Source organism: Rhinolophus sinicus, chromosome 5 (genome assembly GCF_057876585.1).
Source record: "Rhinolophus sinicus isolate RSI-liver-muscle chromosome 5, RSI-T2T, whole genome shotgun sequence".
NCBI lineage: Eukaryota > Metazoa > Chordata > Mammalia > Chiroptera > Rhinolophidae > Rhinolophus > Rhinolophus sinicus.
Window position 1 is genome coordinate 95,053,731 of NC_142505.1, and position 144,179 is coordinate 95,197,909.

General features: G+C 38.9%; 4 protein-coding genes across 7 annotated transcripts in view; 2 read left to right on the forward strand and 2 right to left on the reverse strand.

Moving 5' to 3' along the window:
- SOX30 (SRY-box transcription factor 30) overlaps positions 1-4,773 on the reverse strand; it is a 24,212-nt gene extending 19,439 nt beyond the window's left edge. For both annotated transcript variants that reach the window (XM_019740378.3, XM_019740387.3), the window contains exons 1-3: positions 3,762-4,773; positions 1,913-2,152; positions 485-664 (exon numbers count right to left, since the gene is read on the reverse strand). In XM_019740378.3, the coding sequence (XP_019595937.3) occupies positions 485-664; positions 1,913-2,152; positions 3,762-4,773 (1,432 nt within the window). The remainder of the gene's footprint in view (positions 1-484; positions 665-1,912; positions 2,153-3,761) is intronic.
- An 8,502-nt stretch (positions 4,774-13,275) lies between these two features.
- THG1L (tRNA-histidine guanylyltransferase 1 like) lies at positions 13,276-20,140 on the forward strand. The gene is made up of 6 exons (XM_019740399.3): positions 13,276-13,511; positions 14,345-14,521; positions 15,280-15,449; positions 16,224-16,312; positions 17,488-17,595; positions 18,661-20,140. Exons 1-6 carry the CDS (start codon positions 13,309-13,311, stop codon positions 18,820-18,822), a joined length of 909 nt encoding a protein of 302 aa, XP_019595958.2. The 5' UTR covers positions 13,276-13,308; the 3' UTR covers positions 18,823-20,140.
- A 1,544-nt stretch (positions 20,141-21,684) lies between these two features.
- LSM11 (LSM11, U7 small nuclear RNA associated) lies at positions 21,685-35,080 on the forward strand. 2 transcript variants are annotated; one of them, XM_019740422.3, is made up of 5 exons: positions 21,685-22,161; positions 27,405-27,544; positions 29,426-29,509; positions 29,957-30,064; positions 30,143-35,080. In XM_019740422.3, exons 1-5 carry the CDS (start codon positions 21,723-21,725, stop codon positions 30,365-30,367), a joined length of 996 nt encoding a protein of 331 aa, XP_019595981.3. In that variant the 5' UTR covers positions 21,685-21,722; the 3' UTR covers positions 30,368-35,080. The 2 variants fall into 2 exon arrangements, with proteins under 2 accessions (XP_019595981.3, XP_019595973.3); XM_019740414.3 differs by having other exon boundaries at positions 21,687-22,161; positions 29,957-35,080.
- Positions 35,081-58,331: 23,251 nt separating this feature from the next.
- Positions 58,332-115,646, reverse strand: CLINT1 (clathrin interactor 1). Of its 2 annotated transcripts, none has more exons than XM_019740454.3 (12): positions 115,403-115,646; positions 86,059-86,163; positions 85,407-85,503; positions 83,812-83,920; positions 82,691-82,855; positions 79,469-79,646; positions 75,883-76,129; positions 73,749-73,818; positions 67,014-67,088; positions 63,119-63,411; positions 61,051-61,201; positions 58,332-60,077 (listed from the first exon to the last, which is right to left on the reverse strand). In XM_019740454.3, the coding sequence occupies exons 1-12, from the start codon at positions 115,441-115,443 to the stop codon at positions 59,731-59,733; spliced, it is 1,878 nt and encodes a 625-aa protein (XP_019596013.1). In that variant the 5' UTR covers positions 115,444-115,646; the 3' UTR covers positions 58,332-59,730. The 2 variants fall into 2 exon arrangements, with proteins under 2 accessions (XP_019596013.1, XP_019596005.1); XM_019740446.3 differs by having other exon boundaries at positions 61,051-61,255.
- Between the last annotated feature and the right edge of the window lie 28,533 nt (positions 115,647-144,179).

Below are 144,179 nucleotides of genomic sequence, written 5' to 3' on the forward strand. Positions count from 1 at the left end.
GGGAAAGACAATATAGTGAACCAAACATTTGGTAGAAAATAGATTACTTTCATTGCTTTTCTAGAGCAGCAAGAGAACAGTCCTAACAGATCAGTCATCATTACTAAATTCCAGGACAGGATGCCTCAGACCCCATTAGTAAGGCATTCTTTAATGCCAGTAATAAAAAGATACTCCTATTTCCTATTGAATTACTTCAGGCATTTCCTACATTATCTGCCTAATCTGTGGGTTCATCCTGATTTGCTTAAAAGGTCTGAGGTTTTATACATGGAATATTTGCTACTCGGGCTAACCAAGTGCTTTGATGTGTACTGAAATTTTTTCTTCTCCAATTTAATGTTTCACTTTCTTCTTCATTTTGTTTTTTACTTAACATTGTTTTTCTAAATTCTTAAGCTAACAGAATCGAAATTTCAACTTAAGAAGCAAAATTTTCACACAGTTATTTAAAAATTCATAATCTACAATAAAACCAACTCACCAACTGGATGAGTGACGGTGTTCTGTAGGCTGGGAATTACCATAGAGTAGGTAGGTGAGCGATAAGGATAAATTGTTGTAGGATTTGTAGAGATGATATTCTGTGTGGTACCAGAAAATACACTGGAAACACTTAGAGGGAAGCGTTTTCGCTTCCCTGGCCGAGGCTGATAAACCCAACCTATAGAAGAAGATACACTTTTTTAAATTTGAATATATAGACCCTATTTAGCCTTTAAATAGTTCTTTTCATAGTAAGAGTCCAAAACACGTCTAAGATTTTTAAAAAGTTATTGTCTAAGGTATCTTTTCCAGTTCTATGATACTCTTTCTGTGCATTTTAGCATATATATCCATATAGCTCCTAACTAGTGGTCAATGTTGTAACCTGTAATTCAAAGGAAGAGCAAGGTCAAATGTCTTATATCCAAAGACACATACTGAATTTGTGGTTAAAGGCATTCAAGGCATTGAGTTTGAATCTTAAAGCTTTTCCTCTACCTAGAAAACAAGGCTCCAGTGAGACAGTATTCATCTCCTCCTGTTTCCTCACTTTTTATGAGATACAATTGTCTATATCTTACACTGAAATGGTCACTAACGACCAGTCATTATTTTTATGTCTAGTTCAGGAAGAATCACTCTCCTGGACTTGGCAGTCTCCAAGTCCACCAGCAACCCAATTTCCTTCCAAAGTCAGATGAGTGGCCTTATGGCAGTTGTAACCACTGTATAACTAGGAGAATCACTCGTTCCCTATAATCACTGCCTCTGACCATTCCCCCCTTAGAACCTTTGTGCTTGTGTTTTAGAAAAAATAATTCTTTTCCTACTATGCACAGTCACGTTGGCCTTACACTGTGCATTTACCAAAGCTTAATCTTAATGTCCTTACTGCTGGAGAGGAAATCAGAATTCATTTCAAACGACATTGTGGTGAGGATAAATGTATCAATCAGAAGGCACGACTTTGTTCTGATAAGCATATAATATTGAAATGGAGCATGGTGTTAACCCCTGCATTCTCATTGCTTTTAAGTGTGCAATGCATATTTTTTCTATTGCTATGATTTTAACACTTCATTTTCTAGTATATTTGCAAAATTATAGCCTAGAACTCTGGAGCTTTACCTCCATTAAGTTTATATCTACATATTTAACCCAAATCACAGTAAAACTGTATGTCCCCTGGTTTGCATTAGTTAGAAATATGAGACCAGATATCCCTCTAGTTGGTTCTGTTTAAGGAAACTTATGCTCAGTGTCAATTTAATCAGTAGTACAATATTAGCCATTATTCTCTTTATTGTACATATCAGATCAGAAAAGAATTACACATTTTTGTCTTTCAATCTCAACCTAACCTACTGTTTACCTAAATAAATTTAAAAGAAACCAGAAAGAAGCTTTGTTCATTTCCTTTCATTACCAGGAAATTCCTCTCTGTGTTTTTCTTTAATCTTTTGTGCTTCATCATAATAAGGTTTCTTTTGTTCTTCACTAAGTTTGTTCCATTCTAACCCGAGCTGGACACTGATTTCTGCGTTGTTGGCTGCTGGGTTAGCTTTGGCGAGTGCTGGCCGGTGGATCCTTGCCCAAACCATAAATGCATTCATGGGTCGCTTCACATGACCATTTCTGTCTTTACTGAAGGGAGTATCTGGTATTCCTACATGACAAAAATTAAGAGACTAATTAATGTGACACATACACGCAATTTGAAAGTGAGGTGCCCCTCCATCTATATCTATTTTTTAAATATCTGGAGAAAACATACACTTCAATATAGCCAAAGAACACCAGTATTCCAGAATTCCTCATAACCCCTGAACTCAGCATTCTAAGTTGTAGCTTAGAATGACTCCTCTTTTCCTCAGAAGAATAATATTGTTGAAGATATTGTGGAAGAAATAATGTTGAAGACACAGTAAACTGCTGGCTTATTCTTTGAGTTTTATTAATAACTCTTACAATAATTAACATGTAATTTATTTCCCATTAAAAATATTCTATCAGTGGGGGACAGTAACTAAGACTTTTTCATGACTATTGTCCCAGCACTAGGTAGGCGTTCTTAAATGTTTAAAGGAAGTGATTTATATGCCACTGTAGTGCCCATTCAAGTAAAAATATTATAATACTATATTAGTTGTATTTCATTATGAATGTGAAGCTGCTGCCAAGTGGGTCATCAACATTAGTCCCATGTCCTGAGAGAAAAACAAGAGAAAAATAATAAAAGTGACTTTTTGAGAGTCACAGATCCAGCTGAAATCACAATAAAGGAAGCTGGCTAAATTCACATCTCTTACATAATTCATCAAAAATAACTGTCTATAAACTTCTTATATTGTTTCTCTTTGTTTTAGGGTTACTTGATATATAATAAAACTTTTTAAAAAACACAAAGGATGAAATAAATATTATAAAGAAAGCTTTCCCTTCCTCTCCTCTGGAAAATATAAACAAAGTTTAAAAACTGCTGAAAATAAAAGCATGAGGGTGGGATGGGGAGAAAGAATAAATATAAAATTGAATGAAAATATGAAGATTAATATGACTTTCTATGACATTCATTGGCATAATGTTTTCTCTGAATTAAACATTAAAATAAGAATTTTCTAACTATATATTTGGAAATGGATAAAAATATCTACTTGCAGTTGTCATTTCTTTGAAAAAAAATTTCTAGCTTATTCTACAGTATTTTCATTTTCAATATTTTTCTAAGTCCTTAGCTTGTAGAATACTAAAATGTTACATTTAATCATGTACTATTTTCTCCTAGAAAAATGTGTACTGTTCATTTTTAAAGAAAAAAAAATCACCTCTAAATTCAGTAAAACGTTCCTATTTAACCATTTTTTCATTAAACATCATTTTTTCTTCTACTTCTTGATACACATAAAAACATTGAGCTACTATAATACAATATTTTAAAATGTTGATTATCTGTAGCATATAAACTGAGGGCTTTGTGTTGTCTAGCAAGAATATTTCTATTTTGGTATATTAATAGACATTAGTCACATCTAAATCACAACTTCACTGGGCCTTAAAATAGATTTTTTTTTAATGTTTGGGAATCTTTAATGGGTTAGTGTATTTTACTGATATACGTACAAGTCAATCAGAAGTAATACCTGTGCAGACTCTGCCCTGAAAAGAATCAGTTCCATGATTTTACTTTTCTAGTTTAGGCTTCTGAACTGCTGACATGTCAGCTATGGGTCAACAAAGACGAAATTTGTAAACCACATTCCCCTGCTGTCTAATACCTGCATCTGAGGGAAGCACGGTGAGCGGGACATCTTTGGTTTCAATTTTTACAGAAGGCTCCAGTAAGGACTGCATTTTAATAGGCACTGGTGTCAACGGGACCTTGGTCAATCGGATCAGCTCTGAAGTTGGAGGTCCCTGAAACTGGATCCGTGCCCCAGGGGGGACGGTATGGAGAGTCAAAGGGATCCTGAGATCTTGCTGGTGCGGCCCAAAGGCGCTGGACGGCTGGGCCAGGATGACCTCCTTGCTGCCATGGACCAGTCCATTAGACGCGGACTCCACGCCAAGCCTGCAATCCTCGTGGAGTCTCTCGGGCTCCTCCGTTTTGATGATTCCTTCTCTGACGGCAGTCAAGCTTTTGCCTTCCCCGCCTTTCACCTCGTCCCTCGTGACCTCCTCCGCCTCCAATTTGCCCTTCTTCTCGTCCCATCGGCAGCTGTCGAGAGCCAGCCCAGGGCCTTCCACCTTGGCCGCCCTGGAGGCCCTATGGCTTGCCTCGATGGCCCTCCCAGGCCCCGCCGAAGGATCCAAGCTAGACCCAGGCTCCTGCTTCTCGGCCTTGACGTGCAGGGCCCGGGGCTGCATAGGATGCAACTCTGGACTGCAGGGTGCGCCCTCCGACGTGGGTGGCAGCGGTGGAAGCAGCAGCAGCTCGGGTCTCAGCTGTAGCAGTCGCGCCTGCGCGGGCGAGGCGGCGGCGCCTTCGTCCCAGGCCGGGGGCAGTGGTGGCCCTGGCGACAGTAGCAACACCTGCTCTGGCTTCACGTGTAGTAGCCGCCGCGCCGAGGGCAGTACGCCCGACGCCGGAGCCTCCCCGCACGACGAGGCCACGGTCGCAATGGCGGCTGCGCACGGGGCGGGCGGCGACGAAGGGGGCTCGACGGCCACTGCCCGAAACGCGGTGCCCTCGACTGGCAGCGGGGGCGGAGCTGGGCGCAGTGGGCGCGGCGGGGTCGCCCGCGGCAGTTGGCGGGGCTGAGGCGGTGGCTCTGGCCTGGCTCTCTCCATGGGGGGTTGGGGGGGAGGGGGACACCCTGGCCTGCTCCTGGTCAGGATTGTGAGCTCAGCCGTTTGTTGGTGACTTTCCTCCTCCCCCTTTCGGTTAAGACCCTTCCAAGGCCTTTGCTACCCAGAACCCTACGCGGTTCAAAAAGCAGCCCTCCGTCGTGGCCTCGCCCAATCACAAGCGTCCCAGTACCCCCCGCCTGCCAATCGCAGGTGCGTTCTCCGGCTCCTCCCACCCTGTGCTCTTGCCTCGTGCAGAGCCCTCGAATCACCCGCGATGGCCAGAGCTGTGGCACGTGCTGCCCATTTTCCCTTCCCTGACTCTTCCTCTCTTCCGGAATTCTCTTCGGGCCGTTGTCCTTAGTTACCCCCGCCCCCGCCCAGAGTGCCCGACAATGGCGTTGCCCAGGAAACTGCGGTTCCACGCTGCTGAACTCCAAGTGGTAAAGTCACGTGAGTCCCCTGCGCGGGCTGAGTAATGGAGCCTTGTATGCGCGGTTTGTTTGCGCTGACAGAATACACAATGGGCCCTGAGCATCACTGGAAAAGGGGGAAATTCTGTGACTTCTCAATAATCCCATTAGTTAGTTGATTCCCTTACTGGAAAGGGAATTTGACTTTGTGTGATTACTGTGTTAGTTAAACTTTACATTAATCACTAGCCCTGTGGGCCCTACTTGTAAAATACGTCTAAAATTCATCCACTTTTTCTTTCCTCCTCCATTGCTTTGTTCCAGCTTCCATCATCTTTCGCCTGGGTACTGCTGTAGCCCTGCACACAGACTCTCTGCTTTCCACTCTTGTCCCTTACACGCTAGCTGCCGGGGACCTCCCCAAAATACAAATGTCCTATCACACCTCAGGCTCCTAAATCTTGGCTCCCCATTGGCCACCTGACAAAGGCCTAGAGTACTTGTTAAAGCCTATAGAGCTCCAAATAGCTTGGACTCTAGTACTACTGCTATTCACTACTCTAGCCCTGGCCCTGTGGGGTCCAGCCACACTGGCTTCTCATCATTCTTGCTCCTACCTCAAAGGCCTTTGGATATGCCACCAATGCTTGTCCTCCCTCGTGTCTCCTTAAGTCCGTCAGCTCATTTTTCAAAATTGCAGCTCAGCTAGCACTTCCTGGGAGAAGTACTGTCTGACTGAAAATCAGATCAAATCTCCTTTATGTAGTCATACCTCCATCACTTCTTGTAAAGCTCTTACCACAATTCGTAATTTATATACATATGTAATGTCACACTATTCTGCTGCCTCCCCCACTTGACTATCAACTCTTTGAGGGCAGACTGTGTGTGTTTTGCTCACCACTGAAACCCCAGCGCTGACCATAGAGACATTCAACAAATACTTGTCAAGTGAATAAGGACTGCCACAGTCTAATGATGAAATAGTAATAATCACTACTTACTCTAAGGGCTTACTGTTTTGCTAGGCTCTGCTCCAAGTCCTTTCCATGCCTGTGCCTCTTCTTTTACAAGGACTGTGTGTATTTCCATTAAATGTCACCAAGAAAAAGAAATCTTGTATTAACATTTGCTATATTTCTAAAAGATGTCCTAACTAAAAGCGATAGATTTATCTTGATGCAGATGATTTTTTTTAACCAAGACAAGTTATCTCTCAGAAAACCTGCCCCAATTCTCTTTCTAATCCCTGTTGTCAAATGTGGCAAACAGTTCTTATATCAGGCAAGTACACAAGGGCAGTGGTTCTCAAAGTTCCTATCTCAGGAACCTTTTATGCCCACAGAAATGATTGAAGATCACAAAGAGCTTTTATTTATGTGGCTTTATCTATTAATATTTGCCATGTTATAAATAAAAACTGAGACATTAAACAATGTTTTGTTATCAATTCATTTAAAATATCAATACTAAATCCATTACATGTTAACATAACACATTTTCATGATAAAAATATTTTCCCCAAAATTAGAAGGGTGGCATTGTGAACCAATGTCTGACTTAATTTAAAACAAAGCAAAACAAAACAAAAAAACAGTTGTATTCTCATGTCTTTTTCTGCATTTAATCTGTTGTCGAATTGATGTGCTGTATAGACTCTAGAAAGCTTCACTGTACACTCATGAGAGAATGAAGTGAAAAAGGCAAATATTGTCTTAGAATTATTCTGCAAATTGTATTAACCTAGCAGATCTCTGGGTCAGTCCCTGAACCACACTTTGAGAACTGCTGAACTAGGGTTTAACCGAAAGAGCCAAGTACAGACATAAAGGCTGATGAAACACAGAAAAATAAATCAAGTTAGTGTTGATTTTGTGCAAGTCTAATTCATATTCCAACCTGAATTAGTAATTTAAAAAAAGTGACATGACAATTCTCTGTGACAGCAATGTAAACAGTATACAGGGAGTGTGTTTTCAACGGAAAAGCAATCTTTTTTTTTTAAAAAAAACAAACAGCTTTATTGTAAGTATATAATTAAAAGTAAAATTCAGTGAGTTTAAATACATTTATAAAATTATATAACCATCACTCAATCCAGTTTCAGGACATTGTCTTTTAATTTACAATGTTTTGTAATTTCCAGTGAACAGTTCTGCATTTCTTTTGTTAAATTTATTTCTGAATATTTTTTGATGCTGTTGTGAGTGTAATTGTTTTCTTAACTTCATCTCTAGTTAGTTGTATATTGATTCTATATTCATATTTTTTTGCCTTGTTGCACTGCATGGAAGCTCCAGTTCAATGTTGAACAGAAGTGGTGACAGTGGACATCCTTGCTTTGTAACCAGTGTTAGGCGCAAAGCATTGTCTTTCATCTTTAAGCTTGATGTTGTGTAGCTTTCATGTAGCTGCCATTTATCAAATTAAAGACGTTTTCTTCTATTCCTTGTTTGTGGAGAGCTTGATCCTGAATGTTTGTTGGATATTACCAAACGCTTTTTCTACATCTATTGAGATGATCATATGGCTTTCCTTTGTTCCAGGGGTCAGCAACATTATCCAGAAAGGGCCATATAGTAAATATGTTTTGGTTTTGTGAGCTATATGATCTCTGTTGCAACCAATCAACTCTATTGTAGTATGAAAGCAAGTATAGACAACATATAAATGAGTGGGGGTGATTGTGTTTCAATAAAACTTTTTTTACAAAAACAAAAGGTATTCCAAATTTGGCCTATGGCTGTAGTTTGCTGACTCCTGCTTTATTCTATTAATATGTGCAATACATTAATTGATATTCAGATGTTAAACTAATCTGCATTCCTGGATAAACTCCACTTGGTCATAATGCATAATCCTTTCTATAAATTACTGGATCCAATTGCTATTTTGATAAAGAATTTTAGCATTTATATTCATGAAGAGTATTTGTTTATAGTTTCTTGTGATATCTTTGTCTGCAGCTTTGGTATCAGGGTAAAATGAGCTAGAAAATGTTCCCTTCTCTTCTATTTTTGAAAGGGTTTGTGTTTGATTGGTATTATAATTCCTTAAATGTTGATAGGATTCGCCAGTAAAGAAAGTCATCTGGGTGTGGACTTTCCTTTGTAGGAAGATTTTTAAATATCTCAGTTAACTAATTTCTTCATTTGATAAAGGTCTATTCAAATTTTATATTTCTCCTTGAGTCAAGTTGATCATTTCTGTCTACGAATTTGCCTATTTTAACAAAGTTGTCAAATTGTTGACACAAGATTGTTCATAATATTCCTTTATAATCCTTTTAATTTCTGTAGGGTTCAAAACGTTTCCTCTTTTCATTCCTAATTTTGGTAATTTGTATCTTTTCTTCTTCTTGGTTATTTTACTAAAGTTTTATCAATTCCATAGATCTTTTCAAGGAGCCAACTATCAGTTTCCCTGATTTTCTCAATTATTTTGCTGGTTTTTTAAAAATTGATTTCTGCTATGGTCTTTGGACTTGGATTAGGAAATAATTCTTCCCAAGCAAATTACTCAAAAATTACTAGATTTCCTTTTACCTTTAATTTCCATTGCTTAGGAATGAATAACTATATAAGCTAAATAGAAAGTCAGTTCACATTTCAGGTTTCACTTTTATATGGGCATGAAGATTTCAAATTCTTTTCAATAAACCACCCCAGGCACTGGAAAAATTAAATTAAAACATGTCTGCCTGTATCAATTTTGCTACCAATTTATGGTCCATTCAGGGCCAAATTATTATGAGGCACTCAATATGCAGCCCTATAAATAACTCGTAGTTAGTTATGTGGTGGAATTTGTACTTCATTGAACATAATTCTGTTCCTGTATCAATAATAATATTTATATCCATTCAAGATAGCACAATGCCTTGCTTTTTCTAAAAAGGATTAAAGCTCTTTGTGACGATTTAGGACCTCAAAACATTTTATGGATACCAAGTTCTTTGTTTTTCTTTTCTTCATCTATCTCATCTTTTTAATCAGTACCGCATATCTAAAATATTGAAGTAGATTCTCAGTTGGCTAGCTGCCTCTGGGTTTTCTTCACTCTCATTTACCCTTCACACCATAGCCAGATTAATTTTCCTAAAATACCATTAGATAGATCAAGGCCAAAGTCCTTACCTTGTACTTAATATCTTCACGTTTCATTTTGTGTCTTATAGTTTTTTACCATTCCCTACTTTCTCTGTCTTTGTGGGTCTTCACATGTCCCTCAATCTACTTTGCATATATTACGCACATTCCTGAATTTATGCCAAATGTCATCCTATTTTTTTTCAAGTTCATCTCATCTATGTGAATTGCATTTTGATCCAACTTAAACCTGATAAACAAGATGTTAAGTGGGATTTTTCCCACTTGTTGCTCTGAAATTGTACCAGAGGTCCAGAACTGAGAACATAAGATGTGAAGTAGCCCATTTCTAAGTTCAAAGAGCCCCTACTAGTTTGGGGCCAGCTACCACCCTGAAAGGCTTGTTGGAAAAAGCCAGAACCATACCTGCTCTATCTATCTATTAATCACCTTCCTACCCTGAGGTGATACAGGAATGGGACTGAGAGGGAGAAAGTTGCCTGCAATGGCGGAGCACAGTGTTCTTGACCAAAATTTGAATACCAGTACTAACACATTTTACTAACCTGGAAGTTATGGGATCTGGCCAAGATTCTTTCACGGAATTGCTAAGCAGCAAGAAAGAGAACATGAGAGAGCAGTTAACTGGGGAAAATGAGGTTATTATTTATTTTTACCCCAATGAATTAAGACTTCTAAAAACCCAATTTCATATACAAAAAAGGAAATTATTGGCATAATAGCTCAACAAATATTTATTGGTTGCTTCCCATGTGCCAGGTATTGTTTTAGGCATGGGGGATATAGCTTTGAAAAATATTAAGCAAGGTCCCTGCCCTCCTGGAAATTGTAAGAGTCCAGGAGAAGCACTGGCTGCAGGCATGATGCCCAAGGTCATCAGAAATATTTTTCTCCATCTCTCCAATGGTTCCCTTTGTATTGGCCTAATTCCTATGGGCATGCTCTTCCTTCTTGAAGACAATGTGGCCACCAGTGTAGTTATTCTAATAGGAAGAGAGTCTGTTTTCCCAGTCCTTCTAGCAGAGTGCCAGACAGTCTCGATGGCCTGGCTTGTCAGGTGCGCATCTCTGAACCTGGCTGGTCAAGTCTTGGTTATTGCTGAGGCCACCACAAATATGTGTGCTGTGTTCACTGCAAAGAGGACAAGCAGGGGCTGAAATCTAGTGCAGATCGTACTTACCAATCCTTCGCCTGATGCATGCCTATGTCTGCCAGAGAGGGGGCCTTTCTGTAATCCAGTGAGACACTACAGTGGTTCTGGTCATGTGCTCACCTCAGAGCAAAGGTGAGATCGGCTTATCCCCACATGAACCAAATGGTCTGAGGTTGAGGAAAGGACAGTTGGGGTGCCATTGTCAGAAGACAGAAAAAGGGATGCTGGGCAGGCAAAAACCACAACTTCAAAACCATGACAGAATGAGGCAGCCTGTTCCTGGAAACATGTACTGTACATTACTTCCAGCCAGAAATTTGATTAGAGTGGTTTAGAGCAGGGAAGGAGACTATAGAGATAAATTATTCCTTCTTCTTATCCCCTCCACCCTGAATTTCATTTACATAATGCAGCTCTTAGTACAAATGAAATGAGTCAGCATCGGGGAAGGCAAACTGAAATATGACTTCCATACTAAAGACAATTTTTTTCTTTTTGTCAGCCTCAGTGAGTAAGTGACCTTTTTAGTAACAGAAAATTTTTAAAAATAGACATCAGTGTTCAGTTAGGTCATAAATATCTGTTGTGTACAGGATTTTTAAATTATTTTTAATTGTGGTAAAATACATATAATGTAAAATGTACCATCTTAACCATTTTAAGTGCACAGTTCAGTAGTGTGAAGTATATTCATATTGTTGTGCAACCAATCTCCAGAACTCTTTTCATTTTACAAAATTGAAATTCTACACCCATTAAACAACTCCCCTTTGCCCACTCCCCTTATCCTAATAACTATCACTCCACTTTCTTTCTTGATGAATTTGACTACTCTAAGCACCTCATTGAGTTTCCAGAATCATATAGTATCTGTCTTTTTGTGACAAGCATCATTACCACCCCTCTCCCCACCCCCAGTACAACCCAGACCCATTACTGAAGGGCTTGGAGTGGGAGGCCCTGGGTCTGCTCTTTCATGCTGCTCCCACTCCAGCACTGTGGAGTGGAGGTGGGAGGCATGGCCTGGATCTGAGGTCCTCTGGATCAGCCCTTCTTTTCAAGGTTAATTCTTGTCCCATTGAAGTCTGGGCTGGGGTGTAGGAGAGGCAGAGGCCTCCTTATATAACTGGCCTTCAACCTGGTGGTGGGAAGTCTTCTCTCTTCCTGCTTTGACGTGGTGTATGGTTGTCCTGGGGCCATTTTTAGCATTAGGTCATTTAGGATCTTTGAAGAGGAGCAGCCATAGCTCCTTTGGTTCTTCCAGCTTTGTCTCCAAATCCCCTCCAGGAGGGGTGACTTCACTTGCCCCGTGACCTCATAGGTAGCTACCAGCTCCTGCCTTCCCCTCTAACTACTGAGCTCCTTCTTATGGGACTGATGGTGATGATGACTTTTTCCAGGCCTCAAAGTCTAGGGAGAACTGCAGTGAGATGTGCCCATCCTTTCCTCAGCACATCACATGGCTGCTCCTTCTCATCTACTGGCCTAGGCTGCTCCAGAAACCTCCGAGTATAATGTAGTCAGTGATCTCTACATTCACATACAGTCCCAAACTTGAAGGGAGCGGGAGAGATGATACCTCTCATCATCTTCCAGTGACTCTCCTGGTGCCTTCCTATGGTGGCAGCACCAGGCAAACTCAGCAGGTCCGCAGCTGGAACGTGAGGAAGCAGTTCTCCCTTCTTGTCTGCAGTTGAAGGCATCCCCCTCCCCCACCTGCCACTACTTGTCCTGGGGGTGGGGTGGGGGCTGAAGGCAGGTGGTGGAAGAAGGAAGTATGGGGAGGGAAGAAGTAACATCCTATTGCTTTGCCATATATCTGTATCTATACCGTGTTTCCCCGAAAATAAGACCTAGCCGGATAATCAGCTCTAATGCGTCTTTTGGAGCAAAAATTAAGACCCCGTCTTATTTTACTGTAAGAGGGGGTCTTATATAATATAAGACCGGGTCTTATATTAATTTTTGCTCCAAAAGACGCGGCTAGGTCTTATTTTCAAGGAAACAGGGCATCACCTATATCATTTATCTCTCTCTCTCTCTAGCTCTAGCTCTACATCTCTATCTGTATATTTATCTGTATCATCTATATATCTGTATCTCTCCCTGGATGGATATACAAGAAACTGGTAACAGTAATTGCCTAAGGTAGGAAGTTAGGAGTTAGCAAGAAACTTACTTTTTTACCATATATCTTTCTATATTGTATGAATAATTTTCTTGAGGATAAAAACAGTTATGAACTCAAAAGAGCTTTATAAACCATAATGCAAATAAAAGGGTTTTATTGTTACTATTATCTACTAGCAACAAATTTTGAATAATTTTAGTATGTCCATATGTTGGAATGAATCCGTTCTTCTTTTTAAATCACGCTTTAGAATATTTAATGACATTTGAAAATACTCAAGGTGAGTGGAAAAAATATTAAAAATTCTATAGGTATATGATTCCAATTTTGTGTGTTCCCTGTTTAAACATAAATATACAAAGAGAAAAGAGACTGGAAGGAAGCTCCAATACTTTGGCATGGAGAGGGGAGCTATGAAGTACTTCAGATATTTTACATTTTCTACAACAAATTAACAAATGTTGTTTGTAAAGAAAAACATCACAAAACTTCGAAGTTAGAAGAAAAATTTTAAAAACTTTGTTATAATGATTTGTTCTACAACAGAGGAAAAGCGAGCAATCGTAAGTAGAGCAAAAAGAAAAATGGAGCGCTCTTTCGAGGCCCGGAAGTGGATGGAGGACTACAAGGAGAGGCGAGACAGCCGCCGACCTCCACGTTAGCTAGAGCGGCCATGACGAGGCAGGAACTTCCGGGGCGGCTCTCTGGTCTCTTCCCTTCCGCGGGGATGGCATGTGGGCGGGAATGTGGGCTGCTTGCAACGTGAAGATTCGCGATTGCTGGGCCTCCACTTCCGTCACTCTGAAACGGTGCCTGAAATTGGGGGCGACCATGGCAAAGAGCAAATTCGAGTACGTGCGGGACTTCGAGGCTGACGACACCTGCCTGGCCCACTGCTGGGTGGTGGTGCGACTGGACGGCAGAAATTTCCATAGGTGAGTGAGAACGGCTTTTAGCCGCGTGGTGCGCCAGCGCTTCCGGGGAACCCAGCATCTCCTGTCGTAGGCCCCGGCTCATGGTCACCAGGGTAACGCGGCAGCCAATGAGCGCGCGTCATTGAGCGTCAGTCTATGTACTCGTTGCGAAATGCTTGAAAGCAAGCTGGTCAGGGTAGTTAAATAAGGTAGGGTGCTCCCCTGGTGAAAAGCTGGCGTGAGAGACCCGCGAGCAAGGACCTGGTGGAAAAAGTCACTCGTGCACAGTACTTACCTCTTCAGGCAATTGCCCAGCTATTTTGTTAGATGTCTGAGTGCTGACTGTTCAGAGGACTGTTTAGGCCTTGCTGTGGGCAACACTTTACAGTATGTTCTTACTTCGTTGTCAGTAACAGGCCACATGGACTGGATTCAGGAGGAAAAAATAGAAAGAAAAGCAGAAAGAAGTGTAACAAAAAGATGTAAATTTAATTTTTTAGAAGTTCTACTTTAATAGTAATGATTATTGTAACTAACATTTATTGAGCACTTCTAAGGAGCCAGGCATAATTACAGTTATTATCCTCCCCCAATCTTCAGGACAATTCAAAGTAAATACTCTCTGTTCACCATTTCACAGAAAAGGGAATTGAGGCTTAGCAGTTATGTCTCCTTTTCTCAGTTGGTCAGGGCAAAAAAAAACCCTGCACTGTGAAGAAATGGATTAGGTTGTGGCTAGTGGAATATTTGGACTCGTGACACTATTACAGTATCTTCCTCTTTGATCTGTGGTGTTAATGACAAGCTTTCTTCCATTCATGCCCTTTTTTCCTCCTCTTTTTCTCTTAATGAAGGTTTTCTGAGAAGCACAACTTTGCAAAACCTAATGATAGTCGTGCTCTTCACCTCATGACCAAATGTGCTCAGACTGTAATGGAAGAACTAGAGGATATTGTGATTGCATATGGACAGAGTGATGAGTACAGCTTTGTGTTCAAGCGGAAAAGCAATTGGTTTAAAAGAAGAGCCAGGTAATTCCATGGCCTAGCTCCTTCAGAATACTTCCTACCAGCATCTGGTTTCTGCTTACCTTAAACACAGACTTGCAGACCACAGATGGTATCTGCAGTATTTGTAGCTGCAGAATGTGTGTATATTCCTGTTTGGACTGTTACACTTCCATTTGATATCTGAGCATTCCGTATCCCTTTTTATCTGATTCTTTCCCCTCTGTTCCCTGTCACCTTAGCTTCTAGACTGATTTGACATTAAACATTAAGATTAGAAAAATAAATCATGGTATATAATATTAATGATTCATAGGTTGGCTTTAGCCAGTGATATTCTATACAATCGTTGCAGTATTGCTTAAACCTTTAATTAAGGAGGTTTTCAGTATTTCAGTACAAAATAGACAAATCTAATATTTGAGTATTTTGAAATTCACAGGAAACAAATCACATAATAAATTCGTATGTTTTTAGAACAATGGTTCCCCTCCTTCCAAGACAAAAAAACCCACAAAACCTTTTGAACCATAAATTTGCATTACATACAGAGAAAACTTTGGTATTTGTAAATTACTTATAGGACTAGAAGGAGAGGCAGGCTACATTTCAAATATGTAACTGAAAATTAAAGTAGTTTTTCTTGGCCCGACACATTTTATCTCTTGGCATGCTGAGCAGTTTGTGTAATCTCTCTGTTGCACCCACAGGCTCTGTCATGGTGTTGAATTAATATCATGTGTTTTCTCTTTTCTTCACCCAATGTGCCTTATACTTGCAAGTAAGTTCATGACTCACGTGGCCTCCCAGTTCGCCTCCAGCTACGTGTTTTATTGGCAGCATTACTTTGAGGACCAGCCCCTCCTGTATCCCCCAGGCTTTGATGGAAGAGTTGTGGTGTATCCTAACAACCAGACCTTAAAGGACTATCTCAGCTGGCGGCAAGCAGATTGTAAGTGAAGGGAACTAAACAGATATAATTAAACCACCAATTCCATACTGTAGAGGTGATGATCTGGTATAGTTTTGGCTCACATATACTTTGTTTAGAATGCAATATTTCAGTTTTTAAAAAAATTAGTTGAAAATGAAAAATTGGGAGATTTCATGTAAATACTCCCTATTTCCAGCTTTTTTTTTGTTTTTAAATCAGAAGATCTGGGAGTAGTAGGTCTATATTCCCACTTAGTATTGGACAGAACCTGTGTCGTGACTGCTGCCTTTTCATACATACGCATGTACTCACACAGAAGCCAGTGTGCCCCTGGTCCCTGTTGTTCCCTGGGGGTCACTTACTCTGCTTTATGCATTTATGTCTGTGCTGGTCTGAGTGGGTATTTGAATTGTGACCCCTGCCTTACATGACTGTGATGAAATGTTTGTGAGACTTTTTCTCATTTGGTATATCTTGACTTTGCCAGAAGAATTGGAAAAGAGGTAGGAATAATGTAAATCATGTAACTTTTAAAGTATTCCTAAGCTTAATGCACAACTGAACAGATTTGTGTAAAGCATAACAAATGATACAATAAAACAGTTAGGAAGTAAGTTTGTTTCTGCTTGCTTACTTCCCTCCATGTTTCCTGTGTATGATTTCGGGCAGGTCTGTAAATGTCTCTGAGATCTCATTAAAGAGGAGAGAGGTGGGGCTCTAGTATTCTTTGAAGTGTGAATCCTGAATAAAGATTATGTGTGTATAAACAGTACTACTTTATTCTCGTTACAGGTCACATCAATAATCTTTATAATACAGTTTTCTGGGCACTCGTACAACAGTCTGGACTAACACCAGTACAAGCCCAAGAGAGATTACAGGTATAAAGATCTTACTGTATGAATACTTAACTGGGGACAGTTTGCTATAGGCTCTCCCATGACATTTTGCATTCTCTTCAAGCTCTCTTTACAGCTTTGTTTTGAAAGGATATAAAAATCATCCTAGTAGCAGCTGTGCTGCTTTGCTTGCTCTGTGACACTGTGTGATTTAGTGCTTCTCCCTGAGCTGCAGTATTCTCAGCTGGAAATGGAATCAGTGACATTGGCTTTGCATTCCCATGTGGTAACGCTTGGCTGGAGCTGAATATTGGCTGCTCTCTTTAGACAGGGCGTGTGCTTTTTTGGGGGGTCATCCCACCTATCCTTTTCCCTCATTGCCACTGCCTGCTGGGCACCTATAGTTTCTCCGGTTTATGACCGCAGTGTATTAAGAGTCTGGGCTCTGGGAGTCAAATAATTGTACTCAGATCGTGCTTCTGTTCAATTTTATTCTCTCTGCCTTAGTTCTTTATAGGTAAAATGTGGAAAGTAATAGTTCCTACCTCATAGATTTATGGTGAATGGCATGATGCATATAAAACACGTAGGATAGTACAAAGCACATTGTAAGTACTTAAACACTGGCTTTTATTATTAGTTAACTGTTTCTTGTAGGACGACTAACTATGAAATGATTGATGTGTTATAATAGCTCCTAGTACAATGCCTGGTACTTCACTCAGTAAATGGTTGTCATTAATAATAATGATGAAGATTTACATATAACAATAATAGGAATCCTAATAGGTCTATCCAGTTTGGAAGAGCCAAGTTTTGATTTTGTTCTTCTTAGAAGAATAAGAACAACCTTTAATCTTGAGCAATTTATATTAACTTTCTAGGCTTCAGAGTTATCATCTCTAAAATGGAGATGGTTATGAGGTTCAAATAAAACATATGTAAAGTATCTAGTACAGAATAGGTTCTCAGTATTAATTCCTGTCACCCCATCACAGTCATGACTTGTGAAGCCATTGTTTGCTACAGAATTTTATGAATTTACACATCTAAATAAGTTTTGACCTACTCTTAAAATGCAAATTCATTAGTATCAAAAGATGTTTGACAGAACACTTCCCCTTCGTGATTTGTTTATGGAAGTTTAGGTCGAGGGTGGAATGGTAGCGGGGAGAGAAGACTTACAAAGCTTTTTATATCTGTTTTTATTTCCTCAGGGAACTCTTGCGGCAGACAAGAATGAGATTTTGTTCTCTGAATTCAACATCAACTACAATAGTGAGCCACTAATGTATAGGAAAGGAACTGTGTTGATATGGCGGAAGGTAATGCTGTTGTGTCCCGGGGAAAGTGGAGGTCAGGAAGGATGAGCCTGTGCTCATCCCGAGGGTGTCTTGCCTGCTGCCCGGAAACCACTGTGACTGCAGTTGCTAACACAAAGTAGATCCTTTCCGAAACAAGATGCTAGAGATTACTATTTTGATGCACTTTTTTTTTTGTGGTCAGGGCTCATTGTGTTTGTCAGTGAACTCTGTGATCTGGAATCTCCCCTGTAAGTAGAATCACAGAATTTTGGAACTAGTACACTTATTTTTCTGTGTCATGAGCTCTTCCCAAATCAAGTAAAACCCTGATAAAGGGTTGCAGTGCAGATAAAAGTATTTTTGCATTCACTGAACATTTAAAGAATACTTTCTCCCACACTGCATAATACCATGAAATGGTCCGTCCTGTAACAACTGTAATAGGAGGCCCTGAGAGATGTTGATCTGAGGGTTCTGACACTTACAGAAGGTTTATGAGATTCCCCAGACATTCATACTTACCTTAATATTCTATAATAAGTCTGTACATTTACCTAAGTCCTTAATTCTACCAGTATTTTCTCTCTGTATCCGCTCCTGGGCATAATGATTTCTCTAAATGTATTTCCTCCCACCTAAAGTAGTTTTTTCCTGAAATGAATGTTTTCAAGTCTTAAGGGCAACCTTAAGAGTGAGTCATTCTACTAGCAACTTCAGCTCTTTTATTAGTATTTTTAAAACACATTTGTTGTTTGGCACAGACTTGGGTACTTCTTAATGCAAGTGGGAGAGCTAATATACCATTAGTTCTACAGTTATTGCTAACAAGGTACATGAAACTCCTCCTTTGTTCTTAAATGTCCTTTTAGAATATAGCAACATAACATTTTTAAAAGTATTTCTTAATTGTAAAGAAGTTCATGTATGTTGAGATATACATATGTGTGTTGTATCTGTATCTCTCGATAAACATATATATGTGTCAGAAGTATATAAAATAAAAAAGCAAACTGCCCTCGCATCCCCCCCTTCCCTTCCTAAACCCACTCTCCAGTTAACAGTGTCAATATTTTAACTTGCCTGTAGGTGGATGAAGTCACGACAAAAGAAGTTAAGCTGCCAGCAGAAATGGAAGGAAAAAAGATGGAAGTGACCCGAACCAGGACTAAGCCAGTGCCCTTGCACTGTGATATCATCGGGGATGCTTTCTGGAAGGAACATCCAGAGATCCTAGATGAAGACAGCTGACCCTTTGCTTTTCAATCGTGGCGTGCTTAACCATGCAAGGCCTTCCAATTCTTCTGGCCTTAGGTGGCCTTGGCATCCCTACCACCCAGAACAATGTCCCAGGAGTGACATGCCTCTGGTTGGGAGGGGAACAGGGAAGGAAGGGATGGATGGAGGTGGGGTATCTTGTTCTGCTTTAAGTGGGACACTTTTTATGCAGTATTGGAACATGGTGCCTTCGATAGAAGTGCGTTTTTTAAAAATCATGGTACTATTTTTATAAAGCAAGAACTATTTCATGCCTTGCAGAATGAATTATTTTTAGGTTGTGGCATAAGTCTTATAAAAACCTGCCAAGCTCTTTTCACCTGTGATAGAAGATGAGCCCAAACTTTATTCTTGCCCACCTGTTCTTAACTAGAATATTCAGTGACCTTGAAAAAAATGTCACCTTTCCCACCTATCTACTTGCTTTCGTCTTTGGCAGACCTGGAGATAAATATAGGTTGATGCCTGCATGATGTCTTTTGAATTCAGGAATTCCAGGGACAACTCAGCTTTGTGTCAGTCTCCAAGTCGCAACTTGGGCTGAACAAATAAATTGGAAGTCCTTGTGTAAACATTCCAGAGATTGAGTCTGTGGAGGTATCAGCGTGATCATCATCTTGCCAGGGTCATTGTTTGCAAGGCCACTTAATCTCTTTCTAAGAAGAAAGAATTATGTGTATATATGAGAGAAAGAAAACGTGTGAGGAGGGAGAAACTCACTCCGTGTCCTCTAGATACTTCAGTCACCTTGTCACCTATTGGACTTACTGAAAAAGATTCTCATGTAGCCTCTGTATAATTAGAACAATGACATTTGAATTGGAGAGCAGCGGGTCAACACTCCCCTTGGGGTCACAGGTGTCAGGTGTCAGAGAAGTCCCAATAATAGCTCCACCTGCGGATGGGCCAGCAGAGATGGGTAAGGAGCAGAAAGCGACAGCTTTCATTCTATGTTGTCAAGCTGTTGGCCTCTGAAAGGGGGCAGTAGTAGGGACAGGTGGTGAGAGAACTCACATTGCCTCTTGTCCTCGGTTTCATATTTTAGAGGAAAAGATTATTTGGCTGTTAAGAATTAAGAGACAGCCCACCTCACAGTGTCTGGTCTTGCACTGCAGGCCAAGAAGAAAATGTTTTTGAAAGGGCAATGACTGGTCTCATCGTTCTCCAGTTGATACCCCATCTGTTGATGCCATGTTTTCCCTTCCTGTTCTCTCTACAAGAATAGGCGATGAGGCTCATGTTTGGTAATGGATAAAATCTCTGAGGAAAAAAAAATAAAGGTTTCAACTCCCTTGGCCTCATTTTTCATTTTTCTCACACAAACGCAGACTTCTGGATGCAAAAATTTACTTGGAATGCTTGTGTAAAGTGCTGACTCCATGTTACCCCCATAAAGATTTGGGGTTCAGTAATCTGATTTTTTAACCCCAAAGGCTTCTGATGCCTGTAGTCATTGATATACTACATTTTGAGCAACAAAGTATACTGTGATAGGCCAAGTGAGGCAGTAAGATTATGTAGCTTTTAACTGGCAAATGTAAGTGGTAAGTAAACTTACAACATTTTATATCAAATTAGACATGAAGGCATTTAAGTATAAATTTTCAAGACAAAAGCATCCAAAGACGTTCTTTCTGTAGATGCCATGTAATACCACAAAGGCTATCACTCAATTTTGTCATAAGATATGGGGACAAGTACTTGTTCTTAAATTGCCAGCCGTTTGCAGCTTTGTTTTTTGGGCGGGGGGGTTTGAACAAAGGACTAGCCTGGCTTCATACTCATGCCATAACCAAACCTGTAGTGCAATTACTTAGAAGCCCCATGCCTGATGGTTTTGTTGTATGTATTCTAATGTGTATTGCACAGTTGTATATTCCTTTTCATCTTGCTGTCTAAAAGAATAGTATTCTCTTGGGCTTCCTTTACACAAACGCAGTTAGTATAGAATAAATTGATGGTTTCGGGGACTGGTTGCAGTTAAAGTGATTTGTGTGGCCTGTAGGTGACTGGGAACATCTTACCTCTGCTGGATGAGGGGGCCTTCGGTATAGACTGTCATCTTAATATCCAAAAACAAAAACGTTTTAATGAGCAGAGGCTATAAAGTACAACCAGGTCTTGTAAATCCTCCATCTTCCTGTCTTCCAAGAGCTGGATCCTTTCCTCCAGTTGCTTAATGCATAGAAAATCAGTGATGGAGTGACTTACTAAGGTCCTGGTGTTAATGCAAATTACTTTTTGCACAGGGCGTAGGAAATGGAGGACTGGGATCCACCTATTCTTAGTTTCATTGTCCACTTAATATTAGCTAACATTCAAGAACAATTTATTATAAGCTCTATATGCACTGTCCATTCTTAGGACAATTCTACGAGGTAGGTACTATCATATTTCAGACGCGAATGTAAAGACTCGGAGACGCTAAATAATTTGAGCCCAGGTAGGTTAACCGCCAGTGGATAACCCCCAGTGGTGCTCAGCATGAAAGCAAATGGGGACATTCTTTGCCCGCTTTCGGCCCAATCAAGGTAGGGGAGTAGATGGCAGTTCCAGAAAAGAAACCCCTGGAGAGTTAGTGGTCCCGGGCTCCACCCCGGGTTATCTGGTGTAATAACAAACACCCTAAGTGGTAATGGTGTAGATGGGGAAACACCGCATTAAAGCAGATGAACCTGTCACCCGCGCGCTAAGGTGGTGGGGGCCCTGGCGGGTCGCAGCCCCGGGCACGCCCCCGGCGGAACTGAACGCGGACAGCTGCTGCCCCCCTGCGGCCGCGCCGGCGCAGTGCGACCCCGCGGCGCGGCTGCGCAGTGCCGCCCTCTGTCGGCTCCGCTCCTTCCCATCGGCCTCCGCTTGCGGGCCTTTCAAACATGGAGGAGCGGGAGCGGGGGGCGAGGTCGCCCGGCGCCGGGAGCCCCGCGCGCCCGCCCAGCCCGCGGCTGGATGTCAATTCTGACAGCTTCGACCCGCTGCTGGCTCTGTACGCGCCCCGCCTGCCTCCCATCCCCTACCCCAACGCGCCCTGCTTCAACAACGTAGCCGCATACGAGAGTTTCCTCAGGACCGGGAGCCGGGGCGCCAGGCGCGGGCGGGCGCAGGGCGCGGCCCCCGGCTCGGGCGCTCCTGCCGCCGCTGGGCCCTCGGGCAGGACCCGTCGCCGCCAGGACGCCCCCGCCCCGGACCCCGAGCGCATCCAGCGCCTCCGCCGTCTCATGGTGGTCAAAGAAGGGGACGGCGCCGCCGGGGAGAGCCGGCGAGGTCCGGGCCGGAGCAGGAAGGCGCCGCGCAATGTGCTCACGCGAATGCCCTGTGAGTCCGGCTGGCGGGGGCGGGGACGAGAGACTGACCGGCCCTCTGTCCGGAAGGTGGCGGCTGAGGGGACGTTGCCGCGGTGATAGGGGCTTGGTGTACTGGCGTCTGCACATGTTAGGGGGAGGGTCTCGGTGAAGGTCTGCAGAGGTGATCAGCGACCGTGGGGACGTCCTCCTTGAGTAATGAGGGAACTGGGGTTGGTCGTCCTGAGGAATGAAGGGTCTGCCTGAGCAGTGGGGGCGGAGTGGGAAAGGCTGTAGCGGTAACGGGGCCATGGAGAGGGTCTGCGTGGGCAATGGGTGTAGAGGTCTGCGCAGGTGGTGGGGGTCCATGGAAGTGGCTGCAGGGCAGGGCTGTTGCGGAACCTGCAGCGAGGATCTGCAGGAGTGGGCGGTTTGGAGAGAGAGATGGGGACATCGGAGGGGGGTTTGCAGAGGTGAAAGGAGTTCTTGGGGACCACAGACGGGGGAGGCGGTGCACAGCCAGTATTAGGAGAATGAGTGTTGGTCAGTGGGATTTGGGGATGATGGGATGCAGTGTGGGGAGGTCTGTTCAGGTAGCACAGGAGACATACAAGCTCATAACCCCTGCACGTTAAGTGACAGCTCATGCTCCCCGTGCTATAAGCAGAAGGGCTGCAGGGTCTTGATACACATATGTTCACATTGCCAAATCACAGTGCTAGAGCAGCAGGCACAAAATGCCCCTAAAACACACTGTCCTCCAGCCATTCTGCCAGGCTGGGTGCCGGACTGTGTCTGTCAGGCTCATATTACCATAGGCACAGGTTATTTTAAGTTCGGAAGGTGGAAATGGCGCTAGGGGATTTCTTGGAGCCGCCTAATAGATCCTTAAAGTAAAGCTGTCAGCAGCAGAGGTTGCTCATGTGTGAGCTAGGTCTTGTATAAATGGCATGAACATGAACACAGCCCAGGCTTATATCTGTTGTTATCTGGCAAGCAGTGCTGACATCTGCACCCTGCACACAATGACCTACTTAGCCATTCAGAGCATCTGTATCCTGATAGCTAAATTGTGATATTATTAAATCCCCACCTTTGGAATGGAAGGTTGTGCTAAGCAAGGATATATTTTGATTCATTCCTAGACCTGTGTTTATTAAGAGAGGAACATTCTGAAAAGCTGTATGCTGTTAGGAGTGCCTTTGTGGGTGGGATAATGTACCATGCCAGAACATCCCTGCCCAAGCTCCAGGCTCACCCCGGCTTGCGTGCCCAGCAGTAAAACAAAGATGGAGTGTCATGTTCCTAAAATACGAGCAGTCTGGGGTACCTTATTTTGCCTATACTTTTTGCCACATCATATCTTTGAAATGCATTTCAAATCTCAGATGGTAACATTTATTTTCATTTTGCCAGTTATTGCTTTGCTATTGAGATTGTCAAGGAACAGAAATCTTTCTCTGTGGTGGGTGGTTTTAGCTTTACTTATGGAGCACTTTGCTCTATTGTTATGGCGGAGTATGAAGACCAGCTTTGTTGACCCCGCAGTAGAATATATGCCTGGAATCAAGGTCTCAGAGAATGTGCCCTAAGCACTGAAAATTTGAATCATGCCATTGGAAACAGTTGGGTGCGTAATAGACATGGATAGACATCACAAAGAGTTGATGATTTTCAGAAAGCAAAAAAAAGTTCAGAAATGTGGGTGAGGATAGATTTATGCAAGAAGGAGTTCCTGTAAGAGTAAACTTCTAAGTCTTGAAGTTAAGGAAAAGCATGGTTGAGGATAGCTAATTATTTAAAAATCAGGCTACTGAGGTGTAATTTACATATAGTAAAATACTATATGTAAAGTGAGTTGTGACCAAAAAAAGTCTTAAAATCACCACCACATTCAACATACAGAACAATTCCATCACCACAAAAAGTTTTCTGAAGCTTCTTTGTAAGTCAGGTGATAATTTTATTGTTGCTAATTATAGCTACTGTTATTAAGCACATGTGCTGTAACCTTTGCTAAGCCCTTCAGATACACTATATCTAATTTTACCCTTAGATATGACTTTATACATGAGGAAACTGAGGCTCAGTTATCTGTTGTTGCCCAGGGTCACATAACTAGTTAGTTTGCAGCTGAGAATCCTGGGTTTGTCCAGCTCCAGGGCCTATGTGCTTAATAGTTATGCTGGTCTCAGGAGAGGGAAAAGGAGAGTACATTCTAATTTTTCTTTGCTTGTTTGGTGTGTGGAGGTTACTACATATGTGAGGCAGAGGATTTATGTCCAGAGCAATGAGAATGGAATTTGAGTCCAGAGAGGCATTTGTTGCTAGAATGCACTGAAGAGCCAAACCAAAGAGTTTCTGTTTGACTTTGTGATGCTAGAGAGGGAACTTTGGTCTATATTCTTAAGCAAAAGCACTTTTAGGACGAGTGTTTCTAGAAGCTAAGTTTCTTGTTGTAAAATGTATGTAGAGCACAGGGGTTTAACTGTCTATGTTTGAATACTGGCTCCTCCATGTTCTAGCTGTTTTACTTTAGGCAAGTTACTTAAACTCTTTAGGGCCTCAGTTTCCCCATCTGTGAAATCGGGACAATAATAGAATCTACCAATAGCTGTGAGGTTTAAATTAGTTAACACAGTTAAAGCATTTACAACAGTAATCTGCTTTAGCACATAGGGAAATTCTCGGTGAATGTTAAATGTCACTTTTAGACCATCATAATTAAAAACCCCAGGTCAGGATATATATAACCTGCCTGTATTAACTGTTGGCTCAGCTGTTTACTAGGTAAGTAACTTTGAGCAAATTATTTAAACCTTTCTGAGCCTCTGTTTCCTCATCTATAGAAAGAGGTGAAATAGTAGTCCCTATGTGTTAGAGTTGTGAGAATTAAATAAAATAATGTGCATAAAGTTAAACTTCCCAGGGCCTGGCCCATACAAGGGCTCAGTACTTGGTAATAAGGACAGTGACAGTGATGATGATGAATTGGTTGACGTGAATGAAAGGACCTGGGAGACTCATTGTAAACCTATCATCTGATAAGGCTCCGGACGGTATGGTTGGTCGTGGAAAGAGAAAAGTATTAGTTATTGAGAATCTATTGCCTGAATTTAGTGATTGGTTGGCCGTGAACAGGGAGAAATGAGTGGAATTAAAGATGACCTGGACTTAGAAGGGTGTGCGGCCCAAGTATAGTGGCAGTGGAGAAGGGGATTGGAAGAATATGTTTCTTAAAAATCAGGCTTTTTTTTTTTGGTCATGTTAAGTTTTTACCAGCCTGGCTTATATCCATTTGGAGTTTGTCACAGTCACAGAGATTGCTGGAAAGAGATTCAGAATGTGGAACTCATTTGTGCCTTGGCAGTTTGTTCTGATAGGGGGTGCTAGTGTTGTATGTTTGGTCACACGAGGATAAAAGTGCTTCCTGGAATTACACCTTATTAAATCTTTGGAAGAGAAAGATACAGTGTGGGAGTTGAAACACCTGAGTTTGCCATTTGTTTAATTAGAATAAGAGACTGTTGTAAGATACATGCTTGCCCTTTCTCTTGGACTTGGAGGGTCAGGGGAGAAGTGGTGCCCCTATTTTTTTCCAAGTTAGAAAAAGAATGGTCTGTCCACTCTTTGTGGAAACATGTATATGTTTGGGCTGGGGGGCAATGAATGGGTATAGGTGAAGGAGTAATCCAGGCATTGTGATCAGTTGCTAAGAAATTGAATTATAGAGATTTATTCCTGAATCTAAAATTTAACTAGTCATCTAACCTCATTTTATGAATGAAGAAACTCGGACTTGTAGAGAAAAAGTTACTCACCAAGGTCATGCAACTAATTAGAATGACCTAGAAGTTGTTTACGATGCTTGATTTAACACAGTCTATAGCACATATCCACATACATGTACACACACACACCTTATATATCAAAGGTTCAAAGAAATTTAGAATATTGCTAGAGGAAGGGTAGAAGATGAACGGCAGACCAAGGTTCTCGTGTTCCTTTCCAAGGCTGCTGTTTCTGCCACTCTGCTCTCCCTGTGCCTTCTTGCTGAATCTTCAGTCTGACATAAGTTCCTACGTCTCATCTGCTAATTCACTTTCTTCCAAGAGTATTTTCTTTTATTAATTTATCACTGCCATCATTTATAAGCCAACCCATGAATGAGGAATAAGGAGGTAAGAGTAACCAACTTAGTTTTCCAAACTGAAGTGCAGGACTGTTGTTCTCTCTTATGCCACTAGAAACAAAACAGAGTGATTTTTTGTTGTTGTTGTTGTTGTTTACTATCAATGGCATAACCTCCAAAGAATTTGCATTGCACACTTGGGAGGGAAAGACAGACTGTGCATGTATGAGTGTGAGAGTGTGTAAGAGAGTATGTGTATGTGTGTCGTTCTGTTTTGAGACGTTATATATAATATAGCCAACATGTTGTGAGAGCTAATTTAACATGAAGTAATAAAAATGAAATTCATCCCTGCTGTCAAGCTCTCACAAAAAGAATTCACTGTAGTAAAAACTGAAATTATAGTCCCAGCCTTCTACTTAGGAATGGTCGGACTGCTCTTTTTACATGATGCTTATCACAGTCTCAGGAGCCGGGTGCTCAGCAGGTGCCTGTTCCCCAGCAGAGCTTGAAATAGCACCAGGTGTCTGACGCCGAGTGTGAAGATGATGTACATTGAAACACTAGTGACTCTAGAGAGCTTGTGCACGGAGTAGCTCAGACTGGGGTGCCTAAAGGCCATTTTCACTCGGAGGATTATCTGTGTTGACTGTTTAATGGAAGATGTGTTACAGTTTGTTGCCTTCAAACATATGAACAAGGTTTTTGGTTCTTTGGAAGGCTCAAGCTGGATATGTGGTTCATGAGAATTATCCTGAAAAAAGTTGTCTTAAGAAAGCACAGAACTGAGAAGAATCCAGCTGCTGATGTGTACATTTAATGTGATACTTCTTTTTTGCCCAAAAAGGTTTTAAATGATGGTGCATCTTAGAATCAATGACGTCATAGACGATAGGATATACAGGTAGTGAAACATGGATAATAGCTATTCCTATTATGGCTTATCAACAGTCTGCTGGAATCTTGTTTCATTTCTGTGTGTTGCCTGTACTAGCCAGTTGCCCGTTAGGCCTTCCTGCTGCCATCGTGAGGTTGCCACTACACCGTGTTGCCTTGTGTTGCTGGAGATGGTCAGGTGGTCTTGGTTGTTAATTCTGCGAATAACAGATGTTCATGCCACACTGATTACTCTTCTCTTGTTTCAGTGCACGAAGGCAGCCCTCTGGGTGAGCTCCATCGTTGTATCCGGGAAGGGGTGAAGGTGAATGTTCACATCCGCACTTTCAAGGGACTTCGGGGAGTCTGTACAGGCTTCCTCGTTGCATTTGACAAGTTCTGGAATATGGTAATTATGTCTTTCTTAAGGGGCTGGAGAAGCTCTTAGAGATTAAATCTTTTATATGTCTAAAGGATCTGAGTAACCTTATTCAGTGAAACCTACAGAGTAACCTCTCAGATGAACTAGAATCTTTACACCCTCTTGGGCAACCACAAAAAAGGTCTTTTTATTGCTTCCTTTTCCTTAAGGCAGTGGCTTTCAATGGGGCAATTTTGCCCTTCTCTCCCTCCCAGGGGCACTTGGCAACGTCGGGGGATATTTTTTTGAATGTCACAACTGTGAGATAGGGTGCTGCTGGCATCTAGTGCGTAGAGGCTAGAGCTTCTGCTGCATGTCTTACAATACGCAGCAGCCCCACAGCAACAAAAAATTACCCCCTCCAGAGTGTTAGTAGTGCCAGGGTTGGGAAACCCAGCCTTCAGGAAAAATTACTTATTTCATTGTTTAGTAATTTTGTATTGATTTCCTATTAAAAATATTTATTGACTTCCCTCTTTGGTTGGACATATTCTAAGTACAGAAGTTTCAGAAAAGAACTTTCACTCCACTGTTTTTGGCAAGAGAGATAAGGATAGAGGGGAAACAGCTATACTAGTAAGAAGACACTTGGCATGGTGTTTTCTTATAAAGGAGTGTACCACACACCCCAGCCTTCTAGGAGCTTCCTGTTTACTATAGATGTTTGTAGGAAAGAAGGGACGTATTATAACACAACTGTAATATGCAGCAGTTAAAAGAGGGCCGCCGGGGCTTTCCGTGTTTCTTTTCCATATGTCACCCATCTTCAACTTTCCTTTTTTCCCTGTGCCTTATCTCCATCCATGCATTGCCCTGGATAATAATAGTTGCTCATATTTATTAAATACTTGTTATGTGCCAGATACTATACTAAGGACTTTATATAATCTCAGTGAATGAGCTGTAGGTCTATTACTGTTCCATTTCACAAATGAAGAAATTGAGGCTAGAGATTTTGGAAGATTGGTGCAGATCACACTGTTACTATGTAAGTGGAAGGTACCAGGATACTATCCCAGGTCTTTCTGACTTCTAAGACCATGTTTTCAACCATTATGGAATCAGAAAACCTGGATTTGAATCCTAGCTTTAATACCTGGTAGTTGTGTGACTCTAGGCAAGTTATTTCTCAGAGGCTCAGTTTTCTCGCCTCTAAAAATATAAGAAAACATTTTATTATGATTTTACCTTTGAAAGAAAAGGATTTAAGAGAACATATTTCATGACATTGGTAATAATAATGTAATGAATAAATAATACTGTAATAAATAATAAAGCTTATATTTCTGTGGTGATTTACACTTTTCAAAGTACTTTCTCATACACGATCGCATTTGATCCTAACAGCTGTGCAGTGAGGTTGATATCTCAGTGACAAGAATTCAGCAGTGATTTTGTATGTAACCCTGGTCAATCTGTTAATTGCTGTCAGAAGCTGGAAAGGGACAAGAAGCAGTAGTGTTTCTTAAAGGGTGATTTAAGGCCTTCCTACATCAGAATCACCTGGGGTTTCTCGTTAAAACAGAAAGTTCCTGCTCTTCATCCCAGGTTTACTGCGTCTGAATCTCTAGGAGAGTAGCCTTGGATTTATATTTTAATAGGCTTCCTAGATATATATACACTGAAGTTTAAGAACTTCTATGAGGCAGTTGTAAAGGCACCTTGCCACAGAGAGACTTGTCTTTTACATGGTTGTACTTGGAGGGGGCCAGGTGTTACCATTTTTTTCTGCCCAACAGCTGAGTCACCGGTTAAGTTTAGTTTTCTACAATTAGATGTTACTTTGCCTTTTAAAATTTTTCCTGAAAGCTCTAAGAATAATATTTTTAACTCCGCCTCATTTTTTCCCCCTTTGGACTGTTTCTCTAGGCACTTACTGATGTGGATGAGACGTACCGAAAGCCTGTGCTGGGCAAAGCATATGAGCGGGATTCTTCACTGACTCTCACGAGGGTAGGTGGTTTCTCCTGACTTCCTGAGTCCCCAGCATGCTTTTAGCTTGAGGAATTAGGCTCACTGAGTGCAGTGACCAGGGTTTCCTAATGGGAAAACCCTAGTGCTGTAAGCCAGGTTTGCCTGGACCAAGGTCTTCACAGTTTCTCTTCTCATGCCTCTAGCTAATTTCAAATGCGTCCCTGCTTCTGACCTGCATATTATTTGAGCAACAGATTATCTCTTATAAAGGCTTACAAGTCTTTCCATTTTATACTGTAGAAATATGCACCTTCTCTTGACATACTGTTTTATCTGAGTTATGGCTAGAAATAGAAAATTTATTACAAACTTTTTAAAATTTACAAAGCAAGTAGTCCTCAGAGCATAGCTAAGGAATCTGGTCTTCTTTCTGTATACCGAAAGAGCGATGTTGAATGCTAATATTTGTTATTGCCTTCCTCGTAGCTATTTGATCGGCTAAAACTTCAAGATTCCTCCAAGAAGGAAGCAGATTCTAAGTCTGCAGTCGAAGACTCCACTCTGTCCAGATACTCCCAGACGTCCACGTGGAAGGTAGCTTCAGTGTGGGGAAGAGGAGACACTGACCGGGGCTCACGCAAGCATTCACGCTCTGTCCCTTCTTCCCTGCAGGCATCTACAAGGGAGGAGTCCAGGTCAGAGCTGTCAGGGAGGACTGTGCAGACAGAGGGGTCTAGTGCGGGGGGGACCTTTTCCAGAGCTACCACCCTTTCCAGGGGCCAGCCCCGTAAGAAAAAACGAAAGCCCAAAGTGGACTACCAGCAGGTATTCACTAGACATATAAATCAGATTTTCATTCGAGGCGAGAATGTCCTGCTGGTTCATCTTGCACAGTGATTAGCTCAGCCCCACTTCAGCTTTGGTTTTTAGAAATAAAATGCATGAATCGCTGCTATGCTGTGTCCTAGTATCCCAGTGAAACCCTGACTTGTAATGATTCCCTCTGGTACTGCATGTGCTGAGGAGAGAGCCAGGCTTGGGCTCTCTGCGAGATGAACTCCCTCAAGGGGAGAAAGGCCTTGGGGAGGGTGGGTGTTCACATTAATATAAAGGCAAAAGCTGCACATGGGTACACATGTCTCATCTGGTATCATGGTCTGCTTCAGACACTCAAGCCAAATATAAGATCTTCCATTTGAATCAGGGGTCATGGTATGAATTGAATTCACTCCATAGACTCAGTAGTGTGTGGGAGGAAATGAGAACAGTCTCATTTCTAAAAGCTAGTGCTCTGAGTACTCATGAATGTGATTCAAAGAGTAGCAGTATAAATTGCCCTGGAGCCCTGCACCCACATCTTGTAACTGACCATTGAATTTTTCTCTGTACCATTCTTTCTTGTTCAAGAAATGTAATCGGTTACCTTCAGATATCAATAAGATCTAAGAAAGCTACCAATTTATGTAAGTGTGAATTTTGAATAGCTGGTATGCCCAAAGCAGCCAGCAATGAATGCCTGTTTTCATCCCTCTCACTATGGAAAGGCATATGGGACCTCAGCGGTCTCCCTTTACCAGAAGTAGCTTATGTGAATGGCATACCAGATGGGACTAGAAGACGCTCGTGCAGTGGCTTCTTGTCCTTCTCTCTGACTTCTGTGGCATGGTGCTAGTGCATGTACCTTGTGTATTGCCCCTCTGTGATATGTCCTGTGAGTTTTATGGCAGGAGACTGTGACCTTCATGTCTGGCTTCAGAGTTCTGCATGAGCTCTAGAACACACATGCATCACACAGCTGAGAGCCCTCTTTCCAGGCAGGGCTGGCCTTGTGTAGAATATCTTTCAGAATGCTATTATTCTCTTGGTCAGGCCAAAGAGATTCTCATAAACTGTAGTGGCTGGTGGCTGGAAGGGACACTACTCACAGGCTGGCTTCAGTAACACGAACACCATAGCACTCTCTGATACTACTTGAATCACATTATACGCTTTTTCAGTCACCGATGCAGAATGGACTATATCTTGACACAGACTGTTAGTCAACATCGATTTTTTTGTTTTGTTAGTTTATATTTGGTTTTAGTTTAGCTAACTCATGTTCAAAGTGAGAATAAGAAATAACTAACTAGTTAAAATGCTTGAAAAGAAAAATTCCCCCCATTGTATTTGTTGTATAACTTAGAAAAGCCCTCTGAGAGCAGGGTGAATAAAGTTTATGGAGCTCAGATGCCTGGTCCTTCTACTGGCTGGGGCACTGGTTCATCATATAATGAAACGAGAGCAGACTTAATCCCTCTGTGCCTCAGTTTTTCCCCATCAGACACCTACCTCACAGGAACACTGAGACAAAGAATTTTAGGAAGGCATTTTAAAGTTTCTCGACATGTTTAAGTGCCATGAGTAATTTTTACTAACCCTGTTTCATAGCTTGGTAAAAACTCTGTCTTAGTAGCAAGGCAGGTGCTACATAAGAAAGTCATCTCTGTAGGTGTCATAATTATGATCTTACTGTATCAGAAGGCAGTAATATCTTCAGGAACTATTTTCCATATTCCATTCCTTTCTTCTAAGGGACAATGGAAGTTTCAGAAGAATATCTTCAGGGAGACTAGCATTTCTTTGCTGTGCCCCCTATATCCCAGCCTCCACTCTTTTCTGATCATCATCAGAAAGAATTTCCCTGAACTTTTCAGGGGTTTATATGATAGTACCAAAGGGAGAAAGAGCATCTAAAAGTGACACATCCCCAAAGGGGAATTTGCGGAAATTGTTTTGTTTTTATTTAAAATGCATTTTAAATATACTTTTTAGAGCCAGAACAGATGCACTAAGCATTTAGAGAGGTTCCAGGTCACAAACTTGAAATCTGCCAATCTTCTAAATAGTGTCTAAAATCTCAGTTCCCCAATTATTAGTTACCTTGTTTAATCATCAGGCACCCCTGCCTCTACCTCTTTCCAGTCTCCCGTTTGGCTGTCCCCATCTGTCTGCCCTCTTGTCCCTCAGTTAGAAGCTGAAATGGATACTAGATTTTTCCTGCTAAAGTAGAAATTTGGAATCAAAAGGAATGAATGAATTTCCATTCATTCTAGTGCCTGATTAAATTTAACCTGATTTGTTTTAAACACGTGCTGGTTTTCATGTTTGCATATAATTTTCATATATCCATCTAAAGATTGATTCACTACTTTTCTACCCAACTTAACAATTCTGGCTCTGAAAATTATTTTAAAATTGTATGTGATCTGTCTTATGCACCCATTTATTTGTTTGGTTTGGACAGTGATTCTGGAATGAATGAACTATCTAGTAAATGTGCTAATTTGTACAAAGCATGATAATTTTTTAGAGAAGTCAATTTTTAAAAATCATTGCTTTTTTTATTATTGGAGAAATTTTTCATAAGGAAGAACAAATAGTTCCAATGTATATGTTGTCCAAAAATGTGATCATTTAGGACGTTAGAGTTGCTATGGAAATAACTGAAGTCTTCCTCAGGAGAAAAAGAGAAAAGGGGAAATTAACAGCTAGAATGGTAGTCCTGGAGGCCCCCCAACAGCTCACTTGAGGGGGACCCTCAGCAGCTGAAATGCAGCAAAACTGGTTTCTAGTATTGTCCAAGAATTTGGGTTTGGGAAACTTGGTAGGAATAGTACTTATTTTTGAACATCCAACTTTGGTTCTTCAAAGTAATCTATAAACATGTGGGCGTGTTTTCCAGATAATTCACAGGGCATACCTGTGTACTTGTTGAAGTCTTCTCAGGAGTTTCCAGTTGCGTTAGATAAGAACAAGGGATTGAGAAATGGAAGGTATGGTTTCACATCCAGAATGATTGCTAGGAGAACTTGCACTTTAGGTTGTTCATTCTAGTATTTGGGAAGCATTTGTGCTTCCTTTCAGAGACCATCTTATGACAGAGGTGGGCCGTTGGTGAGATTGTTAGCCAGAGTTAGCAGTGTCTATTCAGTACCCTGCTCTCTGTGCATGGTGCCTGTCACGTCAGAAAGCTTAGAAAATATTAGCATTAATGTCTAGGTGCATAGGAATCCTTGCTATCAGTTGTTCAATGGATCAAGAGGGGCTCTATCTGTTTTCATGGTGAAATAGTCCAGGAGCACCTTTAGAGATTGTCAGGTCAGGAGCTGTGAGCTGCCCTTAATCCTCAGAAGCCTTGCAGAAATGTAGCTGTACCACTTCTATCCCTCGAGAAAAATTAGAAACTGAACTTGATGCAGAGTAGATATTTGTATTTTCAATTTGCACTATTCCTGTAACAGCTGACATGGGTAAAATTAAACAATAGATTCTGTAAATTACTTCTTTAAATTTTGTCTAAATTTGCCTTTAGGAAAAGCATTAAAATTATTCAAAGACAGCTAGCTGTCACTGGTGCTGCCCAAAGCTTTTCAATCCTTTATGTTGTTTTTTTTTTTAATGAATGAAATGCTTGCTGTGAGAAGGTCAAGGTTATGTAAGAATATCATGGTCTAAATATAATGGTTTTGCAACTGTTGTAATTTTTCTTTTCCTGTGCCAGGTATAGAATGCAGTCGAGCCCTTTTCAGTAACTTCTGTTCATCATCCTGTGTTTTTTGGGGGCAGTACCTCTCAGAAGGCTTTTCTTAATGATTCTAAAGCAAAAAATATCTTATCTGGGGCTGTGTTGCAAAGGTGGGTTGTCTGTTATTACTTTCTGGCAAATTGAGTTGATGGATTTAAGATAAGCCTGTGGGGTTCCTGTCACAGTTTCCTCGGCTCTAAAGGGTTGGGCCTTCTTTACTCTCAGTGTTTTGAGTATTTTTCAAATGTTTGTAAGTTCTCTTGCACTCCTCTAATAAAAATGAAAGCTCTCTGTCAAGAAATCGCTTTGGATGGTTCAGAGATCTAGGGGAAAAAATAAGTACACCAGAGACCTTCAGTTGGTTTTTTATTTATTTATAATATAAAGTAGTTTGATAAGCTACCAGAGTTAGTGCTTCTTTAAAAACACTCTCTGAAAAGATGGGAACTGTCTCTCAGGAAAGCTATAAAAGCTATTCCCAATACATTGCAATTGCTTTTGATTTTTAGTCCTTTGGAGCAAATGTCTGATGTTATGTCTGATGTTATGTTTAGAGCTATGGGGGGAAAATGTCTTAAAAATTTTTAAGGGATATTATTTAAACAATGATTATCTAGCTGAATTATGTGTGAACTAGGTTCTAGGGCAGCTGTCCAGTTCTTTTTCTATTTTCCAGATAGTAAAGCAGATAGTAAGCAATGTCTTGAAAAGTGATGTACTTATTTCCTGCTGACATCTAAAGACGTTCATTAGCCTTCTGGGCTACCCTGGGGATAGCCTTCTGCACCGACTTATTAGTGTGTTTTTAGACAAGGCTAAACCTGGATGACTCTATGTATTTGTAGTTTCTCTATTCATATATCGGCTGCTAAAAGAAAAACCATGACTTGTAATCTTGTCTTAAAATTACTTCTATTGTTAAGTTGACCTAACCCCTTCCTGTTTACAGAGGATTGCTGCTAGTAACTTAAGTTTGCAATGTTCTGCTTTACATATGTGTCATATGGGAGTGTGGAAACCGTAATAAATATGATTGCATTAATGCACTGGCTGCTTTGTCTCTGCTGATTTTGGGAGTGGAGGAGAGAAGGCAGAAGAGTCTATTGTCAAGTGAAGACACCTATCTAGAAAGTTAAAATATCTCAGGCCTCTGCAATCTCATTGTTGTAACTTGGGTCTTTTCTTTACCAAAGCACACACACCTAGATCCCTATCCTTGAAGTAGCTTTGTTCTTCCAAGTCTATTTGAAGTGCATGCTTAGAAAAGAAACTTGGCTCACATTGTGAATTACCTCTTCTAGAAGCCTCAAGCAATGGGAATTGCCCTGTGAATTCATTCCACCTAATAACTCACTGGCATTAATCCACTGTCCTCACGATCTGCTGAGATCACTATTGACTGCTCCCCTCTCAGTGTTTTACCACATCTGAAGAATTGATCCTCCCTGCTTCCAGAAGTATCTGAATTTGCCACCAGCTTTCCTCTGTGCATGTACAAGCAGTTGAGCTGCCCAAAGATTTGCCATATTGGTTACTTGGTCTCCTCTGTGTGCTTCCAGAAATGAGACATCTTGGTGAGGTGGACACACAAAAATCACATTGATTCTTAGAGAGGGAAACCTCAAGTGAACTGTCAAGACCCAATTCCCCACTATCAAAGAATATGTTAATAACTTGGGCTCAGCTGACATATGGGAAATTTCAAAGAAGAAGAAGTGGAGGTAAGGGAGGCAAGACCCAAATGCTCCAGTTCTGCCCTTGCTTACTTGTTTTGTATCTCAAAGATTTCTGGTTAAAGGAGAATGTCCTCATTAATCAAAATAAAGGCAGAAGAATCAGCTAGCTTGACAAGTAAAGTAAACAGTGACAGTTAAATAGTGGCAGGAGAATGGAGGCCAGTGGAATGGCCTTTCCCTAGGCTTTCTGGAGAGATAGGAGTGGCAAAGACAGAAAGTTCCTTGCCCGACTGCTTTCTCTCCGTGGATAAAAGTGAAGCTTTTTTCAGTCTGCTCAGTTACCGCTAGGTGGCAGTGAGTTAAAGAGAACTGTTTGACTAGAGGTCCCAGAAGGACCTGTCTCCCCCGATCTCCAGTCACTGCTACAATTAATTGTTAAATGCTCACCAGTCTGGACTGAGATAATCAAGGAAAAACAAGCTATAATCAACTCAAGTGGCAATATAAGCGTTTCTTACCGATATTGAATTTACCTAATTTGAAGCTTAGGAAGCCTGACTGATGGCAGTCAGCCAGCGAATGTGCTGGGGGAAGAGTGGTTAAAAGAGAAATTGCCCCGTGTCCACTAAAATTTTAGGCTTTCTGTCACCACTCTGACATCATGGGGGTCCTCGTTTCTTCTTGGAGTACTGTCTGTCACCCAGCGCCTTCCTGTCTGCTGCCAAGGATCACCCAGGAAAACTGTCTTGATGCACCAATTTCTCATCACTTTCTCAATTTTGGAAACAGTTCAGTTCCATCCAGTGTTGATGCCTGAGAACCCATTTGTGACAAAGGTTGCAGCTGTCTTATGATTCCGCAGCCACAACTGAGCCTCCACTCCAAGACTGCAAGTAAATAGTCTCTTGAGTCGGAGGAAAATTTATAATAGACTCAGAAAAGTCTGTAATTTTAGACTGGGCACTGGGGCAGAACGGGCGGTGGGTTGTGCTAGGAACCCCCCTAGAACTTCATATCAATGTCTTCAAAAGACCTTCCCTTCTCTACCTCAAGAAAGAATTTCCCAGCAACCTATGGTGACGAGAAATACAGTATGTGAAGTAATAAATAAATAGTGGCCTTCAGATGAATAAAAATAAGATTCCAATAAAGAGCTTTATTTCATACCTTTTTGGACCTTGGCAGCTTGTACCACGTTTCACTCAATCAGACTATGTGAAAGGGAAGAGGACAGAACATGCAATAAGAAATACCATCATTTTTGAGCATGTCAGCCCTGTGCCAAGCATATTGCATGCGTTACCTTGTTCAGATAACAACCACCACGAGAGGAAGATTTTGTCCCTATTATATATGGGAGGGAACAGAAACAGAGGATAAGTGACTTGCCAACATCTCTCTGCTAATAAATGGTGAATTTGTGATTCTATCGAGATCTGACTCTTAAGTCTATTGTTGGTCAATTATGCTTTAAAAATTTTAAATTCCCTGAGCACTGACCAGGAAATTTTGAGGGCAAGCTGAGTCATCCCCTACGACTAATCAGATACCAAAGGGCTGAGTTAAAATACGGCTTGTTGGTTTGCTCAAATGTCTCTATTCTCCTCTGATTCACACTGTTCTTTGACCAGTAGACACACACACAGGGCTTCATGGCTTCCAGAGAGGACCAGGGTGATGGGCACCCCCAGGGCACTAGGCCAGCTGTGGCTCTGGGAAGGGCAGCTGGAATACTTTTCTTGTTCTTGACTGTAAGTGTATTAGTAAAAAAATTCTTCTCAAGGCTAAACTATGGATATGTTAAAGCTACAGAAAAATAAAGGACCCATAGTCTTTCTTCTCCTGGCACCTAAAAAGGCACAAGCAGAAAGGTTTGGCAAGCTGTCTGTCCATCTTGTAAAATTTCCCTTCAACTCGATGATGTGTTAATTTCCAGAATATGGCAATCCTGGCAGGAGCGCACTATCCTAGGCAAACAAATGGACACAGCAGCATGTTGTCATCCTTTTTTCTAGCACACAGGTGTTTGAAAGATTGTCCCCAGGTTGCCTGAGTTCTCCGTGCTTCCTTAGTTGGCTCTTCCTGGGTTAAAACTTCAGAATATCATCAACTTCCCCACTGCTGGGAGAGATGTGTGCTCCCCCAGGAATGACATTAGGCTCCACAGGACATTCATTAGTTGAGGTTACGAAAGGACCACAGGGCACTGGAATGGTAATTTCCTACATGGGACCCCAGTGACCCAGAGCGAGCTAGCTCAGCTGGTCTGAGCATGTGGCTAATGAGGGAAGGGTCATGGTTTCACTCCTGTGTGGGCCAATTAGTGTCACGTGGAAAAGCACGCTCTTGGGGCATCAGACAGCAGCCTCACATGTGTATGACACTGGTCACCAGGATGACTCAGTATAGCCATCATCACTATCAGAAACCCAAGCCAAAGCTTACACCTTCTTTCTTATTATTACATAGCCCATTGTTTCAAAACTTGGGTCATTTTCAGAACACCTTCATGATTTTTGCCTTATCCTAAGTAAACCACTGCATTTTTATTTAGTCAGTATTTTTCTATAAATGGATTCACTTTTTAGCTTACATTTAAAAGGGAGCTGTGCGTCACTACTGTCAATGGAAAATTGGGAAATTTACCTTAAATTGAAAGTTCGCATTAAAATATTACAACTATTAAAATTAAAATGTTTATCTTCATACTATCTGCAGACACCTCCTGAACCAAAAGTGATGTATTGTGCGTTAATAAATGTTGCAGGTATATAAGCTGAGTATGTTATATAATACATTGTTCTGTAATAAAATGGTCACATCAGCAAAAACTATTATAAAGCTATTGCTTTATTGGAAAGCGTTGGGATCAGTGGGGAGCTTCGCACTTGAAGTCATGAAATTATTCTTGCAGGAATTTCAACACCAAAGGTCTTTCTAATAGCCATAAATGTGTAGCTATAAAACCTAAACTCTGAACAAATCCAGGGTTTAATTTACATCTAGTTTTTGCTCAAAAGTCGTGGCTTTCGTTCACATTCTCCATTGATATTATCATTAGCCCTGTACTTCTTATCCATCCTTGTTGTTATCACCCGTTTCATGGGAAACAAAGCACAAACAGGCAAAACAGATGTGTTGACTGCATAGCATCCTTGTTCCCCTCCAGTGATGAGCCACTTCCTGCTAATCTCCCTGGTTGCCAGTTCCTTATGGAGATCAAAATACAACCTGTAGTGGTGTTGGTAATAAAAATATTCCCTAATTAGTTGAGCGTGTTACATACAGTCCAGTTATGAAAATGGTCACTGGAGGAAAAATGCACATACACACACACACACGGGCCTCTTCAGGGTGAAGAGAGCCTGACCACTAGCATTTTTGAGGTTCCCAATACATTAAAAAAATGAAGAAATGTCAAAGCAGCATTGTAAAAGTTGTGTATATTTTACAAATTCAGGTTGAATGATGGACAGCTTTCAATCCTCTCTGTGTACCTGTGAGTGGGTGTGCAGCCTCACTTGGAGGTAGAGCCCCAGGTCTGGATGTGAGGTCTTCGTGAATGTAAGGTCTAAAGGGTCCTTCCTCCCTGCCCCCAGGGCAGGAGATGAGCCCCACCAGGAGCATTGACTTAAGTAAGGACCGGGGTTCCCATGGGCCATAAGGCAGAGCGTGACATTTTAGCAATGTGGAAACTCATTTGGGGTGTAGAAGGGTGGGAAGGTGAATAGTGTTCATGTTTCTTCTCATGTCCCCCTTACTTTGTGAATTCTTGCTGCTGTCACTCCTATTATTTCAGTGCTACTTGGGTTATCCCACTTTACTGGCTTCTACACCATCCGTGGAAAGCCATTAATTGGTAGCAAGAGGGCCCGGCCATTTTATAAGTGCCAGAAGATTTACTTAGACCAGAAAATCAAAATACAAAGAAGCAGGAATGCAATTATAGCTTTCTTCCATTGCACGTGGACCCAATGACTTTAAACACACACACAACACACACACACACACACACACACACACACGCTCGCGTAGTAAAGATCAGGGAAAGGACGCCATGCCATTGACATCTACAGTGTTCTCATTAGACAATACTTGCTGGAACAGTAAGATGGTGTAACTGGGGAGGGTTGTGTATGTATTTTTATAAAATAGTACAGAAAGCAAATACTTTAGATCTATTAGGATTCTGTTTGTATGGCCTTGTTCTAAGACTGATGCATACTTGTGATCTTTGCCTCTGAGAGCAGGAAGCGATTAGTTCATTTGGTATTCTGCGCGCGGAATCTGAGGCCCACATTAAGGCCTCTTTCCTGCCCTTGCCAGGTCCAATTATGCCTCAGCAAGTCCTCTCACCCCCTCCTCCCTTGTCCCTAGAGTTCATCTGAGCACATCTGTTGCTCCATGAAAAGTATTTTGGCAGAAGCTGCCTCCCCTGGGAGTCATCTGTCCTGACTGGTCTAGAACTGCTTTTACTTACTTTATTGCAAAAAAGACATACATATATGTTATTAAAATGTATATATATATATATATATATATATATATATATTTATGGTGAGAGAGAGAGTTACATACCTTTATATATGAATATGCGTGTCATTTTAACAGACTAACGTTTTGACATCCAATCACGAATGATGTAGAGATTCCAGTTCCAAAGGGGTTGGGAGACACAGCTGTAAACTCGCACATGCTAGAGGAAGAGCCCGGCATTCTGGATGTTTCTTCCCAGCTCTGCCTTCCACTCTCAGTCTTCCCTGGGTGTAACCCTCAGGTATCATACCTCAAATCTAGACTCTCTTGCACTGAGTGGCTTTCCAACAGTTAATGTTAACTCTTCATTTTGAAAGGTCTTACCGATGACCTAGTAGACATATCTCAGGTCACAGAGCTCTTACCAGAATGTAATGTGCCTGGGGACTCATCCTGCACGGGACTGCCAAATGGTAAGCCATGGCATTTTGAATTGTATAGCTGCTGCCTCAGTTCTTGGGAGGGCTGGGACCTCTGGGCCAGCCACCTCTAGCCACAAGCATCAATGGCTTCAGCAGGGTCCCTCCGGGATGCTGAATGGAGCAAGCTACAAGGGCACGTGAACGTTGAACCTGGCGAGCCTGATGACATCCAGATTGTTATATATACTCCATGTCGAGGAGCTGAGTGCCGCAGCTGAGAAATGGCTTCACATCTCAAAGCCAGTGATGACAGATGCCTCTGCCCATCATGGGCAGAGGCACAGAAGGGCTACTGAAGGAGTTCGTGAGCCAGGTGCCCCAGATGTCAGCACCAGCAACATCATCCGCAGGGCCCAGTGAAAAATGAAAATGCAGGGCCCCTTGCTCAAAAAATCATTTTAAGGTGACGACAACAGAGCATTAATGCAAGTATTAGGTCCTCCCGAGCTTCCATGAAGCCGGCCCTGCGAGAAGCACAGCACTTGGCCAGAGTCGAGCCAATCGGAAGTCCCAACGGGCTGGTTGGGGGCAAGGGAGGGGGCAGGCCCAGCGCCAGATCTGTCCTCACAGACATGGACTCTTCCCTCTGTGACTGACATGCCCCTCCAGTGCTTGGCAACTAACCATGCATGACCCGCCTATGAATTAAAACATTACCATCATTTGGAAATACTTTATTATGAGAAAGTTTCCAAAGATTTGAAATCCGTTCACACAATTTCAAAAAATTTCAACAGTGCAGTTGTCAATGAAAGAAAATGAAGAACTGTTAGATTCTTTAAATATGACTCAAATGTTGCAAAATTTGGCATGGTTTAAAATTTTTTGTTATTTTTTTTAATATCACTTGCTTGGGTGAACAAAGTTCATAGGAAGTGACGACTAGCAAGAATTTGAAGAGATCATGATTAAAAAGTCTTGATTGGATTAAAAAAGGCATCAGAAATTGCTATTTCAAGCATGTAATCTGACATTAAAAAGCTGTATTCATAAAAAGCAAATGCAAATTCCTCATTAAAAATTAAAGAGATTATTTTTTAGAATTTGTATACACATTCAGTTTTTAATATCTTCCCTAAATTTTGAATTTCATCTCTTATATAACAAAGAATAATGAAGGCTTTTGCTATGCCCCATGTAGATGGCCCAAGTCCTCTCCAGTTTACTCCAGTGTGTACCTTAAAATATCATTTTCTGTGTGTGTTACAAAGTGAAAAGTGTTGGAAGCAGCAATCTATCCAGCAGCTCTCTGGAGTCTGAAGCGACTCATCTGCCTTCGCCCACTGAGATTTGACTTGGGAAATCCTGACTGTAACATTCAACCATGGGGACAATTAATAGTACTTCACAGAGCTGTTGACATGATTACATGCAATACTGTATGTAAAGTGCTTAGAACAATGTCTGGAATGTAGGAAACACTCAATGGCAGTTACTATTCCCTGGCATCTTGGATAACCATTAAGTTGACAAACTGTTATTCTGTTTACGGTGCCTCAGCTCTGTTCTTGACCTTATTTTCCATTCTTCCTCTCCCACCCCGCCATAATTTAGCGTTACTGCTCATCTGACAGTTATATTAGCCTCTCTATTTGTCTTTCAGATTCCAGTGTCTTCATTTTTGACTCATCTGGTTCAATTAAGAGACTTTAGGCAGCAAGTAACAGCGTATCCAACTGAAACTTCCTCTTTCATACATTAAGACATTCGAAGTTTCCAGAGTTGGTTCAGCATTCAACAGTATCAGGGCTCAAGTTAGGGAGGGAAAGAAAGAGGTGTTTTGTTTGTTTTGCTTTCCCGTCATGGTCTTAGTAAGCTGCTGTAACTCCAAGTTTGGTCACCTCCACTCACGATTGCATCCAAAAGCATGGAGGAAAGAGGAGACCTTTTTTCAGAGTGGAAAATTCTTCCAGAAAGCCTCTTAGAGTTCTTCAGAACACATGTACCTTAACCCAGTCATAGGCAAAGAGCAATGGGAGTACAATAACTGCTTTAGGCACGTCGTCATTTATCATTGGGCCTGGGCCTGTCTCCCCTGGACATAGTACTAACCCTAAACCAAAAACAACTGGGATTCCGATAGCCAGGAAGGAGTGATGGCTGTTGGGTAAACAACCACAATTTCAGCCAGTCCTTCCTATACACCACTGGCAGAGTCATCAAGCATTTCCTGTTTGAACAACAATTCACAGTCTGCTGAGTCTCTTCACCTGAAATTTAGTGTTTGATCCCTCATCTGGAAGGTGAGGTCAGATTTCATGAGCAGAATTCTCTTGGAGCATCTTAATATTTTTCTTTATAGCTCCTTATCACATTTTGTAATTACACATGAATGTAGGCAAATGCATGACTGGCTTCTCTACCCGACTAACTCCAGAATGTAAGCTCCATTTGAACTGTGTCTGTTTTGCTCATCATTATACGCAATACCTAACCCAGTAGGTATTCATAAATATTTGTTGCGTCAATGAATGTCTATACCTGTCAAAGGAAGCAAGCAGCAGTTTCAACATTTAGATATTAGTCTGGCAAAAGCAGGTTTCTATGTAGCTATCAAAAGAGGTTGAAAGAATTGGGTATCTCAACATCACCAACATTTTGTTAAAGGACTAATTACCAAGCCCTGTGTGCACGTGGGACCATTAGTAATTCTGTAGCTATGCAAATTAAAACAGTGATGTATGATTTATAGCTTTAATAACATTCTGAAGGCTCTTAAATTTTAATCACTTGCAACATCCTTTTTAATATTCAATTACTTTATTAACTAATTAGGTCACTTGCTGAAAAAGCACATAAGGCTGGTGCTATTTTAATATCAGCTGAGCCTCACAAAATACCTTTGAAATGGTGCAAATGGTTTATTTATTTTAAACAGATCATTAAGATGCTATAATTAATAAACCAATTATGAAAAAAGGCCCGATAGTGATAGATGCACAAGTACAATAGCAGTGTCCGATGGATTAGTCATTTTTATACACATACATCAAGGGACAAAACTTAAATGAAAACCCACTGTAAAAAGCACTTTCCTAAATAATTAATTTGTGCGATGACTGATAACCCTATCAGGACAAACCTAACTTGAGGCTTATTCATTTCGCAAACCTGTAATGTGTACTTTCGTTTCACCTAATGACACTCGCAATAGAATATCCATGGCACGCTAAACTTTGTGTTCCCTGATTACTGACGAGGGCCTTAATTTGCAGACCGAGATGGGCACTTCAGGACTTACCAGTGCATTGGAGTCAGCCGAGCCTCCTCGAGAATTAGGAGACCCATACATACAGGGTCAGCAGCCTTGCTTATTGATTTCTCAGCACCATGTTAAGATCTTCAAACATAGTGAACAAAGAAAGCTAAGGGCAAGCCTGTGGGATTTTTTTCATCCAATATTCTCAAAGGAGACTGTGGATCATAGTGTGAAGCCTGTATTGCTAGTTGGGACTGTGGCTGAGGGTAGTGGGGTGCAGTTCTTAGGCTGGGACTAGAATGATATTTCTAGGATCAGAGTGAGGCAAGAGGTACCAAATCATTTTGCTGGGCTGGGAAAGAACCCTGTTAAATCCTAGAGGCCAGGTAATTTTTCTGGCTTAAAATAATATAATAAAAACATAATAGCCACCGAGGGGCAGGCGGATGGCTCAGTTGATGAGAGCACGAGCTCTGAACAACGGGATTGCCGGTTCGATTCCCACATGGGCTAGTGAGCTGCGCCCTCCACAACTAGATCGAAGACAACGAGCTGCCACTGAGCTTCTGGAGGGGCGGCCAGATGGCTCAGATGGTTAGAGGGCGAGCTCTCAACAACAAGGTTGCCCGTTCAATTCCCACATGGGATGGTGGGTTGCGCCCCCTGCAACTAAAGATTGAAAACAGCGACTGGACTTGGAGCTGAGCTGCGCCCTCCACAACTAGACTGAAGGACAACGACTTGGAGCTGATGGGCCCAGCAGAAACACACTGCTCCCCAATATTCCGCAATAAAAAAAGAAAAACAAAGACATAATAGCCACCATTTGTTGAGTGTTTACTACTTACTAACTCGGCACTGTATTCATTGTCTGAGTTATCTTCTTGGATATTTCATGGTGTTTGTTTAGTTAACATTTGTTTACTGAGAAAATTTCAAATACAAAAGAATTGAAAGAAGAAAACACAGGAAAAAGAAAAACCAAAAGAAAGTTAAAAAAAAAAAAGAAAAAAGGAAAAGGAAACATTCATTTACTGAGTGCATTCTAGGACCAGGCACTGTTCTAGGCACTGGAGATAGTGGGGTGAATGGGACAGACAAGTCCCTTGCTCTCGTGATGTTTGCATTCTATTGGGGAAGAGACAAAATCATACATTGCAAGGCAACAATATAAGCAGCAGCTTTAGGCAATGCAAAGTGCCATGAAAAGCAATCAAAAAGGAGAAAGGAAGAATGTGGTGGAAGGTGACAGACGGCTCTTTGTGACTGATTTGCTGGGGAAGGCCTGTGGGAGGAAAGTATTATAACACTTGCACATGCACAGGAGGGTCTTGAACAGCTTCGAGTTTGTTCTTGGCCAGTGTCACCAGTTGTTTTCTGATTTGTGTCCTTTTCAAGTTAGTGGAGGTGAATGGGTAAGGCCACCAGGGTGAGAGACTGAGGGAAAATGGGAGATGGCATCATTATATTGCTGTCATTAGCATTCTTTTGCAAGGGCGGCCACTTTTTTGCAGTCAGACTCCAGTATGAACTTGCATGCATTGCGTTGTTTGTGTGTACGTGCTGGTGGGTGAAAAACTGCAGGGAGAGCTATTCACATCCTTCACTTCTTCCTGCCACAGACATGCTCTGCTAGTGGTGCAAGCTTTGTTTTAGGTATTTCCAGTCTGTTTAGCACCTTCGTGTGTTGATGAAACTTTAAAATATTCATAAATTTCCACATTGTCCCATGGATGCTAAGCTCTTTGAGAAGAGCAACCTCACCTGAATGCTAAATCTGATGTGGGTACTGCTCAAATATGTGGAAAAAATATTCTGCCTGGGTCCCTAACGGAAAACATCAGAGAGCGCCCCCATAATCTCTGTCAATGGTGAACTTAAACAGCCTTCTAGCGAAGTTTGCCCCTCCCTTCCTGGGCCGCTTATCTGGAGGGCCACTGAGACTTTTGTTACATTCACGTGGCCCAGTATATACCCAACTCCCAGCACAAGCTGAATTATCTCTGAGAGGTGTGTGAAGAGCATTTCTTTTCACATGAGACAAGAAAAGGTTAAATATAAGCAGATCCCCATATTGATGGATAACTACTTTAGTGGGTGAAGTTCCGTGGGACTCAAATGAATAGTGGTTCTCTCCCTCTTTACTGACCCTAATAAGGAATGCACCCGGAAGAAGTGTACTAGTGATACTCTAGCATTAAGGAAGAGAAGAGCTGTGAGTTTTGCAGTGTGAAGTGGGACAAGAAAAAGCTGGTTCTGTGCATCTTTCGTGGCTTTCTAGTCTCAAAGGAAACTAGAAGATTTTTTTTTTTAAATCTTCACTAAAGTCTCTATTTCTCATTTTCGTGGCTTTCTCTAACTGCCACCTTGTTCAAAATAAATTATTCTTATTCAATTTTTGTTCCATTTAATCACTAGTATTGTAACAGCATTATGATCTGTAAATTGTCATTGCACATGTCTAGTTCTGCCACAGTGAGTATTAAATAGATCTTTTCTAAGAAAATAAGTTAATGTAAACCATTTTTATAGAAAAAATTAATAATACTCAGAAAATTCGGGAACACAGTCTGTTTGTGGCCTGGGTCTTCCTTCCTTTTTTAAACTTGGAGCTGGAGCAAGATGCTTGGGTTTTGAGGTCTCCAAAGGACTGTAGCAAACCGCCTGTATCTTTCCCATGTGAGGGTGACCCCCGGGACACACGTCTTTTACTCAGGGGTGGATTCTTCAGGGTCTTCTGCCCTCTCTCAGGCATAGATAAGGCGCGAGAGAGAGGGCAAGTGTGCCTAGAGCAGGCGGCCTGCAGACACGCTGATAGGGGCTTATCAACTCTTCCCTCACCTAGTAGTAACCAAATCTTTTTGATAGAATATCCTATCCATAAAATGGTGTTTAGTGTCCCACCCCAAAAATGCATATTTATAAAATAAGTATCGATCCTACTGTCAGTCTGTATAGTAATCATTAGTAAAATTTATTTTTCTATTTCTATATTTTAGATGAAGTAAATACAAGCAGACATTCCATCGTTATCATACTGCAGTGGCTCCTCTGGCGCTCTCCCAGGGCCTGTGTGAAGGGACCTTTGAAAATCACTACTCTGAACAATTGAAGTGACCTGAGGTAAATACGGTTTCTTGCAGAAAACTGACCCTTGTTGAATGGGGACAGAACTACTGCTAGAGACACTTTCAGAGCATTTTGGGCATTTCTTACATAAGAATCTGGGTGGAAAATGCATGAAACAGAACGTTCTGGAAGGCCTTTGACCTTCCTTGGAGCTTCTCTTGGGATCACTGGGCAAAGCTTTCAAAGAGGTGTGCAGTCATCTCATCTGCCAGTGCTTCCCAAAGTTCTGCCTTTCTCATGTCACAATTTTTGCCTTGTCAGAGCACCATGGCATTGTTATTTTAGAAGTACTTTTCTTTAACTTTTCTCATTTTCACTTAAATTAATATATTCATAAAGATTATTTTATATCACTACCATAAATGGAATACCAACCAACCTCACTTACTGTAGCAGAAAGAAATTTTTTAAATTAAGTGTGTAATTATTAAATTTTAAAAAACAGTGAGATATCACTTTATACCTGTTAGAATGACTATCATCAAAAAGACAAGAGATAACAAGTGTTGGTGAGGATGGTGTTGGTGGAGAAAAGAGAACCCTTGTACACTGTGGGTAGAAATGTAAATTGGTGCAGCCATCTTTTCAAAAGTTTCAACGTGTTTTTTTTTACCACTCAACAATGAATTAAAAAATCCTTTTCAAGTACAAAATATGGAATTTTGAAGGTATAACTAACAGGAATGTAAATAATGACTTAATATTATTGAAGAATTTTATGAACCACAGCACTGATGGCTGAGTGTACCTGTTATGGGAAGCCCATGGAAAAATCCCCAATGTGGGGCTTGGGACCCACCAACACTTGCCATATAACAACAAAATATAACATAACCTTGACTGAGAAAAACACCATCATCTCAGATTGCACTGCCAACTGACACCAACAGAACCTACCATCTGCCCAAAATAGTTTTGGAAAATGGAGAAGTAAAGGGGAAAAAATTCAATAATAAAAGGAAGTTGTCTTGCAAATACATTATGAGGGATGGATGAATATTATTATTTACATTGCCTGAATTTAAGCCATTTATTTGCTAGCATTTAAGATATGCAGGGTTATATACAAGATGGATTGCAATTTTTAAGGAATTTTTTTCTTAAAAAAGAAAATTTATGTTTTCATCATACGTGTACTAAAAATGATACAAATATGTTGTATCTGTTGTATAGTGACTGCCTGAGTATGACGTTGGAATTCCTTCAAAAATTTCCCCACGCAATCAGGGATAGAGAATATTTTGCATATCCAAATATATGATTTCCTACTGGATTGTGGTGTAGAATATTCTTATAGTTACATGAGCAATACAACTTGTCCTTCTCTACAAAACCACTTTCTTCTGATACTAAGCCAACTCATAAGCTGAAGTTTTTGGTGTATGGCTTTCCATCTGTAACAAGAGTATGTTAGATGATGTGATAGTTGTGGTGGTAATTTTTATATAGTTTTTAGGGAAAATGGACCTTACATGCCCACAAATAAGATGATAACTTCTGTCTAGGAATTCGAGGTGATGTTTTATTTAATAAAGTAGTCACTCACACAACTAGGGTTACAGGATTTTACATACGTATTTGATGCTTTGAGTTCTTTCTTTTTTTAACACATAGCATTATATTAGTTTCAGGGGTACACCATAGTTAGTCAACATTTATATACCTAAAGAAGTGATCCTCATGATAAGTCCAGCAACCATTTGACACTGTAGAATGCTATCACAATAATATTATATCCCATGACTTATTTGTTTTATACTTGGAGATTTGAACCTCTTATTTCCCTTCACCTTTTCCCCCATTTAAAAATTTTTCAATTACAATTCACATTCAGTATTATTGTATATAAATTCCAGGTGTATAGCATAGTGATTAGACATTTGTATAATTTAAGAAACGATCCCTCTGACTAGTCCAGTACCCACTTGGCACTATACATAGTTATTACCATATTATTGACTATATTTCCTATGCTTGACTTTATATCCCCATGACTATTTTGTAACTATCAGTTTATATTTCTTAATCCCTTCACTTTTTTTCACACTGCCCCAAACTCCCACCCACCCATCACCCCAACAAATCTAGTACCCATCTGACATCATACATAGTTATTATTGACTATATTCCTTATAATGCTATTGACTATATTCCTTATGCTCTACCCTACATTCCCATGATTACTGTTTAACAACCAATTTGTACTTCTTAATCTGTTCCCCATTTTCACTCATCCCCAACCGCCTCCCATCTGGCAGCCATCAAAATGTTTTCTATATCTATGAGTTTTTTCTGTTTTGTTTGTTTATTTTGTTCTTTAGATTTCACATGTAGGCAAAATCACATTACATCTGTCTCTCTCTGTCTGACACTTCATTCAGCACAATTCCCTCCAGGTCCATCCATGCCACCACAGATGGCAAGAAGCTGTTCCCTTCCCTGGGCAAGCAATATTCCATTGTATATATGTACCACCTCTTTATCCATTCTTCCATCAACGGACACCCAGGCTGCCTCCACATCTTGGCCATTGTAAACAATGCTGCAATGAACATATGGATGCACATGTCCCCTCTAAGTAACATTTGAGTTTCTTCAGATAAATACCCTGAGGTTGGATTACTGGGTTCTTCTTTTTCTGGAGTTTTCTCCTGTTCTTTCATTTGGGATGTATTTCTTTGTTTTCTCATTTTGGCTGCCTCTCTGTTTATTTTTATGTATCAGGTAGATCTACATCCCCCAGTCTTGGCCAGGTGGCCTTATGTAATAGGGGCCCAATGGCACAGTCTCCTTGGTTCCCTGTACCAGGTGCTCCAGGAGTGTCCCTTGTGTGGGTTTTGTGTTCCCTCCTGTTATAGTTGAGACTTGGTTGCTATTGGCACACAGTGGGTGGGATCAACCCTCAGGCTAATTGGCTGTGGGGTTTGGCCATGTCCACAGCTTATGGGCTGCTCTGCCGGGGGCTTACCCCACTAAGTGGGTTTTGCCCCAGCAGGCCCTGGTGCTTGTTGAGTTTGCCCTTTGGGTATGCTCCTTGTGGAGCTAATTGGACGATGTTCTGCTGTGGTCTGAAGCCAACCTCCAAGTATGTTTGGTTCTGGGACCTCTTTCGAGGAGCTCCGGTGCAGGTCCAGGTCACCCACAGCCTGTGACTGACTGTGAATTACTTGGCAAAAACTAGAAAGCAATGAGCAGATGTTTGCTGCCTGTACTACCCCTGGAGGCATGTGGGAGAGGCCACGCTGTGAACCGAGGTCATCTGCCACCAGTACTGGACCTGGAGTAGTTCCGCAAAAAGACAGGACACCCCATCGCCTGCTGCCACCTGCCAACTCCCATACGGTTCAGCCACTGATAAAGCCTCATGCTGTATGCAAGTTGGGTGAGGCAGGGTCTCAGAAAGTCACTAGGTTAGTAGAAATTCTGATTTGGTGTCAGTGCTGAGCCTAAAGCTACTGAGCAAAAGTCTTATTAGAGTACACCAAGGCCAGTTGCCACCTGCCTGGGGTCTGTCAGACTGATAGTTTTCCAAGAAAGAATGCAATGCAGACGGGGCTGGCTGCTCTTGGAGAAAGTGCCTCCTGTGTTGGGTGAGGTGGGGTCCTCTGAGTCAGCAGGGTGGGGCTGCAGATCTCACCAGACCATTCAGATTCAGATTTGACCTTAAACGTAGGGGGCGGGCACAATGCAGTTAAGATGGCGTCAGCCTACCGGCTGCGCAGGCAGGAGGAGGAACCGTCACAGCAAACATTCCGACTGTCCTCCAGCCCTTGTCTCAAAGCCACAGAACTCATTCTGCTCCCCATATGTCTCCAACAGCCCCCAAGTTACTGTTCCTTCGCTGGAGCCCAAGGTGAGTGCCTGGGAGTGAGAGGGTCTGTGCGCAGGCCGTTTAAGAGGATATCTGGGTTTCCCACAGCCCTTCATCCCACCCAAATGGTCGGAATCCCCACTGTTCTTTACAGCCAGATGTTGTGGGGGCTCCTCTCCCAGACACAGTATTGTGGGCTGGGGAGTCTGGTGTGTGGCTGGGACCCATCACTCCTCTGGGGGGAACCTCTGCAGCTGAGATATCCCTCCTGGTTCTCAACCACCACACGGAGGTTTGGGGTTAGCCAGTTCTATGTCTCCGCCCTTTCTACCAGTCTCTATGTGGTTTCTTCTTTATATCCTTAGTTATAAAACTTCTGTTCAGCCAGACTTCAGATGATTCTCCAGGTTGATTGTTCTATAATTTAGTTGTAATTTTAATTTGTTCATGGAAGGAAGCAGGCACAGTGTTTACTCCACCATCGTGGTTCTCCTTTCCACACTAACTATTCAAATATACCTGCTTTGGGTTCTTTCAAAAACAACCATAATTCTCAGCTTGTCATAGAGCACATTTATGTAAAAAAATCACTTTCATATTGTGGGGAGTAGCCAACCCCATCTGCATTAATTCTTCTCCCCCACTTTTTTAAAGTTATTCCCATGGTGTGCATTTTCATTTATTTACCCACCATGAAATGAGAAAAAAAAAATAAAAGGAATAAAGTTTAAGGTTGTATTGGACTTTCTCTTTGAAAAGGCCAAGGAGAGAAAATGGAATCTGATCAAGGGCCCTGTGTACAACTTACTGGAGGGTCTCATTTACACCAGTTACCAATGTCTGAAACATTGCCTGCCCGGGGGATGAGTGGTTCTCTCAGGAGGACCCAACAGTTCCCAAGGCATCTGTAGACACATACAACTTTCATTCTAAATATAATCTGAAACTGATATTTCCTGCTTTTCCCATCTGGAGATGACTCCTTTGTTTTAAAGATTCCTGGCAAACGTGGTTTTAGTGGAACAAAATGGGAGACTTTTTGAAACATAGACACTGTAAGCCTTAAATCTAGTCAATCAGGAGAACGAAGTTGTACATTCGCAATGTGGCCAACAGTTTGGGAAGAGTGTTAGCACTAGTGTAGAGCTACACAGGCACGAGTAGCTAACAGTGGATTGTTAACCTCACAAACTCGATTCAATGTGACAGTGACACTTCACAGCACATTGCATCCAATCTCATTTGAAGCTGACAAAGATTGTTTCTGCTTTACATCTATTGGTTTATTAATGGTCTACAGCCTCTTAAGCAGATGCATATTCATTAGGTAGCCAGCTGTTAGGAGGTTCCCAGATGTCGAATGTAACTCTGTCTTGGAACATGTTTTTTTCCTCCTTATCATGAAACAAAGTAATTGAGGCCTTATTAAAGAACCAGTTAATTACTAAAGCGGTACCTTATGGCACCCTTTTTATCATTCAAATCTGAGAACTCTTGGGACATCTAAAAAATTTGGTAAAGAGACAGTATTAAAGAGCCAACCTTTATTATGTATTTATATAAAAAGACAGATACTGTATGTGTAGAAACATACATACACACACTTCCATGATGGAGGAATTCAAAGTATGTGAAAAGTTCTTAACAACTGAAAAGTGTTTAGCTACAATATCCTTTCCTTGGTTCATTATAGGAATTAGGCCCAAAGGATAACACTGATAAACCTAGTAAATTAAAAGTAAAGGTACTTTAATATTTCTTTTATCTAATCTTACCACTTTTCTGTAAATGACTTGAAAAAATGATTTTTTGTGTAACTTATGCCCAAACTTTATTTTATATTTTCCATTAAAGTCAGTATTTCCGCCCCCCTCATCAAAAATAAGAATTCATCTATTGGGGTTTTCATCTTATTGGGGTTTTCAGAATGCTAAGTATTTCTAAATGCCCTTTAAAACTGTATTCTAAAGCTGTCAATTCAGATATTCCCTTGAGAACCGCTTAAATCTAGAAATTCCATTTCTACTATTATTTGGTGGCTGGGCATCTCAATTCTGTTTCTCAAATGCAAGAATCACAGGATCAAATAAAAAATTGCCAAGAGCACACAATCTTTATAAAGCATTGCAATGTAGGTTTTGAAATGGATTCCTGAAACAAGCAGTTCAAGGCCATCCACCTTTACTAGGCTGGCTCTTAACAAGTCTTCTGATACCTAGAAGAGCCTTTGTGTTATACTTTTCCAAACCTGCTATAATTTTTTGCTTCTGAGATTTGGCTCAAGTCTTAAGTTATTTCACCATTTCTACAAAGCAAACAAAAGATTTGCTCTTCAGAAGAGATCAGATTTTATTTGCTCTGTGGCTCATCTCCTGATGGTGACCTTTAGAAAATGCAAATAGATTTCAGATACATTCAGTGCTTACTTGAATAACATATTATGTAACAACCATTTACTAGCTGTCTACTGTGTGTGGAGCATTGCATGGCGTCTGGGACAACATACTCAGAGATCAGGGATATGCAAGAAAAAGCTGACAGTTTATCTGAATGGCATGTACTATGTTTAAATGAAAAGGTCTGAAATATTAGCAGCAGAGCAATGAGGGATAGTGGAATGAAACTGGATTTGGATTCCAAAGACCTGTCCTAGGAGACCTGGTTTCATTAACTACCTTGAACTTTCAGAGCCTGTTTCCTCCTCTCTAACAAGGGGATCATGACTGTCTTACCTTCTTAGCTCAGAGCTGTTGTGAGGTTCTGGGAGGAAATGAGTGTGGATCCCTCTGTAAACTATAACATGAAGATGCATGTTAGTACTGTTTGTAATACTCAATTTGTATCTACAAATGGCCCCTTAAGTATAAAAATGTGTATCTTTCACATATTAATGAACTATTAATGTATTTCAGTATTAATTATTGACAGTAAATAACTACTGTCATACAATTTTCCACTCAAGTTTTTTTTAAAGTCCAAGGCAATTTTTCGAAGGGAATCCTATGACAACCATGGCAATGAAAGCAAATGGGGCCTTCAGCATATACCACGGCATCTGGTGGTGGTAGCCCCCCGCCTGAGGAACTTTGAGGAGAGTGAAGTAATTACGTATCTCAGCACTCAAGACACCAATTATGTTACCATCACCTTGCCTAGCCCCCCAGTTCCACTCCTTTTACATTGAGCTTCAGCCACACCCGCTAAACCTCTATGGTTCTTTGTCCACTTGGAGTCTTCACATGTATGGTTCCCATGGCTGGCTCATTCTCATCATTCTTCAGATGTCTGCATAAAAGCTCCCTTCTCAGAGAGGCCTTCCTGAGTTACGCTCTCTAAATTAGGCCTCTCCTGCTATTCTTGTATAAGAGCAACTTGATTCTCTCTTACACATGCACATACTTAAACATGGTGAGCTTATCGGTTTCTATTGCAGCCACCAGAGTATGTAACTCGAGGTAGTGCAGGCAGTAGGCACATAGAAGAAAGTAAACACACAGAAGAAAATCTGGGCAGTGGTTCTCTGGTTTAGCAGCCCATTACCGTATTGTGGTCTCGTTACTTCACTGCACAGGCTTGGACTTTCCACATTTTCATCATGCGTGTTCTGATATTGTTTTCCTCTATTTAATTTTTGATGATTGACAAGTGAAAATATGAAAAACATCTAGAAATACTGGAACCCAGTCCACAACCTAGTATTTTAGCTGCATTTTAGAAATTAGTTTGATAAAACTGGTATATAAATGACCAGACACAAAAGATCACATCTTCAATGTCTCATTCATTAACAAAAATTGATTCTGTGCCCCAGACATGTACTAGTTTCCAAAATGAAGCTCTTCTGGGATGAGAGGGAATTGTGCTCATTTCCTTCCTCTTTCTGTGGTAAAAAGTCTGCCAAACATACTGAAGGCTAATGTTGGTCAGTTACTGGAAATCAACAAAGTCTTCGTATGGGGGACCCTGCACAATCTTTTCAAAGCCACTTTCAGCAATTTCATTTCTGACATGCCTGTTCTGTCTCTGTCAGGTAGGTCACTGTTCCTTAGATTATGAGAAGGAGGGAGCTGATGTATGTAAGGTGCTCTGCAGAGCTTGCTACTGCTATTTCATGAAGTGGGTGGAAACCTTGCTGGATTCTTCCAATCTTGGGGCTCAAATTTTTCTAGGATTTATCAGGAACATTATGAACAGGGATAAACTATTTCTATAGCCACATCCTTCTGTGAAGTGTTTGCCAGAGAACACAGTGTACAAGGCTGCCAGGCCCCCTTGCAAACAAGTCAGAGGCCTTCAGCTTTGACCCATTTTACTCTCTCTTCTCAAAAGACAGAAAAGGAAGTTCAAAGGTCTACAATTCACCACTCAATACCCAGTCTCCAGTCTAGGCTTTTCTAAAAAATCCAAAGTGGGTAAAAAACTTACTTCATAATTATAAAAGCTAGTAAATGTGCACTATGTATCAGAAGAAATCATCTCAAAAACTGAGCAAAAGCTATGGTGTCACCGATTTTTTAATATGCAATATCCAGGGAGCAATTTCATATGACAGGCCTTTTGCTTGTGACTGAAGTGAAAGGCAAAACGAAATTCTTTGTACCTCAAGCGGATCACTTTATAAACAGAATAAATCAAGCAAATGGATAGTTACTTGGAAAAACTTAGCAGCTGTTCTCCAAATGTGGCATGAGGACCACTGGGGGGCCTGCGGCCCATTCTGGGATCTGCAAGGTTCCATCCTTTCCAACCACGTGTCCCTGAGGCCTGACTTTTCCCATGTACTTATACCAAAAAAAAACAAAAAACATAGCACAGATTAGATGCCAAAGTAGGTAAGAGAATCCAGCTATATTGTTAAGCCAGGTAATAGATTTTCAAAAATGTAAAACGCTACTCTTTTTACAGATTTTTATTCTGGAAAATAATTTTTTATAAAATTGTAATTTGACAGGTAATGGGTTAAAATTTTTATCAGTTTTTATTTTAAGTACAGTATCGATACACATGACCCACATAAAAGCTCTTTGGGGTCCTTCATAACTTTTAAGAGTACAAAGGGCGTCCTGAGCCCAGAGTGCTCCATACACCAATTCTGAGCACTCTTATCTCGTTACAAAATGGAAGGGTGCTCTTGCAGCCTTTAAAGAACACAACTGCAAGGATGGTTAAGAAAAATCAAATGGGAAAGAAATGGTAAGGTTTTGTAGTCCAGGACTCAGTTCTTTAATGTAATGACATTTAAAGAGTAACACATGAAACTTGTATTTGCCCACCAGGACTTTCAAATCCGTCCCAAATTCCAGGAAAGTTAAGCATCCGAATTGGCTGCATGCTGACACCCCCGGCCCCCATGGTGTAAGCAAGCAGTGTGAAGGGTTACCAGGAGCTGCTTATGTCTGAAACGCTTTCTTAGCAAGTCTGCCATTATTAAAGAAGACACAGAATTAAAGCTGTAAGGAATTAAAAGTAAACCCAAAGTCCTTGTATGCACATATATTTTTTAAGTTTTTATATCTGATTGCTTTTCTGGGTATTAGAAGAATAGCGAGATCTTAGTTAACAAAACTGCAAGAAGTCAACAGAGAAACAGATCTCTACTGCTTCTAAAAGCTGAGAACATTCTAATGAGGGCTGTGTGGCAAATCCCACGCGAGCTAACTTTCCTAGTTCTCTTCCTCACATCTGCACTAATGTGGTAGGTAGGAGTGAGTCAATACATTCACAAAATGGCTCATTTATAATTTTTCTGTTAAAAGAAAGTGGAATTCAGGCAGACAGGAAAATCCACAATTAGAAATCAATTTAGTAGAACAGTCTCTCAGGCTTTAACTACACCCTGCTTTTAGGAATCGAACAGGAATATGAATTTTGGAGTTTGCTGCATAGATTAAATGACACACGGTAAGGTTGTAGTAGTGACTGGCACAAAGTTTTTGGGATATAAGTACATTTACATACATAAAAATATAAATGGGAGACAGGGAAACATTTAAAGCATGTCAGTGCTGGTGGCTGTCACTCATCATTTTATTTATCTAATACTTCCAGATTTTAAGTTCATTTTAGAAAAAAAATGTGTCAGGACCCAGAGCAGACGGGTGAATTGATCAAGGTGTCCCAGATAGCGAGTGGTTGAAATGGGATCAGATCTGTCCTTCAAGTCCAAGCTCTTTCCACAAAGCAATGCTGGTTCCCAGGAGAGTTGAAAACAAAGCCAGTTCATTTCAGAGATCTATTTACCATAAGGTGTGCTCTGTGTTTAGGACATTATGTTACCCATGTGCTTCATAAATATTTGAGAGGGAAAAACAGTATTAACCCTTCCCTCCAAATATAATTATAGTCCCCAACTTATTAGTGACTACCTCCAAACAAAGAGCATTATATCATTCAGGCAGTTTATTTTAAAAAATAAAGGAAACATCCCAAGTGCCATACAAGAACACTGTATACATTTATGGTTCCTAAAGATCATATCAGAGAAGTGAAAATTTCAAGAGGGAAAGAAATGAATCTGGAGCGGCAGTGGAGACTCTCGCCATACGTAAATTGCTTAGGACAGTAACTACATCCCCCACCACCCTCCAAAGTCTTAGACAGAATGAAAAACATACAATAGAAGCTGCTGAAAAGGAAAAGGGAGTATAGGATGTGCAGAAGGGAGCCCAACCCAATAATTAGATTTTTTTTGATAAATCCAAATGATTTGGGGGTTTCCAGTCCTTTCTTTGAAGTATCACTCAGTTACCCCATCAGAGACAAATCATTCAACTTGATGGACCCCCAATGAGACAATTCTTGTTTTCCCCTTTCATGGCTCTGAAACAAAAAATTCTAGGATAGCAACTCTATGTTGAGGTGCAATAGTAACTGAGATGGGCTCCCTTCTGTCCTCAGAGACACCACATAGGAAGAAGGCAGAGTACAGAAAATGCTTTAGAGAGAAATCTTAATTTTATTAGAAAATAAATTTTAAACACAAAAGTTTAGAAACAAAGTATTTATTTCCTCCAAGAACCATATAAAGGTGATGCTATACCTCTCAATTTATAGAAAAAATTCATTTAATATTATGGGTTTTAAATATCAGTGAAGATACTCCCCATACTGCCACCAGAGCCTGGCTTGACTGCTCTGAAGTAACAACACTTGAAAGCTCCTATTCTTTGAAACTAATTTAAACACATTGAATTGTTGAAAGATTAAAAACCACAGTCAGCTAATTACACTCTCTCTCATCTCTTATTCAGCAAATGAATCACTTTTCATTACCACTTAGCTGAAGTACATGAATTTCTGCCTAATTAGAAATGTTGTAGATGGAACATTAGCAAGAATAGAGCGGGTCAGGATATCTTTGCTGCTTCATTTTTAATTCCTAACAGTAGAGTTTGATAGGAAAGAATAGAGAAGTCATTAAATAATTTTAAATTATTTATAAAAATTACTTTGCCCAAATTATAATTATTTTTTCCCCAAACAGTCTCAAATGTCTAACAGAATGAAAGAAAAAGCAGTTCAACATTGATTTTAATGAACATTTTAATGTTATGTATAACAGAACATTATGAATACAATGGAAACAAAGTTTTATCAATTTAATAAAAAAAAATGTCAACACCAAGTGGGGAGGTAATAATTTGATACCTATATTATAGTATTTATTTTAAAAAATATTCCCAGCTTGAGGGTGAAACAATTTTGCATTCCAAACTCTAGAACCATGATTTTCATGTGAGCTTAATGTAGAATTACAGCAAGAAAACAAAAAATTTTAATTAATTTCATTTATTTGTCATTAAATCAATAAAATCTTTGACTGCTACAGGTCTCCTTTAATAATATATATTTAACTCCTCTCTAATGGAACCATATTGCTAATGCCATGTTATATACACTCAAAACCAAAACAAGAATACTGTATAAATCTAAAAGCCAACATTGTTGAGTTGTAACATTTATATTTAACTTAAGGTCTTAATGGATTTTTACCTTTTCAATTTTTTGAAGACACCAAAAAAATAAAAATAAATATTTTCTCTTTTGACTATTCCTCACTTTTAGATGGTGGCTACAGAGACAAACACGGAAGGAAGCCTTGCCAAGTTAATCACTGCAAATTGTAAGTAATGACTGCTAAAAACAAACAAAAATACTGGAGCTTTTTTTTTTTTTTTAAGTTTTTTTTTTTTTTTTAAAGGAAACCATAGAGCAGTCTTGAAAAAAATATTTTTCCTAGTTCTGCACAGGATAATTATAGCAGAAAATATGGGAAAAGTCCCATACTATCACCAATTGCTTAAAGAGGTTTTGTTACAATAAAAATTTGGATAGTATAATAGCAGTGTTGCTGGAACATTAGCAAAAGTATATATACATTCCAGTTACCTTTGATTTAGCCATAATCACATATGTATGCCTTTTTTGGACAAAAATATATATTTTTATAAAAAACTGATCATCCAACTTTAATGATTTTATATATGGACTCGAGTGGTAGTAAAAGGAACAGACCCAATTATGACAAGGTGATTCAGGGACAGAAAAATCAAGTTCCTCAGGAAAAGAAAAGTATAAAATTAGAGATTCAAACACATTTATTCAGCCCTATTCCAGTCTTCCCACAAGTTACGATGTTCAAACGGGCTCTTTAATTATTATAAAGGGTTTCTTTCAATGGTCTCACTACCCCATTTATGGTCAACTCTCATTGGGAAAAATGATTTTGACCGCTTCACCTGAAGTGCCCTTGTCCGGCCATCTGAAATATTAGATATTTCACTTTTACAAAACAGCCTTTTTGGTTCTTTACATAGGTTTGTTTTAATTAATTGATAAAAGGGGCATTGATTAGCATTTTCCATCCCAACATCACCTATCTGCACCACTAAAAATCCTTCATTCACTCTGCTCCTTTACACTCTTATTTGCTAAAGTTGGCAAAATTTGCAAAGGCATCTTGCTTGGGTTGCACAGTTCCAGAAGCCATGGCTAAGTTGGGCATGCCCATTCCCACTGTGCCCGTCAGGCCCATCCCAGCAGTTGACATCCCTATGTTCATGCTCATGCCCATCATGTTCTGGCTCATCATCGGAGTATTTCCAAGAGGGGCCATTCCCATGGTGCCAGTCATCACATTGGGCATGCTCATAGGCATGGGTCCCCCCATCAAAGGGGTAGTTTGGGGCCGGACAGGAAGCATGTTCGATGGGGAACTGAGGTTCACAGCTCCAAAACTTTGGGTCATCAGATTCATAGGCTGTTGCATATCTACCAGGAGAAAAGAGAGAAAATAACTTTACCACAGTGAATTCTTAGATTCACAGAGCAGAAAAACAATAGTCTTCCTGATCATCAATACCTGTAAGCCACATTAAAATTCCTTTTGGTGATTATAACCAGAGAAGTCAATTAACATGCATTGTTTACTCTTAAGAAATCTTCAGTGGCTGTTAGCTCTGGTTTCCCAAAGATGTAGAAACGGTATGAGTGGGCGGGGAGAAAACATGAGGCACTTTAAAATCATTCCCACAAAATCTATTGTGGAATCCAACCTAAAAAGTTGTCAAGAGCTACTATATGTCAAAAGCCTTTAAAAATTTTGTATCCTTTGACTCATTTTATTTTTAGGCTATTATATTAAGGAAAAAAAATCACAAGCACAGAGATTTATACAAAATCATGGAGTTATTTATAGCAAAAAGCTGGAAACTGAAATAACCACCAATAGAGGAACTGTACACTGACTGATATGATGGATAACTACAAAGATCTAAAAATAATTTTTAAGAATATTCAACACAAAAAAATGATAATGCTGAATGAGAACTGCAAGAAACAAAATATAGACAAAATACTCTTAAGTATTAAAAATAGGGTTAGAAAAGATGGAAAAAATATGAATTAATGGTGATTATCCCTGGATTATGGAGTTCAGATGATTTTTGTTTCCTTGTCATATTTGTCTATATTTAAATTTTTTTTCTACAAGAAATATTTTGATTTTTGTGATCAGGCCCCCAAAACTCACCACAATACAATAAATGTTATCACATCAAGAGTAGAATACTAAGTAATTCAATGTGCCAGGAGAAATAACAAGTATTATGTGAAAAAGTCTTAAGTGAACACACAGTTGCCTTCAGTACAGTTTGTGTTTTTATCTCATGGCTTGAAGCAATCCTGGCATCAGGGCAAAAAATTACATGTACACAAAGAAATAGGATGTCTTGTGGTAACTTACTCTGTTGTTGAATCATTGTGTTGAGTGATGGCTGCTGGGGTTTGGAAGGCTGCATACCAGGTAGTAAGTTGTCTAGGCTGATGTTTACACTGGGGTCAGACCAAGTCGAGGGCAGGGTTTTGCTGACTGACTTCTGGACCATATCTGTATTCTGATTATAGAGAGGATTAGGCTTCTGCAGCACTGTGCTAACATTTTGCAAAGGCTGGAAAACAGAAAAATGCTCTAAAAATTAAGCATCTACTCTATAAAGATTATCAGATGGCAACTTAATCACAGTAACTCCAAATATATACAAAACTTTGTAATAAACTCTTGGAACTAAAAAGAACTACAAATGTTCTATGCTAACGTCTTTAATATCCCAAATCACTAGCTTCCCCAAAATGTTCCTCTGCAGTTCTAATCGTGTTTAGGGTGGAAACAAACAACATACTTACACTAATAATTATCCTCCCATCACCCGAAGTCTAGAAGCCACTTTCCTAGGGGAACTACCAACTTCAGGTTAGTACAGCTTTAAGGGAATATACAAGTGGACATTTATTCTTACAAAATGGAATACAGGATATGATTTCCCATGTTATAAAAAGCAAAACAATCAAAATAGCAAATTGTATTTCACATATCCTGATAGTTCCCTGCTCCATGGACACATCTACTGACTAAAGTGAGCAACACCAGTGGAACTTGATATATGTGGACCAATTCAGAAAAAAGAAGCAGAGGTGCCTGGTAGTTTCTAAGGATAACTGTGAAAAAGAGAGAAAAAGGAAAAGGAATAGCAGTAGGAAGAACAACTGAAAATGGACCAATGCAAACAATCACAACACAGTTGCAACTAAGATTGCAAATAAGTAGATTGGCTTTATGCTTAAATCATATAAAAGAAACTCAAATAAACTGGCTTGGGCTTTTTCAGTGGTGCACAGTTCACTTTAATGGTAGTAGTGTGCTTTCATGTCCATTTTCTTAATAGTAGGTCTAATTTCTGTTATATAGAGCAGTCACCTCCTGCTTCTTTCTTCTCTTCCTTCTTCCTAACACCCAAAAGAGGAGACTCTACACATTAAAATGAGTAAGTAGCATCAGAAACAAATATTCTGAATAGCCTGAATCAAAAATAGCAAGTTCTGGTACAACTCAGACACTTATATTCTAACCCTACATTTGTTCACATTCTAAGCTAGAATGAGGTAATTTAGATTTAACTCTAAAGAGAATTTAAAAGCTCCCAATTAGTTGTTTTCCTTTATGAAAATGAGAGTTGAAAGGGCCTATGTAAACATTATGTAATTTAGAGGAGGCCCAAAACAGAGGAAAAAAACTCATCATTTTAGAGAATGATTTTCCGTATTAGCAACGATTGTTTGCTACCAGTAAGTGACACTTCTTTAAGAACAGATTTTACCGAGTGAATGCCGCCGGTGGGGGAAGCCCAATCAGGCACAGCTCCTTTTACTGCACTTTACTTTCACCAACACTGAAGCAAGACTCTCCACCAGCAAAGTAATCAGGGCTCACTGAAGGCTCAGGTGACGGTTAGCATTTTTAGCAATGAAGTATTTTTAAATTAAGGTATGGACATTGTTTTTTTAGACATATTACTATTATTGCACACTTAATGGATTACAGTAGAGTGCAAACATAACTTTTATACGCACTATGAAAGCAAACATTCATTGTGATATTTTTTTGCTTTATTGTGATATTTGCTTTATTGTGTTGGCCTGGAACTGAACCTGCAATATCTATGAGGTATGCCTGTATCTCTATTCCTTCTTAGAAACAATTTTTTTAAAACGATTAAATACCAATATGTTTACTGATTCAGTAACTTTTCGGGCAGTGTCTCCTTCTGTGCTTTGCATGGACTACAAGATGGGTGAGAAGGCTTGCCCTCTAGAACTCAAATGACTACACCAGGGGAGAGTGTAAGATGAATGCCACGCACAGAAGCAATCTGTACACTGCTTGCTTAGTTTTCTGTTTTATGCTAATCTATTAGATTAGTTAGAGCATCTCAAAGATTATGAAGCACAATTTCCAAGGGAGGCAGACAACTCACCTGTGATCTTGACATGGGCAAACCCAGCCCTACAGTGTTAGTGCTCATCATAGAGAAATTCATACTCTGGGAAGATGTCATGGTTGCCTGGGACGAGCCCATAAGATCAAATAGGTCTGAAGAATTTGAGGCAGCTGGAGCTGGGCCCAGAGCTGCCTGTGAGCCACTGGCAAGTTCCACAGCCGGCTGTGAGGCACTGCCAAAGAGCTCACCGCTGGACGCAGCAGGGCCCGGCGGGGCTTGGTTGAAGGCACTCCAGTCACCAAAGTCTCCATTCCCACTTGCTGCCGTCACTGAGGAAGAGCCAGCGCGCGGTAAGGGTAAGGAACTTTCTCAAGTGCACAGTACAAATGCAACAGTCTGCACACTGAAACAAACAGAGCTGAACTGTGTCTGTCCAGATGAACATCTGCGGGTACCATCTCCATCTGGACATTATTCTTTCTCATGAATATTCCACGAGCGTTAACAAGGTGGCAAAGAAAACAAATGAAACTCCCACATATAAAGTAAAATCCATCTCTTACCAGGTCTGAGGTGACACACAGAAATTATAATCAAACTTCCCTTCAACCCAAGTTTGCATATTAAATATGCTTCCAGCTAAACAAATATGAACTAGCCTGAGACCTCAAAAAGCAAAAAGAAAACTCTAAACTGGTCAAACTTTTTGTTGGGATATACAGAATCCTCATGCGAGGAGATAATCAGTAAAATCAGAGAATTCAACTCATTTCATTCATTATTTGGAAAGGTTCAAAGAGAAATCAAACTATAATTTATACCATCTCATGTAAATAAAACCCTAAATTCATGACATTAAATTTATCACACACACACAGAAAAGCATGGAGGAAAAAAGCTCCAGGGTTAGTAAGTTTCTGTACCTTCTCCCTCATTTGGCCATACTCGGGTGACAACGTAAGGGCTGCAGACAGCCGTGATATATATAACCTTAGGACACTGCTTGCTTCAAATAGGACTGCTCAGTCTATTTATTTAAATTAAAAAGTAGGGTATAATTCACGCTAATATTAAAAAAAGAAATAAAGAAAACTATCACTACACTTCAAAGTATAATTATAACAAGTTTAACACAATGCATTCAATAATATAAAAATTGTTAATAGGTTAATTAAACTAGTGTTTAAGAGTATGGATTTTGTATCCTACTAACTGTGTGACTCTGGGCAAGCTACTTAACCCTCTCTGTGCCTCAGTTTTTAAAAAAAAAATCTAAATTGTGAAGATGAAATAACTTAATATATAGTAAGTGCAATTTAAGGTTTATATTTATTTTGGATTAATTTTGAAAAGACAGCAGAAAGCCAAAGCACCTCTCTTTCAGGTGTGTCATATAAAAGTGTTAAGTCAAGCTTCTATAAATTCTTCATACATAATATTAACTGCTTGGAACCTAATAAACATAAAAGCAAGCGACACTTAAACTTTTCTAAAACTAAGTTATACACAACTGTAATTAAATAAACCTTTAAGAAAGGTACAAATAGATAAATATGAATTAATGGAAGTTGAAAAAACAAAGGCGAAGAAAGAGCTACATATAAACTGTCATCTGAAAGCAAATAGTTGGTATTTCCAAGTTACCATGTTTCCCTGAAAATAAGACCTAGCCGGACAATCAGTTTTAATGTATCTTTTGGAGCAAAAATTAATATTTAAGACCTGCTATCATATCATATCATCATATCATATCATTATATTATATTAAAGACCCAGTCTTATAGTAAAATAAGACCAGGTCTTATATTAATTTTTGCTCTAAAAGACGCACTGGAGCTGATTGTCCAGCTAGGTCTTATTTTTGGGGAAACATGGTAATTAACACCACCTCTTTGTAGTCCACGTTCACTTACAACTTGGAAATATATTTTGTCTAGCTGAAAAGGTAATCAACCACTGCAATATTGTCTCATTATGCTAAGTATCAAAAGAGAATAACATTAAGTCTTTAAAATTATATTCTTCTATTACCATATTAAAATTGTAAGCACCCTCAAAAGAGAAAATAGTTCACTTAGAAATTCCAAGCTCTACCAACAATTTAATACAAGAACTGGGCTAATATTCATTACCTCAGGGTTTTACTAAAACATGTCTTTGATCTTCTTTATAAAAGAGACTGAATTTGAGTTTTACGATTAGTTCTCTATATTCAACAATTTAAACTAATTTAAGGACAATTGCTGGATAAAGGTAAACTTTCATGCTGATTTTCTATTTGCTTGATATATAAACCAGAATAAGAATGGAAACTGGGGCAAAATGTGTTACCCCATCTTAAAACTTTATCTGAGATGATTAATCATGGGAGGAAGATATTTCTAGTGGAGCATATATTGTTCAGAAATGATTAATCATTACTGCAACAGTTTCAGCCCCTTGCGTAATGGTGATCAAGTTATATTAATCACATGCATACAGATGAAGAGATGTATCACTTGGCAACATTAACATATTTGAGTTATTTGCATAGTAGGCAATTTTATATACATAAAAACTTTGAGAATTACACAGGCAGTCTGTAAAATTAGGGCAATGTTTATCTTTCACTTTGATTCGCCTAAAGTAAGGTATTAACCCTTAGAAGGCACAACCATACTTCTAAAAAGAAGCAGTTAATTACTCCACCAATCTGGTTTCTGGGAAATATTTGGAATTTACACAAGTAGGCTATCAAAAATAACCCTAAATCACATTAAAACCTATTCATCTTTCTTCCTAAACCTTTACAAACCTTAACCAGACATTACTAAATACAAATTTTAACCCAGTTAATGTAACAGCAATAAACTGAAGTGAATAAGACTAATTTAGTTAAATTACATCTTTTCGCCCTGCCTCACCTCATGTTTAAAATTGTTAGAAATTTTTTGTATTATCTCTCAAACTTCAGACTGACCACATTCTATAAAAAAACAACAACAACCCCTTTCACAACCTAAAAAAGACACTTAACAATGTACTTAGTCCCTATTCTACACACTCCCATTGACATTTCTGTATCGTTATAAAAAAAGCACGGCAAGTAGCACCAGTTCCAATTTCAGAACGCTGGAGGCTCAGAGGCTTTCCCAAAGCTAAACAGCTACCACAATAGATAGTAAGATAAAAATATTCACAAAAAGGAAAAAGACAAGCCCTTCACCTCAGGCCTCGATGTTTAAGCCTACATTCTGCTTAGATGCTGCCTTTCTTTTCTTTTTTTTCCTTTTAAAAATTTGAGGTATAATTGACATATAATGTAATCTTAGTTTCAAGTATACAACATAATGATTCGATATTTGTATGTATTGTGAAATGATCGCAGTAAGTCTAGGGCATTTTTTTACTTCTAATCTAACATGGAATGAGGAAGTTTTGCCTGGGGTTCAGCTGCTCACTATTTAAGGATGTTACTAAAATGAAGCTCAGTTATTTTTCATAGAAATGCTCTTAAGATATCTAAGTTACAAAGAAATGACTTTTAGTAAGATAGTCTACCCAAACCTAATGTCCCTGGATTTCATTCATGAAAATCATATATGCTAAACATAAACCATAATACTCGTAATGCTAAAATGAGACGATTTATACTTATTCACACTCCCAACCTCACCCCCAACACACACAGAAATAAGCTAAATAAGAGCTACTTAGGATTAAGAACAATTTTACTTAGGTGTACCTGAGTAATTTGAAACCAAATTAATTCATTTGACACATTTAAGACACTGGCCCAATAAAATACCTTTGTGAATAAATTCATTAGGAATGATAAATACTATGAAGAGAAAAGTGCCAAAAGGAAGCTGATTTTGGGGGCAAGGAGTTGTTTTGTTCTGATAACCTTTCCATCCCCCCCAGATTTCTGACCAATCAAATACTATCATACCTTGGGAAGGAAAATTGCCTGATGCAGCAGCTGAGTCAAAGTCAGCAAATCCTCCAAATAAATCAGTTGATCCTCCTAGAAATTAAGTATGAGGAAAAAGTTAAATTTTAGAACCGCTAAACAACTGATAGCAATTTCAAAAAGCCATTTTAGCACCACACTTAAAAAATACCCAATATTAGAGGCCCCAAACCCATCGTAAGAGCTAGCTTGTTGATCTAGGTTTTCATGTCACCATGTTCTCTTTAAATTATCACAGACATTCCTCTGTTCTGTATCTAGTTAGAAAATTGACACTACAACTGTGGTTCAAGTTTTCCCTCACTTAATTTCATGAACATATTAATACATGGGCATGCAGTTTAGCAAATTGTGCTCTTTATAAGAGTCCTTAATGGATGCTAAAACCTAGCTAAAATGTTGCTGGGGAATAAGAGAGTCACATAATCCCAAAACATCATCCCACAGATTACTTAGTAAACACAAAGGGGTGAAGCTACCTAGACAATGGAGAAATTCATGGATACTACCTTAACTAAGTGATCAAACTTAATGCCACTAACAATCGAACAAAATAGTATTCATGGGCCTTCTAAAGTAAGGGACTGAAAAGGCAATCATCACTCATGTAGAAAGTCTGCCAAAAATATTTAACCTGAGTCTAATCGTGACGGATGAATCAGATAAATACAAATTGAACATATTCTGCAAAATAACTCTTAAGACTTCAGAATACATCAAAATCATGAAAGACAAAAAAGACTGGGATTGTTCTAAAGGAGCCTAAAGAAACATGACAAGTAAATGAAATGTATGATCCTTGATTGGACTCTGGATGTTTAAAAAAGTGCTATCCTAAAATGACAAAATTGAGACACCAGGGAAATCTGAATATATAGTTCGTATATCAGACAATAATACTGTTTTAATGTTAAATTTCCCACGTATGATAATTACATTGTGATTATAAAGGAGAATGTGTTTACTGTAATGAGACATGTACTTAAGTATTTTAGGAGCAAAATATCATGATGTTCCTAATTTTTCTCCAAATGGTACACAATAAACAAACAACAACAAAAAAGAACTAGAGAGAGAAATAAAATGTGACAAATTTTATATGTAGGTTTGAAATTTTTAAAACTAAAAATTTAGGGGGAAAACTTTACTTACTCCACGAACAAGCAAATATTTGCATTTTTACTGCATGAAAAAAATAGCTTTTTGCTACTTTTAGACTGGTGTTTTTAAAGGGGGTCAAATCCAAATCATAAGACCGCAAATCAGTCTCTACGTGCATTACATCACATTCTCATACAAATTTTTATTTGTAAACACTACATGGGTAAGAATATTTACTTTCATCTACAATTTGAACAATGACATTAAATTTCAATATTCCATTTCTCTCCAATTCAGCTATCAATGAAATAGCAATAGCCAAAGGATCTGAAGACTTAAGTAGTTGTCCTTAATTTTGTTTGTCCTTAAAGATTTTACCCCTTAAGAGTCACAACCTTAGAAGATTAGAGTGGCAGTTCAATTATGGTGCTTTTAGTGTTATGCGAACATTATATAGGTTACATCACAGCTGCTTAGCCTGCAGTGCTTAGAAACTAGCCAGGTGGGACTGGAACATCTGGGTTGCACTCAAATACCACCAGGGACAGCTTCCAACATCTGGTGCCATTTCTGAATTGTCTTATCGCTGCAAGACATTCTGCCCCATCTGCTACACTCAACTGGGTTAATTAAACTAGAACCATCTCCCATCTTAATAAATGGCCAGCAGTAATAACAAGAACAAATCAGTTTCTGATACATATGTACTTGGTATTTCTTTTTAATGCACATTTACTGTAGTCAACTTTTAGCAGGCATAACTAATTCCTCATTCTGTCACCTCATCACAGACACCCATATTCACATACATCCTCACTCACCATGAACTAACTGCCACCAAGGCCAAGGTTCTTCACTCCTACCAACACTATAGCTAATACATCTACTTTTGCTTTATCCAAAGGATAACATCACAATGATTTGTCTTGTTCTTCTTTATAAGTACATACATCACGATAAAATGTGACGAGGGGCACAAAAGATCAATGACCTATATTTTCGAACTATTTGAACAAGACATATATTAATAAAAAATAGCAGGGAAATGAATGTTGCAAACAGTTGCTACTTAATATTCATAAGTCGTCTTCTGTAATGTTCCTTCATATTAAAAATATTGATCAAAGTATCCAGTTAGGTAACAGAATGATAGTTAATCATTTACTGTAACATGAAGGGATTTGAAAACTGGAGATTATTTTAATTTGCTTCATCCAAGCAGTGAATAAACATCAATATGTAATTTGTTATGCCAAACAAGTTAGAAATTTTCGAATCTTATCCAGTCTGGGCTAAAAGAAAATTCATGTTTCAGATAAAAGCACTGAGTACTGTAGATCACAACTTCAAACTGGTGGAGATATTTTGTTCATGTCATATCCCGAATGTAATATTCCAGATAATTACCTACTTTGGTTATTCTACTGTTCTACTTTTAACACCTAAACTGAAATTATACTATGTCCATAATTTACCTATAGCAAATATTATTACACTCCATCCATACTAAAAGGAGGTTTGATTTCAAATGACTAATTTAAGGACATTAGGAGTAAAGAACGGAAACACACACATTTAAGTATTTTACAGATAGAAGCCACCTTTCCTTGAAAAGAATTTAACTTTAATCTTTTGAAGTGCCACAGATTATGCTTCTACTTGTGTTTTATTTACACAGCGTAAGCTTCAAGTTTGAAAACTGTCTCAAAAATCTCTTTATTACATTTAGGAAAACTTTCTTTCTCCTAAGAGGAACTATCTGTGCCTCTATGCATGATGTTAGTCATACCACTGCCTTCAAATCAACAAAAATTTTCTATACTTAAGCATTTTCCCAAATAACTTCTATCTAAGGGAATTTAAATAAAAGAATCTACCAAAAATTGCAGCATGTGGAAGACTGCTAAATTTCACAACAAGAGCGATCCTTCAAGATTCCCACATGAGAGCTGTCATTATAAATGAACTATTTCCATCTGCCTTTTCAGGGCAGCAAGGAGGTTATTTACAATCACCAGCTGGGAACATGTACTTTCCAAAGCAATACTGTGATCAGGAAAAATAGAGCTGAACTAGACAGTGCTTAAAACTACAAATGGAAATTTTCTTCAACAAAAAAATTTAATCTCCAATTATTAAAAAAACCCTTTGCATAAAGAATTCTAATACTTACAAAATTTTAAAAAGACAAAATGCCAAAAAATTTGTAAATATATGACAAAGAATTAATATATGTAAAAAGTTTTTTAAACTCAGTAAGGATAAACACCCCAATTAAAAACATGGACAAAGGGCATGAACAGACAAGTTACAATTACCTATAAAAACATAAAAAGTATTCAAACTCAGTCATCAAACAAATGCAAAATAAAATGAAATAGTATTTTCTCCTTACCAAACTGGAAAATTTTGAAAGATGCTATTTCTCTACTTTAAAATAGAGAAAATTTGGGGGGGAAAAAAAACAAAACAAAACCTAATGTCCAAAAAATAAGACACTGATTGATTAAATAAATTATAGTTTATCCATATAATGTTAAGATTATAAAATGATTAAAAGGTCTGTAAAAGAAAACCAACTATCATAAGGAAATGGTCATGAGATCTTGGTTGAAAAGCAATTTACAAAAAAACGAATATATATCCTTATCTAGAAGCCCAAAAAAGATTTGCCAAACAATAAATACTTAAATAAACATATTGACTGAATATATAGAAAATGTATGCATTTAAGTTATGGTGAATCACTTGTTTTCCATCAGGTTTCTAGAATGAGCATGCATTACTTTTAATTAGTGAAAAAAAGAGTATGTTAAAATTTTTAATTTTTTGTACATTTGGCTTAAACTAGAGACAATTCCATGGAAATTCTAATATGTAAGTTGATATATTAAAGATGTAACAAGGTGGTTCATATTCATGTAAATTTCCTCAGCTAACTTTAGTGATTACAGGCAATAGGTTCAAATGTTAATGTAATGAAAATTGTGGGTTTGCTATACTTTAATCTTTAAAAAAAAAATTTAAACTTAAAAATCAAAACATATTGCAAGTCATGTAACGTCTCTCTGTTTGTACTCTTCAACATCATTTATTGTACTAGAAATAACTTATTTAATAGCATGTTAACCAAGACCTAAACTCCTTACTTACAAAGGGACAAAGGAGACAATGTGGGCTTTTAAATAAGTGAGACATATTTAAAAAATGAGATGGAATGGTTTGTGGCATCCTATTTCTAATTGGCTTGTTTTCTAAATAAATTATTATTCTTTTATAAAATGTTTACTTAGAAATGTACTCTATATGTGAAAGTCATCAAAATATCACTTGAGTACAGATTTTAAAAGAACATCACCACAGTGGGACATTTATCAAGATAGTCTCAAGTAAATCTTGATGAATGGGTTTCACATGTGTTTTTAAACTTGGTAGACAGTCTACAATGATTTTACCACTCATATACTTTTGAAGTTGCTACCAAAAAGGATGTAGTAACACATACAAAAAAGAAACTCAGAACATTTTCTCAGAGGAGATATTTATCTGGTGAGCGGTACAGATGCTATATCTGCTTTTTGTACGTTTGTAGGTTTACAGTTCATGCCCATATATTACCTGCATGATGGTACTATTTTAAGTATAGGCACATCTGGTAAATGACACCCAAATGGCACACACCAAATAGCAATGCTAAGATGGTAGATTCTTAGCCTTTCTCATGTGTAGGTGCTAAAGATTTAATATCCAATTTTTTCCACTGAATTCAATTTCTAATATTACTGAAATATTTAAATAGAGATTTGAGGCAACAAAATTTATGTACTGATTGGAGGGGAGGTCTGCACAAATTGGTTAAATACACTGTTTCAAATAGATTAACTTTAAAAAATAATTCTGATGGCAACATTGTTTATTTGTTTGTTTTTTAAGAGAATATTAAGATAAACATTAAGGCACAAAACCTTCTAGATTTCATTTGTCTCAATTACTGTATTAATATTAATCGCTACTTCTATTATATTTAATTAGTCAATGTACTGTTTGCACTGGAGAAGAAAAACCACTCAAAGGTTTCTTGCCAAGCAAAGGAAGCATGTTATATTTAATAATTCTCTTTGTTCAAAGGAGTCTTGGTATCACTGAGGAAAAAAGTTACATCCACTCATCTGACCTTCCTAGTTATTTCTTCTCTGATTGCTCCATTAAAACTTTCCACAGATGCATGAAAGGGCCTCTTTAATATTTAATGCCAGGAAGTCCAAAATCGTTGATATTCTGTGACAGTATGTCTGTATTATCTGACCACATGCTAACTGCCAGTTAATACCACAGTTAAAATCTTAAACGTACAAAAAGCACATGAATTGTTAAAAAACTAATATAGTTGTTTGTAACCTTGGGCATGACAGTTCAAGAATTTAGAGAATATTTTTAAGAACAATTTACAGTTACAGAAAAAAAGGAATAGGAATTGAAGAAATTTCAGCAATTAGGTTCAACCAGATACCCTATCAAGTTCACTCCCAGTCCAATAATTGTCTGTCAGTAGGCAAGGAGAAGAAGAAACTATCAGGAGACTTTATATTAAGTACGTGTACTAAACTATGACTGAAAAGTAATTTCCATTACAGACTTCCACTAAAACAATAATGTAAATATTAACACAATTCAGTTTTAAAAAACCATTACATACAACTAGGAACAATAGATTTATTTTGCATGTTACTTATATACCAATCTTACCATCTATATTTTAATGTGAAACAAACTTGAAACAAGTTGGAAAAGACTGTTATTACACAGAAGTTTTACTTCTTAAACTGCTTTGACTAGTAGCACAGGAGTTTATTAGAATTCCATAATCACTGGATGCAACCTAAAATATCAATTTTTTTGAAAATAATTTATAGGGAATTACTCAAAATCTAGCACATACTGGTAATCAAATCGAATAAATCATTAGTCCTATCTTGAAAAAGTCTTGGTAAACAAACTATTCTTTTGCTACAGTCCTCTTAAAATAAGTCAGGTAGGTAGTTACTCTTTCATGGAATGCTCCTTTCCTCAAAAGCACTCTGCATGTTTGTAATTAGATAACTATTTGACTCTTTGATTAATGATTACTGTACTTGTACCACTTGGTCTTCCTGTGAGGGCGAGAACTCTTTTTACTAAGCATTATACCTCTAGCACTCAGACCAGTGTCTGGTTCAACAAATATTTGTTGAATAAGTTAATAAAAAGTTTAAATGAACTCTGGACATGGCTGATGCTGAGAGCCAGAATTAAGATTTAGGGAAAGGCAATAAAATGGGCAGAGCAGTACGTTTTACTTACAGAGAAAGCAAACGACCCAAATACTCAGTGCTAAAGAAATTAAGGAGCGAGATTACTGAATTACCAAATATTTAAGCACTTTTCTTCCTTATTTTAGGCAATTAAACAATCCCTCCCCCAACCTAAATAATGCTCAGGGCTCACTAATTGCATATTAAAAATAAATCCAATGCAAAAAATGTTTATTTTTCATTCCATCTTTTATTTGACATTTTAAAAAATTACTCTGAAACCAAGGTTACTAAAAAAGAGAAAGACAATGTAGTAGCTTACCTGTTGATTGGCTGGTGCCATCAAACAGATCAACAAGGTCACCAGATGACTTGCTGCTAGGCACTGAAGTCTGAAGACACACAAAGAATAAGCTAAGAAAACAAACATCTACTTTTTTTCCAAATCTGCACTACTCGTCTCTGATTTCCAGCTTAGACACAAATACCTGTAATTACCTTAATAGGGGTAGATTTAGTATTCTGGAAAAACAAACAAACAAACAGAAGTGGCCTTGAATCCTTATGGAAAGATGGTATTTTTAAGTAATTCTATCCCCAGCACTGTAAAAGTCTGTATTTCCTTGACTCACTTTTTTCCTTACTGCATTTCACTCTGGAAAACATATCTTCCAGATCCCACTCAAATTTTAATGTTATGTATCAAAATCAATTGAGAAGCATTAAAAATACATACATATGAATATGTGCCCCATCCCGATCACAACATATTGAGTCATAAATGTCCAGGGTAGGATCTTGGCCTGTACATTCTTACAAAGCTCCCTTGATAATTCCAATACCTTAATAAGGTCTTAGATCTACTGGAATAGAGGCCAAAATCCTATCTAGTTCTAAGGATTCTGTGAACTTCAGCAACGCTTACTGTTTGTATACCATGTAAGTCAGTATAATTCTGTTGTTTGATAGACCTTGACATTTAATTGTTTCGTCTTTAGTTCCCAAACTAAATTACGGGGCTGGAGTTGTAATAGGATTTTTCCCTTTTCCATAGTCCCAAGCACTCTGATGTGTATGTGCTGTATGTTCAATACACACACACACGCTAAATGAGAACTGCTAGGCAGTAGGGAAACACTGTGAGTTCCTAGGCTTGCTAATTTGAGGTTTGAAGATTAGAATACTACATCGTGGTTTAAAAAAAACTTGAGATTGAAAAGAGATCTGAAGCAGCTGAGTAACTTTTCAAGAACTTTGACCTTCTAGACATTTTTTGTAGTAAAAAGAAAATCAAAAGCTTACACTGCAAATATAAAATATTTACGGCAGAGTGACATATAGTCAGGCCACACTGCAAATCGATATTTAAAATCCTATGAGACATAAAAATCTCAATTTATTGTTAAAAAATTATACCGTTGGTACAATTTTCTTTATGCAACCTTAAATGAATTTTCCACATAACAGTCATCACATTTGGGTTTTAATTGTTATAATATCTACCAGATACTGTATCTCCATCAGTAAGCAAAGTGTATCCACAGCAGGGGAAATATAAGATCACAAAGAAATAACAGACATTTTTCCTTTTTAACTACAACTAAAGTTGAGTTGTAATTTTGAGGTTTTCATCAAAACTTTAGGGCAAAATAGGTGAAACTATATACCAGAAGATATTTGGCAAAAGTTGACAAAATACTTCTTCTTGCCACTAAGCAGGACTACCTATATTTTCAGAGTCACCTATTATTTGCAAGGTATATTAGAAAAATGTTTTCCTTAACTTTTAGCTACTAATTCTGATGCAAAGATACAAGTCAGGTAAACAGTGGGGGGGGGGGGGGGGGGACTGACAGAACAGCAATTTAGCCTTTAGAGACAAATCTCCCCCTGGCAGATTTCTGTCCAAAAGACTAGCTTGTGGCCAGGTATCTAGTAGGTGAATGAAAAACAAATGAAGAAGGTATAAGTCAGTCCAGCTACTGATCAGCAGTGACCGCCAAGCAAATTAGCCTCTGTTTAGAGGCATCACCTCTATATTAAATGAGACCATTTCCCCTATATGCCTACTTGGTCTTCTTTGTCATTTCTTATACCTTCCAAATACTCCGTTTCTCTTAGTGAATCTTGTGCTTCGTAACCAGCAGTGGTGTCGATAAGGAAGCAGATGTATTACATTCTGACTCATGACCTTTCCCAAATGAACCAAGAGTGTCATTTCTACTCTCAAAGAAAGTGCATAGACAATCATTCAGCAATTGGACAGGTTTCTTCCCCCAAAGAGAGTTCTTCTTATTAATGACTCAGTAATATATGCCAAACATCTGTAATTAATATGATTGCCTAGAAATTTGTAAGCCTACTAGAATTACTTTTAGTAATTACTGACAGTAACTACTAAAAGTAATTCATAAGACTAAAACTGTGTATAATGTATAAACTCGTGCCGTTCCCACCTTAACTGAAGACTGAGGCGTATGAGTTGAAGCATTCTGATCTGGACTTGCTTTGTCCCCTGTGTAATGTGCTGCTGCTCCAAGATCAATGGTTTTGGAAGGATTTGCTGTGCGCTTGTGTCTGGTTGTGGTGGTCTCTGTGGCCTGTGTGATATGGATATGCTTTGTCGTCACAGTCTCCTCTTCATCTTTGAATTCACCTTTGGGAGATCTGCCTCTCCTCGCTTTCTTTTCCTCATCACTGTCGCTAAAAGATATTAAAAATGAAGCAAATAATAAGACTAGGGATTATTTTAAAATGGAGTCCTCAGTGAGTTGAAGAATTTCAAATACAGTAGCTCTAAAATTCCATACTTTGACTATTTGACAGGGATCAACAGAATGTTATCTAAGCTATCTGAATAATGACGTGTTGGGGGGGAAAGTAGGAACCCGACAAATTCCCCAGGTAAATCTGAAACACTGCTACAAAAAAAGTATTTACATAAGTGTGTACAAATAAAAAAATGTCTGAAATAATTCAAGTGCTTATCTATTACAGATTTAAAGCTTAATTAAAAACAATAAAATAGCAGGATTATTGTCTTATCAGAATCAACTGCTGAGACCTTGGGAGCTCCAACATTGCATTTGATGACCATTTTCTTGAAATGGATTGTGTGCAAATGACTATAGTTCCCTTTACATAATATAATTCTGTCAAACTCTTACATTCTAATACAATACATAATAAAGTATACAATTTCAATGGATACCTTTTAAATAGTATCCTATCTGACTTCAAATGATTAAAACTACACTGTAAATGCAGAAAAATATGAGGTAATTCACTTTACAACTGTACTTTCTTTTACTATAGTATCAGATCAAACTTTTGCATGTCTATGAAAATTGCTTTACAGAAAACGTAAATATATTTTAAATGTTTGAAATAATATTTTTTAGGCATATCCAAAATTTTTTTAAATGAGTAAAAATGTACTTTTAATTCACGGCTTTTTGTATGCTGTGAAGTAAAAATGTCAGTATTAGTCTGTTCTCCAGTAATAAGGCATTGGGTTTTTTTCTGGTGCAAGTAGGACAGAGAGAGAATACCTGAAATATGTTCCATTACCCATATTACTTAATTTTAGAGTAGGTGGTTTAATTTCTAAATATTCTGAAATAAAATACTTAAAATTCCCCTTAAAACTATGACTGTTATTACTGATGACTGATGCAATTTAACTTAGACTAATCTAAAGCAATTTCTCCTTAAATATAAGAATTGCTTAATTCCAAATCGGTATAAATCAAGGATCAAGAAGAATGGCTTCCCACACAGAGCAAAGGGGTTAAGTGTATTTTCATCTATAAGCATTTTAGGGAATCTACAAGTTCCGATTAAATGCTTAAGAAAACTCTTGTCACTCACTAAGTAATTTCTCAGCAACAAATGACCTAAAGATTCCCACCACCAGTCCTATAAGTGAAACAGAAATTTCTTACCTTTCTGATGTCCAGTTTTATTACAATACAAAATAATTTCTTTACATGTTGAGAATATAAACCTGACTAGCACAGTGAAATGAAAGCCTCATAGCTGATCAATGTTCAAGAATTCCTGAAAATAGTAATGAACTAGTAAGTCTGAAATTCTGCTAACATGCTTGAGAGGTCACATGAAACTTTGTTTAGAAATCCACTCTTCTCTCACAAATACTCCAAGATGTAAAAGTCCCTGGTGTGCCCTTTAGTTACTATGATAAATAATACACACTGTATTTTCACTCTTTTAAACCTGAATACTCCATGTAAAAGATTTAGGAATCTAGCAGATCCTGCCTTAGAGCCAAGATAGAGGGAAAAAAAAAATCAAGGGAGGAAAAAGAAAAAGAATAGGAAGACAAAAGCACGGAAAGAAAATCTGAAGGTGGAAGGGCAAAGGAGAGAAAGTACCAACACAAGAATGTACACAGATGTCTAACTACCTACCTGACTCCCACACTTCAGGAAATATCAACAGAATATATGGCCTCTCTGTTTTCTAAACCAAAATAAAAATGTAAACACACAGGCCACAAGAATATTAGTGAGGGAAAAATTGCACAGAATATTTGAAGTACGCACCATTTTCCAAAGTGTAGTATTTGTTATCATATACATACTATTTCAGCATAAAATAGCTGGAAATGCAATTATAAAATAGATATATGGATTCAAAAGTACTAAAAATAAATTCTAGCTCTTTAAAGATCATATTTCAGAAACAGTTTTGAAAAAGACAGGAATTCTAGGGATTTAATAAATATGGAAACATACTGAAAAGACACTAAAAATATTTCAGAACCTGAATAGTTTCAAAATTTATTTTTACTTTTTTTCAATTACAACTAAATCTGAACTATTAAGGGTTTTTTGTTGTTGTAGTTTTTTGTTTAAGAGATAGTACTTAGTTACAAGAACTCACTTGACTCAATTCTGTCACTAACTATGTTACTCTAAGGCAAGTTCCACATAGCCTGAATGGGCCCCAGGTTTTACTTTTAAACAATAAAGATAAAATCCTTGCTCTAGCCTGTCTAATAGAGATACTGTGGGGCACAGATAACAAAGATCTCGCAAAACTTGCTTTTCAAATTAAGTGCTACATACACTGCCCTTTTAACCTGCAGGAAAACTAGTTTATAGCTATACTGGCAGGAAAAAAAACAAAAATAAATGCTATTCCAAGTATTGTTCTACATAAAACTAAATAAAAATGCCTTACCATTAGAGAATGTAGTTTATGAAACTAGAGGTCTATGCTCAAAAACATTTTAGTTCAAAAATCTATTTGGATTTTCTTCCTAGTATATACTGGCACAGAATCTAATGGAATATCACAGGAGGAGTTAAATTTTAAACGCTTTAACTCTTGTTTAAATTTAATATAATAAACTTCATTATCCGTCAGCAATACCTTAGATCTCTGGATAATCTGATGCTGAAATGCACAATGAGCTTTGAAAGTTCTTATTGCGAAAAAAATAATTCCAATAAATAGCCTGAATAAAAACATATAGGACATGTGATCAACTTTAGAAATAAATGGACAGACAACATTGAAAGCATGTCAGTACTAATTTCAAATAATGTTTTAGCTAGCATCTTAAAAACAGCCTCACAGCGCTCAAATCAGCAGCAAATATACTAAAACTTGAACAATAGTGAGAAGATTAGCAGGGCCACTGTATAACTATTCTGTATGTTCTATAATGGTGGGTATTAAGCGTTTATCAACTGTACAACACAGTGAACCCTAATGCAAACAACAGACTTTAGTTAATAATAGCATATCAATATTGGTTATCAATTGTTAATAAATGAACCAGAGTCATACAAGATGTTAATAACAGGAAAAACTATGTGTGTGTGTGTGTTAATATGGCAACTCTTTATGCACAATTTTTCTGTGAACATAAAACTGTTCTAAAAAATAAAATAGAGAGAAAAACAGCTCAACTTTAGGTAATAACTCCCAAAACAAACAAAACAACAACAACAAAAATCAGCTGCATAAATTTGGCACCCTCTCCAAGAGACCCAGAACACAAAGTGTTAATACCTGCATCTTTCTGGAGAGTCTTCTCTATCTTTCCTCCGGAACTTGCTGATGGTGTCATCAATTGTGCTTCCAATTTTATCACTCAGTTCACCTAATTTATCACTGAATGGAAAAGCACTTTTGTTTTTATCCCACTCCTCATCCCATTTTGATTTGGGCTCAGGATCGTATCTTTCACCTATATAAAAGCATTAAAAAAAGAAGCAACTCTCAGGACATTAAATCCAATAGGTATCTACAGTTCCTATTTCTGAAGCTCTTCCTCATAATAAAATAGTTTTCAAAGGAAAACAGAAAGCTCCCACAGTGCTGAATCAACACAATTACAGCAAGGCACAGCGTGTAGTGCCAGTCATTAAGTGGCAGGAATGCAGATTCAAAAGCTTTTGTTTACAAAAACTTACACAATTTTAATGCATAGCATAGCATATCGGGAAGTTCTTAAAGGCTGTTGAAAGGAGTAGAGGTAAACAGAAAAACCAACACAGGCTATATAAGCAAAGGAGAAATGGAAATCTTTTTGTTTTTACAAAAGTCACTTAATGCATTATATTTCATTCCTGTCTCTTAATGGTTTTTCAATTGTTAGAAAAGTAATGGACAGCAAAGTCTCTTAAAAAACAAACTATAGGAAACACCGTTCTGAATGCTGTATGTCCCAATATGCTGTAAAGACTCATAAATGTCATTCTTTAGTATCAAACTAGAAAACTAACTCACTGGATTTGATGCATGAGAAAGCATCTTTTAATTACTATAAAAGAAAAGAATATTTGAACTATTAAAGGATACAGACTGTTATCATGAAATATGCTTTCGCAGTTCAGAACAGTAAAGATCTATTCAAACACCAAGATCAAACATGCCAAGACTGGCAAAACCCAGGGAGCCTCAGTGTGAATTTGAGAATGAAGGGAATAGATCATGGCAGTGAACAAAAAACCCAAAATGTCAAGATTTGTTTTAGTCCTTAACCTTGGGGTCCAAAGGAGAGAAAGAAATGACAAGGCATTAAAGGGAACCTTTCCATTTCCGTGTCCATGTCCCAACTCAAGAGGAAAAGGGGGAAGGTACAGAGAAATTCCATGAGGTTAAGAAGAAAACACTGAAAATTAAGGCAGGTTGGAGAGAAAATCCCTTTTCTCTTTTTTCTCTGCAACGGCAATGAGAAGCTCCAAAAGTGGTTACCAGAGCTTTTGTTTTGAACTTTGGTTAACAAGTTCTGATGGCATATATGTATGCCCTTTGGTGAATGGCCTGCTAAAACTACAAAGTCAGAATTTTCTGTAAGAGCTTGAGGATTTTACAATGTGTCTACTAAATCTGAAAGTGACTACCAACGTGAAGAGAACATGACAAAGTGAATTTTTTAGACAAAACTTAAACCAGGATGGTTTTATAAAAATAGGTGATTTTCCAATGTGTATATACATTTCAATAACGTGATGAACTAGACTTTGAAAAAAAAATTTTACCAGAACAATAAGAATAGCTGAAAACTAAATTGATTAGCATGGTAGATATCATACTAAATGCGTGCCAAAGATAATGGATGTTGGCAGGACATTATCTAATGTCAAAATGAAAATAAACATAGTTAAAGTTGATTAGATATGTCTCTGAATCATATATATAAAATTATACATAATTTATAAAAGAATGTGATGCAAATACACAGGACATTGAACTCTGTTTCTAATGCAGATGCTGTAATTACCGTGTTTCCCCGAAAATAAGACCTAGCCGGACCATCAGCTCTAATGTGTCTTTTGGAGCAAAAATTAATATAAAACCTGATCTTATTTTAATAATACAATATGATATAATACCAGGTCTTATATTAATTTTTGCTCCAAAAGATGTATTAGAGCTAATGGTCTGGCTAGGTCTTATTTTCGGGGAAACACAGTATTTCACTATGACTGATTCTGAAAACTTATTCAATTTTCTAACTTTATCTAATTATCTACTGTGCTGGTAAAAAGATGGTTACAAGCAAGTAGAATGAAATAGTAAGTTGCAAATAGCAATTTCTACACGAAAAACATCAAATTGCCATAGCTATTCTGAAAAAGTTGAAGACTAAAATAACTACCTGGGCAAGTAATCCAAAAACTTCTTATTCCCCTAAACAAATAAAACTCCAAAACATATTTACATGATTTAAGAGAAACATTTTTGCCCAATTTAAGAATTGACTTTTATGTGATGCTTAGACATAAAAAAAAGGGATTTTTCTGCTGTTAGAAACATCCTTTAACAGCTAATTCAGTGCATTATTTTTTCTTTGAGGGCAAGAAAGCAGAGGAGCAAAGGAGTGAAGATATTATTTTATAGGTAATCACAAGACAAGAAATTTTACAGTTCCTGTGAGTTATGAGTTCTCAGTATAATCCAAATATAAACAAACTCAGACATGGGTGGGGGAGCTAGAGAGCCCTGATACGCAGCCACTAAGTGTACACAGCACTGGCCCGTCTGTGTATACAAAAAAATGATGACCAGGAGATGGTCAGAGCTCCAGAAGATACCAGTTCAAAGAGACGTGTGAAGAAAGAGAGTTATTTTCTGTATCCGTTTCAAGCACCTAGTGATCTATTTTAGGCAAACTATATTATTACATTAAAAATAAACACAGGCGATGAATGTTCTAGCTGCTCTTAAATGTGTTAGGAACAATAAAGAGATAGGGCTAGATGAAAAACTGATGGTATTGTCAGTCACCTTTTTCTACGTCAAATTAATACACTGCTTAATTAAGGGAAGAGACTGGGGCTGGATGAACTTATAGGAAGCTTATCTATCTGTGGCCAAAAACAGCTAAATTGGTTTCAAATTAGAAACATCAATCTCTTGATCAAACTTCGTATTTTTATGCTCTAAATGGTGAGTTAGAGAAATCCCTTTTTCTTTACTAGAATGGTAACCCCAAGAGGGGAGGGCATATATCTGTTTTATCCTCTGTATATCAAATCAAAGTTTATAGTCATTTAATTAACAGTTAGTGGTTAAAATCATATTCTTGAACCCACCAAAGTGAAAAATAGAAAGATGCCTAAGATCCATGTAATAGCAGCTGAAAAGAGCATTACATACATGTATGTTAGTATTCTCTGTATTCCTGAAAAAACTAGCATTGTGGTCTTTCGTATGTCAATGATTCTTAACATACACCTAAGAAGCTAATGGATGCTTAGGTGCCAGTTTGTGTCTGATACTCACTGTATCTGAATCCTCCAACACTGTCTGAGGAAACCCCAACATATTTGTCTTTGTTCTTCTTGGCTTTCTTTCGCTCTTCACGAAGCCTGTCGTCATCCTGGGCAAATTCAACCAGTTCTTTCACCTTCTGGCGAATATTTATACCTTGATCCTTGCCATGCTCATCTGTGAGGATGGTAAGAGAGAAACAAAACTTTAAGAATTCAGTTAATGTGTGTCAAACCCTTTAACACATACACAAAAAAGGCATGAAAATTTCAACATAAGAAACCAACTTCAATATTTTAAAATTAATAAAAAGAGGCAAATTGTGCCGATAAATTTTGCCATTTCCTCATCAGCAAATTCTAAGTTTTGAGATGCAATTTTGGCTTATAAGGGCCTGTAAAGGTGAAGTAAAAAGGACCACAGATAATGGTGCTGTGGAAGCTCAATTAAAGACCCACTAAAAAGGATTACTAATGATGACCATATGAAATGGACTTATAGCCACATAGGTTATTTTCATTTTCGGTATTTTCCCAAAATAAAACTGACTTGAACAATTTTAATGACTGGAAAGCACCCAAATGCCTTGGTTTCCCCAAATTCAAGTTTGGAAACACTAATTACCAGGATTTAGTGTAGCTGAAAAACTGAATTTTTAAAGTGCTTTCAACTGGGGTATGCTACAAAATGAAATGTGGTTCATTCTGTATCCTCTTTCACATTCAAAACACACTCTGGCCTTGCTGCCTTTGCACAGTAAATATTATTTGGTGGGAGGAAAAAAAACCCAGCTTCAAACAGATGTGTGTGTTTTGGAGCTCTAACCTTTTCTTCCCATATGATTAAAGCTATTCCTTTATGGACACCACAGGGGACCAGTCTCCAGTGCATATTTTAATATAAACCCGAACACTCATGTTGTGTTGGTTCTGTTGTTATTAGCCAGTCTTTTCTGCGAGTTCTTGTCTTCACTAATTAATACTCTAGGGCCCCACGTCTTGGATTCTGCACTCGTCACACAACCAGCAACAGTCACATTCTAATTAGAGAGGAGAAGCTTCTAAGCTGGTTCAGGTGACTGACAACTCCAACTACTGTTTTAATTTGCTTATAAGGGTTTTTCTATTGCTCACCTACAAAGTGGTAATTTTCCAGGGATCGCAAATCATAAATGTGTTCTCTGGCACTTGTAACAACACGCTCTGATCCATTCCTTATGAGGTAAGCTAGGAGCAGCAAAGACTGTAAAAATACAAAGCACCAAATGATTTAAGGAAATAAATACTAGTAGAGCTTTGGTAAATAGTTAAAGAAAAATAACTGCAATATTAGCAAATGAATAATCTTCGTGTGTGTGGGAGGGAAAGCTTCTTTACCTTCTATTAGACTATACGCAGCCTAAAACTCACATTATCAATTTGAAGTTCCTCTTACACCAAGCACAGTAAACAAACTGTCCATGTAGCAGAAGATTAAAACTACAAATCTGCTGTTAAGAAATATTTGAATGTATGATATAAATGAACACTAAGCTTTTAGAAAGCTGACTCAAAGTTTTTACTTTCTATTTAGGCATTATAGAACTATGAATTGTTAGAACATCAGTTTAAAGAGGACAATTATTTAGTAATTATATGATTCCACAGCATTTTCCACAGGTAAAATTTAATTTGGGGGGTTAATGATGTGGTTGTTTCAAACACTGACAACAAATAAAGAGAAAATATTGTTTATGAGGTTTCTTCTTGGAGTAATGAAAATGTTCTGGTATTAGATAGTGGTGACTGCCGCACGATTCTGAATACACTAAAAAATAGTGAATTATGTATTTTGAATTTAATTTTGCTTGAAACAAACCTCACATCAGAATGATTAGATCTATGAAAATTAAGTTGGTGAAATTGAAGGGCAAAAATCTTCATCCTACCAAGATTCATTCTTTAAAAAAGTAGTTTACCCAAGGATTTTTTTTAACTCTAATTAAAAATAATTTAACTTATAGAAATTTCAACTATTTCATCACAGCTACTGTACAAGCTGAGGAAGTGACAGTGAATGTTTTCAGAAACAACTAACACCAAAAACATGCAACTAAATAAAGCACTGATTTTCAGTCCTGAAAGCTAGAAATGTTGTTTTCAAACATAATATTATATACCATTTGGAAAGCACAGAAAAACTTATTCCGAGTAGCAAGAAAATACGGTGGGAATGGAAGAACAGATGACTATCTTGTTTTAGATTTCTACATTATGTGAGGACATCAGAACTAAATGAAAGGAATACATATTTGCAAACTTAAAACATTAGAATTTCAATGTGTTCTTTTCTTTAATTTTTGTAATAACACTGTTATACATTAGGTAAATTTTTATAGAGATGACAAACCATATATTATCGTTTTTATCTTAATTGCTCATATAGTAAATATGCATACCACTAGAGATTTATTACCTTTGATATACACAAATGTTTTTAGTTGGAAAATTTTAACAAATAAAAATATTAAACATTTAAAAGTATTAATACTAATTTTAAACATTTTACATTAAGAATAGTTATTTATGCTGACTAGAAAACAGAATATAAATAGCAAATCTACTTCTTTTACCTGTTTTAGGATATTCTATTGTAGGATTTAACATCCTTCATAATCACTTATGAATGTACACCTTAAAATTTCCAGTTCTTTTCAACATGTTACATAAAAACAGACTAATGCCCATACCTTATAAACTCTTCTCCAATTTTTTTTGTTGTCTTTTAACATTCGTGACCAAAGCATGTTCATAAGTTCTGGAAATTGTTCATACATAAATGTAGCCCTGAAAAGAGAGTAATTTCTCTTAAGAGTTTGCAGTATGTTAATTTTGACAGTAGATGGCAGGCTTGTTCTAAGTTAATGTGTTTTCTAAAGAGCTTAAAAAAATTAATAAGCTTAATTCAAAAAATTTAATGATATGCTTCCTTAAAAAATGCTTTTCCTATATTTTGTATAATGTCTAGCACATTCATGAGCCCCACTAATTAATATCATATTTTACAAGCCCTTCATTCACTGGCGTAGTGGTCCAGATGTTCACCAGGGAAAATTTTTCATAAATTTATTTCAAGTTATTTTATACACATTTATCAAAAATTTACACGGTAAGCTACAGTAAGTCTCTAAAGTTCATTGAAAAAGAAAAATTTTGTTTTACTTTTCTAGGCTAATTTCTAAGGGGAAGGGACCCTGTGTAAAACTTCCTCCATTAATATCTGAATGATTATGCAAAATTTTTATCTGGCAGCTAAATGGTTTAAAACTGAAAGCAAATTTCACATTTCTGTGTAAAGATGGTTGGATTCTTTCTGCACTGCTGAGTCAAATTATCACTTACTTGGCAATCTCTCCCATGAGTTGCCCAGAAGGTCCCCAAGGATCGTCATTCGTTGCTTCTCGAACCTTAGACTCGATCTCTGAATAATTCATAACCACATTGGTGCTGCAAAGAAAAAAAATGCACGCACACACGCACAGAGATTAGCATCAAAACTGAGAAACACATGAAAACTTAATAATGACACTACTGGGTATCCTAATGAGATACCTCAACAGGGTGGGAAAGAAATAATCTTTTGTGCACAAGCTACCCTGAGGACACTATACAACACATTTAAGTTATCTTTAAGGTTTTACTATTCCATTAGCCTTCAACACAGATAAAAGATTATATTAGACCTGGCATAACTCCAGTAAAAAATGGTTTTGGGTCACATTAAAAAGAAAGTTGGGCCTGCCAGAGTTTATTATAAACTAAATTATCAGTTTCCTGTACAGACCTGGTTTATATGTAGTCATAAGTTTTCAGCTTACAGAAATTCTGTAAATTAACTGGCAAAATTATATGACAGCTAAACACTATTTATATTGTATTTACGAAAAGCAATGACAAATAAAAGATAACACTCAAATGTTTAGAGCCACTGTGAACATTTAACTGTAATCCCCTAGTCTTTTTCATTTGTTTAATCATATACATCATGTACATGTGTTACAATCATATACATTTTCAATGTTACTATATAATCACTGTAACCCTTACTTTTAATGGCTACATAATATTCCATCAGATTGTATGACAATGCATTTAACTTTCACTCCAAAGCCTTCAGCAGTGGTAAAGGACATGGGTTCTAGGAGTCAGAAAGATCTGACTCCAATCACTTACTTTGTGACTTGCCAAAACTATTTTAATTCTTTTAAACTCAGTTTCCTTAGATGCAAAATGGGAATAAATACGAAGAATACCAGTTCAAATGGGTCATATCAAATGGTACTCAATTATTAGCACACTGTGTGACATATAGGGAGTGCTCACACATATATGTTAGCAATTATCATCATCATCATCATCATCACCTATTAAGAGAATCTTAAAATATTAAATAATATTTTTATAAGAAAGAATTAACGTTGAAAAGAGTGGCTTAAAACATGAGATGGCAAACTAGATTATTAAAACAGCATTTCTCATGCTTATATGGATTTAAGAATCCAAAGACATTCTGAGGAATAAAGAAATACTGGGAAAATGTAACACGCTATGGTAGTATTAATGTGACATCTAAAGCTCCAGTTGTTTACCAACTTGTTAAATAGATGCTGGTGAATATGGTAATTCAAATCTCCCTCTTAAAATGAAGTCTTAGAAATAGTGAAAAATCAGAATTCAATAACTATTACTTAAATATACCCAACTTTTGTTGTATGGTTTTACAGCCATCAAAAAAATTCTATTTTTTAAATGAGAAAGGTTTGGTTAAAACTGACACTCAAATCTTTTCCTCAAATATAAAGAAAAATAAATTTCAAATTTATTACAAACACTTCAGTTTCTTTACCTTTAAGGAACAGACTAGTTATAAACAGTTTTAAGTCAAATTTTAAAGGAACCATTATACATATAAACATGACTTGCCAAATCGCAGAATAAATCTGGCTTCTAGATTTACATTCAGAATACTAAGGAAGTTCTACTACTAAGGAAGGAAAGCAAAATCCTATTACTTTCTTTCAAATCTTGGAGAAAGCTGTCTCCTAAAATATCTACTGGTTTGATCAAATAAATACAAATTATTTCCCTGGGATTAAAATTAATACATAATCACCACTGCCTCCTTTAAAATTTAAGACTATTAATGAATGAATATACATAAAAATCCACTAAGATTCTATTGACAACAATTTTATGTATAAAATAAAAGGAATAATCCCATTTCCCCCCTAATTTTGTCAACAATGGAACCAAAATAAAATCAAGGTAGCCAATGACAGATTTGCAATTTAAGGTGACACAAAATGATAGATTTCAGAATGCTTTTGTTTGTCCTAGTGGCTGAAGTATGCATGGCTTAGGCAGTTGAAAGTGTCAAAATGCAGCTGTGGGAACGCACAATAGCAATTAGGATTATAATTCACCCAAGCATTTCATTCCCAAGAATACACTTGAAATCTGTTTGCATTGTTTAATTTGTTGAAGAACAAGAGAAAAGAATCTCTTAGTCCATGTGTGTGAAATATTTTCACTAGAACCTTCATAAATGCTGTAGCTTTCAGAACACTACTTGCCTTGTTCAAGCTAAAAAAGCCCATGGGTCAAATGAGGAAGGTCCTGTTTCCATAACCCTTCACAAAATTCTTAGCTGAAGGCCTGTGTGTGAGTACTGTGTGTTTAGATGGAGAGGTGGCAGAGCGCCAATAATTTAAGAATCTTATTTCCTTGGTTTGAAAAACAATGGGAATTATGTAAAATGACGACTTGCCATTAGAACTGACCCACAATATAGTTATAAAGTATATCCACAGAAAAACATGGCAATGATGAAAAAAAAAAAAAATCAGAAAATTTCCGTGAAGAGAATCAGGATACATTTTAAAGCCATTTTCCAATGGAACTGTTGCTTTCAAAAACTGGAAAAGAACTCTCTTAAGATGAAATCTGATGGCATAAAGAATTCTAAACAAAGTATTTTTAATCTGCACTTAATTCAGAAACAAACGTAAACTGAAACAAAACAACACTGTATAGTTTGGCCTTATTCCAGGTCATTCAAAAATAACTATTTCTAAGAAGGTAGACATGGCATTTTGCTCCTTCCTTTCCCATGTTTTCTACTGCCCTCAATCCATACCCTATCCACAATTCCGGTGACCTTTTTTTAAAAAAAGGGGGGGGACCCTCTTTGCCCCCAAAAAAGAAAAGTTAAAAAAATTATATCCAGATGTGAAAGGAAAAAAACAGCTTCTTTAATTCTGAAAACTTCCCATGATTGACACAAACGTTTTAAGAATGGATATTTCAGACACTAGAGGGGGCTCTCTCATCAGTTTTTTAAAACAAAATTCAGACAAAGGTCTAGGGTCATTCCTGCAAACAAAATTAGAGAAAATTACCAGGAATGACCACAGTGAAGAATGTAAGAAGCTGCTCATGTTCTGAAGATTTTACCTTAAAGCAATATTGAATGACTGCTTTTTACAAGGATAAAATCCACAATTAAAATCACTGTTGTTTATGTTTGTAAAACTGCTCACTGCTTCCATAGTGCTTTTACACTTTCCATTTGTGAAAGGCACAATGAAGTCCCTGGTGAGAGTTCTTAACTCTGGACACCCAGCACCACTCACACACTGGACCTTTAATGCCCACACCTAGGTTCCCAGGCTCAAGTGCTGCACGCACGCTGCTATGTGTGTGTGGATACAGACACTGTGCAATTAGTCAAAGGTTGATTATTCAATTTGTAAATTATTAATGTTCATTTTGGCCTTCCTGTTTAGTTCCCATTTCTGGCTTATTTCACCACTCACTAATGATAAAATATCAAGTTATTTTACTTGGTAACAGTTTGGGTCCAGGTTTTAGAGGCAAAATTGGTTGAAAGTAAAAGCTAAAATGGGGTTTTTACTTATAGATGGTCAATGCTTCTAATCTGCATTCAAAATAATCAGTAAAATGATTGACAAGAGAAAACTTTACTAGTCCTTGCCGACATTTTTTTCCTGTCAAAAGGTCAAGAATAATATGCTTTGCTAAAACAAAAGCAAGAGAAAAGGTGAAGTATAGGTATAATCCAGTCCTAACTGTCAACAAAGGAGTAAGGAAATTGAAACAGACGGATGTAGTAAGAAGTATTTTTCCCAGCTTGCCTTTTTAATTTTACATAAAAAATAGTTAAATGGGTCTATATCTTTAATATGGTTTCTTTTTTGTTTTAAACTTATTATAAAGACCTCATTCATTCCAAGATCAGGAAAATATTTAGCAGTATTTTCTTTAGAACTTTAAACTTGTATTTGCCATATGCATGCACACTTACATTCACACTTACAGACACAGAAGGTCAGAAACAGAAAAACAGGCAGCAAAAGACAGGGACAGTGTTCAAAGCAATGGTTTTAAATAATCGTATTTTTTTCTTTATACTTTCCTGATTTTTCCAAAATTTCCCCCATGAATATTATATTGTAACCAAGGGAAAATTATTAAATGTCATTAAAAATATAAATCAAGTACTATATCATCATTAGCTCTATTTTAACTATAGAGAAATAAGAATCATGGTAGACCCATGTAAGTACAGTGTTTCCCCGAAAATAAGACCTAGCCGGACAATCAGCTTTAATGTGTCTTTTGGAGCAAAAATTAATATAAGACCCGGTCTTATTTTACTATAAGACCGGGTCTTATATAATATAATAAACATAATAATAATGTAATATAAATATAATACCAGGTTTTATATTAATTTTTGCTCCAAAAGACGCGTTAGTGCTGATTGTCCAGGTAGATCTTATTTTCGGGGAAACACGGTACTATTTATACGTTCAATGTTTTGTTTTATCAGGCTAATAAGTACAGCAAACTAGTAACTAAAACACATGCATACACACTGAAATATGTATACCAAGTGTGTAAAACTACAGGGAACAATTTAAGTACCTAATGTTGAAATTAACATGATTTTTAAAAACTATTATGGAAGAATGACTCCTGACATTAAAGCCTATATTTACAAGTTACTTTTTAATCTCAATGCCACGAAGATTTCAGATGATACTTTTATGATGTACGTAAATTATGCTCCCTGTAAAGTATTAATCTTTACAAAAACTTTTAAAAAAATAATAAACCACCCATAAAAGGAACAATAAACAAAGTTTCCTGAGGTAAGAAGTCCCTTATAAGGCAGAAAAAAATTTTTTTTAATCTTTCCAGCCAAAACATTAGGGAAATAGTTTTAAGAATACCTGCTCTAAAAGCTTGATAATTGACCATGTGATAGTCATTTTTCATCACGAAATGGTCTTCACCACATTACCCTTATTTGCAAGCTGAACATTTTATAGATTCAATACTCATATTTTAAAACCAAGTTATATGTTATTACAGTCCCGTGAACAATATCAAATTTATGGTCAACAACCAAGAACTCTAGTACTCCTAAATTCAAAGTACACGTAATTTTCGTTGTTAGCAGAAAATCTGAGGCTGTATAGAAATGGTGTGGGGAGATGGAAAAACTGATTCATCCATTTGGCTGGATATTTACTACCCATCAAAAAAAAGTCTTTTCTTGATCTGAAAATGAAACACAAAGCAATGAAAAAATGTCTTAACATAAGCAGTGGTTTAGTAGAAGAATTAATGCTGTTAAAGCAAGTATTATATTTGATTATATAGTGTCTCAGTTATAAAATAGCTACAGTGCTAAGACAAGGAATAAACTACAGTGCTCCCTCCATCCCTAAGGAAATCTAATGAAATATTGGAAAGAAGAAACACAGATCACAAACCTAATACTGGCCAACACGGGCTGCAGCCCCTCTACCAAAAAAGTGAGGAGAGGGGGAAATATATTTAATACCAATTCTTTACTAGAGAAGTTAAAGAAACTCACTCAGGACCCATGATTAGCAAGTGGCAATAGATGTTCAAACCTTGTAGGTTTTCTAATTCCAAAGCCCACTTTCTATTATGTTACAATGCTGTAGATGAGAGAATTAATATTATTTGACTTAAACAAAAAAGCCTACTAATTAATATATAAGATGACATCACAAACTGTGCTACTAAAAGAATGAAATGCTGAATCAATGTTTAAAAAGATATATTTGCAGTCATGGAAATTATATTTTCTTTGGTTTTAGTAAATATTAAACCCAAACTATCCATTTGAAAAGGAGGAAACCAACATACCCCTTCTTAAAAGCTAGGGAAAGAAAATATGTTTGAATAAGGAAAAACTGAAATGGAAGATATATGAAGTCTGAGGCTCTTATCCGTTCTTCTGCAGTACCAAGATTTCAGAAAAGAATACCCTGTGTTACTTAAAAAAACATATGCTCGATTTCAATTCAATTATATCGTAAGTATGTGGGATGCTCATGTGCATATTATTTATGACTTCACCTATTTACACAGAGGACTATGCTGGATTATGCATCCTGTTTTCCTCTTTACTTTTCAAAAGGGAACATTAAAATGCTAAATGCTGAAACATGCAACTTGTGTTTTAAAAGAACTATCAAGAATTTACACTGAAATATTATACCTCAATCCTTTAGCTACCAGTCAAAAAAAAAAAAACTAAAACCAAATAAATATTAAAGAGCAGTTTACTGCTAGGTTTTGCTGACGGAGGAGGGGAGTCCTACAGTACCTTTTTAAAGATCAAGAATAATTCTAGGTACCTAAAGATCAAGTTAGATTACCACAGCCGATCCCTAAAACATTCTAAAAACATGGTAGAGACAGAAAAACTGCCTAAGTTTAAACTCAAGCTGCCCGCCCATTTCACATTGAAACCACAAAAAATGTAGTATTAATGTTCAAAAACACCACTTCAGTTGTCCCCTCTGCACATGTAAGACAATACAGAACTACTCCTAACTGATGTAACTATTTTTAAAATTCCTGTTTTAAGCTGTTAAGACAACTAAGAATTGTGTATTCTTTTCTAAGCCAAAAGCCATTCTCAGTCTACTACTAAATTCTTTGATACATTCACACCATCGATGGCCTTTAATTTCAATAATAGTTCAGTCCAGTGTTGTCATGGGGGTGGAAAACTGAACTACAGAATTTTAATCATTCTTATGTTTTCCTATTACTGAACATTGTTGACTGATACGGCTCAATATTTCTGTTATCTTAACTCAAGTTTTTAGACTGCATTTGTGCTACTACAGGTAAGGGAGAAAGATAAATTATATAGAAATGTTTTCTATAGAAATATTTACTTTTCAGGGTTTTTTTTTTTGGGGGGGGGGCAGGAAGCAAATTAAACACTGAACACTACTCTGCAGGAAGAAAAGTAAGAATAAATCCCTAACATTCTTGAAAGATTAGCTGAAGACCTTTGTGTATCTTCAAGATTATGAAAATGAAAATGTTTGTACAGACTCGTGACAATCTAACAAATTCAATCAAGAGTTCAAGTATCCTGTGCATATTATACTTCCTCAAACACAGGGTAACACTACTGAGATTCTCCCAGTTTTACTTCTCAGGTAAAAAACTGTTGCATGGCAGCATACTTTCATAATTTTTTTTACTGACTTCGTGTAGATTAGATTGTGTCATCAATACTTGTACCACCAAACCTGGTGCTCCTCTGTAAATATGTACAAAGCTCCTATTTTCAGTACGTGAATGATCATTGTCTTAGGCTTGGCCAGGTTCACTACCAGCACTGGAGGCTGGCTTTCTTCTAGTTGTTTTTCACACAGAAGTTCGATTCTTACCACAGCCCCAGAGCTGGAGCACAATAAAACTGCCAAGTGGATGCCAGTGACTGGCTTAGCTGAGTGACTTGTTCTCACACATGCAAGTCAGAATTGCATCGTAACAAAATTATACCTTATTTCCTTTAACAAATCTCCTGGATCTGTTTTAGAAAGTCAAAACTCTGAACAGAAAAATCTATCAAGAATCTACTGCATTTTAGAAAGAAGAACAGTTACACCAGTAGGAAATGTAATGTGAAAAAAATTTAATCTAAGAATTTAATCAGTAATTAACATTAACTGATTTGTAACATACTTTCTCTTCTACTCTAAAAATAGCCATTATAGGTTATCAGTATTCCAAATGACATCTTTATCTAAATATTTCAAGCTTAAAAACTAGCATTCCAATTCCACACAATTTCAAATTGTGCATTAAAGAAATACTCAGTCCTTTGCTTACAAAGGAGTTCACCAAACACGGGAAGAAAATTTTCGGTTCTGATTTATTATCAGTTTGCATGGGCCCAAACTAGTCACATCTAAAATTTCTGAGATTCACAACAAATGATATGTTTGTCATTTAAATATAAAGTTGTCCTAAAATGTAACCAACTGTATAAATTTTATGAATTTTTTTCCCAAGAAAACACAGAAAATAATTATTTTATGGTTTATGTAGAATTCAAGGCAGGAAGTCAACACTCCAAATTTAGTGTCAAATGGCAAACTATATATATATGTAAATTGATCATTAAAAAGATAAAAACTTATAGCAGCAGTGACTAAAACACCTCATTTTATATAAAAGGTCATTAAATGTTTATAGTCCAACATAAAGTCTTTTGGGAAACACTAGAAACCACATGTAATTATTTCAATGCCTCAAAAAATACAGGAATTGATCAAAACAAAACAAAATACTGAATCCAGGATGGTAGGTAGAGTTCTGCCTCTCAACGTCTATCATTTCATTCTTTTCTCCAAAAGGCACCAGGCTCTTGATCACTATTAACTGTGACTTAAACTGGCAACTTTTCAAGGAAATAGTTCAGTAATTTATGTAACAGATGTTGAAGGAAAACTTATATGAATGAGATAAGCCAAGAAAAACATCCTGATGTCCACAACTGAATTATGGCCTGTGACAGGAAGAAACTATAAAACTACTTCCTTTCCCTTACAACGTCAGTGGGTAGCAACACCAAATGAAATCACCCATTTGATAGCAGCCCATTTTCAGAAGTAAAAATGGGCCTTAACTCTAAGAACTGTTCCAAACACATATTAGATGAAAGTATTGCATTTATGTAATTTCATAATCTGCTTCATCTTTTATGGCTATTTTGTGTAAAAGCAAATTAATATTTATAGTACTTGATAATTTATTAGAAATTAATAGGGCCCAAATTTTGTCTCTGATCATTAGACAAATCAACCACTGTGTCTCAGTATCCTCATCTGAAGGGTAGTTCCCAGGTATTATTAGAGATTAAATGAAATATATGTAAAGCATTTAGCACACATGGTTATTTTTCTACCAGTATTTATTATTAACAGTTTGAAGATATTCTTTACATGTCCCCTTATACTTATTAGGCATTTATACTTATTAGCTATCCACATCTCATTCTGACCCACAGTACAGACACTGAAATGAAGATTTTGAGGCCATAACTATACAGCAAGGCAAAAATGACTCTAGTACTAAGAAATGGCCAAAGAACTGGAAAGCGGTGTCACTAAGAGATAGGACAAACAGCTAGTAATACGAGCCCCAACAGAGAGAACTGCTATTTTATGTTTCACAGAGTTTGTGTTTTGAGGTCCTCTCCTTAATCTTAGTACAGCACCAACTGTGAGCTAGGGTTTGATTTTACATAAGTAGCAGCTTCTCCTTTAGTGATAATCTGACATCATCTGATAAAATAAATAAGTCTCTAACTTTTTTTGAGTCATTCATATCAACTATTGCAGTCACACATACCAAAGTAAATTATGCCAAAAACAAAGACTTAAGCTATTATAATGAGGGAAATTAGCATGAAGTTTATATTTACAATTTAGGAATATCAAAGGCAGCAGAATTCTGAGCTTTCAAAATGCCAAAAATAAGGTCAGTGTAAGTCACTCCATGAGGTGTCCAGTTGAACAAAAGGTTTTAGAAGGGCCACGATACCCAATGTCTGTGACCTGTTTCCTCGGCAAAAACACAAATGATTATCTAGGAAATGTCTGGACATCCATGGGTCTTGATAGTTCACATGGAAGTCCTTCCACTCCTTCACGAGCACAGATGCTGCCGCTCTCATGACCTGGGCAGATGAGAGGCTTACAAAAAAGCTGTCCCAACCTAAGCTAGTCCCATGATGCTAAGGAATTATTATTTTCCAGAAAGGCACTCTGGTCAGAGGCCATAAGACTGGGGTGGGGGGGAAGGGTGCACATGGCTTGCAAAAGGGAAGAACACATTGTATGGTTCAAGGAAGCAGGATGAAAAGCTGCTTCCAAAATGTAGCAGCAATGTTGCTTGGAACGTTGTAGCAACAGAACAGGCAGAGGCAGCCACTACTAGAAAATTCTTTTCCTTTCATGGCCATAGAAAAAATAGCTCTCACAACACAGAATTGTATGAACACTAACCACTATCAACTATATAAAAACTCATGCATGTGGACAAAGCCTAATTGGAAAAAAAAACAAACAAACATGAAAACAAAGTGTTGGAGGCGGAAGGGACACATTTAAAATTTTATTTATACAATGAAAAAACTGATCTCTCTTTTAAAAAAAAGAAAAAGAAAAACAGCACTTGTATATAAAACTTTTCTTGACTTGCTAGGGAAGTATCCCATGGCTGGGCTGATTTAATTCTGCTGAGGCTCAGCTTCCACTCCCTGGCTCAGCAGCCTGTGTTCTATCAGTGCCCTGTCTGCACAGATAAAAGCTTTCTGAAAAGACAGCTTTGGAGGGAGGACCAGAAGGTAAGGGTGTCAAGTTGCTCTCTCTGCCCCGTGGCGGGAGGCCGGACAGAGCTGCCTCCAAGGGAGACTGCCTACTCCCTAGGAATGCCAGCCCTAACCCTACACTGCTTGCTACTTCCAGCTGATTTGTTTTCTTTTATCGTGTATCTCTGTAACTTTTAAGATTTTTATTTTATTTTTATTTTCTTCTAAAACAGTGCTCTACAGTGTTTTGTGAAAAATACTCTGGGAGATATTCATAGGTGTTATGTGAGAAAAGGATTCCATGGTGAGGTTTGGGAAATGTTAGGTAAAAACAAAGGCAACTTGATTAAGCCTCTCAGAGCGTCTCTCAGAGCCTTGACTTACGTGCATCGGGAGTCTCAACAGGAGACAATACGGAAGATTTCTCAAACTTTAGGGACAACACACCTTTCCCCTGGAGCTTTTTAAAAGTGTCCCAAGAAACCCACTTTAGTATATACACTATTTTTAAAAATTGCCCTCCCCCCACCAAACTTCGAAAAAGGTCAGTTTTATACCTTTCATCTTACCATTCTCGTTTTTTCTTTTCTTTTTACCTAATAGTTTTTCCTTTAACCTTTTATTTTTATGTGTTTAAACTTTTATCTCTTGGCTGGCTTTCAGCCTTTTATCTTCCTTTACAGATCATTTATTTTTATTGCATTAAGAAAACCGATTGATCTTCACTGTTGATCTCAATTTTCTATCTTGTTTGTCTCATCTGTTTTATACTCTTTTTATATCCCTTTTTTCCATTGGGTTTAAAAAGCTTAAACATCATTCCAATCCCTTCCAAGTTCTGACTTTATTTTTAGGCTAAAGTTTTAATTTCTCAGTTTTACTTTAATAAACCTATGTTAAACATTTCTTTTTTTCCCTGCACATTTCCTTATTTTATGGTATTTTATTAGCATAGCTGAAAAGAGAAATGGGGCTAGGAGCTCAGGAAAAGATGAAGGGCCTCTCCCCACAGCCCCTTCCTCTCACACAGAAGTAACATTTTATATGAGAAGCAATTAAATATGTATACAAGATACTCAAAAAGAAATTAGCTTTATCAAGTTCCCAGGGTGGAAGAAAAAGATAATTCTTACAAATTAGAGCTGCTTTTTAACAATAAAATGTCAGTTTCTATGTATCTGAGAAGTAGCAACACAGGGTAGCTTCACTATTTTTCATCCTGAAAAATGATCTCAGGGCACATTACAAAGCCAGGCAGGCTGTATGTTTGGAGTCACTTTGGGGGCCTTTTCCCTCAGTACCTACTTCCCATTAATTTCCAAGACCTGTTCATTCCACATTAAAAATACATACTCTACCTATGTAACTTTACTAACCACTGTCACCCCAATAAACTTAATAATAATAAAAAATACATGCACCCACCTCTAGCCCAGACTCCTGCAAAAGCCATTTAACAATCTCTGCATGGCAGGGTATTCTTTTCTTCAGCCTCCAAATCATGACCAGAGTTATTTTCCTAATATTTAGTGTTGGCCATGTTAGTCCACCACAGATCCATCACCACCTGCCCCCAAACCTTTTCCTCCTCCCGCGGACACTACCATCCAGAGTTATGCCTTGAACATCACTACTGATTACTTCTCTCCCCTTCTCCTATCCAGCATCCAACCCATCCCCAGGCCTTTTCAGCCGGATTTCCTAAGTAGCTCTCAAATACAGCCATCCCCTTCTTGTTCCCCACACTGCCACTACCTCACTGGAGGGTCACCACCATTTTGCACCTTGGTTGTTGCCAACAACCTAGTAACTAGTGCCTCTGCTTCTCTGTCTCCCACCAGGCTAGAGCCAAAGTGAGCTCTTGCTGAAATACAAATCCTATCTCACTGATCCCTCATTTTAAATCTAGCAAAGGCTTCCTGATTACCTGGAAGACGAAGTCCAAATTCCTCAGTTTGACCAAAACGGTCCTTCATGTGAGATACCAATTAATGTCTTGCTCACCTCCAGGCCTTTGCACAGGCTGTTCCCTCTAAGTCCTCTGCCACCCAAGACTGCCCCCACCTCACTCCACCTCATCATGAGGTTTTAGCTTAAATGCCACTTCCTCCAAGGAGTCTTCCCTTAACTACCCAAACAGCTGGGGATCTGCCTATATGCTCTTCATAGTACCTGTGCTTTCTAAATTATCTTGAACTGAAACTAAAACCAATGTATTCTAGCAGGCATGTTTGTTTCCTTACCTGTCTCCTCCTCTGGACTGAAAACATCCAAGCACACAAAAAATGTCATTACTTCAAGGTCCGCAGTGCCTGGGACATGCTTTGTGACAGCAGATGTTCAATATTTACTAAGTAATTGAACAAAAGGACTAAAATTATCAAATAGTTTCTTTCCTCTGACTAAAAATATCCTAACTGAATAGGTGATTAGGGTCTACATGATCTGGCCTCGCCCTACTTGACTAGCGTTTTTTCCCACTACTTCTGCATTTTGTTCATGGGATAACTATACTGCATTACTGGCTGAAATTTAAACATGTCCTTTACTTTCTTACCTCAGTGCCTATACTCTCGTGGAACCCACATCTCTCCTTTCAGTTGAAGTCAACCCTAGTTGTTAAATTTTTTGCGGGAAACGAGTAAACTCGTCATATCGCCTCTAGTTGGAACCGGCAAAAATTTTGCAAAGTAAATAAATAGAGACCTCTTTTTAAACTAAAACACTGAAAGTTTCATAGAAAAATATCAAATAGATCGAAAGATATGAATATTTTACGGAAAGCCTAATTTTGGCGAGAAAATGTCAAAAAAGCCCCGCGTTACGACGCGATTTGGCGGGAAAATGCCCGCTAACAAAGTGTTAACAAAGATATGAAAATGAAGCCTTCCTGATTCTTTCTAGCCCATAATGTCCCGATCCTATGATGAAATCTAACAGTACATTTAGAACTCTTATGAATTATGCCCTGCCCTGTGCAACGGCTATTTATGAATTTATCTCAATTCCTTTAGTACATTTTAAGTTTTTAGAAAGCAAGTAGAGTTGATTCTCATTAGAGGACTCCATTTGTGAATTTGCTTGCTCACTAAAATGCATTTGTAAACTCCAAAGTAATATTCACAGTGCTTTCATGGTCATCTGTGAACATGTGCAGAGCAGTGAAAAATCTGAGTCGTCTTCATGCACATTCCCAGCTGTGGGATCAGAGGTGATGCTCTTATTCTCTCAGTCCACATGCTGTAAACAAGTGGCCCTTCCCTGTCTACTTAGGGCCATGTTTTTCACTGTGCTTTTTGCTGGTGATTTCACTGTTTAATAGGGCCCCATGCCTAGTGCTGACGTGCTGTCTAGTGTTCCTAAGCATCAAGACTGCAGTGTGTCTCAGAGAAAATACCTGTTAGGTGAAACTTTGTCCAGATATGAGTTACAGTGTTGTTGGTAATGAATTAACTATATATTAAATAAGGTGTATTTAAACAAAAACAAATATAAAACAAGGTTATATGTCAATGGGTTGATGAAAATGTGACCAGAGGCTCACAGGAACCTAACCCTGTACTTCCCCCAGGAGCAATGGTTCCGTATTTGCTAATTCGGTGTTTAAGGTGACTTTATGTAACTACCTCAAATATCAAGAATTGACTATACTCTATATTATGCGTGTTTGTTTCCCTCTCAGTGCCTAACAATGAATGCCTCACATAAAATGGGTATTTAATAACTGACTAGTGAATACACGCATAAAACCGATGATTTCTTGGTAAAAGAAGGGGCGATGGAAGAGCAGGAAGCTGAGATGGAGCTATGAATAGAGGTGACTTAAACAAACACCCCTGACCAACACACACACACAGAATGACATGATAGATACCACCCTCACACACACACAGATTTTTTTAAAGGCTATCATGAAATAATGTTTCAAATTCAAGGTCTTTTGGGGGCATGGTCAAAAAGACTTAAGTTGCTATACCCCTAAAATTAATGTACCCCTAGCAAAAACTTAAAAAGTTAAGATACCTTAGCACAAGACTTCTAGGTCCCACAGAAACATGTGAAGAGCTAAACATGAAATCTCAGGCTAAAAAGAAAACTGCTAATGTTATAATCAGGATTTTAACCGCTGCCTTCTTCTCCTCTTGTCCCCTCGCTGATCCATTATCCAACTGAGCACCAAGGGTAACCTACGTAAGTGGTATTATTTCACTTCTTTATCAAAATTCCTCACCAGCTTCTTATTACACTTAAAATAAAACCAAACTCAATGTAATGGCCTACAAATCCCTGAAATTAACCCTCTTCTTCCATGCTCTTGCCACCCTACTCTCTCACTTTTTCACCAGCTCTTTCCCCACTCAGGGCCTTTGCTCATTTCCTAATATCCTCTCTCTAGTACACTCTTTACTCTCTGTGCTCTACTTCAAATTCTTTAGGACTTAACTTAGATGCTATATCTTCAGAAAGGCCCCCTATGCCCACCCTATTTAAAATAAAAAAAAATATATCAACCTCTACTACTTAAAGTCTATTTGTTTACTTATTTTTTAAAATTTCTCTCTCCCCACTAAAACTTGTTTTAGACTGTATTTCAAGTATCTAAGAATTCCAGATGATCAATAGATGGACATTAAATGAATAAGCCAGGTTATCCCGAGGGTTCCTGCACTCTTTAGTGCAACAGCTCATCCTCCTTGGGACATGGGCATCTGACATGAGAAGCACACCCATAATTGGAGTCTTCTTTATCAGAAATTATATAAGCATTAAGAATATACTTTACCTTAAAGTTATACAGTAATATATGTAAATTATTTCTCAATAAAACTGGAAAAAAAAGCAAAAAAACGTACTTTAACTCATTCACTAAAGGTAATTATCATATATTCTAAAAGCTCATATCTGAAAAATGTTATCTAAAAGGAATGTCAATTATGTGTTGTTATGACTTTCAAGTTACTCCTTAAAAATCCCAACACATCGAAAGGGATATTACCTATGTTAAATTCAAACGTCAGTGGTGTATCTCAGAAAATTTCTCAAGCTCCTCTCTTAATGTTCAAATTACTTATAGTTGTTTTAATTATTTAAAATTATGTAATATTGCTATTTCTTAATTGCCAGAAAAATGTCTCTCTCAATATGTGGCCATTTTTTTTCCCAATTTAAGTCAAAAAAATTTCATATTCCAAATGAATTATGTATTTGGTTAGAGGTAAAGTAGACATAAGTCTACACTTAAGATACACATCCTAACATTTTCTACAGAAAAATCCTCAATACTTATTTCTACAAATATCACAAACATAGGTATTTTACACTTGTTTGCTAAATAAAGTGTCAACATCCACCATTCTAATTAGAATAGTGCTGCCGTAATTAAGACTTAAATTACTCAGTAATCAGCTGCTGGTATAAACAATTCAAAAGCCAAAGCGGAGTTATAATGCGATAACAGTATGTGAATTGCAGGTGCCTTGTTGTACCAGGAAACACCATCAGGACGAACGCGTTCTATGGGAGCATTTTATTGACACAGTCAGATGAGCTACAACATATACACTTGTACAGCATGTGCTTTGATTTTTATCTTTTCATAACTGACTTGTGGAAAGCAAACTACATTGCTGGAGGTGGGAAAAGCAGGAGAGAACGGCAATGTAGCATCAGTTAAAAAATATAAAACCAAAACCTTAAATTTGAATTATCAAAAAAAAATATATCCCCATTCTTCCAAAGAGCTCTGTCTCATGTGCCAACTCTTTGTACTGTAGCTGATCCTTCATACTAAGGAGTTCGAGCAACATCTTCATTATGACAAAAATTTATCTGTATCTGTCTAGAATCTACCATATAATCCCTATTTAAAAAAAAATCTGCCTCACCACTGAAAGGTATCAAAACCAGGGGTCCTTGGAGAAAGGGCTACCTCCAGGGATAAAGCAGTGAAAGTATAGAATAAGCTTGAAACATCTTGTGCCAGAAAGTCAGAAAGTGCTCAAAAAAGAAAAAAAAGGAAAAAAGAGCATGTCAAAAGGACACAGGCCAGCTTTACAGAGATCCCACTGGCCAAATCTGTAACAATTTGAGTATCAAAATAAATAAGGGCTGTAATAAATTATAACCCATGAATAAAATGAAAATCCACAAGGGAGGCAGGGACAGGAGAAGAAAAAAATGAGAGCTCTTGATTACAGTAAACTGATCAATATGGAGAAGGGTGAAGTTGGGGGGAGGGGTCTACCATTTGAACCATTATAGTAAAGATTAGCTCAAGCAAGAAACATCAGTAGATGCTAAATCTAGAGGGGAGTTTGATTAGCAGCGGTCTCAGAATATCTCCTTACAGACTGCTATTAACTGAAATGAGAAAAACAGTAAATAGACAGTGGAGGGACCATACAACACCTTGACTGAGTGATCAAAATTACAATCACTGATGAGAAGCATACATTGTTTTCCTACTGGAAAGGACACAATATTACTTAATTCCAGCTCAGAATATATAAACTGAGGAATTTTCTATAAAGTAATTGGCCTGTAATCTTCAAAAAATGTTGATGTCATGAAAGACTTAAGAAAAAAAGTTTAAGGAACTCTTCACTAAAGGAGAGGCATGACTATTAAATACACGATCCTGGGCAGAATCCTGTACTGGACTGGAATGAAACAAGTGACAAAAATCAGAATATGGACTAAAGAGAGATTAATTGCTTTAATGTTAAATTTTCTGAATCTGATAACTAAACTGTGGCTATGTAAGAGAATAATCCTTGTTGTTAGCAAACACACACAGAATTCTTGAGGCAAAGGGGGCATGTAACCTACTTTCAAATGGATCACAGAAGTGTGTGTATGTATAGCCAGACAAAGACAGAGTGGAAGAGGAGGAAAAGAGAGAATGACAAATATGGCAAAATCTTACAAATTGGTGAATCTAGATAAAGGGTATACAGGTGTCCTCTTGACTATTTTTCAAGCTAATTTCAAAATAAAAAGTTATTTAAAAATCTGTCATTGCATAACACTGTGAATGTACTGATGCCCCTGAATTCAATACTTGAAAATGATTAATCTTACATGAATCTTACCTCAATAATTTCTTTTTTTAAATCTGCCTAAGTAACACATATAACTTAGAACAAAGTCAAACTTCAAGAAAAGGACTGGTTGGTTTATTTCCTTTTCATTTTGAGCTGTCATTTTCTTGATTCTACAATTTGGAGAACATTTAGTATCAAATTAGGCAATAACTAGTTTTTTCAAGTGCAATCATTCCTCCATTAAAGCATTGAAGAGTTTAGATGAAGAGTAAACATCATGCTTTTTAAATACAGAATGCGTAAATTTTAATGTAAAGTAAGTTTATCAGAGTTAAAACACATTATATTTAGGTTTACTTGGTTTTTATAATTAATGTCATTTTATTTTACATTGAAGATATACTGTTGAAGGAACAATTAGTAATACAGTAGTCCCCCCTTATCCGTGGCTTCAGTCTGTGGTTTCAGTTACCTGTGGTCAGCCATGGTCTAAAAACATCAGATGGAAATTTCCAGAAATAAACATTTCATAAGTTTTAAATCGCACACTGTTCCGAGTAGAAACATGAAATCTTGCACTGTCCAGCTCTGTCCAGACTGAGACATGAATTATGCCTTTGTCCAGCGTCTCCACAATGTATGCGCTCCCTGCCCGTGAATCACTTAGTAGCTGTCTTGGTTATCAGATTGACTGTCTCCAATATCGCAGGGCTTTTGTTCAAGTCACCCTTATAGTAGCCTAATGCTACATCACAATGCTGACATCATTCATTTTCACTCCAAATCATCACGTAGGCACTGTTTCATCACAAGGAGAAGGGTGAGTACAATACAATAGTTTATACCGTATTTTGTACATAGCATGTAAGGGTTCCATACTATCCGCGGTTTCAGGCGTCCACTGGGGGTGTTGGAACATATATCCTGCTGATCAGGTAGGGTGGGGGTGGGGAGCTAGTGGATAAATTATGCAAATCTTATTATTTTGGGACAACAAACACCACAGCCCCTGTCCCCAAACCATTTTAACATGTCAAGGAGTCCTAAGTATTTTTATGAGTAAAAAATCAGAAAGGTTAAACATTTTACTCAATTAATAAATAGGCCAAAAGTGAAACTCTCAGGCCCTGTTCTAGTTACAAAGTTTTCATGGAATACAGTAACCTATTACCATATTTAATGACAAAAGTTAATCAAGGCTAGCAAAATGTTATATTTAGATACAATAGTAATAGTATATTTATGACTCTATGTAACTAGTATATCAAATCCCACTTGCTAGAAAAACTTTTAGTCAAATATTTAATGTAATATTTATTTAAAAGTTGTTTCTCAAATTCCAGTCATTACAAATTCAATTGTATATCCTGTGGTACACATTATATATTCAAGTACAAGTTCCTCAAATGCAATTTCTGATCAATTTTAAAAGCCAAGCTCCCAACGTCTATTTTTTAAAAAATAGTATGGGAATATCATTCCTATTCAACAACCCAAAACACTCCTACTCTACTTAAAGCAGTTTCAGACTCACATTGTTTTATGTGTAAGTTTAATTGTGAAACAATCTTTCTTATTGCTGACAGTTGCTTAAGGCCACTTGCACAGGTTACTTGCTTTTTTAGTAAATCCATTTTTTTTTTTAAGAAAGGATAACGTGATCTTTTTCTTGTCAAGAGGTATCATGTTAAACTAGCTTCACAAGCAGATCAAATAACAAAGGTACAAGCAGATCAAATATCCAAGGTATTAAAAAATGAGTATAGCCTAAGAGTTTTATCTGCATTATAGATCCCAATTTAGTTTTTATAGGTATGATAAAATAGTCACTAAAATAATTTAATAGTAAAATTGTACTGTTAAAGGAGTTTAAATTTTTAAAAAATTTTTGCCAACTTTCAAATTCCTATTAGTTAGAATGAATCTAAAGAATAACAGACTTCATTCATCTATATCTTTTAATTTTGGGTTACAGCTTTTTAAAGCTGTATCACAATGACAAAACTAAATAACCCAAACAAAAGCAAAGGACAAGAATTTGTTGAGAATATAATGGTAAACATTTTCACAATACATTAACTCATTAATTCTCTTAATAGTCTTGGAGGGTAGATCTTATCCCTATTCTATACAGCAGAAGCGGACAAAGTCTCTTTACTTATGTTTCCCCTTCAGCTTCCCCTCTGCCACCCTTCACTTAAAAATAAAATTGGAAAAATAAATAAATAAAATTAAAACAGAAACCCAAAGAAACATGCTCAGGTTGGACATACAACAAATTATCTTTTTAATACGTGGCACCCCATTTAAATCACCCTATTAAGGTAGTTTTATTAAATGCATTACTAAACGACTCCTTCAAGGAAAAAATCTGGAAGTACTGAAATTAGTTAACATTAAAAAAAAAGAAAGGCATAAAACCCTTCCAAGAGAATGACAAAATGATGAGATACCCTGAACTGAGACGTGAAAATTAAATCCTTGTAGACACAAATACTTGATACTATAAAGTTTGATTACATCACCTACAAATTTTTTCACTTTTGATTAAATTCAGATGCCTTGCCAAATATCAAGCATTTAACCCAAAGTATGTAACTAAACAATCCATCAACAGAATGATAAAATGAGAAATCCTTCACCTCAAAAGTAATACGTTTATAAAACCACCTCTATGTGAACTCAAATACTGTATATTGTTTAAATTAAGCCAGTAATAGGTTTTTTTTCCATTTTTCACCAGTGACTGATTAAATTTAGACTTACACAAATGCGTTTACAAATCCCCAAAACTAGACTCAACTTTTCTGACGTGAAAAAAAATTGTTTCCAGAGTCACACTACTAAAATTTTGAAACCTTTTAAATTTATTTCCCCTTAAGGTCTCAAAAAAAAACCACAAAATAAAATAAAATAAACATCTATACTTTAAATTATTTAATTTGGACTATCTGATTGGTATAGAAGGGGGACCTCCTTTTGCAACAGAACTGCTTCTCAGACAGTATTATTCATTGACGTCATCCAATGCTTGGAACCATTTGGGAACAGGTTCTAATCAGTGAGCCTACATCATTTGACCTGAGTTTCAGATTTTTAACTCCATGTTTGATACCTTACTTGGCCTCACCTTCCTGTCAGCAAATACACATTTTTAAAATACTATGAAGGATCTATCTCTTTCATGAAGCTTTTGCTCAGTTAATTAATTGTTCTTTCCATTCTCTAAATGTCTACAGTATTTACACCCTATACCCCATATTCAGATATAACGTGTTTCCCTGAAAATAAGACCTAACCAGAACATAAGCCCTAGCATGACTTTTCAGGATGACATCCCCTGAACTTAATGCATCTTTTGGAGCAAAAATTAATATAAAACCAGGTCTTATTTTCGGGGAAACACGGTACCATCTTGTATCATTTTCCCTTGTTCATGTGCGTGACAGAATCATAAGCTGCCATTGGAACCATAAGGCCTCTTACAGTACTGTACAGGGCTCATGGTAGGTATTTAACAAAGCACTCATTGAAGGGCCCTTAAAGATATGGCCAAAATTAGTAAGGATATCAGCTGTGTATTTTCAGTTATTGTATAACAGTTACATATCTACCATCTATGTCCAAAATATATTATTTGGATAGGTACATAATGGACTAAGGAAAATTATTCTTAAATGGTCCAATTTGAACATAAGGAAAATTGGGGAAAGTTGTGTTTAATTCAGAGATTAATATGACAGCACTACAGGCACAGCAAACTAACTACCATATAAAGATCACAGGATTACATGAAACTTATTAAAGTTGTAGAAGCTGTTTACAGAGGACTACTAATTCTGAAGCATATAATACAGGTATGACTATCACAACATTTTTAAAGAATTACAGTGAGCACTGTTGCTACAATAGCTAAGATTTTCTTTTTTACCTACAGAAACTTGTTTCTTCCCTTTTGAGGGGCATCCAACTTACAAACATTATTCAGAGTACTGCAAGAGTCCAGAACAACTTTTATGACAGGTACATATAGGAGGGAAAAAAAGAATAAACATTCTCACTGAATTTGGTTCAGAAACTTAAGTATCACTAGTTTTTCCAAGTAATTTTTAAGGTATACACTAGTAATTCACCTTTATTATAGTGAAAGATAACAATTTTTAAAATTTAAATAATATCCTGTAAAAGTTAGGGAAAACAGTGAATATATGTTCTGAAAGCAGATCATCTAAATTTAAATCTAGACTCTATTTTCTAGATATATTACTTTGGGCAAGTTCTTGGACTTCTGTGGCCAGTTTCCTCATCAATAAAGTAAGGATAATAACAATGTTGTCCCAGTGTTCTTGGCACATGAAAAATGCTTGATAACTATTAGCTTTCATTAGAAATATCTGGACTTACAAGATTTCCTCAGTAATGTAAATTAACTTACTAAATTTAACACTCATTCAAAAATATTCATTGAGCACTTACCATGTCACACACTGTTCTAGGATTTAGTACAGCAGTAACAAAACAAAGTCTCTGCCCTCTACAAGCTTAACATCCTAGAGGCAGCAGAGAAATATATGTACATAAAAAAAGTAGGGGGAAAGCGTGAACGCATGCTATTTTACATAGGAACAGAACACTGAAGAACCAGCGAGTGGGAGGAGATGAGGTCAGAGGGGGCAGCAGAGAGCCACATTATCTAGAGGCTGGTCAGCAGTGAGAAAAGAAGGGATTGGGAGCTAGTGATCTGAGCAGATCTGACTTAATATTCATGTTTTTAAAGAATCACTCTTGGGGCAGCTGGATGGCTCAGTTGGTTAGAGCACAGAGAGTGAGAGCTCTGAACAACAGGGTTACCGGTTCGATTCCCACATGGGCCAGTGAGCTGCGCTCTCCACAACTAGATTGAAGGACAACGACTTGGAGCTGATGGGCCCTGGAGAAACACACTGTTCCCCAATAAAATTAAAAAACAAACAAATAAAAACAACAACAAAAACTAAAAAAAAAAAAAATCACTCGTTACTGTGTGGATAGCAGATTATAGGGTTAAATTTTTTTATTTGGCTTCATGAGAAATGAGTCACACTTCAAAGCCTATGCAGTACCAAACTTGTAACTAAAGTCAAACATATCAAATTAAGGATATTATTTAACCATGGTGGTTTAACTGCAAATAAAAAGTTTTAATCATCAACCTAAGTCATTGAAAAAAAATGACAACTTAAGAATGAACATGAGAAAAATAGAAAAAAAGCTTAGTGTTTATTTGCATTGTTCTTTAATGATTTGCTAAAAATGCATAAGAACAAATGGCAAGAAAAACAAGAAACTGAATTTTCTATGCATGTCTTATTTCTACTATAAAAATATAAGATTATTTGATGAGAATTTTTGAGTGAAATATTTCAGAAGCATGCATACATATTTACCACATAATGGTGAGTATGCGTGCAAGTTATAAAAAGTTACTTATATCAGCACTATGTAGAACTTAAATCCTCTCCAAGAATTTAGAAACTAAACAAAATTTATGTCAAAAGAAGACATTCTAAAGTAACTGGCTAACTAGACTTTTCTTACGTGAAGTATAAAACATGCCTACCTATTGTCGCGCATTAACAAAATCACTTATATTTAATAATTCATTAGCTAAATCTACCCACAAGTCATAAATAGCTATAAATTGGTTCCAACATGGGAATATGCTATGTTCTTCTACCTGTATTTAATTTTCAGGCTAAAGGGCTCTGGTGAGCCAAAAGAATTTCTTGCCAGTTGGAGACAATGGGTTGAGTAATAGGAAAGCCCCTTCTGCAATGTGCTTTCCTTGTATATACTGCTCATCTACTGTCAGAGATCATGAATTTGATGTATTTTACAGGGTTCTTTTTCTTGATATTGTTCAGTCTCACTAAGGATAAACTGTCAACTTCAATTTCCCTTAATATGTCTTTTTACATTTAAAAAATGTTTCACATTAGCAGTATCTTTAAAATCTTGAGAAAATACAAAACAAATTGAAAAAAAAATCAACAGATGGACAAAAATAAATAATGTCTTTCCAAAGACTTTATTCCTCAACATGTCTTTCAAAAATCATTTCTGTAATATGCTTTACAATATTAAAATGAAAGCATTTTTGATTTGGTAAACACAACATAAGGCACACACAATAGAGGTATTTATATGAGTTCTCCTACATGTAGGGTAAGATGTCTATTCAGGTGAAGAGTTTTAGAAGAAGAGTGCCAGTGAAAACAATGATTGATGAATTAAGACACAATTCTTACATACTTTTAAATAATTTAGTCTGCTAACAATATTTCCTTTAGTCTTTGCAATCTATATTCCTTTGATTTTCCTATATTATAAATTATTTTGTGCATTACATAATGATAATGATAGGGGTTTCAAGTTTATTTTTGCGAAGTGTTTCACATGCATTTAATCCTCACAAGAACCCTGTAAAATAAATAGCTCCATTTTACAGACAGGGAGATTTAGAGATACTGTTCCAATGCCCAAGATCACTGTTGCTTAGTAGTGAACCTAGGACTTCAATCCAGTTCTGATCTCAACCACAACTGCTTCCAAGATCCATTAAATACCACCCGAAAGTGCCTGTGTATGGTAGGAGTGTGTATGGCTAGCAAATTACTACGTATAAAAATGTACAGATGGACAAACACACATAATTAGGCTAGACAAGGGAAGCTCATGTGAAGTGACCCCTTAAAAAACAAAAAAGAAGAGTTAAATACATTGTCCCAGAATTTTAAGTAATGTCAGCTGAGACTGGAAGAAGTCTTTAACCGAAGACCTACTATAAGTACTAAAAATATACTTTAAATCTGTGAAGTAGTTTTGCTCTCCAAAAACTAGAACTTGAATTTGATCAAATGACTAGATACAATTACAGATTTACAGGGAATACAGAGGTTAGAGAAACATTTAAATAACCCCATGGGGATCCAATTAGCAAAATCCAGGCTGAGGGAAATGAAAATAACCATGTTTCTTCAACAAGTAAATTGCAAGGGGGAAAAAAAAGTAAAGGGTAAACCTATAGATTAAGAGAATCAAGAGACAGATCCACTAGTCAGAAACATCAAAAAGGAATTAGCAGGCAATAAAAAATGAATACTGACTGGACATTAGATATTAAGTAATCAACTTTTAAGGTTTTATTATGGTATTGTGGTTATGATTTAAAAAGATGACTCCTTACCTTTTAGAGATTGATATATTTACAGATGAAATGATATGGGGTCTGGGATTTGCTTCAAAATAATATGGAGTGGGGGTGGCAGGGAGAAGTACAGGTGAAGCAAGACAGGTCAAATTGTTGAAGTTATTCATGTGTACATAGATAGTCCCTCCATTTTTTGATATATTTGAAATTTTGCATAATAAAAGCTAAGAAACAAATTTCAGCTAGATATGAAATCTAGATCTAAATATAAAAGATAAAACAATAAGTTTTTCAGGATTAAAAAAAAGTTATTTAAACTTCCTATAATCTTCTTAAAGGAAATATTAACTACATATTGGAAATAAGAAAGGACGAGAGCACAGGAAAAGTTTCACCTGTGGAGCTATATTGCAAAAACTAGGAGTACTAGTAAGTAGTACTTAAGATAAGAAGGCCAAGAAGTACTTTTAGTGAATGTACGAGTAAACAGATGAAAAACTACTAACACTAAAGAGTTCAGAAAAAATGAGGCAGTTAAGTGGCTTTTAAAAGCATCTTGACAGTAGTACTAAGTAGATTAAACTGCAGAAAATCACCCCTAAGAAATGCTGGCAGAAGATAAATTAAACTCATCTTTCTTTGGAATTAAATTCTTATTATGTACTTACGTCCAGTTACTAGAAGAGAGGAAGGATAATTAATGTATTGTTTCAGCAATTAACAATTATCTACAACTGGTTCAAAGAAAAGTTGATATGGTAAGACTAGAAAAGCTGACAATCATCTTTGCTTTCAAGTTCACAGAAGCAAACTGAACAGAGATAGGTAAGATAGGAAAAATAAGAGGAAAAACAAAGAAAATGCTAAGTTCAAGGTGTGGCATATTTGTAGTGGTAAGTTTCTTGAAGGCAGATATTTTATTTTTCAAGTTCAAAAATACAGTACTAATCCAATAAATAATAAATGTACTATCTGTTGAAATAATTGAATGAACTATTTTCTATAAAAGCAAAAGTTTCTCCTTCGGGGGTTAGCTAGATTAGAACAGTAGTTTCTACACTTCTATTACATTATCTAACATTTAGGAACTAAAAAAATGCACATTACGCCAACAAAAATCAACTTATTGGGGGAAAATGAAAGCTGTTTAAGAGAATAACTTAAAATGGACTGTCTATTGCAGTTGCCTTAGGACCTTGGCCAGCGCTGTTTGAATTATCATAAAAAGAGTAAAAGTCATTGATGAAATACATTTACCATTAATATTACTCCTGAGATAAAAGAAGATTAACTGGGCCTGAACAATATGTAGCAGTTTCAATCTACCACTATAGCATGTAACCCTATGTTTCCAACACTTGGAGAAAAAATGTAACAGAACTGTAGCAACTTTTAATTAATATGTATGGCATGACAAAATATAAAGTACCCTGTTTTACTACAGCCTCAAGTAAAAGGAGGCAGGTCCTAGGATGACAGTGGTCACACTGGCCATAAGAGTAGTTGGTGGGAGTGGTGCCACTTATCCTTTCCTGCCACAGCTGCCTTTTATGCAACTTGATACAAGTGGGGGGAAACTGGCACTCCAAGCTCTGGCTGGCCCATGGCTTTATCTGCTTTCCCTCAATTCCACAATGTTCTACAAAACAGAGCTATTTAACACTACTACCAGGAGTTGTGTCACAGTTTTGGAAAATATCTCAGCACCCCCTGTAAAAGTCTTAAAGGTCTCAAAAGCCAATATTTGAAACATATCATGATACTTAAGAACTATCACCATATTGAATCTAACAATCTTTCCAGGGAACACATTTTGAAAGCGTACATTTTTCTTCCTGAAGTAAACCTCATTGAGTAGGGATGTACACTAAATAAAAGTCATAGTTTTCCGGAGTCACGGGTTGCACTTATTTACTGCATAAGACATTTAAATATACATTTATTGATTACCACTATTTTAAAAAATGCCCCCTTTCAGCCAAAACTGTCTCTGAAGGATAATGACTTTACAGAATTTATCTGCTATTATGGAGTACTAGTGCCAATTTTTTTTTCCGTGATAGAAATTCATGTCTCCAAACAACCATTGAAGTTGGAGTCTTACTCTATCCCAATCTCTCACTTTACAGATAAGGAACCCAAGGTCCAGAGATTCATGTGATTCTGCCTCAAATCGTACATATTGCTAGTCTGTAAGGCACTGTCAGAATCTGAACCCAGGTATCCAAAACCCTTAATCAATACCCCTTCTATCTACAAGCCTTCATTCATTAGTCTAAACCAGGGGTGTCCAAACTTTTTTCAACGGTTTTCACCAAGGGCCATATGCAGTAAAATACACAAACAGCCGGGCCACTCACTCAGGTGAAGTACGTATTGCCTCACCTGGTTTATTTAAGTAAACTAAATGTATTTTTGGAATTTGTGTGGGCCAATTAACAATGGATTGTGAGCCGCAGTTGGCCCGCAGGCTGCAGTTTGGACACCCCTGGTCTAAACTTTCAGAGCAGTCCTTAATCACTTCACTGTTTCCTTATTTGCTAGTTCCCTCATCACCTTCTCCCCTGGCTAATCAGAGGACAACCATTCTATAGACGTGCTTTACCTCCATTAGAGCCATTTTAAGGTCAACAGTCTAACTGGACACAGTACCACAGTTCTGGTTGTAAAATGCTTATATTTGGGGAGAAGAACATTTTCTCTCCTGCCAGTGAAAGATAAAATTAAATCCTGAGTATACATCAGTGAAATAACCTCATGTTCTAATCTTAATATCATGTATCAGACACCACGAAAGCTTTAAAAAGTCCTTGGTGGCAACATTCTTACATATTCTTGAATAACTTGGTTGGGTAGTAAAAAGGCAGAAGTTATTTTTCAACAACAGATCTCCCATTAGATGAACTGATGCCTACTTATGTGGTAAATTTAATCTGAAGCACTAGGTTAGTAACAGATGATAAAGACAAACAACGAAACGAACAGCAGCGGAAGGAATATTGCCTTGATTTTTGTGTCCTGAAAAATGTAGCCTCTAAATTTTTGAGTACCACAAATTTAGTTCTCTAAGATAACAAGGTGTTTATTAGTGGTTTTCTTCTGTTGTCCTTCTGCTTAGAAATAAGAAAGAGTTTTGTAGACACTCTTGGACTTTCAAAAACTGTTTAAGCTAGTACCCTAGTCTTTATACCATATATGAAAAAACAACCAATGAACCTGGATCTGGAAAAGAAACAATATTTTATTTTATCTTTGGAAAGCAAAAGCAAAGGGTATGTAAATAGCAAAATAAGCCCAAATTAAACGTTTGAGGGCTTAATGGTCAAATGAATAGTTGATAAAGGAAAATTACCAAAGCAAATCACTTTTTAAACATGGAGCTTCTCTCTTAATGAAGTTAATCTCACTCTCAATGCAGAACAGCTGCTATAGTTATCAAAAGTATACTGATCTAGATAGACACATTGTGTTAAGCGTTTATATGCTGTTGAAGCTCTTAGCTCTTAATTCTGATGTTCTAAGGTGGGTATCTATCATTATGGTCATTTTGCACGTGAGAACATTGGGGTCCTCTGAGGTTAAGCAACTTGCCAAGGTTACAACGCTTGAATCCACCTCTTGAAACCTATGCTCCTTAGGTGTTCTTTTGCTTTCTTGGTAGTGCAGAAAATATGAAAATATGGTCAAACTCTAAGTTCTATCTGATGCATTAGCCAAGCCACTGTGAATGATTTTTTCCCTGGTGTCAAGAAAGCCTAACAGATTGCCATCGACACTTCCTGATTTTAGGTTGGATGGGTGTCACAAATAAACTGTTTCTGTCACTACACTTACTGCCTACTCATTGAAACCCAAAAGGAAGGGGACTGGTTAAATTCTCAAACTTTATTTCCTGCTGTCCTAGAAGACGTTACTTAACCGCTGTTCTATTCTGACATACTCAATTTCAGTGTTAAAATGTTCCCAGTGTAGCAAGGCACCAAAGTCATCACTTACTAAGTCTTAAAGGAAATCAACTACGTATTAGTCATTTCACCTGTCAGGGAAGTTAAAAGCAGATCAACTGGGTGGTTTTCTTTAGGGGAAACCTCTTAATGACTCGTTAATTACAGCCAGTGGACAAACGGCCCTCTAAAAATGAAGCGTTGTGCAAAGGGAAGAGGAAAAGAATCACAAGAAATTATGTGGTCATCTACTTTCACTCGTGCTAGAAAAGCAAAGGACGCGTCTCTTGAGTAACTTCAGCCTGACCACAGCGGCCACTTGTTACACCTGCCACCCACTCCGACACTTCACGGTCATTAGAAATGAAAAGAAACCCAGAAAGGGAAAGGACCTATCCCGACCAGGCCTAAGGTCTCCACACCACCGCACCCCAGGGACACCGAGGGCCAATGCTCTGTGTCCCCCTCCCGCAGCCTCCGCGGCTGCCCCGGAGGCAGAGCACCCAGCCCGGGGCCAAGCCAGTCCTCGGCCGGGGCAGTGACCCAGCTCCAGGCAACCCCGCCCCCTGCCCGGACCTAAGGGTTTGTGCCTCGGGCGGTGGGGCGGGGGAGGACTGGGAAAGGCCTGGACAGGGGAGAAAGGGGATGTTCTGAAACGAGGACGATCAGGCAAGGCTTGGGGCCGGGGAGAGAGCCGGCCTCCGCCATGATGGGGCTGGCGGGCCGGGGGGGCGTGACGCGGGCCGCCCCGTGCGCAGGGCCAGCTCCCCTTACCCCCTTCCTCCCCTCCCCCGCGTGGGCCTTGGCCACAACTGCCCCCGATACTCACGCTTTGTCCACCAGCTCCCGCACCTTCCACATGTTCAACATTGTGCGCGCGCGGGCCGGGCCACCGCCTCCCTCTCCTGCTCCCCACGGACCCCGGGACACTTCCGCGCTGGGGCAGATCCAGGCCGGGTCGCCGCAGCCGCCCGCCGCCTCGATCTCCCCCAGTCAGCTCCTCTTGCCACAGCCGCGGCGCCACCGGTGACACGTCGAGACGCCGGGGCAGAGGCGCTGCGTGGAGCGGAAGTGTCCGACTCTCCGCCCACCGCGCGCGGGGCACCACGGGACTTGTAGTTCTCTCTGCGCGCCAAGCGGAGCTGGTTACACTAAAAGTTGGCGTGGTAAGGGTGGATTTTTCTTAAACTAACCCGGTCCTCCGCACCCCTGTGTGTCCCCCTGACTTACAGAACCAGGGTGGGGCCCAGCATTCTGTGCTTTAACACATCCTCCAGGCTCAAGTTTCAGAACCACTGGAGTAAGATCTAGCTACACTCAGACGTGCTTTTCAAGCGTGAAGTATCGCTATGTGATTAATGACTAAATGGACGTGTGAGTGGTACATGTATTTCTTACTGACAGAAGCATGGCTGTATTTGGTTCCAAATGTCCAAATATACTTCTCTGAGCCTTAGGTTCTGTCCCTGTAAATTGAAGTGGTACTATTACACTCTAATTCTACCGTACGGTGGTTTTATATTTATACACCTTCCTGATATCCTTGTTAGATACTTTATTATAAGACTCAGGAAGTCAGTTCACACTCGTTGGCAAACTGTAGAAAGAACGCCACAACACTATGACATGCCAAAGAGCTTGGCAGTTTTCTATTCTTAAAGCACAAGTATACACACACACACTGCATTCAGTGTTTTATTGCAATGGTTGTTTTCACTTCATGTTTCACTCACTCATTTTAGACAATGTTCGTGGTAAAGCTGTACATCTTAAAATTCACTTGGTCCAACTGCTTGAATTATACAGTTCATTTCATTCTACAAATATTTGTTGAGCATCTTCCATGTGCCAGGAGTGGAGAACACAGCTGGGGACAAGATAGACCAGGCCTCAACCCTCTTGGATCCTAAAGGTCTTTGAAGAAAACATATTAATCAAGGAAACATTGAACATATTGCAGATAGAAAGTGCTTGAAGAAAAAGAGAAGATAATGTTATAGAGAATAATGTTAGAGGAAAATAACATTAGGGAATATTTAGGGCCTCTTTGAGGACTTTACATTGAAGCTGAAACTTGAATGATACAAAAGGGCTGGCCATAAAAGAAGGATCTACAAAAACAGACTTCCTGGTGAAGGGAACAGACGAAGACTGATTCAGAAAGAGAAGTGACATTGATTGCTGTTAGTCAGAAAGCTAGGTAACAAGGATCCCAGCTCAAGAACCCAGGACCCCTGACCCCTAGTTCCTCAGATCAAGTCACCTGTTCTTGTTGCATCCACTTTTAATTATTGGAAGCAGCTTTGAAAAGGGTTTCAGTAAGACTTCGGGATTAATGCCTGAGAGAAGCAAGTTGAAAGCATTGCCAGGCAGAAAAGGGCAAAAAGCAGAAATCAGGACAAAGCTATCTCAGAGCCTTGTCAAGATAGGAGTGCTCGGGCAGACAGGAAGTGAGTTGGAAAGGTGCGTGGGGAGGGGCAGGAAAAGATGAGTAGAGATAGGTAGAGAAATGGGGCTTTCAAATCAGAAGTTTGTGTTTCCTGTTGAAAGAACTTTCCAGCCCAATATTCACAGGATGGAATGTGGCCAGAGAAGATAAGAAATAGAAACTACTTTGCATAAAAAAGAGCTCACCAAGTTAACTTTGAAACAAATGGGTCCAGGGTACACCAGCAGAATGGGCTGGGCATAAAATAACCACCTTCCCAGGGCCTGTTAGGGCGTTCATAGCAATTCAGTCAGTTTTACCAGATTTACCCAGAGTACATTGTCGTCATCTACTTTGCTTGTTCCAACACCAACTTTGAAAGTGTCCAGACTTATTCCAGAGTTATCACCTGTGGTGTTTTTACGGTTATCTGGGGATATCTCGAATATAACACCAAAAAAACCTGTCTATCCACCTTTGATTAAGAGGGCCCCTAATGGATTCAGAGGAACCAGACAAAGAGAGTTTGTTAAAAAGTGGTCAGGAAGACTAATCATTTGCATGTCAACAAAGTGTTCCATTTTTATCTTTTATCTTGCAAGTTTTGGGGCAGTTTCCATAGTAACTTCTTTGTGGCAATTTAAATCTGTTCATGGTAGAAAAAAAAAATGAGAGAATGCCCCACCCACCCTTCTTCAGGAAAATATATTTTTCACTGAATGAGCTGACACTTTTAGTAAGGCCATACCAACACAAGGTCCAAAAGCAAATGTGCTCAGTTGTGTTATTTATATGTGAGGAGCAGTTATGACTGCTGATCCCATGTGGTCGTTTTCCTGGAGTTTCCTTCGGAGGAGTTTAATTCATGGCACACAGGTGTGGCAGCCCTGGGAAGGCACCACCCAGATCTCTCTTTAAGAGAACAGTGTGAGGAGTGTGGATGGCCTACAGCTTCCCACAGCCACTCCTTGGGGATCGGCCACAGCATTTATGCCAAGGCCATGCTCTCATTGGGCTACTCCCAGGCAATGACTAAGCAAGGCACGCTGGAGCTGGGCTGTTTCTGCCCGGTGCTGGACTCCTCTACTGGGCAAGCATCATCCTGGGCTCCCTATTGACCTGGCCCAGATTTTCTCAGAGCTTTGCTGCAGTTGGACAGACCTTCTTCCTACCCAGTCTTCCTTCCCTTTCTGCCTTGACAGGTGTCAGAACCTCCCTGTGGTCTTCGGCTCTCCCTACCTCCTCTTGTTTTCTCTTCTCTTCGTCCCCCATAGGTCTTCATAGGGAGAGATTTATTCCCTCAGTGTATCTCTTACACTCCTCATTTCATTTTGGTTTCTGCTTCCTGCAGTACCCAAACCGACACCACAGGCAAACAGCTGTACCTTGGTTTCAGGATTTGGCCCAGTGAACCTTGTTTTTGATCAGGCCTGCTCCTTCTTGCTAACCTAAAAATAAAAAAAGGCCTTTCAAAGAGAGAGGCAAATAAGCATTTATTTGAAATCAAAGAATAGTTGTTTGGGAATCATTAACTCAGGTCAAAGCCCAAATAATGTTCTGTTCAGAAGACAAAGGCAATCGGTATTTATAAGAAGGGGAAGGGGGACAATTACATCAGTAGAAGGCAGGCATTTCTATTGGTGCAGATAATACAACATAGTGATGTTAATTCTAAACAGTGCGTTTAATTTTCAATCTAGTGGTCATCAGCCCAGTAGTTATAATAATTGCTTTCTTGTTAGCTTTGCAAATAGTTCTTTGGGAAACAAGGTTGTTTAGGTGCAGTCCAAAGGTGATTTTGCCCTGTTTTAACATTCCAAGTCTTGAGGTCTAAGACATGCATGCCAGTTCTTCTGGCATGGCAGCTCCGGCTCCATCTTAAAGTGGTTCCATTTATATTATTGTTTACTTTCTCCAGAAGTCAGAATACTCCATTTTTAATCATAATATGAGGATTGCCACAAAGCCATGCAGGTTATGGTGAGCTTTAAACAGAGCAAGGGAATTTGTTGGCGAAGGGGAATGGGGAGTTCAGAGACAGAATTTGCCTCAGGATCTTAGCAAATATTGTCAGAACTCTCCGATTTTCATTTTCCTTTATTGCAGATACGTTTCTTCTAGTTGGCAGGTATTAGAGACACCACCTTGTGGGGAGTAGGTACCATTTTCCCAGTTAGACAACCGAGGGGGAAGACATACTTTGTCTTTCATACACTACGTCTAATATCACAGGGAGTGACTCTGATCGACCCAGTTTGGATCATGTGCCTACTTAGGGGCCAATCCCTGTACAGAGGCATGCTTTCCAGATTTGGTAGCCTTAGGCGAACCACAGGGAGTGGGGATAGAAAAGTTCTCTGAAGAAACTTCGAAGAGACCCACAACCTGCTCACTACTGTAGGTCGACGGTGGGAGTCTAGGAATCTATATATTTTTAAAAAACCTCTAAAGTGATGTTGCCAGGGTTTGGGATGCCCTGGGTTGGATGACACGAGGCCCTTTCTAGCTTAACACCGTACTTTTTTATTTTTAAGGTCCAAATTCCACAAATGTTGAGTTGGAGCAGCAAAAGAGAAAAGCATACCTTGGGGGATACGAGAAAAAAAGAAGCAATGTGAAGAAGGAAGGCGTTCAGTGGCCTTGCAGTGTTGCACCGCTGGTAAGCTGGGAGCAGGGCATGCCTTTGCTACCTCTGTTCTGCTGACAGTTGGGTTCTTCTTGGCTGAACTTGAGTTTCCTTTCAGGGCTGTCAGTAGGGCTCAGGTGGGCCTATTCAGAAAGCCTGGTAGGTGCTCTGAAGGGCTCACACGTTGTCAGTCCTCCTGCAGCACTGTGCAGGCGCTGGCAGGAGGTGAGAGGGAGGCAGACGTGCTCTTGGCATCATTTCCCTGCCTCCTGGGATGCTCTGTCCTTCTGTCTCCTGGCCATAGATGAGCCCAGAGTGGACACGCTGCTCCTAGTGTCTGGGCCTCTGAATACTCTATTCACAGGAAGCCAAGGTGCCATCAATGAAGCAACGAGGCAGCGTGTGACTGTGGGAACCGATCCTGCATTGTCAGGTCAGATGCAGGAGTGAATGGGTGGATGTCAGCAAGGATAGGCCGGCTGTTTTCTCAGGCAGGGTCTCTGGATAATATCAAGTGTCCTGGGAAAGCCCCCAGGTGTCCAGAGTTCACATGGAGGCTCTGCTGGTCTTTAAATTCTACCAGTTTATTAAAAAATTGTGCTCTAGAGGAAGAGCTCCCTACAATGGGCTTCGAAAGAATCTGATGGACAGAACAATGCTCTTTAATAAACAAAATGAATGGGGCTAAAGACTGCGGTAGTGGTGGAGCAGTCACTCACCACAAGGCGTGCTTTCCTGGAGGGAAAGAATCAACACTTAATGTCTATTGAGCATCTGCAATGCGCAGTGGGGTTATGCAGGTGACGAAAGGTTACCCAAGGTGCTTACAGTCTAACGTGGAGGATAGACATACAAATAAAGAAAAACCACAGGCAGGTAGTGTGGGGGGGGAGGTCAGAGCACCAGCTGTGTTATCATCAGGACCTTGATTCATACCGTGCAGCTGTGTGGCCCTGACAGCTTACCTGAGCTCTCAGGCGTCGGTGCCCTTGTTGGGAAAATGGGGCTGATAAGAGTCCCTGACTCATGGGACAGTGAGTGAGATGACATACAAGTACGTTAATGTCTAGCACAGTGCTTGACATGTAACAAGGAGTGATTCCATAAGATCTATTACCATTGCTAAGCTGATCAAGGTCACGGCGAGGTGGGAGAGGGTGTCAGAACAGAGTCATTGGATCTTTCAATAAATATATATTTGGGCACTTACCCCGTTACCCGGAAGTATACTGTGAAAAACAGACACAATTCCTGTTCTCATGAAGTTCACAGTCTGAGACAGGAGATAGATTTTAAATAACACTTTGATAAATCTATCATTGCAAAGATGATGAATGCAGTGGAAGGACAAAACGGGGTGCAATGAGAATGTAATGTGGTATTTCATTCAGATTAGGTAGGGGCAAGGGCCAGGAAAGGCCTCTCTGGGAAAGTGACATTTAAGGTGAAGGTGGAAAGATAATTTTGAGTTAATGAAGTAGCAAGGGAAGAGCGTTCCAGATAGAGAGAACAGCCTGTGCCAAGGCCTGAGGTCAGCTGCAGCCCAGCATGTTCCAAGACATGGAAGGAGGCCCAGTGAGGCTGGAGGGAAAGGAGAAGAACGGTCCAAGATGAACTTGGAGGTGAGCAAGGTGAGAGATGAGCTGGGGAGGTGGGCAAGGTCAGAGATGAGCTGGGAGGTGGGCAAGGTCAGAGATGAGCTGGGAGGTGGGCAAGGTCAGAGATGAGCTGGGAGGTGGGCAAGGTCAGAGATGAGCTGGGAGGTGGGCAAGGTCAGAGAGGAGCTGGGTGGGTGAGCAAGGTCAGAGATGAGCTGGGAGGTGAGCAAAGTCAGAGATGAGCTGGGTGGGTGAGCAAGGTCAGAGATGAGCTGGGAGGTGGGCAAGCTCAGAGATGAGCTGGGAGGTGGGCAAGCTCAGAGATGAGCTGGGGAGGTGAGCAAGGATGCACTGGTTGCTTGCTCCATCCTTCTCTGCCTTGCTCTGTTCCCTCCTGACCTCTGTGGATTCCATTACTTGCATTCTCATGGCTTCTCGCTTTCCCTTGGGTTCGGCCAATGTACTGAGGGGAGGTCAGAAGATGGAGGAGAGACAGGTCGTGATATTTTTTTCCCGGTCTCCCTGCTTCAGGAATATGGTTATGGCAGTAGCCAAGTCCCTCTGGGGTCACTGCTGGTATCGGGTGGTCCCCCTTCCATGGCTCCAGCTCACTTCACCCATGTTAACCCTTGGGTGCTTGCCCAAATGTTGTTAGTTTCCTCACTCTGCCTGCACTGCTATAAGTTGTCCCTTTCTTATGCTCCCGTCAGCTAAATGCTGTGTGCCAGCGTTTGCTGCTGGAATGCTGACTGATGTAAGGAGTCCTACAACATTGAAGGACTGTATGTCACGTTAAAGACATGGCCTTTTACATTTTCATCGCAAGGGCAACAAGAAGCTACAAATGTGCTCTCATCACTCCCTTGTCACTTCATCTTCTTCCAGCTACCGCCCCCTTTCTCTGCTCTCTTACCAGAGGGCTGTCTTTTTCATTGCTTCTCAAGCCACAGCCGACTACTTCTTCCTTTACAACACTCTCTGCTCTTTTAGCCTCCATGGCCCACAGTCTCCTAGTTCTTCCAACATCTCAGTCTCCTTCAGAAACTGTTGCTCTTCTCCCTGGCTTGTAGGTGTTGAGGGGACGTACGTCTTTCCTTCTCCAGGGCCAATGGCAACCATAATCATCTCTCAGCCGAACCACTGCAAACGCTTCCTAATTTCTTCCTCCAAGATCTTTCTGAATCATAAATGGGACCATGTTACTATTTGCACAAAATACTTCAATGGCTCCCCATGGCACTTAGATTCCTCATTTGACCTCTTAGGGGTCCATCCCTGGTCCAAACAGCTGTATCCTGGAGGAAAGACTGATACTGTGACCCTCCTGTGGCTCAGGCCTCAAGCCCAGTTCTGAGAAAAAAGGGTGGTGGTGGGCCATGGGCCTAACAGGCACCCCTAAAATCTTTCATTGATAGCATGGCACTACTTTTTTTTTTTTTTTTTTTTTTTTTAACATTTAAAAATATATGTGTATTCCAGCCAGTCCTTCCTAAGAATAGGTTTTCGTGGTATTGATTGGACTTTTGTAGCATCTTGGACTTTCAGTTTAGATTTGGAAATTACCGAGGTTTGCTTAACAATTTGTTTATAAACCTTCCCCTGTGGTAAGGTTACTTCTGCTACTCTCTTGATGTTTTGATTTGACTAGTTTCAGAACGTACCCTTTTCTTCTTCTGCTGTTTAATGCTAAGCATCTACTCTGGTGATACCTTGTTATTATAGAAAAGGAGTGTCATGAGTTTTGTTTGATTTGGTTTGCAAGTGGTTTCCGACTCTGGAAGCTGTTTTTCCTGTGTGTTAGCAGTTCTTCTGAATTACCACTTGAGTCTATGGCTTCTGGTGGGTGGTATCTAGATCTAGTTCCTCCCTGCAGATATAACATTAGAATTTCCCCATCTTTGATGATTCACCCTGAGAAGTGGTGGGTCGCTGACCTAACCTGGGGAGCCTAAGATCTGACAGACACCAATACCTACCTACTGAGAAGGGAGGGAGTAGAGAAAAAGATAGCAAGTATTTCTGTCTTTTTAAAATACAAATTCATTCTCTTTGCAAAATTTTTTCTTTGAAATGTGTCTGTTAGTTTTTTATTTTATTTATAAAAGTAAAATATGTTCATATGTCCTCATGAATCTAACCTTTGACCCATAAATTCAACTCTCAGGTATTTATCCAAGAGAAATGGAAATCTGTGTCAAAATTCTTGTGCAAGAATGTTCATAGCACTTTTTTTCATGATAGCCAAAATCTAGAAACAACCCAAATGTCCATCAACAGGATATGGACAAACAAATTGCGGTACAATTGTATACAAAATGGTATACAATTCAGCAATAAAAAGGAATGAACTACTAATATATGCAACAACCTGAATAAATCTCATAATAGTGAATGAAAGAAGCCCCAAAACACAAAACATTATGACTCCATTTATATAAAATTCTAGAACTGGCAAAATTAATCTAAGGTGAAATAAATTAGAACTGTTGCCTGAGGTAGAAGGAGGGGTGGGAACAAGAGAATTAAAAATAAAAGTAACATGCATTCATTTCAACAAGTGAAACAATCCAAAAATGTATAAAGGAAAGTACCTCCTTTTTCATTTATTTTTACCCTACTCTGGTAATCCTGTTAAAAGCTTGATACGTACTTTTCCGTACCCTCTCTGTGCTTATACAAATATAAACTAATACATGTGCACTTTTGTAATAGGTTTTGCTTTAGGGTCATGCTATCCATGATGCTTGCTTTTTAAAATATCTGTTTAATAATGTATCCTGGATACCCCTCCAGTTCAATAAATATAGATCTAACTCATTCTTTTTAATGCTGGTGTAATTCCTTAATATGAACATACCATAATTTATCGAACCATTTTCTTATTGCTGGGTAGTCAGACTGTTTCTACTTTTTGCTTTTGCTACTGTGAACAATGTTGCAATAAAATAGATCTTTTACATCTATATTTACATGTGGTGTTTAGAATAGACGCTCAAATGTGGGAACAGGGAAGGATATATGTTTTTAATTTAACTAGATGTTGGCAGATTGGGTACCAAAGAGAGTATAGCAGTTCTCACTCTCACCAAGCAACGTATTGAAAAGCCCATTTTGTCACATCCTCACCAGCGCTCTTGCTCTTTTGAATTTTTGCCAATGGGGTTAATAAAAATATGTTTCCTTAACTTCAAAGTACTTCTGTGATAAACCTATGCTTTCATATGGTATATAAAAGTCTCTTCTAACATCTCTTCCATTTTTTAATCCTGTTTCTTCTTGGTCCAAATCGCTCACACCCCTCAAATTTACATTTTCAAGTATATTGGGAGATGGAAGGCAGTCATGGCAGGGAAGGAGCTATTCCCATTGTTTTTTTTTCGACTTCAAATATTCAGCCAAATAGCAGCCTGCTCGTTTTCATCGTGGTGCCAAAAAGAATCTGTGATCGTCTTATTTATTTACTTGTTGTATTAGGCACAACTCAAAACAGAACAGAAAACAGAACTCAAAAGGGTTTAAATGTAGAGAATGAAACGAATGGGCCATTCAGGGAGGCAAGATCAGGCTTAAAGGTGTTGTTAGTAAGGTTGTCGAGGTACCTGGGACTCCCAGTAAAGACGAAATATTACCATCAAGTTCAGTTATCTCATGCTGTGGCACAAAATGCCCCATAACTTAGTGGCTTAAAAAAACAACCCCCATTTATTTGCTCACAGTTCTTCCTTTGACCGAGGCTTGCTGGAAATGACTGATCTCCACTCTGCACCTGGTAGAATTGGCTGGGGCAACGCAAGTGGAGCTGGATGAGGGTCCAGGGGGGGTTCCCTCACGCATCTGGTGCCTGGGGGTGGGGGGGACACGGGCTAGGCTTGTCTCTGTCTCTCCATGTGGTCTCTTGTTATTTAATAGTTTAGCCTGACCACTTAAGAGGTGCCTAGATCCCAAGAAAATCCAAGTGGAAGCTGCCTGGCCTCTTAAGGACTTGTCACAGAACTGACAGAGCGTCACAGTTGCCACATTCTGCAGGTGGAAGCAAAGCACAAGGCAAATCCAGCTTCAAGGGGAAGTGAAATAAATGCTGCCTTGTAAGGGGAGCAACCGCAGTGCATATAGAGTTGAGATGAATCATTTGTAGCTGTCTTTGCTGATAATCTACCACACGTGTCTCAGTAAGAAAAGACAATGGGAGAAAATAGAATTTCCAATGAGTCTGGCACTGTGGAGGAAGCTCTGTCCTACAGGAGATGTAGTCTTTGAAATCTACTGCCAGAACTGTGGTGCTGAGGCAGGGAGAGAGCAGCAAAGGATATATCCTGATCTCTCTCCTTCATGCTGCCTAATTTCCTGCCAGTACAAGGGAGCCTGGGTGATACAATTCACAGAGGTCAACCCTACCTCTCCACCTTGCAAGGCAGGTCAGAAAAAGCCATCAAATGGAGTGGGGTTGGGGGAGGGGGCATGGAAGAAGAAAACCGACCTATTTTTTATTATCTGTTTGTTATATTATTATGGAATGTAAGTTTCATCAAAGGAAGGGTGTCCTTCTCCTGATCACAGCTGATTCCCTGGGTCTAGCAAGTTCTGGAGTGTCCCAAGTGTTCAGTAAAATGTGTTGAGTTGAACTGAGTTCAGTTATTTAAGAACGAGTCATAAGCTTGACCTTCTTTCTTTCTGATACTCCAGGAGAAATGCCTGAAAGATGGCAAGATGGAGGTCAATGAGAACAAGGTCACCTTGGTTCCAAAGCCACAGTTTCACTTTAGGGGTAGTCATGGTATAAAGCATGAAAGCAAATTCTGTAGAGACAGTGCTGCTAGAATACTCTTAGAGCCACAACCAATTTGACCTCCCTGGTGATTTTCTGAGCATCATTCTTTTCTCACTTGGCTCCCTAATGGTGATGGCCTTAGGAGCACTGAATTAAGTGAGTCATTTGTTTTTCTTAATGGAACACCTGTGAGAAGCTGGGTGTTACTCTTAAAAAAACAAAACAAAACAAAACAAAACTTGAGCTATAATTCACATACCATAATATTCACCCTCTTAAAGTGTGAATTCAGTAATTTTTGGTATATTCACAAGGTATGCCACCATCCCACTAGCTAATTCTAGAATATTATCATCATCCCCTTACCCCCAAAACCATATCCATTAGCAGTTGCTTTCCATCCCCCCTTTCCTCCCAGACCCTGGCAACCACTAATCTACTTTCTGTCTCTATGGATTTGCCTATTGTGCACATTTCACATAAATGGAATCATACAATATGTGGTCTTTTGTGTCTGGTTTTTATACTAAGGGTGATGTTTTCAGAGTTCATCTATTTGTAGCATGTGTCATTACTTCATTTCTCTTTTATGGCTGAATATTATTCTGCTGTATGGATTTACCATATTTTGTTTATCCATGCACCAGTTGATTTACATTTGAACGATGTACATTCTTTCTACTTTTTGGCTACTTTGAATAATGTTGCTAGGAACATTTGTGTACAAACTTTTGTGTGGACATAATATTTTCCTTTCTCTTAAGTGTATACTTAGGAGTGGAATTACTGGGTGTTATGATAATTCTGTTTAACTTTTTGAGGAACTGCCAGAGTTTTTTCCAAGGTGGCTATACCATCTTGCTTTCCTGTCAGCATTGTATGAAGGTTCCAATTTCTCCATATCCATGTTAGCTCTTGATTATAACCATCCTAGTAGGTGTGAAGTGATAGCTCATTGAGGTTCTCATTTGTGTTTCCTTGGTGGTTAATGATGTTAAACATCTTTTTATGTGCTTACAGTATTGGCCATTTGCATATCTTCTTTGTAGAATTGTTTATTCAAGCCCTTTGCCTACATTTTAATTGAATTGTTTCTTTATTATTGAGTTATAAGAGTTCTTTATATATTTTGGATATAAGTCCCCTGATTAGACATATGATTTTCTCCCATTTTGTGAGTTGTCATTTTCTTGATGATGTTCTTTGATGCACAATTTTTTTTTATGAAGTTTAACATCTATTTTTTTCTTTGGTTACTTGTGCTTTAGGTATTGTATCTAAGAAACTATTGCTTAATCCAACATTGTGAAGATTTACCTTTACATTTTCTTCTAAGAGTTTTGTAGTTTCAGCTCTTAGGTTCAGGTCTTTGATCTATTTTGTGTTAATTTCTGTATATGGTGTGAGGTAGGGGCCCAACTTCGTTTTTGCATGTAGATATCCAGTTGTCCCAGCACCATTTCTTAACAAGATTATTTTTTTCCCCAATGAATTGCTTTGGTACCTTGTTGAAAATCAATTGATCATAACTTTCAGAAGTTATTCCTAATGTCAATAATAATGATTAGAATTATTGCTGGCACCTGGTTTGCATGAAGAATCTTCTCTCCTCCCACTTGAGCACTTTTGTTTCAGAGATTATTCCAGGATCTCAAAATTGTGTTGATGAACACAACACCAAGCCCACCAAGGGAGGTGGTGGAGGGAGGGCGATGGTGTAAATCCCAGCCCAAGTCCAAAGAGAACCAGGAGTGGTGTTGTCTGAGGGCAGAAGATGCATGTCCCAGCTCATGGGGAGAGAGTGAATTCACCCTTTCTCCACCTTTTTGATCTAGTCAGGCCTTCAACTGATTGAATGATGCCCACCAGTATTGGGGAGGGCCATCTGCTTTCCTCAGTTCACCAATTCAAATGCTGATCTCTTCTGGGAACACCCTCACCCACACACACCCTGAAATAGTGTTTTACCAGATATCTGGGCATCGCTTAGCCCAGTCATGTTGACACATAAAATTAACCATCACAGGGATTGAAACGATGCCTATAGAACTATGTACATTAGGGAGAATAACTGCGAAAGCTTTCCCGATACAAAGAAGTCGAACGTCAATGTTTTGGCAAGAGTTGGACTATGTAAGATGTCAAAAAGCAAGCTTTACTCTGTGATTTATTAGCTGGTGAGCTTGCCTATTCACTTAAACTCTCTGAGTTCCAATTTCCTGGTCTATTGAACGTTGGTAATAATGCCAAGTCTATCGACCTATCTTTGTTATTGTGAGATTGAAACAATGTGGTAAGTGAAAAAGGACTTTGGAAAACTTAACTTGTAATTCTGGACATTGCAAGCAATCCATAGAGTTTTTGTTCTAAAAACTGCCTTTGAATTGTTTGTAGTACTAATTTATCCCTAGTAATGTTTACCGTAGTAAAACATTCACATCGGATTTCTCACCACTGAGCTGGGTAAGGGTCAGGCACCGGTACGTGACTCAAAGAAAGTTGTTATGCAGTGTTTAGTAACAAATAGGCCCTCAGGGAACTCTCAATAAATACTTTTGGTGCTGGGGTAAAATGTAAGCAAAGAGCATCAACCACAGTTTTTACTGATGGCTTAGAATGGAGGGGAAATGTGTTTTCAAAAAGTCTCAGAGGACCTTATTTATATTGTACTGGAGCTGGAAGACATAAGCCTTTGGACCCTAGCCTGCCCACCTCCTATCCATCCCAGGCAGTTATGGGGAGGACAGTGATTTGCCCAAGGGAACCCAATTTGAGGGGAGGGAGACAGTGAACCAAATAAATGAACCATCGTAATCCAAAGCACTGACTCTATTGTTGAGAACGCTAAATTTGCAAATTATGACGCATTTAGGGACATTCTTCTCTATGTCCCTATGGGTTAGTTTAGATTTAACTTCCTGTGATGTTAATCTTTGGAAGAGACAAGTAGGTCCAACAGTTACGGATAGCCCAAGATAGAATAAAGATCTTTAATGGTTACCTACCATGTCAGAGAGACACCAAAGAGGACCAGATACCTGGAGTACCAGCAACCCTGTCACCTATGACCACCCCTTCCCAAAGTTCTGAGTGTTATTCTAGACTGAGTAATTCAGACTTTGAGAATTTTCACATACGGGGAACACATCACTTGGTTGGGGAACAGGGATGGCTTGGGGCAAGAACAGCCCTTGTGAGGAAGGGTGGAATTTTCCAGAGGCAGGTGGAGAGGAAGGCGGTGCTCTCCTCTAAGCATATGAGGATCCAGAAACAAGGTTAGGATCTGGGGCTTCCAGGAAGGAAAATCCCTTTATGAAGTATTCAACCTCTTAGGTGCTTTTCCCTTTAACCACAAAGTTTTAAAATTGTTTTATACTATTTCCCTCGTACTCTGTAATTCCCTTATGCCTCTTCCAACACTTCAATGAAGTTCGATACACAGCTGCTTATCAGCTGTGTGCCTCAATTTCCATATCTGTAAGATGGAGGTAACACCTACATCATAGGTGAGGAATAAATGGATTAGTGCATGTTAATTAATGTGCTAACTTATGGGAGTTAAATGAGGACACTTGGCAGTGTCTGACACATAAAAGTGCCTCATATGTGTTGGCTGTTGCTGTGATTGTCACGCCTCTTCTTTCTTTTCCTCTACTCAGGCCTTTCAGACCTTGAGAGAGGCCAAGCCCACTTCCATATTTTGGGGCTATCAGTATATTAAAAACTAAGGAAATTACAAAATCTGATTGCAAAGTCTTGTGGTATGCTTTAAATTTTTATATGTCACAAATGAATGCTTTGCAACACACAAAGAATACCAGCAGTAAAACAGGGTAATTACACAGTACACAAATTGTGTGCTACAGACACCGTCGCTCAGCGATAGGACATAAGCCTACTCTGCAAGGCGAACGTCAGTCTTGTCAGCCTGTGTTTCTATCTTTATATATAAAACTTCATTTGGAAAGAGCTTTAAAGGCAAACTTTAGTTCTTTCATGAGTGAGAGTCCACACCAAAAGGCCCTTGGGCACCCCTTTACCTGCCATCCCTGGGCTGGAGGCAGATTCATAAAGGAAAGTGAGCCCCCTCTCCCTCACCCCCTCCCTCCATCCTCACAGAGAGAGGAGTGGCCAGAGAACAAGCAGCTTGAATAAGCAGTGTCAAGAGGATGTTCTGAAAGGGGCAAATCATTGACTCCCACCTCCACCTCGACCCTTTCCCTAATATTCAGGAGGAAGGGAAAAATCTGGGCAGAAAGAGAAGTGGGCATTCCCATAACTGGGTCATGCCTATAGCATCGCAGGTGGCCAGACTTCAGCTTCATGGGCTGAAACATGCATGTTTATCTGTCTTGATAGAAATCTTTCCAAAATGGAGTCTGCTTCCCCCACATTATTAAAAAGAGCGTAGTAGTGAAAGTAGAAAACAGAACCAAAACATACTCTCCAAATGAAAAAGATGCATGCCATTTCATGTGTGATACCACGTGCATGTGAATCTCATCCAAGGAGTTTCATTTTGCCGTGGAGGAATACCTAGAAACTCATAACAGAGGATGAAGAAAGCATGCACATTTTCTGCACTATCTCTGTTTCCGGTTTCCTTCGTATTTTCATGTCCGTGTCATAGCTCAACATATGTCATCATGGGGATACAGAGAGGGATTGGTATCTGTTACTATAAAAGTGAACCTGCAGAAGAAATGGGACTCTCTTGGATAAGGACCATTTCAAGTGCTTTTTTGTTTTTAAGCTAAAGAACGCGACTACAGGACAAAGCAAAGTAAACTCCTAAAACAAGTTTCCTTAAGAACAAAGAAAGAAAGCCGCAAGGTTTATTTCCAGATTGAGACCACTCCCCCTCGACTCAAGTTTCTGCCTTTATTTCATTCCCCTTTTGGACCCCAGAGTCAGAGTGAGCTCATGGGAAGGACATACGAGTTACAGACCAAAGTCTTGGGTGCTGGTTTGTCTCAGGCCCTTTGCAGCTTGTGGTTTCAGGCATCTCTGAGTCTTGGGTTCCCTAGTTGTAAAATGACCCAATCCCCCTTCCCCCTCTCGGCTCCAGGAATGTTATAAAGATGAGGAGCAGTGGAGATTTGCGACCACACATACAGATGGAGCGCGTTGCCGAGTGCCCGTCCTGGACTCTTGGTGGTGCTCGGCAAAGGTCACGGCTATTAGTTGGTGCTCACATTTTACTCCCACTTACATACATACATCCCTTAGTGCATCAGCCTTCCCTGTTTTCATCTCAGTAGCTTTGCCTAGTGGGATGCGTGGCATGGCCCCCTACCCCCCATTCTTTCAATCATTTATATATTTATAAACTTTTTATTACAGAGAACTTCAAACATAGTCCCAAGTAGAGAGCATGGTATAATAAAGCCCAATGTACCCATCACCCAGATACAATCATTAACTCACTGCCACTCTTGTTCCATCTATACTCTCTCTGCTGCCTTCTCCGCAGGACTATTTTAAAATAAATCCCTGACAGCATATCACCCATTCGTAACTATTTCAATGTGTATCTCTAAAGGACAGGACCGCTTTAGGAACATAACCACAAAATTATTTGATATAAAAAAAAGTCAGAAGTAGTCAATGTTCAGATTTCTCAATTGTCTCATAATTAGGTCTCCAGTACTGGGAGAAATTAAATGTGTTGCATCCCATCTGTGGTACTTTGTTCTGGCAGCCCCCGGAAACTGACTCCGGTGGTATTGGGGGTTTCCAACGGGAGGCGATAGTGTGGGGTTGTCTCTGTGAAGGTACTGTTAGTGCCATTGATGATTATTGCCTAGATCCATTATTTCGTTTGGGGTTTGCAAAAATGGTCTTGTTCTAATTCCATCATCCCTTCTTCATTCAACTGGAATTCTTTTCTAAGGAGAACATTGTTTTCCTCTCATCAGTTATTTGGAAACTCTGAGCGCAGAGTTTCTCGGAATTGCTCCTCTTTATTCACCAGTATTCAGAATAGTGAGGTGGTTCCCTAGCATCTCTCAAAAATGAGAAGTCTTTTTTTTTTTCTAATGAACTCATGGAGTTTAATGCATTTGACTTGTTTGACTCAATTACAGTTGTTATTCTTATTAACGTTCAAATTATGCCAACTTTGGCCAACGAGAGGTTTTCCATTATGGCTCCCCAGACCTTTTAACACCACACCAGACTTCTTTAATTGCTTCCCTGCTTTTTATTACGACAAGATAGCCAGGCGATCTTCTACATTTGCTGCCCCAACCTAGCGGCAACCATTTCTCCAAGGTAATGGTACTGAGAGGCCACGATCTGAAGATTAGCAGTATTTATTATGATTGGGTTTATTATTGTTTCTAGGAATTTTCAGTGGACAGAGCTTGGAAACACTTTTTTATTTTATTTTAAAAGTGCAAAGACACTATGAGTTCATAATAATCCAGAATTTATTATTACAAGGTATTACTTACATGCTTTGGGTTTTTATATTTGTATTTCTTCTCTCTTATTCTGAAAATCTTGGTCCCTAACAACATTAACCATTCCTTATTTGCTTTATCCTACCATGAGTACAATAGTGTCAGCACGATAGCAATAAAACTAACAACATGATTACAAAAATGAGTTTAAGATACTTTCTGGTGTTCTTTTTCTCTACTAGGCATATACAGTCTAATTACTATGTTTTACTAACATGTGGAATAAATCCTTTCAATATACTGTTAGTTTTTGTTCCATGGGAAGTGTTTTTCTCTTTATTTTTGTTACTTAATCATTTAAACATTTATATGGTTGAAAGTCAAATCTACAAATCAAATTATATTCGGAAGTCTGGTTTCTCACCTTATCCCCTCTACCCTGTTCCGTTTCTCCCCAATAGGTAACATTCTGTTTTAAATATATAACAGCACTACACACACACACACACACACACACACAATCTATCTATCTATCTATCTATCTATCTATCTATCTATCTATCTATCTATCTATCTATATGCATATATATGCATATATGTATTTAAACAGGAGCTTTTCTCCTGTTTAAATAGCTTTTCTCCTGTGAAATAGCTTTTCTTTGCCTTGTTTTCTGACTCATTGTTTTACTGTGGAGCTCACTTCATAGCATTTTTACAGCTTAGAGAGCTCCATTGTGGGCATGTATTGATGAACATTTCGGTTGTTTCCAGTCTTTTGCTATTACAAATAATGCCAATTTATACAGTTATTTTTTCTTTTCCATTTTCATGTGTAACATCTCTGAATATAAGGTCCGCCTCCCGTATGTAGTGTCATTTTGACTTTGGGTTTCTTGTTTCATTATCCAGATTCTCACCCCCCCCATGCCCCCCTCCCCCACACAGAGCACACAGAGAAAGGGGGAGTTTCCTGAAACTTTTGGCATTACCAACCCCTGTCTTTCCTACACATTTCCCTCCCTGCACAGTTATGTCTGATTTAGTAGAACCATGCGTCTCCCTCCCATTGTAGTAAGTGTGGGCACAGAGGTCCTTTACAGTTATTTTAGAATTATAATAATATTGGAATGTGTTTACAATATATTATTAAATAAAGAAACTTAGGTTATAGTAACACATGGCCTGATTTTATTTTTTATTATAAAGAAATATATTTGTAAAAAGTATAAAAACATGTAAAAAAGTAAAAACGATGTTACAATTATTTACATGTAGATAAAAATATTTACCAATACATTATAGATACATATATACACATAATATATCTGTATATACACAGATGTGTGGGTATTTACCAATCTGGAGGAAAATACTAAATTCTCCATAAATATTACTAGTCATTGATTATCTCTAAATTGTAGGTGATTTTATAGTATAGCATATTGGCTAATCTCATGGACTCAGGAGCTACACTGCCTGGTTACAAATCCTGGCTCAACCAGACCGCGTGACCTCTGGCAAGTTACATAAATTCTACATGCCTGAATTTTCCCTCTGTAAAATGGGGAGAAGAAAACTGTATCTGTCTCATGGGACTGTTTTCAGTAATGGTAGTTAAGATAGGAAAAGTGCTTAAAATAGTGCCTGGTACATAGTAAACACTATATAAGTATCATTACAATTTTCAGTATTATCCACATTATTAGCAGTGGTCATGTAATCTGCTATACTTAGGAAATAATCCCGTAAATGTTATTTTTAGCCAAAAACATACTGCATGATTGATGCAATCTTTCCAGAAATGTATCCCCCTTGTATCATCAATGTGTCGAGTTAGTAGGAATTGACAATGAAAATTATGTGCACTAGGGCTCTAGAATAATTATTTGGAAGTTATAAATAAGTTCACCTTTTTTCTGTCCACTTATTGTCAAATGTAAGCAGACAATGAAAAGTTTCTCTTCCAGCCATGGCTGTCAAGCTTTGGCATGCTTCAGAATCACCTGGAGGTCTTATTAAAACCCAGATTTCTGGGTCACATTTCCAGATATTCTGATTCAGCAGGTCTGGGACGGAGCTTGAGAACTTGTATTTGTTTCTGAGGGGTTCCAAACTGATGCTGATGCTATTGATTCTTGGGACCACACTTTGAGAACCACCCACCTATGGCACCAAATGCCGCATGATCAAGTGGAAGGGCCTACGACCAGGGAATCAGCCCCCCCAGGGATTTCAGTCTCGCCCAGCTGTATGATATTCCTCCTTATGTCTCCTTCCTTCCTTCCTTCCTTCCTTCCTTCCTTCCTTCCTTCCTTCCTTCCTTCCTTCCTTCCTTCCTCCCTTCCTTCCACAAGCATTCATGGAGCATCTACCATGGGCGAGGCACTGTGTTAAGTGCTGGAGATAAAAAAGCTTTTGCTCTAATGAACTTACAGTCTAGGGGGAACCTTGGGCAAGTTTTTTTCAGTCTGATCTCTGATATCTCAACCAGGAAATGAAGAGTTTAATCATTAATTCATTTTAATGGCAATTATTAAACATTTACTATGTCCCAGGCTCTATGAAAAGCAAACACACAACAAAAACATTTCATTTTATAATGTTTTCAGTGAGCAAAGTGTAGCCATAAGTACTGTGTCAGTTGATCCTCATACCAGCCCTTCGTGGCAGGTAACATGTGGTTAGCCCTGTTCTGTAGATGAGCCAGGCAAAGTGCAGGGAGGTCCCCAGTTAGCCTGAGCAGGGAGGTAGCTAAGATGGACCTGAACTCAGTTCCTTGCTCCCCACTCCAGAGTCTTTCATCTGTATACCACCCTGAACTAAATTTTCTCTAAGGTCTCTTCCTACTTATTTAGTAAGTGACTATGATAAATATTGGTTGAATTAAATGGTGATAATTTTTTACCCATTTTTCCAAAGTTGTGGATAATACTTTCCGATAATAAACACTGGAAACTCACTTAACATTGTTGGCAGTGCAAGTCAGGAAATATCGATCATCTGATACTAGTGGGGACTGTACTAAGGGCTGAAGATTACAAAGAATCTGTCTATCTATCATCTATCTATGTATCTATGTATCTATCTATGTATCTATCTATGTATCTATGTATCTATGTATCTATCTATGTATCTATCTATCTATGTATCTATCTATGTATCTATGTATCTATCTATGTATCTATGTATCTATCTATCTATGTATCTATCTATGTATCTATCTATGTATCTATGTATCTATCTATGTATCTATCTATGTATCTATGTATCTATGTATCTATCTATCTATGTATCTATCTATGTATCTATGTATCTATGTATCTATGTATCTATGTATCTATCTATGTATCTATCTATGTATCTATCTATGTATCTATCTATGTATCTATGTATCTATCTATCTATCTATCTATCTATCTATCTATCTATCTATCTATCTATCTGTAGTTCCTATTTTTGAAGGGGCTCAAAGTCTAGTAGGAAGCAGAAAAAAGAGGAAATACAATACTACAACACAATATGGTAAGGACAATGACAGACAGTGTTGTCAGGGGACAACAGAGAGAGGACACACACCCAGCCCAAGGAGAGGACGGGGTAAGGTTTCTTAGGGAGCTCACGTCTCAGCTGATTTGTGTGAGATGGACGAGCAAAAGGGGTGGGGAGCAGGAGGTCCGAGTAGAGAGACCCCTGTGGTGGGAAGCAGCAGGGTGTGTTCAGGGAGTTGTACCGTCTTCGATGGGCCTGGAGTGGAATGTGTAGCAGCACGTAAGCCTGGCGAGGAGGGCAGGGCCTGGGTGAGGGAGGCCTTAGAGAGTCGCTCTTGGACGTTCCCTGTGTGCGGTAGGAAGACTGTGTATCCTAGAGGCTCAGAGCTTGGGCTTTCAGCTCAGCGCCTGTGTTCTTCATTCCAGTTCTGTATTAGCTGGTGATGGGCAATTTAATCTTTGAACTTTGATGTTTCACAGCTGGAAAATGGGGATCATAGTGTGTACTTATATGCATTGTTCTGAGGACAGAATGAGCTAATGCGTGTACAGCTCTTGACAGTGCTTATCACAAAATAAGCTCCCAATAAATGGCAATATATGCTAATGATCATTTTTGTTTGACGGGATCATCATAAATAACTGCCTAGTTGTGCATCATGTTGTAATTATATTGAAAAGGACACATTTGGTGACAGCTGCTAGGAATTCACTGTCTTAGACACCACATTAGCTCGGACAAGGAAAGCATGAGCGTGTTGTGGAAGTGACTGTGCATTTCTTTCTTTCTTGTTTGTAGTCTGTGAGCTGTCCGCCATTTATTCTTCATTAAGACATGGCCCCTCCAAAAGGAGTGCTGTGAGTTTGTTCACACCAGGTGGCTTCTCCTTCCTTACAATTCATCTTTCCACCATCCTCTTACTCCTCCTAACACATTCAGGGCATCACCTATTGTCTTCTAGGTCTGGGGATGGGAACGTGCGGTAACAGGTAGACAGGTCATCTTCTTAGGAATGTTGAGCAGCCAGGCCTCACCTGCATGGACCTGCAGGTGAACCCAGCCCCGTCTGTTTGCCAAGAGACGTCTGCCATGGTCCACGTGCGACTTTACATTTCCACACCTATCAATCGAGGTTCATTGATTCTTAGCTACAATGGGAGGACAGAGAAATGACCATGGTTTGGCCTCAGGCAGGCTGTCATTATTAATCTTTTAGCTTATGCTATTTTTGTATTTGTGTGTTAGAGTCAGAGCCAAGGTGTGAGTAGGTAAATTTTCCATTCACATCCAAAGAAGGGCAGACAAGCTTGAGTCTGGAGTTCCCCTGCTCCACCTGTACGATGACAACCTTCTTCAAACCGAGGCAGAGAGAGGAAGCTACAAAAATCACAGACACCAGTCTTCTCACTGACCTCATTGCATGGGGCTAGAAGCTGGATTTTGTCTGGTTTGAAAACATGTGACATTGCTCACATCTGGAGTATTGAGTCACAATTTCTAATCATTAAAATAAGTTTCATACAGACTTCAATTCATTGCAAGTATTGGCATGCATCAACTCACATGGCAAAGAAAGCTGGCACAGGAACAACCTTCCCCACCCTACCGCCCCAGCTAAAGCACCTGGTTGTGGGGGCTCTTGACGTCTCTCTTCCTCCTCTAGTCTCAGGCCCTAGTCCCTACTGTACCTTGTATACTGGCACAGGCTTGGCTAATAGAACAACATGTATCAGTGTGGGAAGGGGGCTTTACAAAGACGCTCACCCTGCTTTGTTGTGTTTCCTGATGGCGGTCAGGAGGTTTTCGCAGGCACCGTGTCTTTTCCTATTAATAGCTGTCCAGATTTTGGACTGTTATCATATCTTTTCCTATTAATGGCCATCCAGATTTTGGACTGTTATCATATCTTTTCCTATTAATGGCCGTCCAGATTTTGGATGTTATCGTCTCTGCAGCTGCTGCAGTCCACCCACAGTCTTGGCAAGAGAGTGTCACACCACCCTCTCTACCGCCCCCATTCACCTACCACACCCCTTTCTCCTTGTAAACCTCAAAGGACTCCAAGGAAGGAGCAAGTTGCCACCTGCTGCACTGCCCTCCACCAGCTGAACTGGTTTTTCCTGCTACAGCAGGGCTCTCTCTGCTTAAGGCCAGTGGTGACCCATGGTGACCTATGCGGTTAACAGCCATGGGACAAAAAAACGTGGCTTTGGCAGCAAACAGGAAAATTGATCTTTTCAAGTGATTCTGGGAACCTGATGAGTAACCTGGTTATGAAACCTGTGATTTTCCTTTCTGCTCTCCAGTGAGTTGGATTTTTGAATTATGTTAATACTTAGTATTCAGAACTCAGAGAACTCCCTTTGCTCATTGCTTGAGAACACATTACAAAGTGAACCCGTCCTCTCAGTAAGGGGCACGGGGTTTTCGAAGAGCCCTGCTGCCGTCCTCCAGATGGTAACCATCGTTGAGACACTTCAACTACCCAGCATCACTCCAGGTTCTTAGGACATTTCTGAACAAGGAAAAGGAAAACTGTTCTCTTAGATCCTAAAAAGAAATGTGCAAAAATTACTAGTTTAATTCAAGCCTTACCTAGATAGAAACTGATTACTATAGAGAGGGAGGCAAGAAATTAACACCTACCGTACCAGCTGCTGTGTGCTGGGGACTCAGTACGTTCCATGGTTAATCCTCCAGCAGGTTAGCTCGGCAGGCTGTCATTGGGGTCTGGCAGTCTCATTAATTCACAGGGCAGCAGCTCCGGGAGAACCACACCAGAAGCTGCAAGGTTCATTGAATTACCTAGTATCACTTATGCCATATTTTGTTGATTCAAGGAAGTGAAGAGGCCAAACAAGATTCAAGAAGTGAGGAAACAGACTCTACCCCTGGGTTGGAGTTGCTGCGTAAGGATGTGCAATTCCAGGGATGGGTGGGATTATGGAGGTCACCTTTCAGGATCAGCTGCCACATTGGACCTGGAAAAAAAGAAAAAAGGAATAATGACGTATGACTTGTACCTAGCTCCCAAGATGTAATGTTAAACAAAACAACGTTCACAAAGTGTTTTGAGCCCCTCGGTTGCAAAGCGCAGTGTACAAAGTGGAGGGGCAAGTGTCCTCTGTAAATAAACAGAAGTAGTTTCTGTTCATCACCATATCCTGCAAAATCAACTGTTAGATTTAATCAGATTTGGAGGGTGCGTTTGCAATGATCAGACAAAATATAGGCAATATTTATTTGGATTACATGTGATTCTGTTGTGAGGAGTTCTGGAGAAGTCATTCACTAGAGCAGTTGAAATTGAACTGAGGCCTGCAGATGGCTGGCTGGGAGAGATGTATGAAAGGGTTAAGGTGCTATGGGCAGAGAAAACAAACTGGTTTCAAATGTGAGTCCTTCTGAAAGTCAAAAGGCTGGATGCTCCTAAAGGCAGGTGTCAATTTGCCAGTGAGCTGCCTCTCACATAAGCAGCTGTGAGAAGCAGGCTCCTGGGTAAGCAGCAGCCATGAGTTCTCTTTCTAACGAGGGTTAATGATTCTCCAAGCCACACCAGTAGACATGCTAGTTATTAAGGTGTATTGTTATTTCCCTATCTCTACAGGCTTTCTTTCTATCGCTGACGGTTAGTTATGATAAGCAGGGCTTCGTATCTCACTGAGGTTACTTCTTAGAACGGCCTTGGGGTCCCTGTTTCCTGGTAATGGACTCAGAAAGCAGCCAAGGAAACAGCTGGTAGGGGAGAGGGGTGCAAAATCCCTGAACTTAAAATATTGTAGCCAAGAGAAGAACGGTAATAACATCAGATCGGGATGTAGAAGAGCTGGCTGTACTTTTAGCTCTGCTACTTACCAGCAATGTAACCTGATGCTTCCCTCTTTCCCACCCCCGGGGGTAGTTACCTCTTGTCAGTCCATCCCTCGTGCTATGATCTGGGCCAGTGATCAAATCTTTTGGGTAAAAAGGAGCACTTTTCAGAGTTCATGTCTGACTATGTCACTCTTCCATGGCTCTCCATTACCTTTCCAAATACTAAGTTCGGAAAATAAGACTTTCTAAGTTTTGGACCTGTCTATCTTTGCAGGTTTACTTCTTGCCACTACTCTCCCTCAGTGATACGTTGATTTAAAAAAAAGCAAAAAAACCCTGAATTATTTCTCCCTGTAATTACATGCTTTGCAAAAAGATTGTGTCACTTCTCCCATCAAAAGATGGAAGTGTATGTCCTCACCTCTTGACTTGGGGCTGTCCTGTGACTTGCTTTGGCTAACTGAGTGCACTGGAAGTGGCACTGTGTCAATTCTGAGGCCTGGAGAGCTTCTGCTCTCTCTGTTGGAGCCCTGCCATGGCCATGTGGACAAGGCTAGGCTGGCCTGCTGGAGGATGAGAGACTATTTGGAGGAGAGCCCAGCTGTCACAGCCGCGGCTGTCCTAAACCAGTCTACAGCTAGCTAATGCCCAGACATGTGAGCGAGAGCTACCTGCCCAGCTCTCAGCTCACTGTCCACATAGGAATGAGCCTCGTCGAGACTGGAACTGCTCCACAGACTCATGAGCAATAATAATGTTGTTATTATTTTAAGCCACTGAGTTTTGGAGTAGTTTGTTACATGGCAATCACTCATTGATACACCTTTAATTCTAGCTCTCTACACTGTGGGTTCTTCTGGTCGGGCTAAATTTCTTGCAGTGTTCCATACACATCATCCTCATTTTCCCCTTTTAGTTTTGGCATAAGCTGGCTCCTCTGCCTGAAATGTTCTTACCTTTCAGCTTCATCCTTTGCTTGGCTATAGTCTGTTCCTTTTTCATGACTGGCATACATGGTTCTTCCCCCAGCAAGATTTGCCTCACCCTCATCGAGAGCAGGTAAGCTCAGGGAGGACCATCCTGTCCTCCCAGAGCGTCCTGCCCATCCCTCTCTTAGTGCTTAGCTTGCAGTATTGCAATTACCTGTCTTCTCATCTGGCTTCCCGCCCTCCTCTCAGTTCCTGAAGGCAGGCCTCTTGTTTGAAGTAACATTGTCTGATCTTAGTGTAATATCTATTATATACAAAGGATGCCAAAAAAAAAAAAAAAAGTATACACATTTTAAGCACTACTTGTTATTGCAGAAGTCAAACGTGACTTGTATTCATCGTTTGTTTTCGGTATATATTGAGCATTACAATTTTAATACAGTTTTTTCCTTTCTTAAAATGTGTGTGCATTTTTTTGGCACCCTTTGCAGTAGGGACAAAGTGTAACTTGTCAATGAATGAATGAAGTTATTCTACTTCCCCAACTTTTAGTTTCCTCATCTATCAAATGTAGGGGGTGGAAAGAATCAGTGGTGAAAATCGGTTTGGTGTTTTGTGCCGACTCTGATCCGTCGGTCCTGAGCGCCTGTAGTTCTGTGCTGAGCAGGATGGTGAGGCCGTGACTGCAGCGATAAGGAAGAATGCCATAGTTAATTAGCTGTGTCTGCCATGGGCAGGAAATAGCAAGTGACAGCAAACCTGCCAAAGACGTGCCAATCCAGGGAAAGATGATTACTCTGACTCCTGGGAATTTGCATCTTGCTTAACGCAGCCACATCTACGTGTTGTGTGAGCGCAGGGAAAACCGAACATGAAACTGACTAGATGCTAAAACGAACGTCACTTGCTACGTTAGAGACTAGGTACTTGCCAATCTATTTTCTCCTCTGTCTGGCACACCCTCAACTGTGTTTCTTCAGCCCCTTCTATTGAGTCTGGGCCTACGAATTCTCCCCACCGATGTAATATAAGCCAAAGTGATATCAGTCGTCCTCTCTGGGCTGAGCAAGCAAGGTTTCTTTGTGCTCCCCTCTTCTTACTTCTTGACCAGCTCCAAAGAGAGGCTGCACTGGGAGGGTCTGGGTCCCTGAATGACTGCATCTCACGTTGGGCTGTGATGGGAATGAGAAATAAAACCCTGTCCCTCAAATCACTGAGATTTGGGGGGAAGGGTTGTTATCCTAATATATCTGCCTACCTTTTCCCCTTGTAATTGTCAGGTGTGCAGGCATGGGGGCATTAGATGCCACATGTTAGTGGCATCTGTGGAAGTCATTAAAGATTACATTTGATACTTCAAGTTCTTCAGGTGACCTAAAGGTAACCTATAAATGACTTTATGTATTCGAAATACTTTGGAAGTCTGTGCCGTTCTGGTGTGTGTTTCTTGTTGCTCTTTTCTCATATAAAGGGACCCATCATAGGGAAATGATAAAAGCCCCACATGGAGCACCCACGCCTTTCTTTTGATACCAGTTACCCCACAGACCCTGCACATGAAAAAGTTTATCACTCTTTAAGCCTGAGAAGGAAATGGTATCTCCCCTCAAACTTCCTGCCTTCCACAATTTGATTGCAAACATTTCCCAGCTCATGACAGAAACAGAAAACTTAGATTTAAACTGTTCACTCCTTTCTGTCTGCAGCAGGGAGACTGTGCAATATGCATATCCCACGTGACAGCTGTTGCCTTCTGGTTCATGAGGGGAAGAACTAGGGCTACAAGAAGGGATGTGGGGGAAGCTGACCTGTCCTATATCTCGGAGCTACAATCTTGGGCATCTTACCTTCCAAGTTCCTGGACATCAAGCCCTCATTCTTTCCCCAATAATTTTGTTATGCAGAGCTGCCTGTTTTTCATGCAGTGAAATGTTTTCTCCCTACAGTGCCATCAAAACTTCCCTCTCCTATGGCCCAGCTCTCTTACCCGACTCTCTTTCAATGTACGAATCTGAGCAATGTTTGTGAGCTAATGACCTACTGGGTGCCTAGTAAGGAAAGTGGCTTTCCTTCCCCTCTCATGTAAGAAATGAACATGTCTATAGTAGCCCATTGGGGACCAATGCGGTCTAAACTGGACATTTCACAGGACATTTGAGGCCACGAGGGCAAAAGGAAGGCTCTGCAGCGGACCAGTGTGGGGAGGTCCTCGGACAAGTGTGGTTTGCGGGCTCTCCTCAGACCACCCTTCGAAGATGGCTGTGTCACCTGCCAATGCCCAGGGATGGTCCAGGCCTATGCTGTAATGAAAGAGGAGACGGGAGCAGCAGAGACAGCAGGTGTGCTTCAAATATTTGATGGAATGGACAGCAGGACTTGAATGGGTGCCAGGGTGCACGCGAGAGTGCTAAGGAAAGGTCAATGGGGAGCGCAGATTTCTGGCAAAAACAGGGCAGGAGGAACGTACTGGGACTGGATGGGGGCAGAGGGAGGTTTTAGCATCAACAGAAGGTAAACACACGAGTGAGGCAACTTGGAGTTTGTACTGTTTTCTCTCTTCCTCACCCCCTCCCGCCCTTCCTCTCTTTACTTTCTTTTCTTTTCATTTCTTTCTTTCCTTTTTTTCTGCCTTCCCCTCTCCCTTTCTTTCTTATGTTCATAGGTGTTAGAGCCTGGGCCTGAAGGCTTGAACTTTCCCATGACTTTGATTGACAGGGGAAGCCCACACTACCACCATAATCATCATACAAGGTCATAATTAGTGAGCCCTTACCTTGTGCCACTGGTTCATTTATTGCTCCCTACAACTCTTTGTGGTCTCATGTCATTATTTTATGATTATTGATGAGGAAACTGCAGTTAAAAAATAACTTGCATAAGGTTACAAAACTCGTCAAGTGGCAGAGACTCAAGCCCTGTTTTCAACAGCCACACCTCCTTACTGTTACAAGCACCCCAGAGAGGTAAGGGGAACAGAAACCTTTACAGGGCCTGGGCCTCCTGTTATCAGCCCTGCCTTTTCCATGAAATGTTAGTGGAAAGTCACAATGGTGAGAAAGTCTGTGCAGAGCTGTTGAGTCGGGAGTTAGTCCTGCCACCAAGGATTCCAGCAGCATCTTTGGCTGGCCTCATTCTCTCTGGGCAAGTCTTTGCGACCAGTGTCCTTTGGCGGATTTGAGAAAGCAGGCTGCCAGCTTGCATAGCATAAAGCCTCATCAGTGCCAGACGAAGGGAAACGTCAAGGTGAAAGCCCTACAGTGTCTGGAGTTGTCATGCACTTCAGCAGTCAGGCAGGGTCTCCCCGTGGAGGACTCCCAGCCATTAAATGGCCCCAAAGGAAGCTGAGGTGCTTCCCTTCAGAGAGTCGAGGCAATAACAAAAGATAAGCAGACATAACTGTACATTTGTGGGTGGAAAATCCATTGTGACAACGGGCTGCGTTTGAAGCACCAAATGGACGCGGCCACTTGGCTGGATCTCCACCTCCACAGTACGTCCAGAGGAGTCAGCCTGGGCTCCAGCCCTGCCCTCCATTGCGAGGGAAGCGGTTC

What these genes read in the sequence shown, in the direction of transcription:
- THG1L (XM_019740399.3), top strand. Translation starts at nt 13,309, where the DNA reads ATGTGGGCGGGAATGTGGGCTGCTTGCAACGTGAAGATTCGCGATTGC. An exon ending in CAGCTGGCGGCAAGCAGATT is followed by an intron (nt 15,450 to 16,223) that starts GTAAGTGAAGGG and finishes TTCTCGTTACAG; the next exon opens with GTCACATCAATAATCTTTAT. An exon ending in AAGCCCAAGAGAGATTACAG is followed by an intron (nt 16,313 to 17,487) that starts GTATAAAGATCT and finishes TTATTTCCTCAG; the next exon opens with GGAACTCTTGCGGCAGACAA.
- LSM11 (XM_019740414.3), top strand. Translation starts at nt 21,723, where the DNA reads ATGGAGGAGCGGGAGCGGGGGGCGAGGTCGCCCGGCGCCGGGAGCCCC. An exon ending in TGTGCTCACGCGAATGCCCT is followed by an intron (nt 22,162 to 27,404) that starts GTGAGTCCGGCT and finishes CTCTTGTTTCAG; the next exon opens with TGCACGAAGGCAGCCCTCTG. An exon ending in TTGACAAGTTCTGGAATATG is followed by an intron (nt 27,545 to 29,425) that starts GTAATTATGTCT and finishes CTGTTTCTCTAG; the next exon opens with GCACTTACTGATGTGGATGA.
- CLINT1 (XM_019740446.3), bottom strand. Translation starts at nt 115,443, where the DNA reads ATGTTGAACATGTGGAAGGTGCGGGAGCTGGTGGACAAAGC. An exon ending in GGAAAATTACCACTTTGTAG is followed by an intron (nt 82,856 to 83,811) that starts GTGAGCAATAGA and finishes CCATCCTCACAG; the next exon opens with ATGAGCATGGCAAGGATCAA. An exon ending in AGGCAATTTTCCTTCCCAAG is followed by an intron (nt 63,412 to 67,013) that starts GTATGATAGTAT and finishes GCTCTTCCTCAG; the next exon opens with TGACGGCAGCAAGTGGGAAT.